The sequence below is a fragment of the Ursus arctos genome, unplaced genomic scaffold (assembly GCF_023065955.2).
Source record: "Ursus arctos isolate Adak ecotype North America unplaced genomic scaffold, UrsArc2.0 scaffold_4, whole genome shotgun sequence".
NCBI lineage: Eukaryota > Metazoa > Chordata > Mammalia > Carnivora > Ursidae > Ursus > Ursus arctos.
This window is the reverse complement of record NW_026623056.1, coordinates 22,740,327-22,884,505: the sequence shown is the minus strand read 5'-3', so window position 1 is coordinate 22,884,505 and position 144,179 is coordinate 22,740,327.

Below are 144,179 nucleotides of genomic sequence, written 5' to 3'. Positions count from 1 at the left end.
TTTCAAGACATCTGATATTATGCCTAATAAAGAGTAAACAAGAAATTATTAAAGTGATACAGCAACAACAAAAAGTTTATTCATGAGAACAGAGTTCTATTTGAAAATTCTATTAGTGTAATTTCACGTGAAAGCAAAATTTGGTCCTATTACGGGACAAACATATTTCTTAGAATTCCTAAACAGTTTTGTTCTAATTTCATAATTTTACTTGAGGAACACACAAAAACATATCTGAAGAAAAAGATGGAGGAAGAAAACAATGGGGAAGGAAGAAGGTAAGAACTTGTACAATGTAAGGGAAACCAGACAAAACTGGCAGTAAGGGGGTGACACAACCTCTTTGAATAGATATGAACTAACAATAGACAATTATATCATAAATTTATCAATGCGAATTTGTCAATTCTTCTATACAAATGATCCAATCTTACCGAATTGCACCATCATCCAAGATCTGAACTGATAAATTCATCTCCTTGTTTGGAATGTTCAGGAGATTTCACTTGAACTGTGTGAACATCCATTTTATTCTTTCACTAGAAACAAGAGGCATGTTTCTCAGCCAGATAGTAGAAATGACAGAAATTGATTAAAAATGTGGCCATCGAGGTGTGTCACGAAGATACCCTTATAAAATTTGTGGCTCTAAAGATCATGGCTGACTGAAGACCCACTGCTACACCACTGGATCCACCTAGTCATGACTATGGAAGCCATACTTCCTCAGGTTGCTCCCACCAATAACTGAGCACAATGGTAGTAGTAGCAGGATCACTCCTGCCTGCATAAGCAACTTTTGCTTGAGGATTTCTTTTGGCTAAGGCATTCTTAGAATTGGGCTGAGGTCTGAAAGGGTAGGATTAGCCCAAGTCTGGTGGGTTTTTTGTTTTTTCCTTTTTGTTTCTTTAGGGTCAGACCTGCATCGTTGTCTGAAGTCTTATAACTGCTTACTTTGCTTCCTTCTTCCATGATTTGCAGGCATTTCTCTCAATAAATCTCTCAGATTTCCAGCCCTGTCTTGGCTTCTACTTCTCAAGAGATCTGAACTGAATAAAAAGAACATCTCTTTAGATTTATTTGCCCCATAAGTGGAGGCTCAGATTTAAGCCATTCACACGAATATACTTGGGATTTTTCCCAGGCCCCTTACTCCAACTTACGATTCACTATAAGAGACTTTCTTCTTTGTAGTATCTAGAGCACTGATTTCCAAATAATATTCTGAGAATTATTCTAAATAATGCTTTATTAAAAAAATTTGTAAAGCATAGTCTTATCTCAAGATCATGATTACATATAAAAACAATAATTGTACAAGAATGTATATTTTTAACTATCTCTTCTAGGTTACTTTGGTATATTACCATGTGTATTCATTTTCTATTGCTGCATAAAAAATTAACATAAATTTATAGCTTATAAAAACACATTATTATCACACAGTTTCAATGGATCAGGAGCCCAGCCATGGCTTACATGGGTTCTCTGCTCAGGGTCTCACAAGGCTGTATTCAAGTCGTTGCCTGGCCTTTATTTTTCATCTTGAGGTTCAAGTACAAAAGAATATGCTTCCAAGTTCATTGAGACTGTTGGTAGAATTCATTTCCATGCCACTGTTTACTGAGATCCCCAGCATTTTGCTCACTGGACACCACTTGTTGGTCTCTAGAGACTGTTCATAAGTTCATTAATGTGTGGTTCTCTTCATAGGCAATTCACAGCATTGTTACCTACTTCTTCAAGACCAGTAGGAGAATCTCTTTTTCCAGTCTACTAAGACAGCATCTTATACAACCAACCATAATCATGGGAGTGACATCCCATCACCTTTGCTATGTATTATATAAAACAAGTTAGAAGCAATCATGGATCCCACCTACAGTCAAGGGGAAGGGATGACACAAGGGATAAGGGACTGGATCACTGTAGGTCACTTTAGGGTGTTTCACCACACTAGGTTTGGAAACAATATCAGCCTAGATGATAAGAAGATGGTTTATCTCAAAAGTGGAACTAAAATGACCTGATTGCATGATAAATGTTAAGAATTGTACATTATCCTTTTCTTCAACTTCGAAGATTGCTATTCTGCCAGACGTAAAGAGGACTGTGAAGCTGCTGATATTCAGACAATGTCACTGTTCCCTATTTCCAGACATTTTATAGCCAAGTGAATAAACAGAAGAAAAACATATTTCAGACCTCTAGATGCTTCTGTAGCAGAAGAGGACAGACATCAAAGAAAAATTCTTCCTCTGAACTGAATTCATTACAAAATATGTAAGAACATTTTGGAAAGCAGTTGAGCCCCGTTGTAAAGAACTTAGACCCTGATATACAGTGAATAAGAATTTGGACACCTGACTTAATTACTAATTATGTGACTTTGAATGAATTTCTCTTACTCTTTCTTTCCTCATCTGGAAGGGGTTTAGAGAACCTACATTAATAATTGCTTTGATGATTCAATGTGATAATATACATAAAGACATGGTTGTGGCTATAGTCAAATTTATGTGAGAAGAGACCTTATGGAATGCAAAATGGAGTGGTGTGGTACAAGGGCATATTGCAGGCAAGAAATAGACGAAATCACAGCAGAGAAACAAGCAATTAGATGGCAATCTTGAAAATAATCCAAAATTCAAAAGCAAAAGATAAAATGATAAAAATTAAGAAAAAATGTAAATGATACATAAATAAGAGTATTTTTTAAAAAGACCAATCCAGAAAGTAATAAGTAAGAGCTTAGTAACTTTAAAAAAACAAATCCTAGACTTCTTGTCCACAATCTAAATATTAGACTACTAGTATATCTGAAATATATTAAGGGAAAGAGGTCATAATTGAACTTTCTACTCCACCAACTTGTTGTTCAAAAGAGAGTTACTAAAAATAACTTTTTATATATTCAAGGCCTAGAAAAACATATTACTTAGGTGTGTTATTCCTGAAAAAATTATCCAAACATGTGACCCAGATAACAAAGATATGACTCCAAAAATTTAAACCGGAAGTGTGAAAAATAAGAAAGGAAGGAGCTGGCATTCGTGACCATTGAAATAATTAAAGGTATAAGGATATGGATAAATAACTGCTAAAAACGTGATGACAATGGGTGGGACAACGAGATTGTACAGATAGAGTTACTTTTGTTTTTAATTCTGGAGATTACAACCTTAGATTTTCACCCAAGTAAACTGATCAGTGAAACAAATATTCTCCCTCATCTTTCATAATTATCATACTTCCTGTTTAAAAATCAAGCAAGAATTAGTTGAATTATATGCTAAAACAAAATTTTGGGTATATATATATATGCATATTATACATATATATGAGTAAACATAACAGTCAAGAAAATCTATGACATTAATTCTACTTTTCTATGAAAAGTATTTTTTATTTTGTATTTGAAAAAACATGATTTGCTTATGTGCTTTAAAACAACATGACATAGTAAAAGTTAAAAATAAAGGCATAAATGAATATACAAGGAGACACAAATAAGCAATAGATCAATATTAACATAAAATATATAATTTGAAGGGGAAAAAAACTAAAAAGGCAAAAACTTCATTTTATGGTAAAGAAGTAAATACATTAAAAAAAACCACACTTTGTTCTAATAAAAACTAATAAAATAGTACTAGAACACAGAAAAAATGAAACTTTCAAAAAATGGCCCAATTTGGCTCCATGGAAAACTTTTAGAAATAGTAAAATGAGAATTTATTCAAAATACATTCATTTTCTAACTAAAATTGAATAGAACTTGACATTAAATTAACTTAAATAATTTTTAAAATTTCAAATTCTTGAATATTTAAAAGTATTCTCTTACATAAATATTAGATCAATATGGGATTTCAATAAAATTTATAAAAATAAAGACAAACAGAAAAATTAATTGAATTTGAATGAAAATAAATTCACAACCTAAATGCTTTCATTATTTGAAAATAGAAAATAAATTAGCTGAGCTGAATAAATCAAATGGTAGAGAAAAAAATAAACTAAAAAAATTAACAAACTGATAAACAGCAGACCGCCAAAAATATATAGGTCATATTTTTTAAAAGTAAGTAATATTAGAAAATATCTGTAAAATTAAGTCAAGAAAAAAAGCAGAAATGTCTCCTGAGGCAAGGAAAACAAAAGCAAAAATAAACTATTGGGACTTCATCAGAATAAAAAGCTTCTGCACAGTGAAGGAAACAATCCACAAAACTAAAAGGGAACCTACAGAATGGGAAAAGATATTTGCAAATGACATATCAGATAAGGAGCTAGTATGCAAAACATATAAAGAACTTACAAAATCCAACACTCAAAAAACAAATAACCCAATTAAAAAACGGGCAGAAGACATGAACAGACATTTCTCCAAAGAAGACATCCAGATGGCCAATAGACACATGAAAAGATGCTCATCACTTATCCTCAAGGAAATGAAAATTAAAACTACAGTTAAGGAGTGACTGGGTGGCTCAGTCGGTTAAGCATCTGCCTTTGGCTCAGGTCATGATCTCAGGGTCCTGGGATCAAGCCCCACATTGGGCTCCCTGCTCAGCAGGAAGTGTGCTTCTCCCTCTCCCTCTGTCTCTCACTCTCAAAAAACAAAACAAAACAAAACATCAAAAAAACTACAGTAAGATATCACCTCACATGTGTCACAATGGCTACAATCAACACCACAAGAAACAACAGGTGTTGGCAAAGATGTGGAGAAAAAGGAACACTTATGTGCTGTTGGTAGGAATGCAGACTGGTGCAGCCACTGTGGAAAACAGTGTGGAAGTGGCTCAAAAAGTTAAAAATAGAACAATCTTATGATCCAGTGATCATACTACTGTATATTTACTCAAAGAATACAAAAACACTAATTCAAAAGTATACACACACCCCCATGTTTATGGCAGCATTATTTATAATAGCCAAATTATGGAGACTTCCCAAGTGTCCATTGATTAATGAATTGATAAAGAAGATGTGATATATATACACAATAGAATATTACTCAGCCACAAAAAGGAATGAAATCTTTCTATTTGCAATGAAATGGATGGAGCTAAGGAGTGTTATACTAAGCAAAATAAGTCAGTCAGAGAAATACAAATACCAATGATTTCACTCATATGCAGAATTTAAGAAACAAAACAAACAAAGGGAAAAAATGAGACAGAGAGAGAGACGAAGCACGAAACAGACTTTTAATTATAAAGAACAATCTGATGGTTACCAGAGGGGAGGGGGATGGGGGAGAGGTTAAATAGGTGATGGAAATTAAGGAGTGCACTTGTCCTGATGAGCACAGGATGATGTATGGAACTGTTGAGTCACTATATTGTATACCTGAAGCTAATATAACACTGTCTGTTAACTATCTGGAATTAAAATAAAAGCTTTAAAAAATGGCTTTTAAAAAGGTAAATCATTAAAGAGAAAGAAAAGGTAAATTTGCTTTAAAATAATTTAAAATGATAATTAAAACCTTACCAATGAATACGGAGAGGAGGATACTTACTAATTAATAACATATTTAAACTAAGATTTCATACAAATAATATCATCCTGGTTTGACATTAAGTTAGAATCAAGGAATAATCTTCAGCCCTTTAAGATGCTTATGAAGACCATATAACGACATCAAAAATGCTCATAGAATAGAGCCTAGTAAAATAGTTGAATAAAAGATTTCAATACCTTTATACTTGCTCTAAATGTAAAATTCAAAATCTATCATAAATGTAAAGACTAACAATAATGTCCAAATGTTAACTGTGATTGTGATTGCATGACCTATGGGCAATTTTTGCTTATATTTTAGAATTTCTTCTGAATGTTCTTGGTCACCTTTTGTTACAGACATTATTCTAGTTTGGTGCACAAAACAGAAAAAGAATAAAACAAAAAGGAAGGAAGGAAGGAAGGAAGGAAGGAAGGAAGGAAGGAAGGAAGGAAGGAAGGAAGGAAGGGAGGGAGGGAGGAAGGAAGGAAAGGAGGGAAGAAAGAGAGGAGGGAGGAAGGCAGCAGGCAGGCAGGCAGACAGACCTACCCTTCTTGGGGCTTCTATTCTAGTGAGGGAAATAAACGTGTGTATGAGTGTGTATGTGTGTATCTGCATACCTGCACGAGTGTGTCTTGAGATAAGTCCTCTGACTTCATAAAATGAAACTGGGATAAAGAGTGATGTGAAGATTCCAACCTAAATAAATTTTCTCTGATTTGCTATATGAGCAGAAAACTGAATAAAGAAAAGGAATGAGCCATACACGTATGTAGGTGGCTTCATTAGTCTGAGAGAATATCAAATACAAGGCTCTGAGGGGTGAATTTACAGGGAGGTTCCAGGAAGGAAAAGAAACCCAGATAAGGGTTGAATGGATTGACCGAAAAGAGTTGTAAGAGAGGAGTTTAAGACCACATGGAGCCTTTAGAATTATATAAAGGACTCTGAATTTTACTCTTTATGTGGTGGGAAGTGACTTGATATGATTTGTTTTAAAATTATTACTTTGGCTGCTAAATGGAGACCCACGGCAAGTAAGACAGGAAGTAAAAAAAGAAGAAAAAAAAGACCAGTTAAGAGGAATAGAACAAACAAAGGATTAGACTGGTTAGAGTTGATTTTAATTGAATATGTATCACTCTAATAAACATATGATTCAGCAATAAATAACTGAGAAAATTACTTGGATTTATAAAAGACTAAGGTTATCAGATTAGTCTTATAAAACTTCACACAAATTAATGAGAATAATATTAAGCACACAGTAGTTAAGTTAATTAACACAACTGGGATTATATTAATTAAACCAATCTGAAAATGTGCGTGCTCGCCAGTGATCACAAAATGCAAATAGATATAACAACTCCAATTACTTATTGTAATAACATTCTCTTTTCAAAAAAAACAGTGTACAAGTTTAATAAGGTACAGCAAAAAAGTATTTACATACATTGCTATTTTAAAGTGTTATTACGAGTCATAAATACATTTGTGTCCCTGACTTAGAAATTATATCTATAAAATATCCTATGGAAATAATATTTAATTTAAATTGGCTTTATAAACAAAATTGTCCCAGCACAATTTATAAAAATATAAAACTTAGGAAGAAAAAACTAAAATAATAGGGAATGGTCAAATGAACCTGATGGAATATTATGAAACCTTTAAAAAAGTAACTGTTTCATGTGGAGGACTACTCATAGCATTTGTAAATAAGAGGGGGCAGGTAGTAGTATTTTATATATAATCTTAAATATGTATTTAAAAGTGCTGTAGGTATAGAAACATAATGGAAGAAAATATAACAAAATATTAGCATTGATGATATTTAGTTCTGGTAAATACATATTTTTATTCTTTCCTTTCCTTAATTTCCACATTATCTTCATAAGGATATATTACTTAAATATAGACTTTAGAATTATGTTAAATTCACTGATTGCGTTATTTAATAGCAATCACTAAAGAGTGCTCAGTAGAACAATATTAAAATGGGGCTTATAACTAGTTGGTGCAGCACATAGGGGATGGAGCTCAAGGAGAATGTGTTGTCTATTGAGTTGGTAAGTCAGATATACGAGTATACCCTTTACATCCTTGGGTAATTCCTAAAGTGTAGGTGTTTGAGTCAGGGTCCCAAGGAAAGCAGAACCTGGAAGCCTGATTTGGCCAAGAAAAGATATTAGCAGCAACAGTAGGGTTCTGTAGAAACAGAGGTGTAAATTCAAGTTTTACCAAATTAGGAAGAATAACAAAGGTTATTAGGAACTCAGCAAATCCCAGAAAAGACCAAATAATTTCCTATCTATTTAATTTCAGAGATTAAATAAAATCTTTCCATGCAATTTCTGGTTATATGCACTAAGGTAATTTATTTAGATTTTTCAGACCAGAATCATGTCTTCCTTCTTCATACAGGGGGAAAATAAACAACACTTCCACCTTGGAGGAAATATCCTAAAGTGCTCTACTCCCAACTTCATTTTGATATTAACAATATCCTCAACCTCCCTTCTTGGACCTAAAACAGAAGCCTGTATCAATATGACCCACAACTTACATAAGGATCCTAATCAGTCTTTTTATCCAAGGAGGAAATCCTTCGATACAGATATCGTTCTGTAGAAGAAACTAATCATAAAATATGTGGGTGGATAACCATGACTTATGAAAAACAAATAGTGTGAAAGAGAAGGACTAAAATGAAGAAAGAGATGAACAATAACATGCTTCTGAAATATTTGGAATTTTTTGAGAGAAAATTTCATTCTTTGAAAAAGAAAATATACTACCATGAGAAAACAATCAATTTTAAAATTGATCATCTCTGAACATGATACAACCAGCCATTATGTTTCCCCTGATGTGATACAATTTGAATTACACAGTAGCAGCTCTAAAGTACATTTGCCACAAATATCAGACCTGAAGATAATCAAGCCTTCATCTCTAATTTCTAATTCACAGGGAACACAGTGGACAGAAAAATAAATTATACCATAAGGAGACAAAAAAAACAAACAAATCAGACAAAAAGCCTTTATTTTATTTGAAGTTTGATTCAAACAAACCACATATAAGAAGTTATTTTAAGGGCAACTGGGAAAAAAAATTTAAAATAGATTAAGTATTATAATGTTAATATGCATTTTTAAATTTTGATGGTGTAGTAATAGGATTGTTATGTAAGAAAATGTACTTATATTTTTATTGATGAATTAGAATTAATCTCTAGTGAAATTATTAAAATACTAAAATAGAATATTTCACAATAATGAAAAGTTTAAAAATATAAAGAATATATGATGAGATGCTGATGATTATTAAAACTAGAGTCATTATTGAATGTTAATTATTCTATTCTCCACTTTCATGCAATGCATATTATCAAATCTTAGATGCTTAGCCAATGTACCAGTAAAGAGGAAAAAGGGCCAAAATTACACTTTAGCTCCCATGGATTGTGAGATGCATTCCAACTTCAGGGGTGTTAAGAGCTGAAATACTATGTGTCTTTAGAATCAATGAAATATAGTAAGTTTAGAATTTTTCATAAAAAGGAAAAAAGAGGAAATGAAGTTTTGGAAGTTACAAATGTGTATAAGAAGTGGAGATGAGGGGTGCCTGGGTGGCTGAGATGGTTTAAGTATCTGCCTTCAGCTCAGGTCATGATCTCCAGATCCTGGGATCGAGCCCCACATCAGGTTCCCTGCTAAGTGGGGTATCTGCTTCTCCTTCTCCCTCGCCTTTCCCCCTCCTTGTACTCTCTCTGTTTGTCTCTCTCTCTCTCTCTCAAATGAATAAATAAAATCTTAAAAAAAAAAAAAAGAAGTGGAGATAAGGTGGGAGTCTGAGAGACAAATGACCCCAATTCTTTTGGAAGGGACTCCACCTATTAAAGAGGTAACTGTGCCTGTTCCTAATAAAGAAGGCAGGTTAATCATGAGTATTTTGGTTTGTGTTCACCTGGGTAACTGGGACCAAGTGCATCACCCACATGGCTCATTGTGGTGCTTGCAAGGAGGCAGTTAGAAATCACTATCCTGGTAAAATATGGTCCAGAGTGCCATGACGCCTACATTCTCGGGGGAGGAAAAGCCCTAAGATAAAAAGTAACTTTCTTGGGAAGAATGCAAAAGTTTAGTAGGGCAGGCTGTGTAACAAAGTTATAACTCAAAATATGAATCTAGTTTTTCTCTTCTTTTTTTCTCTCATTCTCTTTTTTTTTTTTTCCTCTTTCTCATTCCTCGAAGAGCACTCTCTCTTCCTTAAGTCCCTCCAAAGCAAAGACAAAGCTTCAAGGAACTAATGTCTCATCTCAAATACAAACATCAAGGTTTGTATTTTGGAAATCTTTCTTGTAAGATATGTATATTTTCTCATAATAGAAACTGGATAAGCCTAGGTCTAAAGGGAAGGAAAGAGGTGGAGTGTTGTTCTTATTGAAAATTGGAAGTTAGATGATATTCTCGGCAAAGGGGAGACCAAATGTAGAAGGAACTCAGAACTGTTCTTGGATGTGGGCTTTCTCCACACAAATCTAGTACCGAAGGACAACCTCTTCTTAGAGAGCCCTAAATAGTTGTCAGAAAGGTGTTGGAGTCCCTAAACTGTTGGTTAGATACAGATGATTTATGCCTGAGTTAAGTCAGAGAAATCTAAGACAATATGGATGGGGTTATGACCTCTTCCTGGGAAATCTTTTTTTTTTTTTTTAAGATTTACTTATTTATTTTAGAGAGTGGGTGGAGGAGCAGAGGGGGAGGTTGAGGGAGAGAGAGAATCTCAAGCAGATTCCCACTGAGCACCCAGTCTGATGCAGGGCTCAATCTCACGACCCTGAGATAATGACCAGATTGCAAATTAAGAGTTGGAGACTCGGGGCGCCTGGGTGGCACAGCGGTTAAGCGTCTGCCTTCGGCTCAGGGCGTGATCCCGGCGTTCCGGGATCGAGCCCCACGTCAGGCTCCTCCGCTATGAGCCTGCTTCTTCCTCTCCCACTCCCCCTGCTTGTGTTCCCTCTCTCGCTGGCTGTCTCTATCTCTGTCAAATAAATAAATAAAATCTTAAAAAAAAAAGTTAAAAATTGAGCTACCCTATGATCCAGCCATTGCACTACTGGGTATTTACCCCAAAGATACAGATGTAGTGAAGAGAAGGGCCATATGCACCCCAATGTTCACAGCAGCATTGTCCACAATAGCTAAATCGTGGAAGGAACCAAGATGCCCTTCAACAGATGACTGGATTAAGAAGTTGTGGTCCATATATACAATGGAATATTACTCAGCTATCAGAAAGAACGATTTCTCAACATTTGCTGCAACATGGACGGCACTGGAGGAGATAATGCTGAGTGAAATAAGTCAGTCAGAGAAAGACAATTAGCATATGATTTCTTTCATCTATGGAACATAAGAACTAGGAAGATTGGTAGGGGAAGAAAGGGATAAAGAAGGGGGGGTAATCAGAAAGGGGAATGAAGCATGAGAGACTATGGACTCTGAGAAACAGACTGAGGGCTTCAGAGGGGAGGGGCGTGGGGGAATGGGATAGGCTGGTGACGGGTTGTAAGGAGGGCACAGTGCATGGTGCACTGGGTGTTATATGCAACTAATGAATCATCGAACTTTACATCAGAAACCAGGGATGTATTGTATGGTGACTAACATAATAAAATAAAAAAACATTAAAAAAATGTGACTGATAATTTAAAAATCAATAACACTTATTCTAACTCTAGAGGATGGAGGAGAGGAAGATTCTGGTGTTTAAGCTAGAATTCTACTTATTGAGTGGATTGTGAAGAGACTAGAACCATACATGAATTGTTCATTTTTGTCTCATCACAATCACTTTTGCAGTTTTGAGAAGTCACCTACAGAATGAGGAAAGCACTGAGGGCAGCAGAAATACAAGCAGGAAAACCAATTGGAAGGCGGCTGCATAATCTCTGTGACAGATGATGAAAATGGGAACTGGAGTTGAATGGAAAGAAAAATAGTGGGTTAGGAAGACATCTAGGATTCGAATTTAGTGAAGGACTGGATTTTGATGGTGATAGATAAAGGATTAGGAAGACTACGATGATGCCCATATTTCCAGCTTGCAAAACTGGGTGGATGGTGATGTCATTCACTGAAATATAGACAAAGCTGGGTGGAGAGAAAGATAATTTGGTCAGTTTGAGACTTAATGAATTTGAGTTGTCTGAAGTATCCATGAGACTTCATGGTGTGAAGATCTCACCAAAGGGTTTTTGGGCTTTGGATATAGAGGGCAGGTATTCAAGACAAAGATTTATCCTGGTACTAATTTGGAACTTAAATAACTGAAACCATAGCAATAGATGAGTATGAATCAGTCTAAAAGCATAAAGTGATAAGAGAAAGGGAGTCTCAGGTAGAATTATGAGGAAGCAAATGTTTAAGTGAAGGGGACATAAAATAATTAAAGGAAACAGGTGGAATGGCCAGGAAAGAATATATTTGCCTTGTGGCTTGATAAAGGGTCATCTCCAATTTCTCCCCCAGTGTTCCTACAAAGTTCATTCTTAGTTATTCCCTAACCTCTAGGAAGGATTTCTTCAGCTCTTCCATGAAGAATATGAATTAACCTAAAACTTAGTTGCTGTGTATTTACGCGACCTACTCTTCAATTAACTTACCTAACACCTCCTCCCACCCACCCATTATAAAGTAATCTCCTAGAAAGCAGAGGCAGGGTCTTCATCATCATCACTAAACCTTCCCTGTCTTGCATTTTAGAGTTTACACAGTGCTTTTATACTCACTGTCTAATTTGCCAGTCCCAAACTCATGCAAGGTCACCAGAATAGTGATTCAAATTATGTTAGCAGCAAATGTTTTGTTTTGTTTTGTTTTAGATTGAGACTATACTAAAGCTCCTCTACTGGGGACTGAGACATGCACATACTTGGTTACTGTAAAGCCAAAATTGGAATAATGCTGTAACAGAAAAATAGTAAAGACAGAAGGATTCAAATTCAACACCAACTACTATGTTGCAGGCGCTATCAAGGCTTTCCACATACTATTTCAGTTAATGATCACAACAACCCCAGAAGGAAAGATATTGCTATCTTCAATCCATATAGATGAGAGAATTCGAATTAAGAAATGAAGAAAGGACTCATTCAAAATCACATCACGTAACTAGTTAGAAGGGAAGTTCTACCATGAACCCATTCCTACTGGTCCCAAATATGCCATGCCTTTTCCATTTATGCAAAAGTGCAAAGGTCCTACCTCCTCAAATTCCCTGAACTACTTAGCATTTAACAAGCATTTAACATTTATTCAAAATTATGCAGTTTTCTGAAATTGAAACAAGAACCCTATTTAAAGATATTTTGTAAACCTTTTCTATTTCTACTCTCTCTGAATTAATTGTACGTAATTAGTGGGTGGGGAAACAACTACAAACAGGTGCTTTATTTTCCCTTTACTGATAAGGTTATGCATCAAGATTGTTTAAAAGTACCTCATCTGTCTTGTGGTGAGTGGGTGGGGAGTGAACTAGAAAAGAACACTAGCATTTAAATCTTACAAGGAATAAAACTTATAAGAGCAAATCCTAGTGAGCTTCAAATTAATATTCTCAACCTTAGAATTTATATGTTATTAGACAAATTTACTTAATAGATGAGGCAGGGTATTTCCATAAGTCAGGCCATCATTCCTTGGAACTCAAAGCTTTGAAATGAATTTGCTTGGATTTATAATCACAATTTTAGGATTGAAACACAATTTTTTGTAATGTTATCCAAACTTCTCTTTTGCACATGGAGTTATCAAAATAGTGCAGTACACTGCTGGTTTGGTTTGGTTTGGCTTGTTTGCTTGCTTTTCATAGGATTAAGGACAATGGTGACTACAACATGCTATCTTCTTTGCTTTATATTTTCCTAAATAACAGGAGAGTAGATATAGACAGTCATAGAAAATATTTCCCAATAGATGAATAAAACTCAAGTAAAAAATTACTTGTAAGACCTATGGGTTCAGGTTCTACTGATACTTAGGATATAGAAAGCTGCAAGATAATGTCCTTACCATGCTAACAATGAGAAAAATCCAAATAATCTAGCAATTTATAATTTTTTGTAGATCTGTCATAGATCACAAGTCAACCAAGTCTACCCAAATGAACTGAATTCCAAACAGTTATAAGGTCCTAAGCAGAGATGGGGCCAGGGACACTTTTATCTTTGGCAGTAATTGATATCACAGAAGCAGGTAAGAAGAAATCCACTTAACTTTACAGTGTTCATAAAGGCTGGGTGTGGAGTTCCAGAAACAAAGCTCTCTTCAATAAGCTTCCACTGCGTGGTCAGAAAAAAATATCAGAGGTAGCGTGGGAGATTGAAGAAAGCTCTGTCAATGTCATAGACATATAGAGATAGTTGGAAAATAGGTAGAAAACATGCCTACATATAAATTTTAAAAACAAAACAAACTTAAAACATAGAGAAGGAACATTGAACATTCTTTCCTCAAGTACAAGAGAAAGATCCATTTGTTCTAATGGAAAAGTAAAAATAAAATCTGCTGAGGAGTAGGGAATCTTCCTGTTTACCTCCAGGAATTAGGCAAAGGCTTACTGCTTCTGAGGAGATATGTATAAGCAAAACCTGTTGGTACCAAGATAATGCACTAGCATAAAACAGAAGTCTGCCACTACTGAGGGAAAGAAAGGAAACTCTCAGCCTCAGATAAAAGGAAGTGTTGGATGCCATGGGTAGGTGGGATAGAAACACTGAGAGGTCCTAATTCTAAAATCCAGGTACACAGTCCCTATTTAAGAATGAGGTTGGATCAATTGAACTGAGAACACTCACTATTTCCACCATAGGCCTATCACTGATTAATAGTCAACAACAGTCTACCAATGGAGCATGGGCAAAAGCATGGAAAGAAACCCTCTCTTTGAGTCAGATGAGCAGAGACTTCTGAAATGTGAAGATGGTACAAGAACACAGAAAAACTTGCCAACACTCCAAGTCTCACCTAACCAAAAGGAAATGACAGACCTCCACAAGAGGAATTCAAAGCCTGTGGAAACTGGACAAACTCAAACCTTACTCAACTATTGACTAGATTGACTAAATCCTCCATGCTATCCTGAAAGAAAGGGTGTATCCATTTCTGGCATAAATATTATCCACTGTAATTTCAATGATTTTTCACTATACCCTGTCTGGCGCTCAGTCACTAATCATGTGACACTCTAAAAAGCAAGAAAAGAAAAACAAATCCATTGTTAATAATATGATCAACAAATTCCGACTCAGAAATGAACTAGATGTTTGAATTGAACTATTACATAAGGACTTGTATAGCAATCTAAAATACAAGCAGACAGGGAATTTCAGCAGAGATATAGCAACTATAGAATACAGCTAAATGGAAAAGCTAGATATAAAAACCATGATATCAGAGATACGCTTTCCTGAGGACAGAATTAGTGAACTCTGAAAAAGGTCAATAGAAATATCCATAATGAAAAACAAAAAGAAAAATGAGTAGGAGTAATTGGATCATCCAGAAGCCACAGGAAATTGTCAGTGTAACACGACGTAAGTGGACTTCTACAAAAAGAAACAAGAAATGGACTAAAGTAATATTTGAACAGATAACAGTAGGGAATTTTCCGAAATTATTGAAATGTAATAAAATACACGTTTAAGAAGTTCAGATAATTATAAGCAGAAAACATTAAAAATAAAGAAAAAAAAAAACAAATGCATTATGGTTAGACTACTGAAATCCAAAGACGAAAAGAAAAACTTAAAGGCAGCCAGAGAAGAAAACATCTACATATGGAACAGTGAAGAATTTTAAGAGACATTTCACAAGAGCTATGAAATCCAGAAGACAATGGTTCAACGTCTTCAAAGTACTGAAAGAAAAAAAATAATTCTATACACAAGAAAAATCCTTTTCAGAAATTGGAAAAATCAAGAAACGTTAGACACGTAAAAACTGTGATTATTCATTACCAGCATTCTTAACGAAAGGAAATGTTAAAGGAAGTTCTTCGTTCAGAAGTATAATAGCAATAGAAATTTTGATCTGCACAAAGGGAGAACACCAAAAATAGTAAAAATTATTCTAATTTTTTAAGGGATATCTGCCTCTAAGATAAAAATTGTTAAAACATATTAGCTTTATAATATGCATATATATATAGTATATACATATACAAAAAAAGCTATAACAAGAGTCACAAAAAGGATGGGAGAAATGAAACTATTTCCTTTAAAGTCCTTATGCTATACAAAAAATAATATAATACTATCTGAACTTAGAGTATGATAAATTAAGTAAATATATTAAATCTTAGAGCAACTACTAAAGCAAATTAAAACATAATAAGTCTATAGTAGAGATAAAATTGAATCATATAAGTAATAATTTAACAGAAGAAAAAAGAGTATTATAAAGTATGAAAAACAAATGGGACAAATAGAAAATAATTAGCAAGATGGTAAATTAAAATCCAATTATGTTCAATAATAATATTCAATGTAAATCATGCAAACATTCCGATTAGAAGACAGAGACTGTCAGACAGTATTTAAAAAACAGCAAGATCTAAACCTGTACTGTCTACAAGAAACCTATGTTACTTTAATTATGAAGACATACACAGGTTGTAAGGGAAAGAATTAGAAAATATACACAATTGAGATATTAATTTAAAAGGCTGAAGTGACAATATTAATATCAACAGTAATATCTGGAATATAATATGATAAAGAAGTTAATTCATCAAGAAGACATTATAATCCTTTTATATTTATCCAACTACAGAATTTCAGGAACATAAAAACAAATACTGATACAAATGAAAGTAGACAAACCTGCAATCATAATTAAAGTCTTCAATATTCCCTTCTTAGCATTTGATGGAAAAATTAGACAAAAAATCTTTCAGACTATCAATAATCTAAAAAAACCTTATCAAGAAATTTGACCTAATTGACATTTAAAAGACATGCCACCCATCAGTAAGTGTATATGGAATACTCACAAAGAGAGAATACAGATATCCTATGTCAGAAAAACAAACAGTAATAAATTTTAAATAATTGAAACAATATAAACTGCCTTCTTTCACTAGAATGTAATTAAACTAGACGTCAGTTACAGAAAGACATCTGGAAAACACCCAAATATTTGGAAACAGAAAAGAAATAACACTAACTCCACATAATTTTTTCCTCAAAATAGAAGAGGAAGGAACATTTCCCAATTATTTTTATGATGCCAATATTACTCAGATTCCAAAACCAGCCTGAGACAGTAAGGAAAAGGAAACTGCACTCAGATATCCCTAAGAAACATGTAACAATAACCTATAATAAGATATTAGTAAATCAAATAAAGGGAAATACAAAAAGGATAATTTCTCATGAACAAATAGTATTATTTAAGAAATCAAGGTTTAATATAGCATTCAAAAACATCAATGAAATTCACCATATTAACCAACTAAAAAGAAAAAAACTATATGATCAACTCAATAGATGCAGAAAAGGCATTTATTATTGTGCACTATTTGTTTCTGATAAAAACTTTAAGGAGGCTAAAAATAAAAGGGAACTTTCCCCATGATAAAGAATATCTATTAAAAAATCTGCAACTAATACATTTAATGGTGAAAAACAGAATGCTTTCCCCCAAGATTGTGAAAAATGAAAGAATGTATCTTCTCATCACTGCCATTAGGTATCCCACTAAAGATCATGGCCAGCATAATACAAAAAAGAAAAAGAAAAACGCATAGAGATTAGTAAGACAAAAACTAAATTTTTACTTATTATATGGTATGATTAAAACTCTAAGAAATCTATAAAAAAGAAAAAAGAAAAAGCTACTGGATCCAGTGAGTTTAGCAGTCAACAGAATAAAAATCAATATATTCAATTCAGTTATCTTTCTAATTACTAGCACTTAAAAATCAGATTAAAATTAAAAATACTACTTACAATAGCATCAAACCATAAATACTTAAGAATAAATATAAGAAAATATGTGCAGGGGCGCCTGGGTGGCACAGCGGTTAAGCGTCTGCCTTCGGCTCAGGGCGTGATCCCGGCGTTATGGGATCGAGCCCCACATCAGGCTCCTCCGCTAGGAGCCTGCTTCTTCCTCTCCCACTCCCCCTGCTTGTGTTCCCTCTCTCGCTGGCTGTCTCTATCTCTGTCAAATAAATAAATAAAATCTTTAAAAAAAAAAAAGAAAATATGTGCAATACTGTATACTGAAAACTGTAAAACATCAATGAGAGAAATTTTAAAAAGATATAAAATAATTCAGAGATACATCACGATCAAAGATGAGAAGGCTCCTTACTTTAAAATTGAAATTCTTCCCAAATTGATCTATAGGTTCAAAATAATTCAAATCATAATCCTCACTGGTTTTCTTTTTTGTAGGAATTGACAAACTTATTCCAAAATTTATATGAAAATGCTAGTGATCTTAAACAGGCAAAATATTATTGAAATTGAAGAAAAAAGTTGGAAAACTCATATCGCCCAATGCCAACTAGTCAATGCAACAATGTTCAAGGGAATGTGATATTACTATAAAAATACACATCAATGACACAGAATAGAAAGTATAAAAATAGACCCTTACATATTGTGGTCAACTGATTTTTTAGAGAGATGTCAAAGTAAGTCAGTGGAAAAAGAAAACCTTTCAATAAACGATACTGGAACGCTTGGACAGCATATCCAATATGGTAAAATACTCTTAAACCGTTTCTCTTACTATATTAAACAACAACTTGAAATAGGTTATGGGTCTAAATATGTAGGTAAATTAAAAAAAAAAATCCTAGAAGAAAACAGAGGAGAAAATATGACTCAAGATCAGGCAAAATTTCTTAGGACATAGAAAGCACTAACCAAAGAAAAAATAGATATATTGGGCTTCATCAAAATTAAGATCATATGCTTTTCCAAAGACACAGGGAAATGTAAATACAAGCCAAATATTGGAGGAGAGTATTTGCAAGATGTGTCTAATAAGAACTTGTATACATATCTTAAAAAGATTCTTACAACTAAATGATAACTACCCAATAAATAAATGGGTCAAAGATAAAGATCTGAAAAAGATAGGCATGGATGACAAACAAGCTTATCTGTTGGGGGGGGGGGTGTTTGTTTCTTTGTTTTTTTTTTAATTTGTATTTAAATTACAGTTAACACTCAGTGTAATATTAGTTTCAGGTGAACAACAGAGTGATTCAATATTTACATACAACACCCAGCGCTCATCACAAGTGCCCTCCTTAATCCCCATCACCTATTTTACCCACCCTCCCACCCACCTCCCCTCTGGTAACCATCATTTGTTCTCTATAGTTAAGACAATCAGAGAAAGAAAATCAAAGTACTGTATGATTTCACTCATACAAGGAATTTAAGAAACAAGACAAATGACCAGAGGGGGAAAAAAGACAGGAAAACCAAGGAACAGATATAGCTTATAGAGAACAAATTAGCTTATTTGAAGAAATGCTCAACCTCATTTGTCATCAGAAAAATGCAAATTAAATTAAAACCAAACCAAGATATATACCTAATAGAATGGCTAAACTTTCAAGAAAAGACAATACAAAGTGGTAACAAAGAAGTAGAGCAGTTGGACATTTCATACATGTTAATAGGAATTCAACCTATAAAAGCCAATTCAGAAAACAGTGTGGCAGGACTTTATAAAATTAAATCCTAAAACGTAGCACTCTCACTCCTCAACATGTACACAGGAGATAGGAAAATGTATGTCTACACAAAGTATTCCACAGAAAGTTTATATCAGTTTGATTCATAAGAGGCAAAAGCTGCAAAACAAAAACAAAAACAAAAACAAAAAATCTCCAAACCTAAATGTCCATCAACTGGTGAATGGATAAACAAACTGTGGTCTATCCTTACAATGGAACACTACTCATCATTAAGAAAGGATGCAACTACGGATATATGTAACCCATTTATATCAAAATAATTATGCTGAATGAAGTCACCACAAAAGTCTATATAATATGTGATTTCATTCATATAGCATGCTGAAGAAGGCAAAATTATGTCTCTTTGTGGAAATAAGATCAAAGTTTGCCGAGGGGCAAGAGTGGGTATAGAGTTTTGATTTAAAAGTGGCAAAATAGAACTATGCAGTGATGTAAATATTCTATGTATTTAGATTTATTTTTATATATTCTAAATATTCTATATATTGATTATGATGGTGGTGATTATATATGCTGTTCAAAACTCTTTGAATGGAACACCTACTTAAAAAGGGGTGAATTCAAATAGATTTAAGCTACACCTCAATACACGTGACTATGAAAAAAGAACCATGGTTTCAAGTGTTTATTTTCTTTTATCTAGTTCTCTGGCCCTGAAAAAGCTATTACTTAAAAAATGCCTCTGAATCTTAGATTCCACACCAATAAAATAATGGTTTTTAAATTTTGCTAAATAACCCATAATGTACCTTCTGACTCTTTATCTGATAATGGCAATTAAATTAACCCTTACTCAGTAAATAAGCCAGATTAATTCAATGGATTTGACTGATTTTTAACTCATGGATTAAAGATTTTCATCCAAAATTTCCACAATCCCTCTGCACTTCAGAGTCACCTATAAAAGAAACATCTTGAGGGTATATCCCTAATTGATGAATTATGGGGGGTCAACTAGAATATGAAAAGTGCATATCTTGATAATTAGATGTTCCCCCAAAATCATGCTCCTCTATAAAGATGTCTTTTTCAGATGTTAAATCACATCCTTATCATGACTAGAAAGGGTCCAGAGTTTAGCTAATTCTGTACCTTTTTAGTTTTGGGTTGCTCCATAAAAATATATTAAAAGAATGAGAAATTGTATGTAAAGAAAATGCACAAATCAGTCTTAGTCTGGCTTCTAGTAGCAGAGAGTTCTATTTACATACAGAGTCACATCGATGATTCAGAATTTGCTGTCTACAAATACAAAAAGTAATAAAACGTTCAATACAATTCAGACTGATAACTGAGCACTGGCATATTTCTTCTGAGGATAAATTTGTATTTTATGGTTACTCATGGATTGAGATGTGGAATTTTCTGTGAGGGGCAAAAATCATAGCATCATATCAAAGGTATTTTTTAATGTAAAAAAAAAAAGTCAAAATCCATCCTTCAGCCAAAACAACTCTGTAACAAGGAACCGTGTGTTTCTTCCCTGACTCTTTGCCACATAATACAGTGTCTAACACGTAGTATGCACTCAAACTATATTAATGATTTTTAAATAATAAGAACCCTGAAAAGTATTAATTTTTCAATAATTATTAATCATTTACTAACTTCACATTGACAGATCTCAAACATAAGCCTAGCAGTTATATTTAAAGGCATATAATAGCAATAACCTGCATTTGTAGGTAAAATAAAAATGCAGTTTTTAATAATACCATATTGCATATTCAAAAGTTGCTAAGACAGGAGATTTAAAAGTGCTCATCACAAGAAAAAAAATCATAACTGTATGGTGACAGGCATTAACTAGATTTATTGCGGTGATCATTTTGTAATATATACAAATATTGAAACCTTACCTGTACACCTAAAACTAATATAGTGTTGTCTACAATGATACACTCATTTTTTTAAAAATGCATTTTAGATATACTAGAGCTTTAGATGGGACTGTGATGTTTAATTTTGATAATGGTAATAATTTCTGAAGATTAACTATCTTAAAAGATCTGAAAGTACCCTGACTTTAAATTGCTCTTGTGGTAATTGCCCTGATTCCTGGAATTACCAAGCCTTTTTTTCACCTGGCTAGTGATACCAATTTCTAATTCATGTATTACATTTGAAGTAAAGCAGACAATTCAGCACAATCACCCAGTCTCGCAAGATGTCAATGTGAAACTCACCCTTGTCATCTCCCTTTCCAAATCATCATGCAATTCTAATTTTACTAGCTATGTATTTCTCAAATATTTTTCCTCCTCTCTATTCCTATCATCCTCTTATTACCTTTCACATGCTTACTGCAAAGGTTCTGATGGCTTCCAGGCTTGTTCATTTCAAACCATTCTCTATACTCCTCCAGAATTCTCTTTCTGTCATCCAAAATTTGCCTCCTGACTCTCCCACTGATTATGGCTCCAAATTATCTACAGGTTCATTTTATTGACCTTAATTTACTTTGCAGTCTCTTCTCGATCTGGCCCTGCCTATTGCTAGCCTCATTACTAGTTTCTCTCTGCATTGAGTAATACCCTCCAACACATGTGTTATGTACTATAATTTGCACAAAGTCTATTGTTTCTTGCGTGTCTGCCACTGCTCCTACTATTCTGTTTCCTGGAACATCTTTCTTCTCTAATTCATAATCTTTCACTTACTGTGTCAGACTTTTTAAGAATTACCTTCTCCAAAATTCCCTTCTTAACCATGAACACCAAGTTTGGGTTGGCTATTTGATCTCAATGCTTCCATAACACACTGTGTATGTCTCTATCATTACACTTTCCTTGTAGTACAATCATCATTTCGGTTTTATTTCTCCTTTCCTCTTCATATTGGAACCTCAAGATTAGAGATTTTGCCTCACTAGCCTTATACCTACAGTGCCTAGAATAGTGGTTGGCACATGACAGGAACTCAGTAAACACGTGTTCAATGGAGGAATTGATGCATTTTTAAGGCATTCGTCAGCTGCTTAGGGAATCAATTTGCTTTACATCTTATTTTATGAATTTCTTTTAACTAGAACACATAAAAGGAGTGACATTTGGATATCTGGGACAACACCCAATAGAATGTACTGACTTTTAGTTCCTAGAATAGCCTCCTATTACAATATAAGACAGCAATTATATTTAATTACATATGATAAACGAGAATAACAATAACCTATATTTATGTAAGAAATAAAATTTTTATATACTAGAGCATCAGTGAGAATTTTAATGTTTATTTTGAATAAAAGTAATAATTAATTGACTTAAAATTAATTACATGACTAATTACCTAAAAGATCGGAAACTTTTCCTTGACTCTAAATTGCTCTCGCAATACATTGTCTTGATTTCTGAAAGTAGCTTTTTTGTACAGCAAAGAAAATAAACACAGGAAAAAATGTGTAGAAAAACCCTAAGTCTGCCCCTAATTCATAAGTTTTCATACCACCCCACAAAAATTGTGTTCTTCAAGGTCAAATTATTGATAAAGAAAACTGTTGCAAGCAATTTTTAAAGGTACAAATTAGTTATAGCATGTGCTGTGTTAATTACATCTAAAAATATTCCCAATGTTTTTTTTTTCCATCAGCACTTAAACATCTGTTGGTATATGCAAAGATTCTCTTAGATTCCACAATAAATTAAATGATGTTTTCCTTGAAGAGTCTACAATATGACAATAAACTACTACTAAGACAATTGCCTAAAAAGGCAACGGCTTTGCTATTAACCAATGTTTTGAAATTTGTGAGGTCTTTTCCTCTTGACATAAATATGCAGTCTTAAAAGGCCTATAAATTAAAAATAAATATTATCAACAGAAAATTATTTGAGGTTTAATCTTAATATCAACAATTCACAGACTGACCAAAGCTCCTGTGTAGCACTAATAAGCAATGGATTATTTCATGTCCTCTATAGATTTTAAAATACTTTTTAATATTTTGCCATTCTTTTCCCTCTGTATCCATCAATCTAATTACTTTCTATAACTCTACCTCTAAATAAGTGTTTTCCAATAGAAACAATTCAAGTCACATATACAATTTTAAATTCTCTATTAATTACATTTTAAAAGTAAAAAAGAAACAGTTGAAATTAATCTTGGTAATACATTTTATTGAAGCTGAAACAGTTTCATTTTAATATTTAACAATATAAAAATAAGATATTTTATGTTACTTTTTGTACTTAGTCTTTGAAATCCAATGTGTCCTTTATTCTAACAGCACATCTCAGTTTGGACTAACCACTTTCCAAGTCTTAAGTTGCACATGTGTCTAGCGTCCACTGTTTTGGACAGTATTTGTCTAGATTAGTAATCTTCCCATTAAGAATGTCCTACTATTGAATTATTACTTTCTATATAGGCATTGAAATATATTTTTAAGTGTGCAATTTCCATTTGTTTCTTTTAAGAACCTTTGGTTTTTTGACAAAAATTTCTATCTTACCATCTATTTTCTTAAGCATATTAATCACAGCTGTTCTAAAATAGTTATCTGATGACTTCTACAGGTAACCTGTTTCTATCGTCCATTTTTATTACGTTTGGTCCATTTCCTTGATATGCCTGGTGACTTTTTACTGAATTCCAAACAATATGATGATAAATAGTACAAGCTTCCTCCGTGGCAGATTTCCCTTGTCCTCTGGCAGATTGGTAGAACAGGAGTGTCTCTCTTCAATGCCATCACTTACTAGATTGACGTATCATTTCTAGTTTTTATGATTCTGAATACCTTGCATTTATCGTGCACTTCTGAGACTTATAGTCTCCTGGGAATGGTGAGAGTGTATGGGTGGGATTTTTTACCATGATCCTCAACTTCGGTATGGCCAGAACTCCAGGTATTATTTGTTCCCTTCGCACTATAAAGGCTTACAAAACTTTTCTGAGTTGTCTATTTCTCCATGGCTTTACATCCTATTGGCCAGTACAGTTTAAGAAGCGACAAAAGCTTCAAAGAAAAATATAGCTCAGACTTTTAGGCTCATTTCTACATACTTCCTTGGTCTCCAAATTCTTGGTTCAAAGGCTAGCTGCCAATTTCTGTCTCTAGCCTAATAAAACCACAGAGGTCTCTGTTGCCTCTTCAGTCTCTCATCAGGCTCCTTCTCTCTGGTTTCATAGGCTGTCACTACCTACAGTTTTAGGTTAAGTTTTAGACTTAACCAGTGACAAGGAGACATTGGGCTTACATTAGTGAAATTCCCCTCTTGTAAGATTCATGACCCTTTAAGACCTGGATGCCTCTGAAATTCACCAACCTGTTCACACAATTGTTGCTGATGTTGTTTTCCTAGTTGATCTTGGTGTGCATATTGGTCTACTACAAACTACTCTCTCATAGCTGGAAGCGTATATTTCAAAATTATATATTTCACTTTTTATTGTTTCACGTGGAGAAATCAATAAAATTCCCATATTACTGGGAATTTTGTAAATCCCAAGATGATAAGCTTTTTGCTGTTTTGATTAATGTTTTGTTATAACTTCTAATATTATTTTACTATGTTCAGGGAATAAGAGTTTTATAAGTCCTACTTCAGGGAATGGATCAAATGAGGAAAGGAAGCATTTCCATGTGCATAGAAGGAAAGGAAACAAAGTTCTGTTATGGTAGAAAAGTACATTTCAGATGTGACGTAGTCCGAGATAAGTGAGTTCACACTGGGTGGCTTCTATTTTATGGAGGAAGTAGAAAGGAAGAATGTTGTCTGAGAGTCACTGAGTTATGACAACATATTAATTTTCTATTGCTCTGCAACAAATTACCACAAGTTTAGCAGTTTAAAACAATCTATATTTATTATCTCAAAGTTTCTATGGGTTAGGAATATGAGCATAGCTTAGCTGGGCCCTCTACCAAGATCTTAGTAGGCTGAAATCAAGGTGTTAGCCAAGCTATGTTCTCATCTAGAGGGTTTCCTGGAGAAGATTTTACTTCTAGGCTCATTCAAGTGGTTAGCAAATGCATCTCATTACTTCTGTAGAACTTATGGATACTTCCTTCTCAAGGCAATCAGAAAAATCTCTCTAATCTCTAGACTCTATTTTAATGAGCTCACCTGATTAGGTCAGGCTCACCCAGGATAATTTCCCTTTCGATTAATGTAAAGACAACTGATTAGGGACTTTAATTGCATCTGGAAAAGCCCTTCAACTTCACCATACCCTCTTGGTTAGAAGCAAGTTACAGGTCTTATCCACATTCAAATGGATCAGTTACACAAATGTATAGATCACTGGGGAATAATCTTAGTATCCTGGCTACTAAAAGTGATACAGGAGTTTTAAAACAAGGGAAAAATTTTGAATCAGTCATCTGAATAATGTTAGGGAGAGTTATCTATTTAGTATGATTTTAGAGCATTGTTACAGGTTCATCTAAGAAAGAAGACCACACATCTAGAATGGTGTTAAAATGATTTGTTTTGTTTTGATTGGTGCAAATTCTCCCATTAAGAGATGGAACTTTTGCCTCTTCACTAGAGTATCTACAAACTTATGACTCACCTACAACTAACAGAATTTGGCAGCTGATACTGTGTGACTTTCAAGGTCAGGCCAGAGCAAATAATATAGATTGGCTTTGTTGGCTAGGGCAATATTTTTGGAATATTGATCTACTATGGAAGAAGTTCAACTTTTTTGAGGTTTCCATGCTGTGAGGAAGCCCAGACTACATGAAGAAACCATGTATAGATTCTCTGGCCAAAAGCTCAAGCTGAGGTCCCAGACAACAGCTAGTGTTGATCAGCAGACATGTATATGAAAGTGTCTCCATACGATTCCAGTGTCTAATAGTAAAATAACCCTTTAGGTTGTTTTCCTGCTGAGGTCCTAGGTATTAAAGGATGGAGAAAAGCCATTTCTCTTGTGCCTTGTTTGAATGCCTGACCTACAGAATTTATGAATATAATAAAATAGTAGTATTAGGATGCTGAACTATCATAATTTATTATACAGCCATGTAACTGTAATGGGCACCAATTTGAAGATGGTGTGATTTTCTCCACATTATCCATGAGTTTTTATCTAATCAGAACTAAAGTACCCAATATGTGGACTTAGCACATATTTTGAGAAAAATCATGGAAGTAATTATGGGGAAAAAAATCAGAATTTTTGTAGATGCTTTACATTTATTTTATGATTTAAAATTGTGTTTATTTTGAATTGCATATGGCGGAGTATGAGGGGAAGTATTTTAACTTTATGCCTGTGAATGTTTTAATTCAATTTAGAATATAACAAGTAAGAAGATGACATATAGATGGATCTGGAGTGACTGTGTTACAGGTAAAAGCAATGGATGAACGTGGAGTTGAGGATTTGACAAATTGTTGAAGTGATCAGCACTGGAATCTAAGCTGAAAGACAGTCTAGTGACTTGGTCAAATGTAGCAGTGATTAGGTGGTAGTAGTAAAAACAGGTAGAAGACAGAAGATTTGAAGGTCATGCCTCAAAGGAACAGTGCTTTTAAATGAGTAAAATAGCAATGGCCTAGAAATACCATTGCACTTGTAGGAACATGCAGATACCACTTCCTTACCCTGGTTGGTATGGGGTGTGAGAGAAATGAGTACCATCTGTTTAAGACAGATGCAGTGGAAATAGTGTTCTTAGAAGAGAAACTATTTTCAGTGAAGGGCAAGAAGTAGCAGAGTTGGTTACCAAAAACATAGGGCCCAGAGGATACTGTTGTAATAATACAATGGTAAGAGATTAGTGAAAGTTTGAGTCAAAGGAAAAGAAGCTGGAATATTATGGTGATAATATGGTGAAGAAAAACCAGTTTTAGTGTGGTGGACTTAAATGACTAGCCAGTTGCCAAAATAATTAACATAGCAAATTTCTGGTTGGCAGATAAGTTTGAAGATTCTCAGGAAGTCAGTCAGAGTCTGGATTACTTACAGTTGCAAGAAATCCTAGAATAAGTGTGGAGAAACCATAAATGTGCCAGGACTCCCATCTTGTGTTGAAAAAACATTTGCCTTTGTTGAACAGTGAAATGTTAGGTTTCTTGGATAAATCCTCATTGTTGAGTATACCCTTTATTAGTAAGAGATGACTATCTTTGTCATGAGGGCTTTTGCTCTGGATCCCTTTTTTTAACATTAGCATCATTATTCCTTAGATGCACATTGCTCGCTTTGAGATAATAATGCCCAATTTGTACATATCATATTCATAAAACTTTCATTTTGGCATGACTCATGTAAACCACAAATACTTTTTAATCCAATTTGAGAGGCTTTGCTTTTATTTTAAGGTTAATTTCATTTTCATTTATATTGTGAAATAAAATATTTAGCTTTCATTTATGCCACAATATTCTCTTCCATCTAGTTGTTTACACGTTCTTACTATTTCCTTTTTGTTTTTCTCTTTGTCCTTATCTCCTCTAGTCTTTGGAAGGTACACGTCCTGTTTATATCTGGTAAAAGTTTGATTACATTTCTCTAAAAATATTATCCAAACAATCTTTCTTATAAAATGAGTTCATATATGAAAAGACACATGGGACAATGATTAACAGATAATTGGCATTATGTATGCATTTTCTGGGTAATAGAGAATCTCACTGGAATCAAGTATACATGTGTTTGTTTTTTTAGCTCTCTTTTATTTTAGCAATTGTTTGATGACAATGGTTATTTCACTTGATTTTAAATATTTGTTAAAATAATGTGTTTTTTAATTGTATTATAAATTTCATTCCTGTAGTTATTCTAATCTTTGCCTGTATACTCACCATTATAATTAGAGCTTATGCCATAAGTGTCCCTGTATCAGGCTCTTAAATTTGCTCAATCAGTTATTTGGAGTACATTACCGTAAGTTTGTGGGGTTTTTTTTAATAGCTATGTTTAATTTTATGTCATAACATAATAATTAAAAACATGCACATTTCAAACTAGAAGAAAATACCCCAGAATATTAACATTATTATATCTGCATAGTAAAGATAGGAGTGGCTTTGTTTTTCCTTTCTTTATATGTTATAAAGAGCCTTATGATTTTTAATTATAAAAAACAATTAAAATTTTAAATATAAAGAGTGCATTCAACAAAAAAATTGTGATAAGGATCACTGTGACAATACACATGAACAAGGCACGGCACCTTATGCCAGTTTTTTCTCATGAACTAACATCTTCTTCATTGTCCAAATAAAAAATAAGGGATGAGAGGAGTCACTTCTCACTGGTGGAGAACATCTGTATGATGAGCTCTTTGGTCAGTAAGAATTGGCTTGGAATACAATCTGGCCTACTAAACATATCCTGCCAGGAAGCATAGTGAAGTTCAAAAATCATGATCTAGAAAGTCAGACCTGTGTTTGAATTCCTCTTCACTCCAGGTTTGCCATGTAAACCCAGGAATTAAATTGTCCAGGCCCCAGTGTCCCCATTTTTAAAATGTAGAGACAAATGTTGAACTAGTTGTCATTGTGAATCAAGTGATGTAAGAGAAAGTGCAATTCACAATGACTGTGTAGGGGTCTCCGATACATGGGAATTTCTTCTCTCTTTGCCTTTATCTGTAGGATATTTTTTAGAGACTTTTATATATTTATTTGTGAGAGAAAGAACACGAGTTGTAGGAGGGGCAAAGGGAGAGGCAGAGGGACAGACTGACTCCCTGCTAAGTGTGGAGACTGATGTGGGGCTCTATCCCAGGACTTTTGGCTCAGGGTTTTGTTTTTTGTTTTGTTTTGTTTTGTTTTGTTTTTTTAAGAAGGATATGCAGGTGGCATATTTTCTGAGCCAATAAATTTTTGAGTCTTCTGTTTTCTTCATACAGAAAAAATGACTTGGCAGCATGCAAAAGTCTTGGATGACAATAATTTCCTTCAAAATGGATATTTTCTTTTAGTATTCAGTATTGCTAAAAATCAATGTATACACTGTATTTTTCATGTTTTACCCTTTTTAAATTATCAATGTAGTTAAATGTTTTGCCTGAAGATGTCTTGGTGCTAATATCTTCTAACCGTGAAGATATTATGTTCTTTTTGATTTGCATTGTCATGTCTTGTTTCAAAGAAATGTTCTTCTGCTATTGCTTCTGAGCCATTTACTCTAGTCTTTCATTTCAAAGTGCCCCAAATCTGTGTTAGCATTACATTGTAAAATCTCCACAATTATCATCTTCTTTCTCATAATTTCAATGTTCTTTTTATCTTTATAGAATATTTTAGAAGATGTTCTCAAAATTTTATCTCATGTTACTGATATATATGTCCCCAGAACAAGTTCTGATTTTTACCATGTCCAGTGCTGATTATTTCTGCTATGGCACTTTCTTTTCTATAAAATCTTTTTCTCTCTCACCCATTTCCATTCTGTGTAGCATTTAGTTGCCTTTTTACCTCAAGCCATTCTTTCTTTATGACTCTGCTCTTAATCCATGGAGTTCCATATCTTCATGCACTCCGAGGAGGTCAAATAACCTAAAAATTTCTTCTCTCTCATAAACTGTTTTCAGAGGAATTCTGTACCTCTCAATATTCTGCTCTCTTGTTCTGTAGAAATTTTCAGTTAGCCCCTCCAAACAATCTTTATATATCCTTAGATGACATGGCATCTCCATAAACTTGGATTTGTTAATAGGGCAGTGGATTGCTTTCATCTCATTCTCTGTCCATTGATGTGACTGTTAAGTGCCATCTACAGACCTCAAGTGGAGAACAAATTAAAATGCACACCTCCAAGTTTTCCATTAGTCCTCCATGCAGAATAGGTCTGATCTTTGGTAGTACTGTCTTCCTCTTTTCTTCAAACCATAACTATCTATTACTCTTGAATACCTATAATTCCTAGTGGTCAGTGCTACTGGGGCTTTTAATAGTTCTGCCTCTGCTTACAGTGCTTGTTCAATACCCAATAAATATTCCACAAGTATGCAATTGTCTAGTATATTCCAATTCTTATGCTTTGTGCCAACAGGTAGTGGTGACCAAAAGAGACACAGAGCACATGTCCCCAGTCTCATGGAGCTTATTGATCAAATAAGGAAATGGATCAATTAAAGAAATTTTAGTTTTCTATCAATCTTTGCTTCCAATATTGTGAAAGGCATTTCTTTATGAATTTTTTTAGAAAAAAAAAAAAGGTGAACAAAATATATTAGGTTCTTCTAGCCAGAGGACATATTTAAACCAAGGTTACTAAACACCTTTATAATAGCAATTTCAGTTTCTTCAAACTGTTTCTTATCTTGCGTGGCTCTCTCTTTATTTCTGCTTCTAAGCCAGCTGTCTTTTCACCTCAGTCTGTTGTCTCAGATTGTTGTTTTATCTCATCTTTAGACTTATTTCATGAATTCTGTTTTATTCAATTATATTGAGAGCAAAAACTAGAAGCTGTGTTAAATTGATTTGTTTCCTAATATATATCTACAAATAAATGTTCTTGTTCTCACTTTAGTATTATATGCATGTCATTCTTTTCAATTGTAGAATTTTTTCATAGATCCTATATCAGGTGTACCAGCTCAATCTTTAAACATTTAGGAAAACAAATAACTCAACCTGGAGTTGAATTATTCAGCAACAGGGAATTAAATGCTCTTGGAAGTTGGGTTTAAGTCTAGTCCCTGATCCCATACTATGAGCTAGAGTCAAACAAGCAAGCAAAGTGAACATCATGCCTCCTGTGATGAACTAGCCTGGAGTATTTCACAGTGGTTTTGACAAATGCATGTACGTATGTATGTATATGTGTGTGTGCATATATACAGTGTGTGTGTGTGTGTGTGTGTGTGTGTGTGTCTGTGTGCTCACATATACATTTGCTTATGTACACATACATATTGGAGATGGATTTATTTATTTATAGTTGTCAAGTGATTACAATAACTGTAGGCACTAGAATGAGGTACTTAAAATTTCACCTTTTACATGACATATAGTAAACCATGTCAAATCATTCTTAACAAAAACAAAACACAAAATTATATGTACAAATGCACATAATAAAATGTGTGCACTTAAAGAAAGCATCTATATACTTTGTACTTTGATTGGTCCATTCTTCTCAATCTATCAAACTCAGGACTATCTTCAAGCCATCACCATCCAAATACTCCAATCCTCACTCAAAAAGCTAATGTTATGATGATTATTCTTATTTTCCATGGACCTTGAATAACAAATCTTAAACACCAAAAAAGAATCTTTTGGTCACTAGAAAACTAATTTCACCACTTGTATTTGATTTCTCCCAATTTCAAGTAATTTTGATTAACCTGAATCAATCTCCAAAAGTTGAGGGAGCCTATAAACCAACTGTCTGTACTTGCAAAACTAAAGATAAAACTCTGAGCCATGATGACCTGAGAAGGCAGTGAGCCTTTCTCTATATTCATCTGTTTAGTTATAACATCTTGAATCATAGCCAATGGAGACATCAGGTGGAACTGGCACTTCTCAATGCAGTAGCAAGCCTTTAACTTATAAATCTCCCTCCTTTTAAAATCATTGTATTCAAAATGCCACTTTGTAAAATCAATTGATTGTACTACCAAGAATCCATCTATCAAAAGAAGGATAGATGTAAAATCTGTGCAGATACTTTAAATCAATCTCATTTAATAATTAGAGCACATCCACTCAGTAATTCCGGTGGGTAGAGATGCTTAACTCAAAATAATAGAGTCCCTCAATATAGAATTTTAGGAATGGTGGGATGATATAGATGTCTAAAATGTTCTTTTTTTAATGTTTCAAACATTTTATTTATTTATTTATTTATTTGAAGGGTGCAGAGAAAGAGAATCCAAAGCAGACTCTACACTGAGTGTGGATCCCAGTGCAGGGCTCGATCCCATCACCCTGAGATCATGACTTGAGCCAAAATCAAGAGTTGGACACTCAACTGACTGACCCACCAAGGAGCCCCTAAAATGTTTCTTGAGTGAATTTTCAGAGAAGGAAATATTTTAGTCTCAGGCCATATGTGAATCATGTCTCCAATAATCTTCAGGGAAAGAGGCACAAATTGATAATTTCCATCCATAAGCAGCTTTCAATTGAGTAGGTAAGATACATACATTTCTTAATAATCGTATTAAAATCATTGAAATTTCTTTTAGTAAATCCCAGTGTGGGAGTTTCTACCTTTAGATATAGAATATTAATTTATAGGGGATAAAATAAGCTCTTCTTTCAGTCACAGAAGGAATAGTATTAGTGCCTGACTGAAATGAGGCTGGACCCTCTCATGACGCTATAACCCTCCACATATTGAACAATGTTTCATAAAGTCAGAAGGACACAGATCTCTGTAAATTCTCATTTTACATTGTGTTAGCATTCATATTCCATTCTAGATATCTCTTATATCAATGACCTTCTTCTCTACAATGTAATAAACCTGCTTTAGAAAGATTAAGTCATTATTATATTTATCTATCATGCTAACAAAGTATTTTTAATCAAATTCATTAAATTTTCCTTTTTTAGGTCTTTAAGAATACAAAAATTCTGTTGATATAAGAATAATTTGGTTGAGGTGATGATAAGAATTTTCTTACACGCAAGTAAAATACTTCATGTGTATATGCCATGCATTCTTTCCTTTGAAACTTTGTAAAAATATAGACTTGATTTTACAAATCTCCTCAATAGAAGTCTAAATTAAAAACTATTATTTCCATTTTAATGACTAAAATATCAAGACAAAAAAAAAGAAAGGAGTATCTTTATCTATTTTGCAAAACTTGCAGGTACAAAAGAAAATATAATTTAATATAGTATACTACTTTGTTTAACTAACACATAGTATATTAAATAAACTACACTGAATTTCTAAATCACAAACATGGGAGTAGAAGGCTAAGAGAAGGATGAGGAGATTTTATCAGAGGAAAGACTCTCTTCATCACAACTGTCAACCTAGGTAATCTTTTGAATTCTATTTAGCAATTCCCTTCTGAAACACCATCATTCCAAATCACTTCAGTAATATTTCTCACCAAGCTGATTCTCCTTGATGAGATTCCCCTGCAGTGTGAAGGCATCTTGCTGCTACACCACCTGGGGCAGCTATTTCTTTGTCATACTTCAAAGCTGCAGTGAGGAGAGCTTATTTGGATGACTGCCCAGAAAACCAAATAGGAATTGTCCTTGTTTCATTGTGAATCACATTCTGCTTGACCCTTACAGTTGGGGTCAGGTAGGGGTAGGGGAACAATAAGTCTAAATTTCTAATTACTTGTACAGCAAGACAGAAGATTTTCCTCTTTGGTGCATCAACTATAATATGTAAAAAATACTTTTCATATTGAATTCCATAGGTAATGTCTACTGGATAAATGCTCAGTTTCCTAAAACTTAATGAATGATCAATATGGCCAACACTTTGACCGCTACTTATCTGCCACTAAAGACGAGAGGATATTAATATTGATTTCTTTTCAATTTAATGGTTTGCTCATTTTACTTGGTATTATCATCTTGAGCGGGCTTTCTTAGCACTAACAGCTTTCAAAAACTCAAACAATTAGCCTTAAACCAATAGAATAATTATAGTGTATCACCTTACCAGAGCATATAGATGTATACAGTTAGGAAAGAATGTCTCTGATTAAAAAACAAAACAATGAATTGTACACAGAAATGTTAATAATTACACATTATTGATACATCCTGCCCTTCTGCCTAACAAATAGCCATTACAGGTAGTTGAGAATACGTGCTCAGTATGTCTGTACATATACATGTAGGTATTCATATACTCCTTAACACCTATATTTGCTCATGTTCACTCTTGGGTGATCCAGCATTCCAGTTTATTTTCTTAGTTTTACCTTGTGTAGCTATACCCCAGCAGACTCGAAGCCAAGGGTGGGTGATGGTCCAGTGAAGACGAGAAAAGACCCAGAGACAGCAATCTAGATGTAGATTCATTAGGGCAACTTACAGACAGGGAGTCTAGAAACGGCCAACTGGACAAGGCATCTGCTGCTGGGATCTACCTGCAGCAAGATTTTATAGCATAGCAACTTATCCTAGCAACTATATGTAGTCCTTCCCCCTTTCAAAGCCAGCATTCTAAGGAGATCAGGTCCTGCTATCCTGACACTCTTTGTTATAAGGAACACACTCCATGTTGGCCACTCCCAGAGCCCCTGACCTTGAAATGCTGAACAATACATTCCTCTACACATTCTGCTTGGTGGGAATATAGAGGGAGGATGGGCTCTCTACATCCTCTACATCCCCGTCTACAGGGGCATTCAGGATGTGCTGGCATAAACTAGCCATCCAGCACATACCATATACACCTTTGCAAGCATATGGACATTTTCACAAAAGACATCATCAGATAAGCTTTTTCAATCATGGCAGCATAACCAGAGGAAGCAAAATAGGTCTGGTTCAAATTATTATCATTATTAAAAATGTGTAAGAAAGGCATGGAAACTCTCTGTATGGGTCACCAATGTACAAGGTATACCAATGGTGAAGCTTTGAGGGAACAAATAAATATTATGTTCCCCCTCCTATAAACACTTCAGATAGGAAGTCTTTCTGGCTATAAAGGTCCACTCAGCTTTGCTGGTTCTAGTACTCCTGGTAGAAATCATCTTCACTTTCTAACAGGAGGCCTAGAATATTCTTTTCAGAAAAGACAGTAGCATCCACCAGCCTAAACGGGGATTAGGTTATATTCCTTCATTGTGCTCTACCTTGTTAAGAATGTGTTAGTCTTCTGCCAAACAATTAAAGTCTTCGAGAGGTGATTCAACCTCTCTTAGTGACAGAGTTACCAGAAACTTCCTGAAGGATGTCACTCATTTAAAGGATCAGTAACCCCTAGAGTTTGGTGATTTTCCCCAAAGTTAAACTTGAACTGGAATCAAGATCTCCTCATCTATTATTCTTTCATTTAATCTTTACTACTTTGTCCAGGAAATTCCTCTGAGTTGGGAACAGAGATCTAACACATTGTGATTCTGAGCACCATACATTTAAAACCCTAAATCTATAGGACTCCAAAGAGAGAGGTGATATGAGCAGGGAAAGAAGGTCTAACCAAGTCTCAACTCCTCCATTTACTTATCACAGACCACTTTATTATTCTCTGTATTAGTTACCTCACCTATAAAATGGATATAAAAATTCCTGCTTTATCTGCCTGACAGGATTGTTGAAAGATTAAAAAAAAAAAAAAAGCTTTTGAATGAATAAATCTCGTACACTTAGCAAACATTATCTAAATACTGTGGGGACCAAGAACAGGGCCACCCCAAAATGTACCACTTTAACATGTTGATTATTTTGGATTAAAGTTACTTAAGAAACAGACAGTGTAAGAACACTCTGACCCCCCTTCGTCTCCAAAAAACAGGAAATAAATCTCTCATGCGAAAAGTACCCTCCCAGTACGAGGAGGTAAAGAGACTTCCTTATCCCCAGAGATGGGGAATCAGAGCTGAGACAAAAGTATACACAAACCTTGTTACTTTTACTAATTTACTACCCGGGCCCAAATTCCATTTAGAATTCATTACTCATTGAAGCTCCTGAACATCAGTTCTCTTTGTCTTGTCAATTCCTCACAGATTTATGTCTCTTTGCCTAAATAGTATAGAACCTGCCTGCTTTGGGCACTTCTTTGGGTCTTGATTTTATTATTCAGTCTCTGTGATTAAATAACTAAACATTGGTTATTTTCTCCATTTAATCTGTCTCATGTCAATTTAATTATTAAAACACCTAGAAGAATCTTGAAGGGCATATAAAAGTTATTCCTCCCCAACAATATGTGAGCTTGTCTTGTAGGAAATACTACAAACAGTGACTGTTTTATCAGTAGATTTTTTTCCCCCTGTCTGCCTATAAATTGTTTTCCATTAAAGAAAACTAAAAGATAAAGAAAAGCACCTATTATAAACAACACTTGATTATCTCCCTTTCTAATTCATGATGCCCAAAGGCAATTATAAAATTACAGTTCTCTGTATCTGCTTTTATGCTCTTTTTATCCTGCTGCTCAGCAATGACCACTAATATGGTTAATGTGTCAGTTAATTTTTGACACAGGGCTTATTTATTTGAATTTTTTGAAAGACAGAGAGAGAGAAAGTGAAAGAGAGAGAGAGACAGGGGAGGGGTAGAGGGAGAGGGAGAAAGCGAATCTAAAGCAGGTTCCATGCCTAGCACGGAGCCTGATCTCATGACCCTGAGATCATGACCTGAACCAAAATCAAGAGTCAGATGCTTAACTGACTGAGCCACCCAGGTGTCCCTGAAAATATTTTTTTTAAATGGAAATTTCCTTTTCAAGCTTAGGCACAAAGAGATGCCGAATGATTCAGTACAACCATTGCAATACAACAGACATACGCAAATCTAGATCATTAGAATCAGTAGCACAAAAGGAGGCCAGATTACCTCCCTAATCAGGATACACTTTGCAGAGATGGCCAAGTGTTATGTTCTACTCACTACCTTTCAAGGAAAGGCGTTCTTCTTGTCTCAAGATAAAATTTATCATCAAAGGAATAACTAGTATCTGTACTTTTATTTATTTATTTTTAAGATTTTATTTATTTGACAGAGAGAGAGGCAGCGAGAGAGGGAACACAAGCAGGGGAAGTGGGAGAGGGAGAAGCAGACTTCCCGCCAAGCAGGGAGCCTGATGCGGGTCTCGATCCCAGAAAGCTGGGATCATGACCTGAGCCGAAGGCAGACACTTAACGACTGAGCCACCCAGGCGCCCCAATATCTGTACTTTTAATAGCATTAATTTCTTTGGAAGATTTCTAAGCATCTCTTCTTTTACTGAATGCAAACTATGATATTCTAAGATCAGATTTCTGAAGAAAATGAAGACTTTCTAAGGAAACAAGGAGAAATCGGGGAAAATAAGCCTTATGAACAACATCAAAGCTGATTCTTATCCTGACATACCACCAACTTGCTATATGGCCTTATGAAGACCCTCTCATTTCTGAATATTAATTGCCTCATTTGTAAAATCAGCTGCGCGAAATCAATGATTCTAAATTAAGTGAGTTCTAAAGTGAATTAAAGTTCTAAGTTTTACTCTTACCTTCTATGATTCTAAAGTATTTGGGGGAGGTATGCCAAAACACTTAAAATTATTCTGCATACGTTGTGTATAAAAATGCAGAAGAAAGAGTTTTTCCTTCCTTTTTAGACAACTATCCTTGTGGTTTCAGTAGTTTTTTTTTTCCACCTGTCAGTACTTAAGCATGAAGATTAATAGTTGCATTATTTTTCTTGTGCAAGAGCTAATAGTCTCTTAATTGTTTTTAATGAGACATTTTAAAGGAGCCCCGTATTTCCCACACTACAGCATATTTTTTAGTAGAAAGCCTCTGCTTTAACACAGAGCTCAGCATCAGCTGGTAAAAGAGATTATTTTTAAAATGGTGAATGGTTTTAGTCAGGCAAATGTGTAATTATTTTCACTATACAATTTTGGCTCAACTGCGGATATCATTCAGATTGCAGTTGAGAGCCTTGTGTCCTTCCCAAAGGGACAGTTTCCTACCAGAACTGGGATAAATTTTTCTCATGTATATAGGCCCAAATATTGCTACCTAATTTTTAGTGAATATCCTATAAAGTGAAAAGAAATGATATCATAGTGAAGCTTACTGAAAATCCAAGATGGGCAAAGCAGATTGGCAATCAGATCATTTATTTTCTGCAATTTTATTTTTAATTTTTTAAAAATTATTTATTTATTTATTTGAGAGAGAAAGAGAGTGCGTGAGCATGGGCAAAAGAGAGCACAAGCAGGGGCAGGGGGCGGGGGAGAGACAGAGGAATAAGCAGACTCCCTGTTGAGCAGGGAGTGCAATGCAGGACTCCATCCCAGGACCCAGGGATCATGACCTGAGCAGAAAGCAGATGCTTAACCAACTGAGCCACCAGGCAACCCTATTTTCTGCAATTTTAAACATTAATGTGCTCCCTGTCAATGAGCCACAGCAGTAGAAAAGGGCCAGGGAGCACAGTGGAGAGATCTAAGAAAATTATGGTCATATCTGAGTTATTCATGATGAGGATTGTGCTGGGAAAAGAATAGGACTCAAAGTTAAGGGGGCCCACATATGGCCTTATTTCATTTATATAAAGAGTATTATGGGAAATTACTTCCTTTTTCAAAGCTCTCGCCCCTCATCTGTTATGAGAATTATAGTAGACCCCCTTATCCATGGTTTCACTTTCTTTGGTTTCAGTTACCCTCAGTCAATTGAGATCTCAAAGCAGATGCTCCTCCTTCTGACTATACATCAGAAGGACATTAATAACCTAACATGACGTCACAATGCCTACGTCATGCACCTTACTTCATCTCCTCACGTGGGCATTTTTTTCAGCTCACATCACATAAGAATCTTATTGTGTGTACAGCACAATAAGATATTTTGAGATACATAGAGAGACCACATTCACATAACTTTTATTAGAATTTATTATGACAATTGTTTTATTTTATTATTGCTGTTTTTAATCTCTTACTGTGTTTAATACATAAATTAAACTTTATCATAGTATGTATGTATAGAAAAAAATAATAGGGTTAAATCATGGGCATGTAAGTTACCACATACTGACTTCAGCTAGTAATACTATACTGCATATTTGAAAGTTGCTAAGAGAGTAGATCTTAAAAGTTCTCATCACAAGAAAATAATATTGTTAACTATGGATGGTGATGGATGTTAACTAGACTCATTGTGGTGATCATCTGCAATATACACAAATAGCAAAGCATGACGTTGTGTACCTGAAACTAATGCACTGTATGTTAATTATACCTCAATAATTTTTTAAAAAATTGTTTAAAGTATATGCTCCATGAGGGTTAGAACTTTCTCTCTCTTGTTCACTACTATATCCCAATGCTGAAGAACACTGCCCAATATACAGTAGGAAATCAATGTATATTTTTGATTCACTAAGGGAGCACAGTAACCTTTAAGGTTTTCTTTGGCTCTGATATTTTATAAGTGTTTACTATTTATATAAGAAGGAGAAATCATGTAAATAGCAGTGTCTTTTCTACACCCATTTGCTCTCTAAGTGAATTCAGCTCTGAAATTCTACAATTGTGAAAATACTTGTTATTGTTTATCCTTTTTTTCCTATAGTTATCATGCTTATTCCATTTTATCATTATTTTCGTAATAAATCCAGTCAATGTTATAGTATAAAGGGTAGGGAGACCAAGAGGAAGCAAGATCACAAAAGATAAAATGGAGATGAGAAGAATTTCAGACCAAGGACAGGGGCCGAGGAAAGAAAACAGAATTAATGACCATGTCAAGATGGCAGATGCTGGTGAAAGGACCATCTTTCATGTTATTTAAAGAGGGTTACTGTACTATTGAACCTAATATTGATATGCCTTGGAGAAACAGAAGTAATAGGTATTTACTGATAGCTAGTAGCCTTTACAAGGTGAAAAAAATGAATCAAAGTCTGGGAAACAAAAAAGCCAGGGTAGAACTGATTATTTTACTGGAACAGAACTGAAAGTCACATCCTACCTCTTTCTTAGTTACATCACAAAGCATAAAGTTCTGCAGAAAATGTAGAAAGCCTAAACTCTGAAACTAGTGCACCCCAAAATTTATGTGCCATATACAACAAATAAATAAAATGATAGTACTCTGGTTTAGGTGAACAGATTTACAGCCCAAGTGTACCCTGAGTCATCACTGTGTATATACGCAAACTACATAATTAAAGTCGGTGTTTGTGTCTTTTCTGTTCATCAAAATTATTATATCATTCAGTTAAGTGAACTTATTTAGAGAAAGAGGGGACTATGCTACCTGACAATATCCCCAGGAACAGACTCCCCAAGGGAATTATCGAGTATAACAGGAGTTAGTGAGTGACTTTGTTAAAGAAATCTTAAAGAGAATGTGTCACAAAGTTGCAGCCAGATCTACAGACAGATCAAACACTAATCATAGAGGGCTTTCCTGAGAGAAGAACAAAAATAACAGTTTGCTGAGGGCTGAAAAGAAATATGGGTCACATTCTATCCTTTAGGCTTAAGATTCTATTTTAAGCTTGGGAGATTTCATGTTCTCACTGTCAAAATGTTCTATGCTTTGTATAGAAACAGCTCTGTCTTCCAGAAGCTTACATCTTCATAACCCATTGGAAGTCCCAAAACAATTATAATGCTGAATGTTTGTATGTTTCTTTAATAAGAACTAGCAGCTACTGAGAGTCTAGTATATATGAGAATTGTTAAAAATATCATATACACACTAACCCATTTAATTCTAAAGCAACCCTTATATGTAGGAATATTATTTTCTCTGCATTATAGATGAAGGCACTCAAGCTAAAAAAGGTGAATTATCTACTCGAATTTACACAGCTCTCCAAGGCTCCCCCCTTAACTATTAACTACTGTGCCATATTTCCTAACAGATTTTCTAATTAGATTTTTCTCATTTTATATACTTTCTAATATATAAATATATACACATACAGAAAAATATTTTCCTATAATCCTTGCAACATCCCTTAAGGGAATCAAAGCAGATTTATTCCCATTTTACTGCTAAGAAAATGAAAACATTTTGGAGAACAATATTGCCCTTCCTCCCCCAGGTAGTTACTGGCAGAGCCAGAAATCAAAAGTCCTAACTAAATAGTTTAAGTCTTTCTTTTTCCACAACATTAAGTTATAATATCTAGAAATCTGCTTTTCCCATTAAGAAAGTCAGCTAGGTCAATGTCATGGGATTTAGTAAGGAAAAACTAATAAAATGTGATTGTAAAATCCTGGAGAATTGCTGAAGGATGCAGTCTGCAGTGCTTTCCCTTGCTGGCATGCAATCTAGAAATAAATAAATCAGAGAGGCATCCTGTGTTTGTTTGTGGAAGGGAAGGGAGGGAGGTAAAAATGGTGATTCGTTATGCATTGTTTCCCTGAGTAGGACACAGATCAGCCAGCAGAGCCAGCGCCAGATTTTAAATATTCATGAGGATGTGGGTGGCTGCCCAGAATAGGTTGCACTCCAGGGAAAGGCCTCCCACACCGCCTTGTCACAAGGCTCACTGTAACTGTGCAGAGTCACAGAGACTACAACACCCTCCAAGGGGGGAAACCCCAGGCCCCCTCAACACAGTCTTTGGTAGTTTCTGCTCAGGAATAGCAGCAAAGCCTTGGAGAGATGATGGAATTAGTGTTTAACACTGGGCTTTTTGCCTCTGATTCTCATCGTTTGCTTTGGATTGTAAGTCAGATGCAGTCTTTCAAAACAGCTTCAGTAATAAGACTAATGTTCATGACAGTTGCTCAAACACTGCTGTAGATATTACTTTTTGTGATTATTGTGATTTTGTTATTTTTCCTAAAGGAAATCGCCTTTCCAAAAACACACATTTGGAAAAATATGCATTTCGGTCCAAATAACAAAATTTATAACTCCATGAAAAAATCCTTACGGCTATTTTATACGAACTCACAGAATTCCAATTTACTCAAGTACGGTGGATTTTTCCTAAAGAAACACTTATCTTCTAAGACCATGCAAACAAAGAAGACCAGAAAGAAATCCTGCAATATATGAACTACCCAAAGGCAGATTAGGTATCTTAAATGTGTTTTTAAATTTACTGATTGCAACACACAGAAAAAAACAGAAAACAAAAAATAACCATACATTTAAAGGGGAATAACAGAGAGAGAGGGAGGGAAGGTGGAAAGGAGGGAGGGAGAGGCAGGAAGAAGAAGGAAGAGGAGAAGGTAGAGAGGAGAAATAATTTTATTTCACAAAATAATACTACCATTATATGTAATGTACCCTGATATTTTCTATTCCATTTCATTATATTTTATTCTCTTGGACTCTATTTTCAAAGTGTTGGGTTATGACCCCTTAAACTGATTGCATGACTCACCATTCAGTCTCAATCTGCAGTTTGAAAGAAAGATAAAAAATTCTCTCAACTAAAGCAACTAAAATACTGAATCATACATTAAAGATATGTACATATGTCTGTATGTGATATATATTCCTGGAAAAGGAGCAAGTATCAAAGTTTACCTCTACCTTGAATACATCTGTATAACCGCACAGAATTGAGGTTTTATTCATATAACTTTTCAGGGTATAGACATCTGGGAATAAAGCCAAGTACCAGTAACAAGTGGCAAGAGAAGTTAAAATAAACCCAAAGAACTCTGGATTTTTTTTTTTCAGATCTGGACTATAGTACAGTACAAGTATAAAAATATGATTAAAGACATAAAAAGAAAGGTTAAAAATATGAGCAGATAAAAGAAGATCTGAAATATAATCATTCAGAATTTCTGGAAGTAAATATATATAATAAATGTGATTTTTAAATTTATTGGGTAGATTAACCAGAATATTAGATAAAGCTGAAGACAGAATTAGTGAACTAAAAAATAGATCCAAAGAAAAGATCCAGAATGCAGACAGAGAGCAAAAACTGAGATGAGAAATATGAAAGATTAAGAGATATAAATGTTAAAGTACAGAGATTTAATATATATTATCAATTTCATTTCAGAAGATCGAGGAAATTGGAAAGAGGCAGTTTTGAAAAATTAATGGCTGATAATTTTCTACTGATGTAAAATATCAGTCCACAGATTCAAGAGCCTGAAGGAAGATACAGAAAAGAAAATCCATCCCTAGACAGAGGAAAGTAAAAGTTTTAAAAAAGAAGACAAATGTACTGATAAATAATGGTCATATCTAAAAGAAATAATAATTCATAGGCTATACTGTAAAAAGTAAAAACCAGCATCATAAGGTAAGATTTTTAACACAGATATCTCAGTAATAAATACATCAAGCAGAGAGCAATTGAGTAAAGCAACAGAAGGCTTGAAAGCACACAAAAAAATTAAACTTCATATAATTCACATATATATAATATTGCACCAAACAAACTGGAAATTATGCATTCTTGTCAGCTTATATTAAACGTAATAAAAATTGACCATGTGTTAGGCAACACATTTCAAAAACTTGGTAAATTTCAGATAGTATTTTCTGAGCACAATGCAATTAAGACAGAAACAAATAGCATAAACATAACTAAGAAAAAATCTGACACACTTGGCCAATCTTACTCATGAGCAGGGAAGCAAAATCCTTTAAAAAAGAAATTAGAAAACTGAATCCAACAATATACTAAAAAGTTAATACATTAAGAATGAGCTAGATTTATTACAAGAATACTAAATGGTTTTATGCAGTATCTCATTCCACTGGGTTAAGGTAACCATTATATAATCATATTAAACTGACTTAAAGTCTCTAATCACCTGACTCCCCATTTATAAAATGGTGAGGTAGCTCTGTTTTACTTCTATCTCAAATGATAAAGATGATCAAATAAGGGGTTGCAGGGTGGCTCAGTTGGTTGAGCGTCTCCCTTTGCCTCAGGCCATGATCCAGGGGCCCTGGGATGAGCCCTGCATTTGGCTCCCTCCTGAGCAGAGAGCCTGCTTCTCCCTCTCCCTCTGCTGCTTCCCCTACTTGCGTGCTCTCTCTCTCTCTGTCAAATAAATAACCTTTAAAAGAAAAAAAGGTGATCAAATGAAAAGAAGTACAATGATTGCAAATGTGGTTTGCAAACTGAAAAACACGATAATAAAGAGATAAATTATTGCATTATGCACAAAATTGTTAGTAATATTTCTTTTTTGCATCTCAGCTCATATCAAAATAGCTCTTGAACTATATAAAACACTATGGTCAATATGAGAAGTAGTGTGTTCTTAAAAAAGTAAGTGGAATACACACATAAAAGGGTTTATGGATTTATATGTATAGTCTAAAAATAATAATAATCAGCTTGTATGCACTGCCCAGGTTATGAAACAATGACTTCACTGGAGGCCTACTCTGGAACTTCCTTAATCACACCCCCTTGCATCGCACCAAAAGTCAATCATAATCCTGAAATTCATGTGAATTATTTGCTTGGTCTTCATAGTTCTACATCCATGGCTATATTCCCTAAGTGTATATGTGTGTGTCTACTTTTACTTGTTCTTGAAATTTCGATTTACGGAATTATAATATACTTGTATCTACATGACTTGCTTCTTTTGTTCAACCTCATGTTAGGATTTTTCAATTGTGCTATCTGTAGATGTAACTAATTAATATTTTCTGCTTTTTAGAGTTCCATTGTATAAACATGCTGTTGTAATATCTATTTTAATGGTAATGAACATTTGGGTTATATCAAGTATTTTATTAATTGCTTGAAACAGTATTACTAAGAGCATTGCTATCCATATCCCGTTGGTGTACAAGGGTAAAACGTCATCTAGATTTTACTCCTAGGAGTGAAATCACTGCATCAAATGTACATACATTTATTTTCATTTATTTATTTTTTAAAGTATATACATTTAAAATATACTAAGAAATTCCCTACTAAGGAGCTTGTATCTATTTGCATTCCCATCTGCGGTGGATGTGCTTCCTGTTATATTACAGTCTTAAAATTCAAGATATAATTCATCTCAATGTTTGGGGCTGTGATTGACTTGAAATAATTTTTTGAAATTTTGCTTTGCATTTTCCTGGCTACCAGTAAGTTTATTTCCTTTTTATTCATTGTTCATTTATTTTACTTTCTGTGAAATGCCTCTTCATGTCTTAAGACCATTTTAATAATTTCTTATTAAATATTGATAGTACAAAATAATATTTAAATGATACACCTGAGATATAAAGGATGGCAATACAATGGACACTGGTATACTTTAAAGAAAAATAAGTTACCTTTTCGTGTATCCATCCTTATTCCAGTACCCTTCCTCAGCAATGAATGTACCCACAACACCAAATTGTGTGCTTCTCAGGTTGTTTTTGGTTTATCACTTTCCTGTATGGTTTTACATTGTTGTACTACATATATGTGAGTTATAAACTTTTCTCCTCACCCTCATGCTCAATAACACTTTGCCTATTAGCATTAGCTAGACTAGTCAGCATTACCCAAGAGAGGGACTCAACAGGATTAAATAAAATACAGCTGTTACTCACCTACCAGCGGATGACACAGATCGGCCTTTGTGAGCAGCCACTTAACTGCAAATTATAGTCTGTAATTCAAAACACTAGCCCCTTTGACTTTTAATTTTTGGTTATGTCTGAACTGACTAGGTGTTTTATTCTCTCTTCCCTTTGGATTTAAGAGGATATTAAGGGTCATGTCTATCATCTGATTACTACACACTCACTCTCAGTTTATCTCAGGTTCGCCTAAGCCATATACAGACGGGTGTGTATTCAATTCGTGTTCTTTTGTATTATGGTTGCATGCATATTTTACAGTAATGATTTATAATATTACCTCATTAATTTCTATTATTTAAGTACATGGTTTCATAAAATATATACAGAGCTAACACTTCCTCATCCTTTGGTTTCCTGTGATCTACCTGTGATTGTAATTTCATTATTCTGTGATAATTCTGGTGACACCAAGAAACTCTTAAAAAGTCTTCCAGTGGCTTTTACTCACAAAAGTCTCAATCAAGGAATCTAAACTTCTAGGGCTGCAGTGCCATGATGGCATAGTAAGCACCCTCCAGCCCATCCCTCTTGCTAAATACAGACAAAAACTCTAGAAAAAAATGTAAAATTAGCTAATTTAGAATGGGGAAAAATAAAAACAGGCTGACTATGGAATAAGGGCAAAATCTCAAAAAGTCACCTACATCAGAAGGACTTTCTTGTTTTGTTTCACTTTGTTTTCCTCTCATGGCTTTGTCCTGAGTTTTGAGTCTGAGACAGAGAGCTGTTTGGTGGCACAGAAGCCAAATTCAGATAGAAACCTAACTTCCTGGCCCAGGCAACTGGGGAAAGGAGTTCCTGTGTGCCAGAGAGTGGGGAGAGAGTCTCGGGGAAGAGAACTAGAAAAGGAGAGACACTAATCGTGGGTATTAAGCCTCGCAGTTATGATTCTAAACCCTGGGTCATATGTGCATGGGACACTCCCAATCCAGTGAAGCAAAGGCTTAAAAACTGAACTTGGGGGCACCTGGGTAGCGCAGTCGTGAAGCGTCTGCCTTTGGCTCAGGGCGTGATCCTGGCGTTCCGGGATCGAGTCCCACATCGGGCTGGCTCCTCCGCTGGGAGCCTGCTTCTTCCTCTCCCACTTCCCTGCTGTGTTCCCTCTCTCGCTGGCTGTCTCTCTGTCACATAAATAAATAAAATCTTAAAAAAAAAAACTGAACTCGGTTTTGTGCCACAAGAAGGAAGGTAGAAATTATGACCTCTAAACATCTGGCTAAAATAAAAACAAAACATTTTCCAGAGGATTCTATCCACCATGTATTTACAATGTCCAAGACTAATCCCAATTATTCAACAATGACAACAAAAACAAACAGAAAAATATGATCCATTCTCCAGACAAAAGATAATCAACAAATGACAACTGAGAGATGAACTAGAGGTTGGAATGATCAAAGACTTTAAAGCAGCTATTATAAGTGTGCTCCAAGAAGTAAAAGAAAATACACTTGAAATAAATGAAAAGATAGACCATCTTAGCAGAGAAATAGAAAAAAAAAAAAAGAACCAAATAGAAAATACAGTATCTGATGTTAAAGAATGGATTATCTCACTAGCAGAATGGAGATGAGAGAGAAAGGAGTCACTGAACTTGAAAATTAAAAAAAATTACCAATAATTTTCCTTCTTCAGAGGACTATCATATTTTATGTAGCATAGATCTGCTAGTGGAGTTCAACTTTTAAATGTCTGAAAATGTCTTAATTTTGTCTTCCTTAAATTCATGTTGCTAGGTATAGACTTTCAGGTTGATGGCTTTTTTCTTTCACTAGTTAAAAGACAGTGGTCTATGGTCTTCTCATCTGCTTTATTTCTGATATGAAATTTGCTATCATCCTTATTATTTTTCTTTTGTAATTAAAGTAACACATGTTTTCTTCTCTGGCTGATTTTAAGATTTTTCTCTTCATTAGTGGTTTTGAAAAACTAGATTACAACGTGCCATTTTTCCCTTAAGGGGTTTGTTGAAACCCTTGGATTTGGGGGCTTATAATTTTCATCAAATTTTGAATATGTTTGGCCATTACTTCTTCCTTTAAGTATTTTATTTTTCCCCACTTCTTATTCCTCACATTCAGGGATTCAAATTAAATGTATGTTAGGCTGATTGAAGTTGTCCAAAAGCTCACCACTGCTCTGTTCTTTTATTATTATTATTATTCTGTGTATATATTCCATTTTTTTAATTTTATAATAATTTTGTATTATGTTATGTTAGTCATCATACAGTACATCCCTAGTTTTTGATGTAAAGTTCCATGATTCATTACTTGCATATAACACCCAGTGCACCATGCAATACGTGCCCTCCTTAATACCCATCACCGGCCTATCCCAATATATTTCATTTTGATAGCTTCTATTGCTATTGCTATGTCTTCAAGTTCAGTGATACTTTTTTTTTTCAATGTCCAATCAGCTGTTAATTCTCTCCAGTACAGTTTTCATCTCTAGAAGTTTGATTTGGGTCTTTAAAAACAACAACAAAAACAAAAAACAACAGGTGCCTGGGGGGCTCAGTTTGTTAAATGTCTGCCTTCAGCCCAGGTCATGATTACAGAGTCCTGGGATTGAGTCCCACAACAGGCGCCCTGCTCAGTGGGGAGTCTGTTCCTCCCTCTCCTTCTGCCCCTCACCTGGCTTGTGCTCTCTCTCACCCATTCTCTAATAAATAAATAAAATGTTTAAAAAACAAAACAAAAAAAACCTTCCATGTTTGTACTTAACTTTTTGAACACGTGGAATACAGTTATAAAAACCATTTTAATTTCCTTGTCTTCTAATTCTAACATCTGTGTTGCTTCCAAATGGATTTCAACTGATAAAGTTTTTTCCACATTATGGGTTGTATCTTTCTGCTCTCTTTGACCAGCAACCAGACATTGGGAAAGTCACCTTACTGAGTGGTGACAGTTTTGTATTTCTATAAATATTCTTGAGGTTGGTCTGGGATGTGTTAAATTACTTTCAAACTGACTACCCTTTCAAGTCTTGCTTTGATAATATGTGAGGCCTGTCCAAAACAAGGCTCAATCTAGGCTAAATGTTCCCCAAATTGAGGCAAGACCTTCCTCAGCACTCTACCTAATTCCCAGGGAATTATGATTTTCTGGCAGGTACGAAAAGACCCTCTTCCTACCTTGTCTGAGTGCTGGGCACCAGTCCATCCAGTCTTTAATCTATCTTTTCCCCCAATCTCCAGTGGTTTCCTCACACACATGTGCTAATCAATACTCTGCCTAATAATTGATGGGGATCTTTTTTAGCTCTCCAAGTTTCTCTCTACGTGAGGCATTCTCTTCTCTGGCACTCTGTCCCATAAACTAACAGCCTTGATCTCCCTGGACTCTCAGGTCTCCCTGTTCAACTCAGGAGGTCTGTTGGGCTCTAACTCAGTTCCTTCTCACTGTGCTGTGGCCTGAAAACTCCCTCGAGGCAGTAAGTGGGCCAAATGTAGGGCTCATCTCATTTGTTTCCCATCTCTTTGCCATCTGGTGTCCAATATACTGAAATCTTTGTTATATATTATATTTATTTTGTGTGTATTTTAAACTTTGTGGGTAAATTCAGTCCCTGTTATTCCATCTTTACCAAAAGCAAAAATCTTCCTATTCCCTATTTAGATTTTTTTATTATGTTATGTCAGTCATCATACAGTGCTTCATTAGTTTTTGATGGTAGTGTTCCATGATTCATTGTTTGCATATATGACACATATCTATTTAGATTTTAAACATACATATTTAGAAATCTCTTTCAGTTATATTATCTCTATCTATCCATCTATCTAGATATAATATAATATTTTTTATTCAATATCTGTAACTCTCCCAAATTGGTAGTACCTCATATAATCAGTCCTTACTACTACTTCTTTTTGTCTTAAATAGGAATTTCATGTACCTTGAGGTGTGGAAGTGTGGTATTTCAGTAACATACTAATACCAATGTTTCATATGTGCTTCTGCCGGGTTCCGGTTAATTTCATTCATATAGTTATGTCCATTTCTTTAAGTTTGAAATTTATGTGACTATGTGAATAACATGCATTTGGACTTCACCCTCACTTGCACTGGAGGCCTGTGCTCCAGATTTGACTGATGATTCTTTTCCCATCCAAGTCTCTCCCTCTTCTGTTTCCTTCTCCCTCTCCATTTCTCTTCCTCTAATTCCGAACTACTTTTTTTATGTGATAACCTAGCACTTCCTTCTGTAATGCAAGTGTTATCCCTCATGCTGGGAGTTAAGCAGGTTGCTAAGTTGTAATAGTTCTTTATGTATTCTGGAAACAAGTCCCTTACTAGATATAGGATTTGCAAAAATCTTTCCCCTTTCTGTGGACTGTCTTTCCACTTTTTTTGATGAGATCATATAAAACACAAAAGTTTTCCATTTTGATGCAGCCAACTTTATCTTTTAGTTTTATTTACGTAACTATTATGTATCACTTGTACTTGTGAAGTCATATCTAAGAAACCACTGCCTAATCCAAGGTCACAAATACTTACTCTTGTGTTTCTCTCTAAGAGTTTTAGCTTTTATATTGGGTCCACAACCCATTTTAAGTTACTTTTTGTACACAGTGTGATTGGGTCCTCACTTCCTTCTTTTGAAAGTGTATATCCAATTTTTCTATCACCATTTATTGAAAAGGTTATTTTATCCAAAACTGAATTGTTGGCACCCTTGTCACAAAACAATTGACCATAAAATATAACTTTCTTAACTTTCAGTTATATTCCATTGATCCATATGTCTGCCCTATGTCAGGACCACATGGTCTTGGTTACCATAGCTTTATAGTTAAGTTTTGAAATCAGGAAGTGTGAGTCTTTAATGTTCTGCTTTTTCAATACTGACTTGACTATTCTGGAACCCTTGCATTTCCTTATGAGGTGTGAGGTTAGTCCTTTTCTCACACCTTTCCTGAGCAGACCCTGATCATGCAAGTGGCCTTCAAGGTTCCGAAGAATATGGCAAAGATTTTCAAAGCATGTTATGGAATCTCATTCCTCAGCTTTTTTATTTTTTTATTTTCTGTCAATCTCTCGTCAGCCCCAATGGTAGTACCACCACAGGCAGCTGCAATGTTGAAAAATTGCCACTAATTGTTTCTGAAAAATGCCCTGGGAATAAGGCTAGTCACACAGAGTGAGTTCTGACTGAGGTCAAATAAGGAGAAAATACCTGGAAATGAAGCTTTTCGTGAGCTTCCAGGCAGGTCAAATAGTGACACTTCTCTGGGGATCTCCAAACCTATTCTGTTCCTTCCAGCAGCTGCTAGGCTGCCGGTAATGCTGTTGATTTTCAAGGCTGCCATAGATTTGGGAATAGAATTAGGGCAAGTTAAAAGCACCACAAAGCTCAGTGTTGTTACTCAGATGTAGCTTTTTTTCTTTTTTTAATAATGCTTTTTAAAATGTTTTGAGGATTTGGTTAATTTCCAGGGTTCTGAAACAGTGATTTCGACAGATTGTGCCAGTGTTCTCATTGTTTTTATAAAGAAACAGATTTTCTGAGGTCCTTAATCTGCCATTCTAGAATGCTTCTATCCCTGTTATGATTTAAAATCCCAATTTCTGGGGTGCCTGTGTGGCTCAGTAGGTTGGGCACCCGACTCCTGGTTTTAGCTCAGGTCAGGATCCCAGGGTCGTGAGATCAAGCCCTGGGTCTGGCTTGGCACTGAGCACAGAGTCTGCTTGAGGTTCCCCCTCCCTTTCCCTCTGCTCCTAACCACTTGCACTCTCTCTCTCTCTAACAGGTAATAAAATAAATCTTAAAGAAAAAAAAGTCCCAATTTCCACCTAATCTAGGTTTTCATAAGCTTTTTTCCTTTAGATTCTGCCTGCTAATCTTATGCTTCTTCATCCTAGATTTTCTTCAAGTTAGAGATTTGGTTGATTGGTTTCAAGGTAGAGGGTTTTTTTTATATTGTTGTTTTTGTTATTTCTTTAAATTTATCTTTTAACCTCCAAGTCTATGTATTTCAGATGGGAAAGGTACTTTTCTATATGAATTCTATACAAAATATTGGACAAAAGTGTAAAAATACTTTTTAAAATGATGGCAAGATTTTGGTAAAGTGAGACGATCTGAAGACCAAGAACAAGAAAATGTAGTTTTATGAAGTCCCGAGTGGTAGTAAGAGATGAAATCCATAACAAAGATGATGACATAACTCTCAGTCAGGAAAAAAGCCAACCCTTCTACTGAAATGGAAAGAAATAATAGGACTAGCAATGGCAGCATTCCAGGAAGCCTAGGATTGAGGATGCAAGTGGTTCAAGAGGTTTTTATCATAGATATATTTTCTCTGTGCATGGAATATAGAAAAGGTTGGCAGTGATAGAATAAATTCTTGAAAAATACAGAGACACATTGAAAGAACAAATGTGAAGGATGGAGGGAGAACCCTAAGCATTCAGAGAATAATGTTTCTCAGCTCTGAGAATATAGTAAGAGTGGAGATCATAAATCTATTATGCCAATCATCTGTACCACTGTGTGATTTATTGTAACATTGGCATTTCACCAGCTACGACTCAAGTCTTGTGAAATCACTTCCACTTCTACAAATACATCATGCTCTTTCATACTTCATGATTTGTTCCATGCCCTTCTCCAGTTCTCCATAATAAAGAGCATCTAGTCTTCATCTCTCATGTGCTTCTCTCCAAGAGATCTCTGTGGCTTATCTGATTAACACTTTGGATAAAGAGACACAGCCTTTATGCTAACTACATCTCAGATCACCCTTCTTGCATAGAACCCTACTCTGGTGGGGTACATTCATAAGAACAGGTCTTTCCTGACTTCTATGGAAAGAAGTTCTTAGCTTCTTCCTAGAGCTCTTCTTAGACTATTGAGTTTAGATAAATCTATTTATTTAGTAGGTTGGTAGTTACGAAGCACATTCTTACATCTGAACCAAGCTCCATTCTCTAATAAATCTTAACCAGTTACGAAAGACAGGTTGATTCCCATCTCAGTTGAAGCTACTGTAACAAACTAGCATAGAGGGGTGGTTTATCAGTAACAGAAATATATTTCTCACAGTTCTGGAGTCCAAGAAGTCCAAGATTAACATGCCAGCACATTCAGTGTCTGTTGAAAGCCTACTCCCTGGATCACAAACACTCTTCTAGCTCTACCCTCACATGGAGGGAAAAAAAAGGAGCTCTGTGGGGTCTCTTTTATTAAGGGCACTAACCTTATTCATGCAGGCTCCACATGACCTAATCACCTTCCAAATGCTCCATCTCCAGATATCATTGCATTTGGCATTCGGACATCAACATATGGATTTTGAGGGGATACAAACATTCAGCCCATTAAAAATCCCCTTTTGTTTGGTTCAGCTTACACATTATTTCATCCTCAAATACTAGAAGGCTTCTTTAACAGAAATTTTAGCGCATTATCAGTCTTCTCTGTGAGCATATCTGTTGCTGTATACTAGACTTTGAGCACTTGAATGCAGCAAACATGATTGTCAGTATTGAATTCTTAGTACCTAACCAAGGGACCAAAACAGAGTAGATGCACTGCAATTATTGATTGGAGTGGAGGGCAATTTCCTTATGACAATAGGAGGAAGATTGTAGAGATTTCAGAGGCAGGCCTTTCACTTCCTATTTTTTTATACGTTCTCTGAAAGAAACTGCTGTATAAAGCAATATATTGTGAAAATAAGCTTAGAGGGAAAAGATAGGTACAGCACAACAATAGATACACTTTTCTTCCATGACTAAATAAAATGTAAGCATTTGAAGAGCCTTTAAAAAGCATGCATTCCATTTAAAAAAATGAAGAAAATCTTTATATACTTCCTAGATCTCTAGAATATGTTAAAAGTGGATAAATATAGAGAAAATTTGTGTAATATGCTATTTATATAAAAATCGTTAATATAAATATATGCCTACATATGTGCTTATTTACCAAGTTATTTAATAAAAACTTGGCAAGTCAAGATGTAATCATTATCTTAGTAAAATTAAATTTTCTTTAACTACAACCTTTGATGGTTTTATTTTTTTCCCTTCAAGTGCATATGCCCCTTAAAAAGACACTTGGAAAGAAGTCATCTTTTCTGATCACATCATTATCAACAAGGAATGTGTGATTTTCTCCTTGAAGAGTGCAGGTGTTTGCATGTGAGATTTGACACTTAGGTTGCTAGGGTAACAGTCTGCTCCTTGGTAATGAAAAAGAAATCTGCACTAAAGAAAGATGTGGGGATAGACCAGCTACAAAGTCCATTTGGGAAAACAAAAAAAAACTGGGCTTGTTCCAATACTGAATGAAACATGGGCAAATCAGGAAATGGTAACTCTTAGATTCATATTTTTCATTTTCTCCCTGCATCTGAAAGAGCTTCTCCCATGCTACTTGTCTTATGTTCCTAATAGCCCCCTATTTCTCCCTCACTCCTCAGATGCAACTTGCTCCCTTATTTGCTTAAAGTATGATTAATTCTTTACGGCTTGCAAAGTGTAACATTTCCCCCCAAAATGATTTTCTTCCATTCTAAAAAGGTAAAAGGGAATTCACCCTCTCCCCATCAACCCAGGACTTTTCAAGAGACACTGAACTGATATCACTTAGGTGCTCTTTCTCCAATCCAGATGGTTCGTTTATTGGTCCCATGATATTATTGCCTGAATATTACTATTCCCAAATCACCCACTCTGAATTTGGAACATACATTTATACAAATATAATTTCAAGAAACATACAAAATTAAGAAATTAATCAACTGAGTTCTAATATCCCACATTTACTAATAATGACTCGTTTAAACAAGGAAAACAATACTTCTAAAATTCAGTTAAAACTCTAAATTGAGATAGATGGTGGAGAAGTTAAATGTTGCTCAGTGTAGTGATCACATCTAATTTCTTGAATACTTTATTTTTAGTCATCTCACCCAAATTTTCATTCAGATAATAGGGACTTAGTATCTTCTCAGTTTTCTTCTTTTGCTCTACATTCTGTAAGTCATTTTTATAGTAACTTCCTTTTTAATTAAAAAAGTGATTTTCCCTACATGATATTAAAATATATTTGAAAATCAAATAACTTAGGTGTGTTGTTAATTCAAGAAAGTTCTAACGGCCCAATATAACAAAATTTCAGTGCAGAAGTTGATTTTAGTTAGTATAGAATTCAGAAACCCACTAATATGACAGTAACAAAATAAAAAAAAGGAAATAAATCCACAAATGAGCTGAGATTAGGAGAGAAGTTTCCCAAAAATCCAATAATTCTTAGAAATTTATAGAAGGCTCTGGAAACAGAATTGTCTTGAAAGGTGAAATGGAATTAATTAGTGAACTAGAATACCTTCTTCAAAGTTACATACAATTTGAATTAAATTTCTCATTATCAATACTAGACAAAGAAATGGCTTCAAAACAATTATGAGAGCAAAATATTTTCAAATGCAATAGTTTACTAAAGCTTCTACACCTATTAAAAGGTCATCTCCATCCCCGCATGTTTCTATTATGAAACATTCAGGTAACAATGCTCAATAACTATCGTACCTTTTTAAAATGACGTCTAGATTCTTGCATCATTCTTGTTCAGCCTCCTTTCCTCTGGCCTCTTCCTCTGTAATACACAATCCACATTGGAACAAGGGACACCTAAAATGCATGAGAGATGATTCCATCAATATGACAGATCATGTTCAAATTCTCCAAAGTCTTCCCACTGTCTAGGAGTTAAAGCCTGGACTCCCTGACATGGACTACAAAGCCTACATGATCTGCCCCGCTTAGCATCCAGCCTCATCTTTTCCACTTAACTCCTCTTCCTCCAGTTTCATGCATTGTGCAGTTTCACATCTAGGTCATGCTTTGCCATGCCACTGGGCCTTGGTGCAGACAACTCTCTTTGTCTGAAACATTTCCCACCTTTTCTTCCTGTTCCTCATTGCAGTTGGAGTGAGACAGAATAGAATACAAAATTTTCACCTTATCTAAAGGCCCTGCAGGAACTAGCACCTGCCCAGCTCTCCAGTTTCATCTCAATCTACTCTTCTTGCTCCCTGGTTCCAGCCACATCAGCCCACTTCATACTCATGTAGACACCAAGTTCTTTATCACCTCCAGCTCTCCACATAGCCTATTCTGCTTGCATAGAAGTATGTTTCTTTTTTCCATTTTCATCTACTTCTATATATCTTTCAAGTCTCATTTCACATATCATCGCCTCAGGGAAAATCTCCTCAAATTCATTCCCATATTGGACCAGGGACTCTGTTCAATGTTAGCAAAGCACCCCATACTTTGTCTTCATAGTCGTTATTACATTTTCTAATCAGAAGCATTTATGTGATTTTTTAAAATTAATATCCATCATCTACCATAAGACTTTAAAATCTGTGGAGGCATGGTAATTTTTCCTTGACAAGAAACTGAATCTTTCTTCTAGACACTCCAGCAGCTAGCAGAACACCTGACATACCAGTCATTTGATAAACACTGTTTAAATGAGTTTATTAATAACTTCCAGGTAAGGAAATTATTACCTGATGAGAAAAACATTGCCATACTTTCTATTCTCTCATTACAAAATTACACAGTGGGCCAGTATGCTGCCAAAATTTGCACACTTGCTTTCACAAAGCTCATTGGCAAATTTAATCACTAATACATGTACACATCCTAGCTTGGCTCAGTTTTCAGCACATGATTGGAATTCATTTCTCATCACTTCTCCTGAGTCATCTTCTTGCACATGATATAACATAATGAAGATTTTAATAAAATAGTCCCTCTTTTCATTGTAATTGCATATAAAGTGCTGTTCATAAAGGATTTAAGAAGGAATAAGTTAAAACATTCACTTCTCTTACAATACTTTTTCTCCAAAAAAGCTAAAGTCATATTCAGAAAGTGATGAAAATCAGAATTTTGGTTTCCAGAATCAGTGAACAATTTTAGCAAACAATCTCTGTATGAATGTCAATTTCTCCTCTATTTAAAGATAATCAAATCCACACGTTTATTGTTTACATTGAATTGTTCTCTACTGAAGGCATGTGCTAAAGAATGCACAGAGCTTCAGGGTTTCACTGATGCAGGTGCATGCTTCCATCTGATCTTCTTGGGAAACTGTATATTTGAATGTGTAAGCTACAAACACATTCTCTACATTAAATGCAGACAACTATTTTATTTTCATAAAGATAATAGCTCTCCCTCGTATCAGTACTGTTTAAGAGTATATCTTTTCAGAGTCATACAACAAAATCTGAATATTAATCTAAGTCTTGGAAGTATTTTGACACTTATCCTTTTGGATCTTCAAGAAATTATCAAAGATTGTTGGACAGGATACATAGTTCTATTTGACATATGACGAATTGAAAACCCAGAGAGACTGATCTGCAAAAGGTTGTTTTGCAGTACTGAATGTAAGTTTGAAAAGTAGCGTCCTATTTTCTGCTCCATGATATGTGTCCTCAATTGTATTACAAATTATAAATATGTGCATATATATTTCAAACAACACAAATCCCTTTCTCTAAAGAGGGTGGATCTTTTAAAAAATCTTGCTTTCTTCTGAAATACAGGAGGAAAATGATGGTTTTGTGGTAGAAGCATTTTCTTTTTGTAGCTTTTACAAAACTAAATGTTTATTTCTCCTTCCCCTGACATGTAGGTTGTGGTTCATCTGTGGCTTTGCTCAGTCTGTAGATATGCTTCATCTCCGCCCTTTAAGTTTTCTTATTCTGGGTTCTGGGCTGATCGTGTTTCTCCATGCTGGCCATGGACATCCTTGTGCTAGTAGATCAAAGAGCAAAAGGGCTGGCAGAAACTTGGGATGCATCTAAGAGCTTCTGTTTATCTGTAGAGTACCTCATATTTGTTGTATGGCCAAAGCGGCTACATAGATAAACTTATGTCATTGTATTGCTGATGTAGGAGGTATTGGAAATTAACACAACAATCGGTAAGCTAGTAAAATTGTCTTCCAGAGAAGTAAATGATTGAGAAAAATAATGTGATCTATTTATTGAAGACCTCTCTTGATCACAAATATTTTTTTCTCTTTTTCTCTGAGAGAGAAAATATTCTATTTATTCCCCCCCTACCAAAATACTCTAAAATTTCATCCCATCATACTCTTAACCTTGAAGTCTAGGATCTCATGTTGGTCTTTGCATCAGATCCAGATATAGCTCCTCTTGGTCCACAGACCTGTGAATTTAAAAGATAAATTTTCTCTTCCCCCATACACTAATGCATACCACATTTGTCATGAAAGAAGGGAAACATCCAAGAATCTTTGCACTACAAAAATTCTTAAATTCCATTGGGCAAATATTACTAGTTCCTTATTCTGAAGTTGGTAATATGCCTTGACTAGGCCCATGTCCTATTTCCTATAACAGACTCCACAGTTCATTATTCCCCATGAGCCTTTATTCTGCCCTCTGAGAGTTCCTTTATTTTCCATTATCTTCCCCGTCCAAATCAGAAGAAAGCAATGAAGACTATGACCTCCTTAGAAATTGAATAGTGTTATGGTTTTTGGTTTATTGACAGATGAATGGATAAAGAAGAGTCACACACACACACAAGAATATTATTCAGACATCAAAAAGAACGAAATTTTGCCATTTGTGATAACACAGATAGAACTAGAAGGTATTATCTAAGTGAAATAAGTCAGTCAGAGAAAGACAAATACCATATGATTTCATTCATAGGTGGAATTTGAGAAACAAAACAGATGAACATAGGGGAAAGAAGGGAAAAATAAAATAAGATGAAAATAGGGAGAGAGGCAAACCATAAAAGATACTGAACTCTAGGAAACAAACAGCAGGAGGGGAAGAGGGTGGGGGGAAGGGGTAATTCGGTAATGGTCACTAAGGAGGGCACTTGATGTAATGAGCACTGGGTATTATATACAACTCATGAATCACTAAATTCTACCCCTGAAACTAATAATAAAGTATATATTAACTAAACTGAATTTAAATAAGCTTTAAAAAAGAAACTGAGCAGTTTTCTCAGTCTACTTTATGCCTATAGATATTTTGAAATCTAATAATGTTTTATACCAGAACGGTCACAATCTTTTTTAATACAGGTTGGACTTCAGTCAACTGCTTAGGCTACTATCCACAACCACAGTACTTTTCAAATACTGCATCTTCTTTGGGAGAACACTTTTAAGCTCCTCTTCTTGAGCCATTATGTCTACCTAAAAAGATGTACTGGGGCCCATACTAATCTATAGAGATATCTTAACAAAGGCAATCACAGTTGTATCCTTGCTTTGATTAATGCCTTGAGATGGAGTCTGGTTATTTGAATAACTTCTCTACTTGTTCTTTTACCTATTGGGCATGAGAAGGAGTTGCAGGTCTTAGCCTGGTAAAATAAAGAATTTTTGGAATCTTCCTTTTTCCTTATATCCCTGCTTACAAATGGGTCAATTCTTTTCTAAGCACATGTAGTGTACTTGTCTTGTTCTACTTGCCTAATGCAGCTAATAAATACAAATTGTAGTAAAATTTTGTATCATTTTTGTATACTAAAATCCACAAATTTATTAGGTATACCATGTGCCTTTCAAGTTCTCAATACCCTCAGTGTGATAAATGTTTACCACTGCTAATATCTACTGAGATTATTTCTGCTCTCCAATAAAAGTTCTAACACTAGCCTGCTACACATTTCTAATGACATAGCTTGGAGTATTTTGTGAGGGCAGCACCGATTTCTAGCACGACTTTATTTGTATAGCACTCAGCTTGCTGTTTTACAAATGGCACCAAAACCTCAGTGGTTTACAATTATAAACTTTCTTATTCATATTATATGTACCTTGACTCTGACTGCTATGGTTTTGCTTCTCTTGGTTCCGTATGAATTTTCATCCCAAGAAACAGGCTGTAACAGCTTTGTCTAGAAGAACATGACCTCCTTTGAAATTGAGCGGTTTTTTCCAACCTATTTTATGTCCACAGATATTCTAAAAACCAATGATTGTTTCACATCATAAATAGTCCCTATGCATCCATTCTCATGGCAGACGAAAAAAGCAAGAAGTATCATGGCATTTTAAACAGAAATGAATGTATTAGTATGCAAGTTAGAGAGCCAGATTCTTTTTTTTTTTTTTTTTTGAGAATGTTATGCTATGACAAAAGTCTGAGTATTATTCTGAGTACTCCACTGTAGAGAGGCTCTGTGATAGTGACTGTAAGCTTTGTTTTGCTGCTATTCATCAAATCTTAGATGTGTTAGAGCTAGAAGACCCTCAGAGGATAAGTAGGCAATCTTATTATTATACAAATGGCAACACCAAAGGGTAAAGAGGGGCCTTTCAAAGGATAATACTACAAGTGGATGTCTAAACAAGGGGCAGAATTGAGCTCCTCTCTTAGAGGAGAGTTTTGCCTCCTACTTTATGCTTCTTTCTTCTGAGGAACTAGGAATTTATTTAGTAAAACCAGTGGGGTGTTTTGTTTCATTTTGATTTTGTTATTATTTCTGTTTGTGTTGTTACTAATGTATACAATGAAGGACTACATCTTCCTCACCTTTTTTTTCAGTCTCATATTCACATACACTATCTGTCAGCTTAGGCTAAATTATGTAGTACGTCTCCATCAGTTATTTTAGGAGAAATTATGTTATAGTAACAAAGGACTCCAAAATTTTAGGCTTAAAGCAACAAAGATGTATTGCTCCCTCATAATCATGTGCATTTCAGGGTGTGGTATAATTATTCCATGGCAATAAGAAAGTTGGCAGGGCCATGCAATAGCTCCAATTTTTTTGTTGGGAAGTTATCCAAATAACTTTGCCTAAGTATCTTTGGCTAGGGCTGATGTTGATGGGATTGATAAAATAGTCTTTCCATAAATAAAGTTTCAGAGCAGAAGGAAGGGCAGGAAATATTTTGACTATGGTACAATTTGCATGTATGTACAATATCTCAGAGAAAACTAATTTGTCTTTTTTCATTGCTTTATTTCATTGGAATAATAGATTTTAAAGGATGTTTTATTGGAAAAGGCTGAAAATATGTGGAAAATGGAGCTCTTGTTGGTTTTATCACAACATGTATACCAGGATTCTGCTTCCAGCATAGAGGAGTAAGTTCCTAATAAACCAATCTTCCCACAAATAAGAGCTATTGATTCTCAAAAGCAACTACCCGAGGGTCCTGGAGATGGAAGCTAAGCAAACATCCTTGGAAGGGGAATTGAAACTTGGAGCATGTAGCCCGCAAGAAGGATGTGGATTCTTTTTTTTAGCTGCTCTGCACAGAAAGAAATCACAGCAGCAGTACTGAGCATAGGGTAGCTATAACTCTGATACAAAAAAAACAAAAACTAAAACAAAAACCCACCCTCTTTTTGGCAGAGGAATCAGGTAAAGAACCCAGGGCCTTCTGAAAGGAAAAATCCAGAGAAGAGGAATACAGAAAATCTGAATCACTAACACTTGAAGTATGCACACATGGGCAAGCTGAAAGCAAGTAGGAGTCTTTAATTTGAAACTAAGTAAATTTTCTTCTAGACGAAAGCACCAGCACTTTTTAAAGCACTATAACAAAATGAAGAACTTAACACAAGATAATATTCGTAATGCTCCAAATCCAATCCAAAATCACTTCATATACAGAGAGCCAGAAACAATGACCCATCTTGAAGGAAAAAGAAAATCAACAGATGCCAACCCTAAAATGACCAGATCTTGGAATTATCAAACAAGAACTTTAAATGCAGTTATTATAACTACAGTCAGTAACATAAAAAATATAATATACACTTGTGAGAAATAAAAGATAGGAATTCTCAGCATAGACACAGAAAACATTAAAAGAAACAAAACGAAAATATCAGAATTGAAAACTACCAGATCTGAGATATGGATTTCTTGGATTCCTTGGATTAAGTAGCCAGGAGGACAAAATGGAGATGGACAAAATAATCTATGTGAACCTGAATACAGATTGACAGAAATCATACAGTTTGAAGAAGAGAGAATAAAGATTGTGAAAAAATATAACCTGGTCCTCAGAGAGTTGTGGGTACTTTAAAAAGGTCTAACACATCGGTAATTAGAGTCACACACATACACACACACACACACACACACACACGCACAAAAAGGAGCAAGTTTGAGGCACGAAGTTTTTGAAAAATAGTGACCTTAAAAGACACGCTTACAGATTCCAAAAGATCAGCATACCCCCAAAGACAAATTTGAAAATAATCCTTCCTAGGCACATCATTATAGACAAATTGTTGAAAGCCGAATATATGGAGAAAATCTGGGAAGTACCCACAAAATAAGAACACTTTCCATATAGGGGAATGATGATCCAAAAGATTGTGGCTATGACATTGCAACCTTAACGGACACACAACAGGGGAAAAACATATTTAAAATGTAGAAAGAAAAAAAAACTAGTGGCTAACCCATAATTCCATGTGGAGGAAAAATAGAACAGAGTTTGTTTTTTTAAAAAAAAAAACATTTTCAGATAAAGCAAAACTATAGAAAATGCAAAGAAAATTCTTCAGGCTCAAGGAGAATTGATAACAGAGGGAAACTCAAATCTTTGGGAATTAATAAAATTTAAATGAATAAAGATTAAAATAGTAAATATATAAATATGAAAATAACATATTTTCTCAATTTCCTTAGTATATAAGGTTAATGTTAATTTATTATTTATATTAACTTCATTTTACATACTCGCAGCAAACATGGAAAATGAAAATTTAAAAATTCATTTTGCATTCACCCTAAACCATACATTTCTTAAATTAAAACTTAGCAAAATATGTGCATGACCTTTACACTGTAAACTACAGAGAATGAGAGAAATTAACAAAAATTTAAAAAAATGGAGAGACATTACACATTTATAAATTGGAAGATTTTATTAAGAATGTAAAATTTCTCCAAAATGATCTCTAAGTTCAGGGGCGCCTGGGTGGCATAGCAGTTAAGCGTCTGCCTTCGGCTCAGGGCGTCATCCCGGCGTTACGGGATCGAGCCCTACGTCAGGCTCCTCCGCTGTAGGCCTGCTTCTTCCTCTCCCACTCCCCCTACTTGTGTTCCCTCTCTCGCTGGCTGTCTCTATCTCTGTCAAATAAATAAATAAAATCTTTAAAACAAAACAAAACAAAACAAAATGATCTCTAAGTTCAATAGAATCTCAATAAAAGGTCTAGAAAATTGTTTTATAGAAATTTACAAGTTGATTTTAAAATGTATATAGAAATGCAAATGACCTAGAATAGTGAAAGGAATGTTAATCAAAAGAAAACCTGGAAGACCTACACTATAAGACCTTGGAAATTACAGCAACACTAATAATCAAAACAATGTAGTATTGGCCTAAGGATAGATATATAGATCAAGAGAACAGAACAAAATATCCAGGAACAGTATCCAGGAATAGACCCAAACAGAAATGGTGAATTGATTTTTAACAAAGATGACAAACCAATTCAATGGTGGGAAAATGTATTTTCCAAAAATGGCATTGAACATGTTTGAAAAAAATAAAAGAAAAATAATTTCAACCTTGACTCACACAAAGTTAATCCCAATGGATTATAGACCTAAATATAAATGCTAAAAACTATAAAAAACCTATTATAAACAAAACAAACCATAATCTTGGAGATTTAAAGGTAGGCAAGCACATCTTAACATGTATGGCATAATTATAGGGGATATATATATATATAAATTATATATATATAAAATCAAAGAATATATATAGGAAATACATTCATCAAAGAACTTTCATGTAGACAATATAAACAACTCTTACAACTCAATAGAAGACAATCATTTTTATAATGTTTAAAAGATCTGAATGGTCAATTTATAAAAGAAGATATATTACTAGACAGTAAATACACAGAAAGATAACAACATTAGTCATCAGAAAAATGCAAATTAAAACACAATGAGCTACTACTTACTACCTGTTAAAAGGTGGAGGAGGGACAGTAAAGTATCCTCCAGACTGAGAAGGCACTTTGAGACCGAAAAATGAAGCAAGCCACTCTATGCCATTTACAGAATTTTATCTAGGTAACTTACTGACAGCAGGATCAAGCCGGCAAGCAGCCATTCTCTGCCCCCATCTGGCCCTTAATCCACAGCTTTTATAGAGTGAGAAGCACTGTGGTGAGGTCACAGCACACCAAAGGATCAGAGGATCTCTACTAGTTACCCAGAGTAGTACCGTCTATGTGGCAATCATCTCTAGTAGTTATCAAAGTGGTGACTTCTGTGAGCCACTTTAGGGAAGATCAGAACAAGCCTCCCTGCAGTCTGGGGTCAGGGCAAACATTAACCTCCATGTGGTCAGGAACATGCAGCCCAGGAGGGGGAGGTCACTGTGTGGGCATGAACACGATGGAGGGACAAAGATGGAGTCAGTGTTGTCAGCACTCCTACTACCCATAAAAGTAGCTAAAAGTAAAGACTGACAATACCAACTGCTGGCCAGGATGTGGAACAACTGACAGTCTCATAAGTTTCTGACGGAAATGTAAAATGATGCAACTGACAAAAACAGTTTGTCAGCTTCTTATAAAGTTAATAATATATTGACCATATGACTCAACTGCTTCACTCCCAGATATTTGCACAAGGCAGTAAAATCAGATGCCCGAGCATACAAGTGCTCATAATATCTTCATTGCAATACCCCAATATTAAAATAACCCAAATATTCATCATTAGATGAATCAATAAAGTAAAAAGTAAGTGTTATCTACCAATGGAATACTACTCAGCAATAGGAAGGAATAAATTACTGATACATACAACAGTGTGGATGAGTCTCAAAATAATTTTGCTGAAATATGTCAGACACAAAAGATGATAGTATGATATGATTCCCTCTATAAAAAAGCAAACTAATCCATGGGAACAAAAATCAGGTAAGTAGCTGCTCGTAGCTGAGGGTTGCAGGAAGGACTCACTGCAAAGGTACAGGAAGGATCTTTCGGGGATGATGAAAATGTTATGTATCTTGATGACGATGGTAATTTTATAAGTGTATACAGGTGTCAATACCTATTGATTATACATTTTAAATGAATGCAGTTTCTTGTATGGACTTTTTTTCCTCAAGAAAGTTGATATAAAAAAATATGTATATATACCACTAATTTTTGTGTTGTTTTGCTACCATAAAGTCTAAGAGTAATAATTTCTGTTCCTGGTAATGGCAACCTTGATTTTTAAATATCAACAGTTCTTTCGAGAATAGTTAGAAAACATGAAAATAATATTTAAAAGGATCTACTTGGAGGTATCACTAGTATCTTCTAAGTTATTAGACTTGGAGGACCAACATATCAGAAAAGAGAGAAGCCCAGAAAGGTCGGGCACAGCATTCAGCACACTGATTTTTTTTTCTTATGGGGTTGTTGATTTGCAAGCTCTTCCTGTAGGTTAAGACAGTCTAATGGGACCCCTCCCCAACTCTGAGGCAGGGCAAGGAACACAGGAACCACCAGGTAGGTCTCTGGTAACCACTCTTGTTTTGCTTATTTTGCAGGACAATTCCCATGTACAGAGACAGCAAAAATGACAGTACTGAGGAAGAAGCAATAATTCTACTTGAAGGGAAAATCACATATATAGGTGATATTAATGCTAAGCTTTGAAGATGAGTTGTATTTTTCCCACTGGAGTTGTAGAGATGGTATCTCTAAGCAGATGGCATAACAGCTAAGGTCTTCAGGAGGCTTCTCAGAGAGCTTCCTTCTCTCAGCACACAGCAGGAGGACAGACAACAGGGGGTTCAGAAAGGGACTGAGGAGGTTCTAGCCTTTTCTCAGAAGAGATAACAAATCTCTGCTTGCTCAGTTTCTTTACCATATATAATCTATACTCTTCCAGAAGCAGAGAGAGTCCTAGAGACTGCCATTTTCAGCGTGTAATAACTAACCAGTATGTACTTTTAAATACCAAGAGAATGAGCACCCTCTTTTAGAGACTCTTTATTCTTAATATCTCTTATGTATTGGTTTGATATGATTTCAAATTATTTTTGACTTAAGTGAAGTTATTTTAATCCACTTGCTTATGACAAAGATTTAAAAGGGTTGTTTTTAGAAATAAAATTGTTTTGCTATAAGAATAAAGTAAGTTGTGTCCGGATGTCAGTGGGTCATCTGTTCTCATAGATAAGAACTCAGTATCTCAGCTGCTGAGGGGTCCCACTGGGGGGGCTGTCAATAAAAACACATAAAGAAGCAACCATTTATAGTCTAAAAGATACTTCGACTATATACTGAGAGTCTGGAATACTACCCACGAGTGTTTGTTCCGAGCAGGGCTACATTTTGTTGATCTAAATAGGTTTCTGGAGACATTGAGGCAATTAACACCCGCCACAGTAAGGGCGACTCTTTTACCTACAATGCTGAACACCAGGCGGTGGCCCTGCAAAAGTCAGCTTGTCCCTTGATATTGGCGTCATTGCTCCCTAGGAATGTGCTGTAACAACAAGGGACTCTAACTTTTGGGCTGGTAGCTAGATAGCAACTCTCAGTTGACTAAGTTGTCTCTTGTATCAAATCCCATAAAGATACACCTCACTGAAATTTGGACTTTATTCCTTTCTTCTCCCCTTGCCTGGAACAATAGTGTGATTAATCTACCATGGATTTGGAGTATGTTATTTCCTTATTGGTTTATTAAGAGACATTGTCATGAATGCTATTGGCTTATGAAATTCCCACAGTGCACCTCTGTTAAATAAAACTATTGGCAAGGCAAAAGGGCAATCTCAGTCTCCGAGCATTAATTTGCCTCCCCCAAACAAACAAAAACATCATTCTTCAAAATGACCTAATTTTTAGATAAACACAACAGGAAAAAAGTCATTATCTGGCTTTTTCCTACCTCAGTGTCAACCTTAAAGGTCAAAAAGGACATTTTGTTTTTGTTCTGCTAATGTATGATCTTGACCAGTTATTTCACCTCTCTGAGCTTCAGATTCTGACAAAACCATCAGACTAGGATATCATGCCATAAATGGAATGCCTAAAATGACACAAGATCTATTTGATATATATCATGATGAAGGCAATAAAAAACATAACCCACCTTCTGCGTACTACGTGAAAAGGTCCATAGTAAGTATGAAATTATTAAGGAGTTGCCCAGAAACACGGCCTACATCAGGATAGTTCCTGTGAATCTTAAAAGAGCGCTGAAGGTTTTCTGCATTAAACATTAGGAACATGTCCAAAGGGAAGTGCTTCTCATTACTTTTCTTTGAAAGTTTCCCTCCTTCTTAAACTTCACCGCTAACCTAGCTATTTCCTTCCCTGGATATAAAAGCAGCTGAAGCAAAAGGGCCGCATTTATGCTATGGTGATGAGTTTTACAGAATCAATTTTTTTTTTTAATTTTTAAAATGTCTAACTTGGAAGGCAAGAGAGGCATGTAATTAAAACAAATCACAACTAATAATGATCACGTCTAGGAAAAAATTTCTCCTGGTACTTCTGGTACCGTACATCTCTTATAAAACTAATCCCAAATCCCTTCATAGTCACTTGTTATCTATAGATTTTCTGCTGTTAATATTCTCCTGTAACGGGGAAGTTTTCCTGAATCCCTTGAATCCCTGGGCAAAGATCAATTGTGTGATATGAATTTTGAGCCATAGGTTGTGGTTTATTCTAATTTCAAGTTTCTGGAATTTTGAGGCATTTCATTAAAAATAATTTCTAAGTGATAGTCACAAATCATGTAAACGCACGTATCCATACACACATAGCCACCCACCAAGCACAAGTACACCCCTTAGGGATTGGTAAGGGATTGTGATTGTCATCTTTTTTTTTTTTTTTGAGTGTTTTCAATTCTTCATGTTTTAACCCAATACATAACTTCCCTCTTAGTTGCCTCCCATAAGACATCAATTGCAAATCCCCGATTAAAAGTTGTGGAAGGGAAATGCAAAGAGGTAATTTCTTTTATTAACTCCTTTGGGAGGAAAAAAGAAATGGATCCAATAAGAAATAATCAGTCTGATTGGAGCTTCCTTAGGGAAGATCTTTCTGTCTGATAAAGAAAAGCCCCTGCTTAATTGGCTTGGTCCGTTTGTCCTGCCTTGAATGCAAATGTGTAAGCTCCTGCTCCTTGAAGCTGATGCAGCCATCTGGCAATAAATATAAAGAAAAAAGTCAACATCCTTAGCATGGCAAAATAGAAAATTAGTGAAAGTCCAGATACTTCGTATCATCAAAGGGAATCCAGCCTGAAACCAACTACTTAAGATATTTTGTTATACGAAGTTAACAATATATGAATAACAAAAGTTATGACCATGAATTTGCTTAAACTATAATACCTTAGGTAGTCTGACACCTACAGTCTAAATGTCCTAGACACATCCTAAACAAAGCATTATTATTATTTTTTTATTTTTATTTTTTTAGAGGGAGAGGGGAGGGGCAACGGGAGAGGAGAGAGGGGAATCTTAGGCAGGCTCCACAGTCAGCAAGGAGGCTGACACAGAGCTCAATCTCATGACCCTGAGATCTTGACCTAAGCCAAAATCAAGAGTCAGACACTTAACCAACTGAGCCACCCAGGCACCCCTTAGACAAAGCATTATCAACCCATAATATGATTTGATGCCTGAAGCTCATTTAGACCTATGCCTGGCATACATAAAGGCTATAATATTTTTTCTTTGTTGTTGTTTTTATTACCTGAGATGAAAATACTTATGTCCACTCAACCTCTTCATTTAGATATCTAAGCATCTCAAACTTAGTATATACAAACCCAAATTTCTGATTTTCTATCTCCAAACATACTTCTCCCTGTGTCCCTCCCTCACCATTAGCACTGTGGCTTATGCCAAAAAACACAAGACATTTTTTATTACTCTTTTCTCTCAATCCTTACATTCAACAAATCAATATAAATTTTGGAATGACCCTAAAAATCCATCCAAATCTGATTATTCTTCAGTATCCTAACTGCTGTCGCCCTCATCCAAGCCACTACTGTACCTATCTTGCAATAGTATTCCTACTTTCACTTTTTTTGTGCTAAATTGCAAGTTCCACACAGGAGCTAGAATGATCCAGTGAAAAGACAAATCAGATCATATTGCTTCTCTATTCAGACTTCAATGCCATTTCACTACTTTTGGAATATAATTCAAGCACTTAACACGGCTGAAGGGATGACACAGTCAAACAACTGCCCACGTCTTTGACTTTCTCTCCTTCCATGTCTTCTTTCTCATTCACCTAACTTCAGTGACACTGGACTTACTGGTATTCCTTGAAGACAACAATTCTTCCCTGACTCAGGGCCTTTGCACTTGCTGTTTCCTCACCTTGAAGTGCCCTTTGCCCACACTTTGGTATGACTTGCTGCCTCCCTTTATTCCAGAATCTGCCAAAATATCATTTCAACAGATATTGTCCCTTAATGGCCCTATTTAAAATAGGATGATAGCAGCAGACACTTGAATTAAAGTACCACAAAATGTTGAGATTTAATTAGTGTTTTTTTCAGCATAGAAAAAGTTTTATTCTTTTCAATAAATAACACCCCCTAAATGTATATATCTCAATCAATTTAACCTCTTCCCACTACTGGGCATTTGTGTTGTTGCCTGTTTTTCACTGATATAAAAGAATGGAAGCAGAGACCACACAGATGTGTGCCCTTTCGGTGAGAACATCTGTAGGATAAGTTTGTGGCCATGGAAGTATTTGGTCAAGGACAGTGTATTCATTTTATTTGTTTCATTTATTGAGGTGAGGGCCAATGTCTTCAATTCTGATAACTATGCCAACTTGCTCTCCAAAGAGGATGTGCCAATGGATGATCCCATGAACACAGGACAATATTCACACACTTGCTCTCACTGTTATCAAGCTTTCTAGTGTGACAGGTGAAAATGGCCTTTCATTGTTATTGTATTTCTTTGAGTGAGGTTGAACATTTTTTTTCATATTTACTATTTGATTTCCTTTTTCTTTCTTTCTTTTTTTTTTTTTTTTTTTGTATGTAACCTAGTGGTTCAAACTGTCAAAGTTCAAACGCTGGCTTTTCTACATCCTAGCTGTGTGACCTTGGGCCATTTACTTAAATTTGTGTCTCCATCTCCTCTCCTAAAATGGGAATGAGAGCACACACTGTGCTGAGGAGCTGCTGGGAGAACTTCCCGGGTTGATAGGTGCAAAGTGCTTAGGACAGGGCTGGCCACCTGTAGAGTAAGTACTCCGCAAGCACTAGCTCATATCATCCAAGTCTGTTGCTCACTTTCCTAGTGCGTTATTTGTCCTTGTCTCATGGATTCATAAATTCAGGAAAGTAGCCTGTTGGCTGTCATTTATGTTGCTTCCGTGCCTTTCATTATTTTACTTTAAAAAAAAAGTATTACATTTCATGCAGAACTGTTAAATAGTGTTTGTTATGATTACAAACATTTGCATTCCATGATATTGAAAGCAAATCATGCCTTCTTCTTCGTTAGGAATCAGCTCCATGTTTTTAGGGGATGGACAATGAGTAATGGCTCTGACAGTGCAGCAGGGAGCCAAAAGAATGTCTCCCCCGCCTCTCTGGAGGGGAGCAGCCAATTCCTCCTCCTGCTGGGACTGCAGGACCTCGCTGTCTGCTCAAGCTTAGTGAAGCTAACCAGGGCTGAGGACCTGAGTCCGCATTTTGGTTCATAGCTGAGGTCCAGAGGGCATGAGTGGGAGGGCCACTGAGTGTGTGCTTGTGTGTCACAGAACACTACAGAGAAGGCCTGATGAAAAGGATGGCTGGCAAAAGCTTTGAGGATTAACTTGTTTTAAGATTCTGCCCAGAATGCCTTAAGGGATCTCTGTGAGGCCAGCAGAGGCACTGGCTGAGGTGGGAGACTGAGTTTCGATGACCCACCGTGCTTTGCACTAGTGCGGGCAGGAATGTGATCTCAGTGTTGACAAGAAGCTCGTTGTCATAAAGCCCTCCAGAGGCTGTTTATGTGCTCAGCCTGGTCACCCCATGGGCTCACGGTTACTGGCCTGGCTGAGCCAATCTGACCACACCTCCAGATAAAAGCTGCAGGTCCGCTGGAGGTCAGCAAGTTCAGCTCCTTGTGCCTGCCACCATGTCCAGCCCTGTCCAGCTCAGTCCAGCCCGTCTGTCCATCCACTCAAGCCCTCAGGTCTTCGGCTCACGCTCCTCCATCTTCCTGGGGCATGGCGCCCAGGTGTGCCCGAGTTCTGTGCCCCCACCCCCCCTTCGGCAGCAGCAGTGGCAGCAGCAGCAGCAGCAGCAGGCCCTACAGCCTCCAGATTTGATCCATATTATTGAGAAAAATCACTGAAGATTTTTGCATCTCACTTTTCTCATCAGTCAAGTGGGGAAAAATAATGTGTGTTCACAGGTATGGCAAAATTCTGAGGACATGTCTACATGAAAATGGCTCTTTAACCGCATAACAGTAAAAATGTAAGATTCTATTTTATGAGTGATTGTAAATAATTGAGAGCAATATTTGTCTGATGGTGTGATATGGCAAAACCATATATACATCTATATTGGTATGATGCTTTGGATTTTGTAATTTCACAAATGGGTATGTGATCCTCAAAATTATTCTATGGTAACATAAAAGATCTAGTTCTATTGTAATTATTTGTGTATGACAAAACTGATGCCCTCACAGTGAAATAACTTGCATTCACAGCCTGCAAGTATTAGATTTTATACTTATTCCAACATTTTTAAAACTATTTAAGATCCATGTTGATGAATTATCCAGGAATTTCTAACGTGTTGATACAAATACTGCACCATTCCTGCTTACACAGAGAAAGAGACCTTCTTTCATTGCTACAGTTATAAGAGCAAAGAAACTGCAAAATCATTTTGAGAGAGTTAACAATACTCTTTGAGTTCCTGAGTTCCTCCTCACAAATGAGAGGCTCTAAAAGACCATATTATTAACTTCCTCCATTACCAATTGCCCAGCTGCACAAGATAACCTCACATATTTGTTAATTGAAGGAAGCAAACGTGCTATGCTTTTCTTTCTTCCTCACTACCAACACAAACTGAGTCAGGTTTTCCAAAGGAAAAACCCCCTTGACAAGATTTGTGTCAGACAAGCTGTCAAAGCAGTGTAGGGCCGACGTTCCAAGAAGTAAATATAAATGAATATTGTCGTTCTAAACACAATATGCAATCGGGAGATTTCTCCAGGTCATAAATTCTTAAGGTATATATGACAGAGATTTTTTTTAATACATTAGTATTCTAGACATGAGAAACATTGTGGGGTTGCCCAAATCTTATTCCACAATTGTCCAGGAAGAATAGTGCTATACATACAATGGTTCTAGAATACTCTTTTCAAGATCATGGATTCAAAATTTAGCACATCATTATCAGAGAAATCAGCACACCACACAAAGTTTTCAGTTAGAAAATGTGTGTCTTTGTTCATTGTTTAAATATTTATTGATTCCTACCATGTGCGAGGTTCTGTATCTGATACTAAGGAAGACACAGAGTGTTGTTTTCTATCGTGGTGGTTACGGTCTAGCAGGAGTGATGAGACACTTATGTAGGTGTCCATGGCATGAAGACAAAGTAATAATTTCTGTCAAAGCAGATGCAAGTATCAAGTTTGGGGAATTTGGAAGAATGATGACTCATATCATAGATTCTGAATTTTAATCTAGAAGATAAAAATTATTGAGTTTATTCTCCTCATTTTTGATATGAGGAGATCAGAGCTCTGGGTGGAAAAGTAATTTATCCTAGCTCATACAACTAATTAGTAACAGACCCAGAAGGAAAATAAGTTCTCTAAGTTCCCTGTCTTTTGATACTTAGAGGAATGGATGTTTACAATGGTTAGGAAGAACAGCCTTGTCAAGGGAAACAAAAGCAAAATTAAACTACTGGGACTACACCAAAATAAAAAACTTTTGCACAGTGAAGAAAACCATCAACAAAATGAGAAGGCAGCCTACTGAATCAGAGAAGATATTTGAAAATGATATATCTGATAAGGGGTTAATATCCAAAATGTATAAAGAACTTATACAACTCAACAAACACACAAAAACAAATAATCCAATTAAATATATGGGGAGAGGTCCTGAATAGACATTTTTTCCAAAGAAGAAATCTTAATGGCCAATAGACACATCAAAAGATATTCAACATCTCTAATCATGGATATGCAAATCAAAACCACAATGAGATATTATCTTATACCTATCAAAATGGCTAGAACCAAAAAGACAAGAAACACCAAGTGTTGGCAAGGATGTAAAGAAAAAGGAACTCTGCACTATTAATGGGAACACAAATTGGTATAGCCGCTCTGGAAAACAGTATGGAAGTTCCTCAAAAAATTAAAAATAGAATTACAGTATGATCCAGTAATTCCACTACTGGGTATTTACCCAAAGAAAATGAAAACATTAATTCAAAAAGATATATGAACCCCTATGTTCATTGCAGCATTATTTACAATAGCCAAGATATGGAAGCGACCCGTTTCCACCTGTAGACGAATGGATAAATAAGATGTGATATACATATACGTATGTATCACATACATATTACATATAATGGAATATTACTTACATAAAAAAGAATGAGATCTTTCATTTGCAACAACATGAATAAACCTAGAGGGTATAATGCTAAGTGAAATAAGTCAGAGAAAGACAAAGACCATATAATTTCACTCATATGTGGAATTTAAGAGACAAAACAAATGAGCAAATAAAGAGGTAAACAAAAAAACCAAACTCTTAACAGAGAACAAACAGGTGGTTGCCTGAGGGAAGCTGAGGGGGGCGCGGGGGATGGTTGAAATAGATAAAGGTAATTAAGACTGCATTCATTGTGATAGGCATTGAGTAGTCTATAGAATTGTTGAATCATTATATTGTACACCTGAAACTAACACTGTGTGTTAATTATACCTCAATTAAAAAAAATTAACAACCTTGGGGCTCAGGAGAATTAAACACCTGCATGTATTTAACATCAGGCAGCTAACTAGATGTCATGATCACCATTTAGAATTTTGGCCAACCTCATGCTGCATCCAACTCGGATCCAGGGGGGAGCTCTTCAGTGACACATACTAGGGCATTAGGAAAAGAAACAAAAACCAATTCCAGCTTTCAACAATCCTTAAAACATCTAACTCTTAAATTGTACTGTGGCTTAGGATTCTGCCTCTTTTCAACCTTTAATACTAGTGCCCTGAATTACCGCCACTGTGAGACATCCATCCCTGAATCCTGACCGTTCTTCTTTCTAAGATCCAGTTCATACTGCCTATGGGTATCCAATTTGTACCTCAGACACAAAATACTTAAAGCCGATTTCATTATTTCCCCTGCCTTGACATGCTTCTCCTGTTTTATTGCCTCAGTGTAATTGAAATGCAAAATTCTAAAATAACTTGTAAATTGAGTTTCTTTATTAATAATTCATTTTCTATCCTTGTATCATCCTCTGTGAAAGCTTCCCTGGCTCTTTTTTCCTCTAAGCTCTACCACTTCCTAAATTTGACAAGTTTCTCAAAGTCCCTGGGGGTTAGCATCTCCAATTGTAAAGTAGGGATGTTAATTTCACTTATCCTAATAAGATTGTTATGGCGGGATCATGGAGGTTATTGAATGACTTTTTCCGGTTACTTATCTTCACCTTACTTCCTAAGTTTTCTACAAAGGGCATGTATTTACTTAAATAACAAAAAATTCACAAAATTAAAGCAAAAAGATACACCATGAGTACTTTTTTCATGTCATTTTTGTGATTATTTTTATGCAAAATAACATAGCCATTGTTCTAAATTCAAACAATAATCACTGGTTATATAATAAAAAGCTCCTCCATCTAGGGCAGGAAAATTATGTTTAGCAAAATTCATTTCCTCTTTTCCCTGGGCACACAGCCAAATTACTAAATTTTCAGCCTCCCTGACAGTTTGGTACGGTCATGTGAGTTTCCTGGCCAATAAGTGAAAGCGTAATGTACCACCTCCAGGTCCTCCCATTAAAACCTCCCACATGCAATTCTTCATGATCTTTGTCCTTCTTCCAGTTGAATTTTAATATCCAGGAAACCTTTGAAAGCCACAGGGAAGAGATGCTACAAACTGGATCACCTTGAGTTCCCGAATGCCTGTATGAAGAGATGCCCATCTCCATCATTACAATCAGTGCAGAATCTCCGTAGACGGATAAATGTGCAAAAAATGAACTTCCAGAGCACTTGAGCTATTATACAATTTGGAGTCTATATACTACAAGAGTAAGATAATTTTAAACACATTTGGCTTCCCAAATTTACTGCTTATCGTAATTAGAATAGACTACGTTTATTCTGTGGTAAAATCCACAATGGTTTACCACAGTATAATTTTATTTCTTCCTGCAAACTCCTTGCCAGTCCTGGTGACCCAGGGACAGCTGTCTTACGTGTGAGACAGCCATCCAGACTGTTCTTATCTTGTGGCTCCACCTTTTCAACAGAACACCTGCATGGATACAGAGAGAGACTGGAGAGTTTTTAAAAGGTTTTTCATTTTTGTCAGCTGAAAACTCACTGCCAGTCACATTTTATTTGCCTGAATAGTTTCATGGCTCTAGGTAACTGCAAGAAGTTTGGAAAAGATTATCTTCCATATGTCCAAGAAGAAAAGAGAACTGAATGTGAGTGAATACCAGGCATGGCGACCACACAGCTGTTATTTCTTACCAATCTTATCAAAAAATTCTATACACATGCAGGCATATTCATACAATATTAGAACAATGAGTGTCTACTATAAACAGTGTTTATCTCTTGCTTTTTTACTTAACATATTTTGCAGATTAAAATACAGATACATTATTTCTTTTTAATTATACATTATTTAATATGTTCTATATAGGTGGACGTTTAACCTGTTTCCACATATTTTCCATTGCTAACACAAATGCAACGAACATTCTTAGAATACATAAAAAATATCTAGGGGACAAATTCCTAGAAATGAAATAGCTAGGCTATATTTGCATTTTTAATTTTGATATATCTCTTCATAATATATAGATATATAAAAAACTTTCTTCTAAGGAGTTTGCATCAGTTTACATTCTTACCAACAGTTTATAAGAACATTTGTTTCCTTTTAATCTTGTAAACACACTATACTAGCAAAATCATGTTTGAAGCTTATCATGTAATCTGCATATTAACCCATCATATAGTTATATTTCACTAAACAACCTTTGCTTAACATTTGTTTCTAGTATTCTGAATTATTTAAAATGTTTCACATAAATATGTATCCACATTTTTTATTATTTTATTAGGAATCACTTTTGGAAGTAAAATTACAGATCCAAGAGTATGAAGTATATTAAGATTCTTAATACACCAATTTCCTTTACAAAAAGTTTTTACCAATTTACATTTCCACCAGAGTTATATGAGGACCCATCTTACTGCACCTTTATCAATATTTGGTTTTACCATATTTTAGTCTTTGTAAATTTGTAAGTACATAAGGTAAATATTGGAAATTGATACCGCCACCTCTGAAATAACTAACTCATAGAGGTTAGAACGGCAGATCCCAATGTCAAAAATTCTCAAGGGGGTAAATATTCTTTATAATCTAGCAACCTTTTTTTGGGGAAATCACATTTCCCCAGTTGCATGTAGTTCTTGTGAAGATATCAATCATTATCATCCTGCTGCAGAATTCCCTAATCTCTCATTGTGGCCAACCTCCCTTAACTGTGCCAATTCAAGATCTTCTTTAATTTTGATAGAACCTGGAATAAAGAAGTTCTCACTTCCTTTAGGGGTGTCTTAACTGAAAGGAAATAATGCCGGTGCTGCCAGGGCCACATTTTACTTAAAATAAGAAGAATGAAGCTTTTTGCAGAATGAAATTAAGCATAGAAAGGGGTGGGGAGAGAGAGAGAATATTTAACAATGCCGAGTATTTAATTCTGTCCTAGAGGTTTTGTTTTTCTATAGCTCTTCCTTTTAACTTCTAAACTACCCTATTCTTCCCAGTCAGTGAGTTTGTTTTCCTGTAAGCTAATTTGAGTTCCTGCCCTGTGCAACTGAAAAGATCCCACCTACCCACCCAAACAGCACACTTAACATCCTTCTCTTCTACTTCACATTCTGATAACCAGAATGTCACTCAGCATACCCAATACAAATCTCACTACATTTTATAAAGAAAGCAGCATTAGATCCACAAGTACCTCCAAAATAATCAAAGAAAGATTTTTGCAGAGCTAGGTATGATTTTAATATTGTTTATTTGATTGCCATGTATTATTAAAAGTTTGTAATTCTTTTTGGATATAACTGATAATTTAAAAGTTGATAAGCCCAAACCTACTAGCCTCTAATGCTGCTGGGTAACTGTTTTAGAAGTTTGTTACCTGGTATTTTTTAAGATGAAAATAGGAGTCAGCAGACTATACTTTGGAGTAAACAGTAGAGAGAAAGAAAGCCTTGCATCTAGACATTTAACCAACCTTAAGGTTTACTAATACAGGGTAACTAGTTGAATAACATTAAGCAAACTGATTCACTTCAGTTTCCGCATCTATAAAGTACCTCATTTAAATGACTTCTGGACTGTCTCCTGGTTCCCAAATTGTAATTAATATTACATTGGTAGTAAATTTAATTTCAAAGTATCAAGTCTATTGCAAATCCAATCCAATGTATGTTGCAAGAATAATACATTTCTTTGATTTATTCTCTAATTCCTATAAAAATAAACCACAAATTTTAGAAATCTTTTGCTTTTATCTACTTCGTTTAAGTCAGTGTTGTGTTTCTGAATAGGTCAATTAAAGAACTATATATTATTTGACACTTTAAAATCATATATAAAAAAGTTACTTTTTTGTGGATTGACTATTCTGAGATCAGACCACATCTATGTAGAAAATTCCATAATTATATTAAAAATTTGCAATTATATTTTTAGATTTCTTACAAGAGATCTAGTTTTAAATCTCTTTTATTTAAATAATCTCCCTATTTGCTAAATTTCAGTTGAATAGATAAGATGAATTTCTTAGAAAGGAATCAAATTAAGTTTCTCCTGGGAATACAATTGCTTTTCCTTGATACAGATTTTTTTAAGTTAGCATACTAAAATTGTGGAGTTCTTTTCTTTATTTTTCATCTAACCAAGTGCCCATGAAATGAAATGATACTATAACAGAAACTATATTTTCCAAAAGGAGTGAGAGTAACAGTTTCAATTATCTAGTTATCAGCCACATTCATACAATTCTACTAATAACTACTATTTATGGTCTGCAAGACAATGTGTCAGATATTACAGAAGATAAAAAAGATGGAACCGAGGCAAGGTTGTTCTCAGGTTAATGCCTTGTCCAGCATGATGGGATAAAATCCATACAGACAAACAGATTAATTCAGTCATTGCATATTTACTGAGCATCCGTTATCTCCAGTCACCATTTTAAAGTGCTGTGAGTACCGTAGTGAAAGGTGTGGGCAAAGTGTCAACAGACAGAGAACGTGTTTTAATAAAGGAGACACACAATAAGTAACTTGAAAAGATAGTGCTAGAATGAAAACAAAACATGATAGAATAGCCAATGACTAGGAGGTTACTTGACCTTGAATGGTCAGAGAAGATCTCTTTGCAGTGGTAGAATGTAAGCTCTTTGATGACAAGAAAGAGACAACCAGAAAGATCTGGAGAGAATATTCCAAGAAGAGTAAAAGACTGTGAAATGCCTTATGTATTATAAACAGAAGAATGTGCCAAGGTGCCCTAGGACACAGGGCTATGTAATTTAGAGGTCGAAGAACATATGTGGAAGTGGAGATAGGGTATTCCTGAAAAAATTCAAATGAGCCTCAAGTTTGAGTAGTTTCATCAAATGGACATGTATGTCAAGGTCAAGGAATACAGCCCAAGTTCTAGAGATCTGCTGTATAACACATTGTCTATAGTTCACAATATAGTGGTGTGCAATTTAAAAGTTAGGAGGGTATATCTCATGATTTCATGTTAAGAACTCTTACCACACACACATACACCCATGCACACACACACACACAGAGGAAAAAAAAAAAGAAAGAAATCTTTTGGAGGTAATGGATAAGTTTCTTAACTTGATTGTGGTAGTGGCATCATGGGAGTATGCTTATATCCAAACTCATCGAAATGTATGCGCTAAATATGTAAAAATTTTGTTTACTAAGTATACCTCAATACAGCTGACAAAAGAAAAAAAATGAAGATTTTTAATAGACAACCATAATCTTACACTACCTCATGTGGTTAGGTTTCATACTAACTAAAACAAAATGGAAGAGTAATATTAGGAGGTCTTGGTGGACTTTTCCCTAAAGTGTCATAAAAGAACACATGGTCACTTCTTTTCAGAATCTCAGTACAAGTAGTTCTAATACCCAAGATCATAATTTCAGAAAAGAAATCTAATTTTCATTCTTAAAACTTGTAATTATATCTCTCCTTTTGTCCTGTAAAACTGATTTTTAATATTCATTTAAAAATCATTCTATCTCTCAGAATGTTCTAGGGAATAATTGTGATTATTTGAGAATTAGTCATGCAAGCATTTGTATAATTAAGGGCGAAAAGAGACTCTAAAGCTCACCTCGTTCAAAACCCTCATTTTACATATAAAGAAGAGGTCAAGAGAGGGAGATCTTGTCCAGGACTAGAAAAATAATTACAGAAATAACCAAGAGTTTAACACCTCCCTCATGATTCCCAATACAATGCTTTTGTACCTTTTCTCCATTTTCATGCCTCAGTGTGCCAAATCAGACTCTCACTTTCAGTCTGTCTGAAAAACAAAGATACATCCTTATTACCTGAAACTGAGATAATCTGTGTAAACCCACGTAAAGACAACACAGTAAAATATAAGGCATATCAGATGTAGTTTGTTAAAATGAAAATTTAAAGCATCAAAATATGTGAATTATTTTCATATTTTACAGTTAGAGATGATTCAAGGTCATTTCTTTAATGTCACATTCATTCACTTGCATCCAGGTCTGCTTACAAAAGGGGTCAGAGCAAAAAATGGAATTCACAAGATTTGGTGCCACATAGATAGTTATCTGTCTAAAATATAATACTTTCCTATAGTTCATTCAGCATTTTTTAAAATGTAGGTTTAATTCTGCCTAAAAATACAATGTAAAAATGTGCAAATGCAACTTTTGAGTATTTCATGAAAAAACTATCAGAAGGAGTTGAAGGAGAAGCTCTAAGACCATTTTGTGTCTCTTTACTTTAGCTTAATTATTGAGAAAACATGTTTTTAATTAGTTTTTAAAATATAAGGGTATTTACATGAAATCAGAGCATTTGTTCTCAAAGGAATGATTGATTGACTTCTGTTTTGAAAAATCTATACCTCTTTTAAAGCTGTTCACATTGTGAAACCTGTACACAACTGCCTAGTTTTCATTTCACTGGATGTAAATAGAATACAAAAAAAATGTATTTTATTTATTCAGCTTATAAATTGCCTCACAAACTGCAGTTTGTGTGTGAATCATCTCATTCATCACTTAACAATCTTTTGGATGGAATGCCAAAACCCAATAGTGGCAATGCCAGCAGAATTCAGGGTAATGAGAATGCTATTGCTGAGTGAAGAAAAGTAAAGTAAAAACAATGAAAACTTGACCAGGTCCTAAGAATGCACATAATTTCCTTGGGATGCTGGCTGATCATTTTTTAAGTGTTGTCCTACATCTCTCCTTTTATTCTACTAATCAGATTTTCCATTTCCCTTTCCTCCCTACATTGGATTCCTTTTTCTTACAAGCATCATCATGGCAGCTTTCAAAACCAGAGGTACTTTCTCGTAAGCTGGGTTGGGCTGAGGTTGGCATTGGTGGCTCAAAATATGGGAAAAGAAAAGATGAGAGGTGGATTAATGAAGTGGAATAACACCACATGAGAACAGAATAATAGCCCAACCACTGACTGTCTGAATATGAAAAAGATACTTAAATTCTCCAAAATTGGCACAGTTGTAAAAAGTAGAACATTGGACTCACCCTTTAGCTTCTAACACGGTTTTGATCTTACAATCATGAGTTTTTAGAATTAGAGTGTTAGGTTAATTTACAGATCATTTGAGAATTATGGACTCAAAGTAGCTCATAAATATCCTGAATTATATGAAAAATCTTTATGTGTTTATTTCTACAGAGTAGCTCCTTAGAAGCTTCTGCCCCCTGACTCCTCCAAGTCACATGTTCCACATGGAAGCCTCAGAAGATACTTATATTCTTCAAGAAAATGTTGAATATTAAATGTTTCCTCAGTGCCTTCTTTGCCTTCCCTCTTTGTCTCTGTTCTTTTCTGATCTGTGTTACTTTTGGGCTCTCTCTTCTCTTAAAGGATCCCCTTTGCTATTCCTTGCAGGGCTGGTTTAGTTACCACAAATTCTTTTAGTTTCTGTTTGTCCTGGAAGCTTTTTATCTCTTTATTTTGAATGATGTCCTAGCTGGATAAAGTATTCTTGGCTGCATATTTTTCTCATTTAGCACCCTGAGTCTATCATGCCTGTCCCTTCTGGCCTGCCAGGTCTGTGGATAGGTCTGCTGCCAATCTAATGTTTCTACCCTTATAGGTTATAGACCTCTTGTCCCAAGCTGCTTTCAGAGTTTTCTCTTTGTCTCTGAGATTTGTAAGTTTCACTATTATACGTCAAGGTGTTGAACTATTTTATTGATTTTGAGGGGGGGTTCTTTGTGCCTCCTGGACTTGAATGCCTGTTTCCTTCTCCAGATTAGGGAAGTTCTCCGTGATAATTTGCTCCAATATACCTTCTGCCCCACCCTCCTCTTCTTCTAGGATACCAATTATTCTAAGATTATTTCACTTTATGGTACCACTTAACTCTTGAATTCTCCCCCTTGTGATCCAGTAGTTGTTTGTCTCTTTTTTTTTTCAGCTTCTTTATTCTCTATCATTTAGTCTTCTATATCACTAATTCTCTTCTGCTTCATTTATCCTTGCATTTAGAGCCTCCATTTTTTACTGCATCTCATTAATAGCCTTTTTGATTAGATTTTAGCTCTTTTATTTCTCCAGAAAGGGTTTCTCTAGTGTCTTCTATGCTTTTTTCAAGCCCAGCTAGTAATCTTTATAATCTTTATAATCATTATTCTGAACTCTAGTTCTGACATCTTACTTATATCCATACTGATTAAGTCCCTGGCAGTCAGTACTGCCTCTTGTTCTCTTTTTTGAGGTGAGTTTTTCTGTCTTGTCATTCTTGCAGAAAGTGGTTGCTTTTCTGTTTGTAGAGTTGCAGCCATCTTTTTCTTAGATCTCGGAGTTCACAGGTGTTCAGAATGATTTGATAGCTACTGAGCTGAATTCCTGGGGCCAGACAAAACTGAGGACTCCTACTCCTCTGCCATCCTGAACTATCTCCCAAACTCCCTTTTTTATCGGATCCAATTATAAATTCTCCAGGGTGATTTACAAATATCTGTTTTGAATGTTTAACTTTAATTATTTTTGCTTTAGAAGCACTAACCAGGTAGAAGATAGAAAGAGAAAGAAATTAGGGAAGACATTTATATTTTATTTCTAAAGAAAGTAATGTTGGGGAGGTTACAATTAACATTCCTTTCAAATATAGTACTCCTCATTGAGAGAAAAAAACACATAAGTAGGTTATACACACCACTCTTAAAATGAAATAAAACTTTCAAAAATTAAAATATTTATGATGCTTTCTCAATTGTTTGTTTTTAAAGAAAGAAGACAGCATGCCAGTTCTCTCAGTCAGACAGCGATGTCTCACACATTGCCCTTGCTGAGTTCAATAAATCTGACACATGTCCTGCAGAGCTGATGTAATCCACATCTCACCTCACTTCAATTTGTCTGAATTCTTTTCATCACAATTGCCATATATCCTGATGGTTTTATTCATAACTAAGAAAAACATTTTGGATGCCACATTCAGCTTCCTTCCAAAATGCCAACAAGATGACACATTTTAATTCAACAGCCAACCCCTCTGTAGCTTAATCATTTCAAGTACATTCTGATTTTTTTTTATATATTTTAAGTTGCTAATAGCAGTCCATCCTTTAAAAAAAGGTACTATTTTTCTTCCTGCAATCAAATTGCCTGTCTTTCACTATGGCAGAAGTTGTTACTCACCCTCTTATAAAGCAAGGAGGGTCAAAGCCAGGATAGCCAGGGTAGCACTCTGATCACACCTCGCTGACATCTGAGACGATTACTCCAAAATGTGGCTTTAAAAGATCCAGATGCCTAAAGTAAGATCTTGGGGAAAAAGTCCACCTACAACTATTCTGTTTAGGCCACAAGATTTTTTTTCTTAACTTTGTCCTTGAACTTTGAGATAGATATAGGACATTGACATTCTGCGAGTTTCTGGGCTTTTGCTATCAGGAGAAAGATGTCTTCATAAATCTCTCCCAGAAGAAGATGGCAGTTTCAACTGTCAGAACTAGAAAGTGTGTGATGTAACTGTAGGAATACTTGCTCAACCAGTTTTTCCTTGCATGACCTTAAGTAAATCACTTCACCTTTCTCATGCTCATCCAGTTTTGTTTTTTTTTTTTTTACTTATGGAGTGAATAGAAATTAAATTACGTCTTCTATTCTTGCATGAGATAGACTAGAGGGATAACGTGAAAGAAATACCATGTTACCATACTGTGACTACTAAAAAGGAGAATGTAACAGAGACAGTAGTAAAAACAAGTAGAACCTAAAGAGTCTCCAAAAGAAGTGCCAAAATGTGGCCAATGGTGTATGTTTCAACTGAATGTAATGTATATCATAATTATCTTTGAAATGAGAGAGATCTAGGTCTTCTTTGATTGATGTGGCTGTATTGCTATAAGCATCTCCACTCCTACCTTACAAAACTTTTCATCAGGCATACATAATTACTGTTTCTACTTCAGAAATCGTCATGTTCTGGGAAAAAAATAAATGAGACCTAGACACATCTTAAGACATTTTGAGAAGAATTAAATAGCTTCCTTAATTCTAATATGCAGATATTATTAATCTTATACCATATTTAACTAGCAAATAAAGTTATATGCGGTGATTTCCTGCCCTAGCCTTTGTAGCACTGGCTGTGCCAGTTATCAGGATAAGAGACCAGCAAAATTGCTGAATTTTTTTTATTCACTTCAAAAATAAAATTGAGTAGAAGACATAATAGCCATTGTCATTGTGAAGAAACTTGATAATGGTTCGTTCCATCTTTAAAACAACTAACCTGAGTCATATCACAGTATTTCTTTTGGTTAAAACAAATAACCTCTCCAATGTCAGATACTACATGCCATCATATACAGGTTTTTATGTACTTTTTTTCTCTTACATATAGATTATACTCAACAATTAAAAGCTGCTCATAGAAATACATAGGGATTTCCATTTTTAGTAATATGGCAGATTAAACATTAACTGAAACACCTTCCACAACAGCACAACTAAAGCTGATGAATAAAATGCAGAAACAAAAATCCTATCCGCAAAAAGAAAAGGATTCCGTGTGCACTGAAGCTTGCATTAACCTGGGGCCAACTGTCCATCACTGACAGCCTAAAGCTTCTATTATAATCAGCCAAACACACTTGAGAGGGGAGACAATCATTAGGGTGCTAGCAGGATGGCAGTTAAGAGAAATTCAGAGAAGAACAGGACTTTAGAACAATCATAATTCAAAGTAGGTTAAAACTTGACTAGAGTGACTTAGCAGAAACTTTTACCTGGCTCTATTTGATTCCAAGTGGAACTGAACAAAAAAGGAAAAATAATCTGCTTTGAGAATTACCTACAGCAAGACTGCATTTATATAAGTCTGGGGACAGATTTCCCACCACTTCTGGTACAACAACCCCCAAATAGGAAATTTCCTGTAGGGTGGTTCCAGGCTGGTATTACCCTCAGACTCCTGGGAAAAGTTAAAAAAAAATTACTAGCATGCACTTGATTTTTTTTAAAGATTGACTGATTGATTGATTGATTGATTTTAAAGAGAGAGCATGGGAGAGTGGGGGTGAAGGGGAGAGGGAGATGGAGAGAGAAACTTAAGCAGACTCCACACTGAGTGAGGAGCATGATGTGGGGCTCAATCTCATGACTCTGAGATCAGGACCCTGAGATCATGACCTGAGCCAAAATCAAGAGTCAGAGCTTAACTGACTTCGCCACACAGGGATTCCAGTAGAATGCACTTTAAAATAAAATCTCAAGGAATTCACACACAATTCTAGTGATATGATGAAACTAAAATAAAAGGCAATATAGATAAACAAAAGGAAAATATTTATATATTTATCTCCATGAGAAACAACCAGCAAGAAAAAAGAACCAAAGTATCAATCCCATAAAAGTTGTAGGTATTTTAATATGTTAGTATGCTTACTATGTCCAAAGAAATAGGGTGCTTCAGAAAGTATGGCCAAGTAGATTTGAACAGAACAAATATAAACTCTAGATATGAATGCCTATACTGAATTTATAAAGTTAATGGACAAAAATGCAGTACAGTAGGAAGATCTTCTATTAGTAAATTGGAAAATAGAAACAAAGAAATTAGACTGCAGAACATGGAGAAAATACATGAAAAATAAAGAAGAGAAATGATAACCTAGTGTTATAATAGGGTAAAGTAATATAACATAATATAATATAATATAATATAATATAATATAATATAATATAATACAGTTGGATAGGGTAAGAAAATCTCACATGACCTAGAATTCCAGAAGGAGGTAACGTAAAGAATGGAGAAAAAGCAATCCTTGAAAAACACATTGCTGACATTTGTGGATAACTAGATGTAAACAATAACTCCTCACATTTAGTAACATGATTAACCCCAAGAAGAATACATATTTCAAAATCCAACTTAGGAACATCATAGTAAAATATCAAAAACAAAATTAAAAGCAGTCCATAAGAAAATATAGACTAACTATAAAAGGTCTATAAGTAAATATGGGCAACACTGAAATCCAGAAGACAGTGTGATTCTATCTTTACATAGATGACTTTTTTTAAAAAGTAATCCTGTAAATCTACACCTGGTGAAATTAACTTTAAGAAATGAGATAAAAAGAAAGTATTTTCAGATAGACACAAACTGAAAGCGTGTTCTAGACTTTCACTGAAGGTACTTCCAGAGCATATTCTTTTATTAAGAAAGAAAATTAACTGCAAGTGGAAATCGTTGAGAAAGAAAATATACAGGTCAGTAAAATTAACAAATTAAATACATTAAACAAGAATAATAATATCCAGTTTACAAAATTAATCAATTAAAGTCGAAATAAATCCTGGCCAACAAGTGGGAGAAAATGGTATATGAAAGGGATCATGGTAGTAGAGAAGTGGACATAATCAATTCTGTCTGTATTGTTTGATAAGAGATTAGATTTAAGATTTATTACTACATACACACACACACGTGAATTTTACAAATTATAGAAAAACCACTAAATGTTAGATATAGATTAGATACACATTCTAAAGTAGTAGGTAGAAAAATTATGACTGAAAAAACAGATAAGGAGGAAGAAATAAACAAATTTAAATGAATCAAAAGAAAGTACAATCAAACCATAGTCAATGTAGGGCTAAAAGCAAATTGTCAGACTATATTTTTCTTTAAATGCATGGGGAACAAATCCTAGAGGAAAACACAGGCAGCAACCTCTTCGACCTCGGCTACAGCAACTTCTTGGAGACACGTCTCCAAAAGCAAAAATGAACTATTGGGCCTTCTCAATATATGAAGCTTTTGCACAGCAAAGGAAACAGTCAACAAAACTAAAAGGCAACCTATGGAACGGGAGAAGGTATTTCCAAATGTTATATTGGATAAAGGGCTAGTATCCAATAAAGAATTTATCAAACTCAACACCCAAAAACCAAATAATCCAATCAAGAAATGGGCAGAAGACGTGAACAGACATTTCTCCAAAGACATACAAATGGCCAATAGACATGAAAAAATGCTCCACTTGGCATCAGGGAAATACAAATCAAAACCACAATGAGATATATCACCTCACACCAGTCAGAATGGCTAAAATTAACAGGTCAGGAAATGAGAGATGTTGGCAAGGGTGTAGAGAAAGGCGAAACCTCTCACACTGTTGGTGGGAATGCAAACTGGTACAGCCGCTCTGGAAAACAGTATGGAGGTTCCTCAAGAAGAGCTACCCTAAGACTCAGCAATTGAACTACTAGGTATCTACTCCAAAGATACAAATGTAGTGATCTGAAGGGGTACCTGCTTGCCAATGTTCATAGCAGCAATGTCCACAATAGCCAAACTGTGGAAAGAGCCCAGATGTCCATCGATGGATGAATGTATAAAGAAGATGTGAGATAGATATAGATATATAGATATATATATATATACACACACACACACACACACACACACACACACACAATGGGATATTACTCAGCCATCAGAAAGGATGAAATCTTACCATTTACATTGACATGGATAGAACTGAAGGGTATTATGCTAAGGGAAATAAGTCAATCAGAGAAAGACAATTATCATATGGTTTCAGTCATATGTAGAATATAAGATACAGCACAGATGTTCGTAAGGGAAGGAAGGTGAAAATGGAATGGGAAGAAATCACAGAGGGAGAAAAACCATGAGAGACTCTTAATTAAGGGAAAGAAACTGAGAGTTGTTATATGGGAGGTGGGTGGGGGGATGGGGTAACTGGGTGGTGAGCATTAAGGAGGGCACATGATGTGATGAGCACTGGGTGTTACCTGCAACTGACCTCTACATCTGAAACTAATGATGTTATATATGCTGGCTTATTGAATTAACATTAAAAAATTAAAATACATTTTTAAAAAATTTAAATATATGGAGAACAAAGCATTGAAAGTCTAAGAAAAGAAAAAAGTATGCCAGACAAAGTCAAGCAAAATAAGTATATTGGGCATATCTACATTAATGTTAGTTAAAATACACACTAAAGAAAGAGAACAATAAACACAATAATCAGGTATTGAGAAAAGATTCAATTCACCAGGAAGATTATAAATTTGAATACACCTAACAACAAGGTTGGTTGTAAAAACTTCTGGAAGACAGAAATATGAAAGTAGTAGAAGAAAGAGAATAGTAGAAGTAACAGGATATATACATAAAGGGAAATGCAATGGGAGAAAGGAGATGAACCCAGAGATGTCCAAATCTGAAAGTATACAGGTACACAAAAGTTTCAGCAGAAAACTGCAAGTTAATGTAAAGACTACCTGAGAAAACCTGGCCCCGAGTTTAAAAGTAATCTTCCAACAGATTTTTAACTATAAATTATGTCCATTATTAATTTAAGAATAATTAACATAATAAAGGATATGCCAAAAAAGCACACAGTAACAACATAATGGTGATTTATTTTAGTGGCATTTCATTAAAATGAGGAATAAGACACAGACAGGCACTGTTCAGGATATTATAGACCTACAACCTATCCTTTGCCTTTTCTAGCAAGACACGCTGAGGCATAAGATAACATTTTCGGTACTTCCTTGTAGCTAGTCATATGAATGCAAAATAAAATCTGCCAATTAGGTGTACTCCCATAGAGTTAGAGGACAAAAATGATGTGTTGGAAACCATCTTTCTTCCCCTTCTGCCTCTTCTGCAAGCAAATATTGATATGAAAAAGTAAAAATATTCTTCAGCAGTGTCCCAGAGTATCAAGAGACAGTTACGGTAATGAGAACAGTGGCATTCCTATCAGTGGAAGTTTCTTACTCCAGAATTTTTATCCCTGTAGCTCAGCGAAGGAGACCTATGCTTCTCTTTCCTGTGTGTGCATATTAAACAGTGTGGGAAGTGTCACTGTAGCTAATGGCATCTTTTTGCTCCGTTGTAGTGTTAGAAATAGTACTCCTAGGTTGAGGCAATTTTGCATTGTGCTGAATGCCATTCTTGGAGGCTTCGCCTACAACATAGTCCTTATGCCCTTCCTGTGACTTTGTCACTGTCACCTACTTTAATCAAACCCCTTCTTTCTTAAAAATACATAGTTTCTGGGGCACCTGGGTGGCACAGCGGTTGAGCGTCTGCCTTCGGCTCAGGGCGTGATCCCGGCGTTATGGGATCGAGCCCCACATCAGGCTCCTCCGCTATGAGCCTGCTTCTTCCTCTCCCACTCCCCCTGCTTGTGTTCCCTCTCTCGCTGGCTGTCTCTCTGTCAAATAAATAAATAAAATCTTTAAAAAAAAAATACATAGTTTCTGTTCCCTACACTCATTCCTGACTAACAAAGGTATCCACTATCATTCCTTCCATTTAACTTTTTTTCTTCTGGATATCTTAGCCAATATGATAATACAAGAAGTTAAATATAGATATATCAACAGAATTCACCAAACTGTCATTTGGTGTACATTATATGGTTATTTCAGTCTGTCTATTAAATCAAGTTTGTTAATTGGGTTTTACAAATATTTTTGAGCTTTGTCAGTAGGATCAATTGCTATAAAAGGCATATTAAAACCCCTTGTTGTGACAGTATATTGTGTATTTGTCCTTGTAGTTATTTGTACATATTGGCTTTACATATTTTGAAATATAAGTGTGAAATTGTTACATATTCTTTGTGTTTTAAACTGGTTTTTGTCTTAAAATCACGGATTAGGCAAAATTTTCAGAATTACAAAGTAAGTGGCCCAGCTTCGATTTCATAGGCAGCCTGCCAATCATCGTTGACCATCATCCTTCCTCAGATCAACAAGGAAACTTATTTATGATGCATCCACTCTGATTGATCTCTCCCAATCACTTGTTATTCCTTATATTTTAATTCTATATTTTAAGACCATAGCCATTTTATTAGTTTTCTGTATCAATATTTGTATAGAATAATCTACATTCTTACTAAATTTTTTATTTCTTCCTCTGGTCTCAAATCTTCTAAGATCACTGCAACTCAGCAGGAACAGTGATTTAGGGGTGATAAGAGTTTTTGGTAAGAAATACCTTGTTTCTATTTGCCTGATTTTTTTAATAAACATTAGTTACTCTTGGTATGACACTTGAGATCTCTTTTATTCTTTCAAAATTCTCAAAATGTGTTCCTTCTATATTTGGGTTTCCTTTGTTCCTGATGAGAAGTCACCTATCAATCTAATTATTACTTGATAATAACAATCTCCTTTTTTTTTTCTGTCTCCCACTTATAAGATCTTTTTCTTTGGCATTGTGTAATTTCACTACAATGTGAACGAGTGAGAATTACTCGGCATGTATCCTACTGAAATTTGTTTGGCTTCCTGAATCAAAAAGTTGGTATTTTGTAAAAATTTGTAGGAAATTTTTCTCCTATTTTTTCTTCAACTATAGATCTTTCCATTTCTCCCGTTGTTTCCTTCAGGTGATTCAAGTATGTCAGATTTTTCTCATTTCTTCTTTATGTTTCCTAATCTTTCATACTTTCTGTATTTTTCTTTTTCTTTTAAAATTTATTTATTTATTTGAGAGCGAGAGCAGGCATGTGCGGGCATGTGTGCACCTGTTAAGCTTGAGGGCGGGGAGGGTAAAGGAAAGAATCTTCAAGCAGACTCCCTGCTGAGCATGGCGCCCATGGAGGGTCTCGCTAAGGGGCTGAATCTCACAACCCATGAGATCCTGACTGGAGCCGAAACTAAGAGTCAGATGCTTAGCCGACTGAGACACCCAGGTGTCCTTCTTTTTCTTTTTATGATCTGATTAAGTTCTTGAATCTAATTCCAATATATTAATTCTCTCCCCAGCTGGGTCTAAACTACTGATAATTTCATATATTGAAATATCTCACTATTTTACTTTTTATGTTTAGAAATATTATTCTATTATTTTTCAAATCTGCTTGGTCATTTTTGCAGTCTTGCTATGCTTTTTCATTTTTTAAAACGCTTTTAACAAATTTGATTTCGTGTGGCCATAAATTATTTAAAAAGATGTTTTCTTTTTCCATCCAATGTCAAATTTTGAGACATAAATCTCCCTTGCAGGTCACTACTGAACTCTCCACTTCTTGCAGATTTGTCCCTTGTCCTCAGTACTTCTTGAAGTCATGAAAACCAAAGGTCAGTTCTCTTTGATTTAGCAAATGTCATCAGGCAAAAGCCTGTTTCAGTCCTCTATTTAGGACACAGAGTTCCTACTGTCAGAGTTCCCAACTTTCTTGTGGGATTCTCTGTGTTTTTAGAGGGGTGGGTTTATCTAGTAAATGCAACTGATTTCAGCCCAAAGAATCTGTTCAGTCCTCAAGCCTAATATATTACCAAAAATATAACTTGATTTTTATTTATTGTACTCTCCTCAAATGGAAAGAAGTGTAATAGGACCCTGGTACTTGGCCTGCCTTAATCAGCATTATACCCTGAACACATAGAACAGTGCCTAGAACATAACTAATATTTATTGAGAAAAAAACAAATATAAGTATTTTATTTTTTATTTGTTTTAATATTTGTTTGTATTATAGGATTTTGATCAAATACAAGAAATTGTTAATGTTGATTAAAAGTAAGTATATTTGTAACATTTTTCAAATTTTTCACCAGTGAGTATGCATTATATTTTAGTAAGAAGAATTTTTATAGTTTGAATTATTTTTAATAAGTTAAATAATTATCCTAATTCAGTAGATATAACCCATATGGTCTAAAGGTAGTTACGTTCTTAAAATTTCTATGTAAAATTTTAGCTTCTATTCTTAAACTGAAACATTTTAGTTGCTTAATATATGTCTGGCTGATTCTAAGTGTCTTCTGTATGTTGTCTCAATTAATTTTCAGTAAAATATTTCCCATTTTACATATGAAGAAATTGAGTAAAGCTAAGGAACTGCCCATGGTCATTTGTGTGTGTTCAAGATTATAATAACAGAAATGATACCTGCCAAGTAAGAAACAGAGATGCAGCCCTTAGACATCTTGTGTGACTTCTATCCAAGGTCAAAGTCATATATTTAAATGCTATACTAAAATGCTTTGTTCCCTCTGTAAAAGCAGGTGTCCCTACCCATAAAGCATCAGTGGAGCTTTATGGAAGATATAATACTCTGCTTGCGTTAATTTGCTAGGGCTGCCATACAAAATAACACAGACTGGGTGGCATCATGGAAATTTACTTTCTCACAGCTTTGAATGCTAGAAGCTGGAGATCAAGGTGTCAGCCAGGTTGGTTTCTTCTGAGAAATCTCACTTTAGCTTATAGATAAATGCCTTCTTGATATATCTTCACATGGTCTTTCTTTTGTGAGCATGCACCCCTGGTGTTTCTTCATTTGTCCTAATTTACTCTTCTTATAAGGATATTAGTCACATTGGTTTAAAACCCACCCTAATAAACTGTAAAGATCCTGTCTCCAAATACAGTTACATTTTGAGGTACTAGGGGCTATAAGACATGACCATTTGAATTTTAGCAGAAGACAATTCAGTCTATAACACTGCCAGATTAAAAGAAGTGAGCAGAAATGTAGTTCTGTATTAAACATAGTTCTTGAGGATACCTTCAAGCCAAACAAGACAAAAATTTTGCAACTATATAACATGCAATCTTTTATTGATATATATGGATATTTTTATCTTAATGGTGTTGGCATTTTCCCAACCTATAACTTGTTATTGCCATAAAAACTTGTTAAAATTTAATAGCTTGATGGTTAACTTTTCTGCTTATTTTTGATTTTATATTTTTTAGATCAGTTTAAAGTTCACAACAAGAGGGAGAGGAAGATACAGAGATTTCCTAAATAATTTCTGCACCCACACATGCATTGTCTCCCTTATTATCAGCATCACTCACCAGAACAGTGCATTTGTTCCCATTGATGAATCTACATTGACGTATCATAATAATCCAAAGTCCCTAGTTTACCCTAAGAATCACTGTTGGTGTTGTACATTCTGTGGGTTTGGACAAGTATATAATGGTGTATCCATCATTATAATATCATATGGAGTATTTTCACTGCCCTAAAAAGTCTTTGTGCTCTGCTTAATCACTCCTCTCCTCACCCTCACCATATCACCTGCCTCCAGCAACCACTGATCCATTTATCGCCTATATAGGCTTGCCTTTCTAGAATGTCAAATTGTTGGAATCATACAGTATATAACCTCTTCAGATTAGCTTCTCTCACTAATACGCTTTAAAGTTTCCTTCATGTCTTTTCATGGCTTAATGTATCTTTTTGGTGCTGACTAATCTTCTTTTACCTGAATGTACCACAGTTTATCCACTCACCTACTGAGGGACATCTTGGTTGTTTTAAGTTTTAGCAAATTATGAAAAGCTACTACAAACATCTGTGTGTCAGGTTTTTTTGTTGTTTTTTTTGTGTTTTTTTGTATTTAGGTTTTCAACTCCTTTGGGTAAATATCAAGACACATGATTGCTTAACTCTATGGTAAGAGTATTTTTAGTTTTTAAGAAACCACCCAAATGTCTTCCAAAATGGCTTACCATTTTGCATTCTCACCAGCAATATGTGAGAGTTCTTCTTGTTCCACATCTTTGTCAGCATTTGGTGTTTTCGGTGTTTCAGATTTGGCTCTTCTGACACCTGTACAGTGGTATCTCATGTGCTTCCCTGATGACATATGATGTAGAACATCTTTTCATATGCTTGTTTGCCATTGGTGTATCTTCTTTGGTGAAGTGTCTCTTATGGTCTTTGACCCATTTTATAATCTGATTGTTCGTTTTCTGATTGTTGAGTTTTAAGAATTCTTTGTATATTTTGGGTAACAGTCCTTTATCTGGACATTTCTTTTACAAATATGTTCTTTCAGTCTAGAGCTTGTCTTTTAATTCTCTTGATATTTTCATTCACAGAACAGATTTTTTAAATTTTAATGAAGTCCAGCTTATTAATTCTTTCTCAAGTAATTGTGTCTACCTAAAAAGGCATCACCATAGCTACCGTAATCTAGGTTTTCTCCAATGTTGTCTTCTAGGAGACTTACAGTCTTGCATTTTACACTTATGTCTATGATCCATCTGGAGTCAATTTTTGTGAAGAATGTAAGGTCTGTGTCTAGATTCATTTTTTGCATGTGAATATCCAGTTGGTCCAGTAACATTTGTTAAAGAAACTATCTTTGTTCCATGATGTTTTGTCAAAGATCAATTGACTATATTTTGGGGAGTCTATTTCTGGGCTATTTGTCTCTTCCTTCACCAGTACCACTCTGTCTTGATTACTATACCTTCGTAGTAAGTTTTGAAGTTGGATAGCACCATCAGCCCTCCAACTTTGTTCTTCTCTTTCAGTATTATGTTAGCTATTTTGATCTTTTGCCTCTCCATATAAACTTTAGAATAAGTGTATGGGTATTCATAAAATAACTTGCTGGCATTTTGGTTGGGATTGCATTGAATCTGTAAACTGGGAAGAGTTGAAGTCTTGATCACACTAAATCTGTCTATCTATAAACATGAAATATCTCACCATTTATTTAGTTCTTTGATTTTGTTCTTAAGAGTCTTGTAGTTGTCCTCATAAAGATCTTATATATTTTTTATAGATTTATACCTAAGTATTTCATTTTGGGGGGAGCTAATGTAAATGGTACTGTTTTTGATTTCATATTCCATTTGTTCATTATTGGTATACAGGCAAGCAAATGACATTTTTATACTAATGTTTTATCTCACAAGCTTCCTATATCGCTTTTCTGTTCCAGGAGTGTGGTTTTGTTTTGTTTTGTTTGTCTGTCCTTTCAGATTTTCTATATAGACACTCACATTATCTGTGAAAAAGAAATGTGTATGTCTTCCCTCCCTATCTGTCTATCTTTTATTCCTTTTGATGCTGTTTCACATTAACTAGTATTTCCAATATGATGTTGAAAAGGGATGGCAAGAGAAAGGACATCATTGGTACACAAATCTTGCGGAGAAAGCTCTAAGTTACTTCCCATTCCGTATGATGTTAGCTGTTAAGTTTTTGTAGATGGGTCTTTATAAGTTGAGAAAAATTCCTCTCAATTCCTTGCTTACTGAGAGGTTTTAACATGAATGGGTATTAGATTTTGTCAAATGTTTTTTCTGCATCAACTGATATAATCATGTAATGTTTTTTGTTATGTTGATGTGTTGAATTACATTAATTAAGTTTTGCATATCAGACCAGCATTTTATGCCTGGAATAAATAACATAAGGAAGGAAGGAAGGAAGGAAGGAAGGAAGGAAGGAAGGAAGGAAGGAAGGAAGGAAGGAAGGAAGGAAGGATAAATGTGGTGTATTATTTTTTTCATGTTTTGGGATTCAATTTTCTAATATTTTGTTAAGGATTTTTACATCTGTGTTCATGAAAGATATTAGTCTATAGTCTTCTTTTCTGGTAATGTCTTCATCTAATTTTGATAGTAGGGTAATGGACACCTCACACAATGAGATAGGAAGTATTTCCTTTGCTTCTGTCCTCTGAGATTATAGAGCCTGGTATAATTTATTCCTTAAATATTTGGTAGAATTCACCAGTGAGCCCATCTGGGTCTGGTGCTTTCTATTTTAGGTTATTAATTATTGATCCAATTTATTTCATAGTTATAGGCCTATTCAGATCATCTATTTCTTCTTGTGTGAGTTTTAGCAGATTATGGTTTTCAGGAAGTTGTTCCATTTCATGTAGGTTAACAATATTAGGGAGTAGAGCTGTCATTGTATTCCTTAATTATCCTTTTAGTTTCCATGAGATCAATGATGAGAAGTGATGTCCCTTCTTTCATCTCTGATATCAGTAATTTGTGTCCTCTTTGTTGTTGTTGTTAGTTAGCTAGAGAAATACTGATTTTGTAGATCTTTGTAAAGAAACAGCTTTTGGTTTTGTTTACTTTCTCTATTGATTTCCTATTTTCAATTTCATTGACTTTGTCTCTAGTTATTATTTCTTCTGCTTACTTTGGATTTAATCTCATTTTTTTCTACTTTCCTCGGGTGGAAACATAGATTATTAATTTTTAGATCCTTTTTTCTAATATTTTTTTCTCTAAGAACTGCATTCCACAAATTTTGACAAGCTGTGTTTTCATTTTCATTTACTGCAAAATACTTTTGAGTTTCTCTTAAGATTTCTTCTTTAACCCATATGTAACTTGAAAATATGTTGTTAAATCTTTGTGTATTTTTGGACTTTCCAGTTATATGTTACTGATTTCTAGTTTAATGCCATGGTGGTCTTAGATGAGATCAGGCGCATTCAGGGTGGTATGGCCGTAGACTATGGTGGTCTTAGAGCAAACACTACATGATGTCTGTTCTTTTTAACTTGTTAAGTTGTTTTATAAACAACAATGTGGTCTACCTTAGAAAATGTTTCATGTGACCTTGAGAAAAAAAAAATGGGTATGATGCTGTTGTTAGATAAAATATTCTATAAAAGTCAATTATACCTAGGTGATTAATGGTGCTGTTGAGTTCCATTATGTCCTTACTGATTTTCTCCCTGCTGAATCTGTCCATTTCTGAGAGGGAGTTGTTGAAGTCTCCAATTAAGAGAGCAGATTCATCAGGGCACCTGGGTGGCTCAGTTGTTAAGCGTCTGCCTTTGGCTCAGGGCCTGATCCCAGGGTCTTGGGATCGAGCCCCGCATCGGGCTCCCTGCTCAGTGGGAAGCCTGCTTCTCCCTCCCCCACTCCCCCTGCTTGTGTTCCCTCTCTTGCTGCCTCTCTGTCAAATAAATAAAATCTTAAAAAAAAAAAAAAAGATAGCAAATTCATCCATTTCTCCTTGAAGTTCTATCCATTTTTGTCTCATGAAGTTTGACACTCTGTTGTTAGGTGCACACATGATAAGAATTATACTTTCTTTCTAATTTACCATTATATATTAAACTTTTTATCTCCGATCATTTTCCTGACTTCGAGGTCCTTCTTTTGATTAGTATTAGCATAGTATATTTTTCTCCATCCGTGTACTTTTAATCTATATGTATTTATATTTGAAGTGGATTTCTTGTAGACAACATGGAGTTGGGTCATGTTATTTGACCCTCTCTGACAATCTTTGTGTTTTAACTGGTACATTTAGACCACTGATGTTCAAAGTGATTATTGGTATGATTTAATTAATGCCCACCATACTCATTACTGTTTTCTATTTGTTGCCCTTATTCTTTTATTTTTGTCTCCACCCTTTTTCTGTCCTTTGTGGTTTAGTTGAGCATTTCATGTGATTCTACTTTCTCTCTCTTACCATATCAGTTATATTTATTTTTTTAGTGGTTGCCTTTAAGTTTGAAATATACATTTATAAATAATCCAAGTCCACTTTCAAAAAACTGTACTACTTCATGGTAATGTATGTTCAATGGCAAAATAATCCTAATTCCTCTCTCCTGTCCCTGTATCATTTCTGCCATTCATTTCATTTATATACAAGCATATATAAGTATATGTTTTATATATGTATTATATTTTATATGTTTATATTAGTATAAAAAACATATAAGCATACTTAATCAATACAATATTGGTATTATTATTTTGAACAAACTGTTATATGCTACATCAATTAAGAATAAGAAAAATAAAGTTTTATTTTACCTTTATTTATTCCTTCCTTGATACTCTTCCTTTTTTTTTTTTTTTTTTTTAAAGTAGGCTCCACAGCTAGCATGGAGCCCTACATGGAGCTTCAACTCATGACCCTGGGATCAAGAACTGAGCTGACATCAACAGTCAGACACTTAACTGACTGAGCCACTCAGAACTCCAAAGCTTTTCCTTTCTTTATATAGATCTGAGGTTCTGACCTATTTTATTTCCTTCTGTCTAAAGAATTTCTTTCAACATTTCAACATTTCACCATGGAAGGTAGATCTACTGGCAACAAATTCTTTCTATTTTTGTTTAGGAAAGTTTTTATTTCTCCTTCATTTTTGATGGATAATTTCACTGGGTAGAGAATTCCAGCTTGATGGAGTTTTTTCTCTCAATTTTAAAAATATTTAGCACCACTCTCTTCTTCATTGTGATGTTTCTGATGAGAAGACAGATGTAATTCTTATCTTTGTTCCTCTGTAACTGAAATGATTTTTCTTCCCATTTTTTCTTTAACTTTCAGTTTCTTCAATTTAAAAATAACATGCTGAATGTATTATTTGGTATTTATCCTGTTTGGCATTCTCTGAGCTTCCTGGATCTGTGGTTTAGTGTTTAACATTCACTTGGGGACATTTTCAGTCATTATTGTTTCAAATACTTCTCCTCTTCCTTTCTCTCTTTCTTCTTCTGATAATAATCCTATAATGTCTATGTTACACCTTTTGCAATTGTTTCACAGTCCTCAAATACTGTCTTCTATTTGTTTTTTCAATCTTGAAGAGTAGACATTACATGATGGGGATTCAATCTTGCTTTTTCATTTTTTGAAGATTCTATTGATCTACCCTCTGCTCAGAAATTCTTTCCTCAGCTGTGTCCAATGTACTAATAAACCCATCAAAGGCATTCTTCATTTTTGTTACGTTGTTTTCTATCTTAAGCATATCTTTCTGGTTCTTTCTTAGAATCTCTATCTCTCTACTTCAACTACCCATTTGTACTGACATGCTGTCTACTTTATCCATTAGAGCCCTTAGCATGTTAGTCATATTTGTTTTAAATTCTTAGTGTGATAATTCCAACATCCTTGCTATGTCTGGTTATGCTTGTTCTGTCTCTTAAAATTGTGTTTTTTGCCTTTTGGTATAAGTTGTAATTTTTTCTTGATAGCCAGATGTGATGTACTGGGTAAAAGGAACTGCTATAAATAGGTCTTTAGTAATGTGGTGGTGAGGTGTCAGGGGAGGAGAAGCTTTCTACAGTGTTATGAATAGGCCTCAGTCTTTTAATGAACCTATGCTTTTGGAATGTAAACTTCACAAACATTTCTCTGGTGGTTTCTCTCTCTCTCTCTCTCTCTCTCTCTCTCTCTCTGTTTAGGTGGGACAAGATGGCTAAAGTAGGCTGGAGTTGGGTATTTCCCTGCCCCAGGTCAGTTAGTCTCTGATCATACCCCAGTAGGTTAGGCTCTGGTTAATTAGTGTCCCCTGAGGGTAAACCTTGTTAAGAAAAATAGAATGCTCTGATGCATTTCAACATGGTTCCTTTCTTTCTCCCTCTGCTAGAAGCAAGAGGGGATTTTTCTCTGATATTTACTGTGGAAATCTGGTCAAGCTCCTATACATAAATCTCACAAAAATATGGGGGCCTGCTCTGCCTGGGTGCCCCTGGAGTTTTTAACTCTCTGATTTGTCTACACTGAGCACCCAACAATTCATCAATTATAGTTCAGATTTTCCTACCTGTGCAAGTGAAGAGCTGGAAAATATTTGTAACATACATAATAGAATTAAATACCTTTAATACATAGAGATACTGTAATATTGAGATATAAATATCAATATGAACAGACAAGTGTTTAACAGGCAATTCATAAAGAATGACCAATTAATATACATGTGATAATTAATTTTGTGTGTTAACTTGACTGGGCTAAGGGATGCCCAGACAGCTGATAAAACATTATTTGAGGGTATGTCACTGAGGATGTTTCTGGAAGAGATCGGCATTTGAATCAGCAGACTAGTAAAGAAGATCCAGTTCATGAGAACAAGCATCATCCTATCTGTTGAAAGCTTGAATAGAATAAAAAGGCAAAGGCAAAAATGAATTCTCTTTCTCTTCTTGTGCTGGGATATCTGAATTATACAAATGGCTTCCATAATTTTTCAGCTTGCTGATGGCATATCGTGTCATATCTTGGTGTCCATAATGATATGAGACAATTCTCATAATAAATCTCCTCTTACATATCTATATCCATATCATCTGTATATATCTATATCTACCTATCTATATCTTCTTGGTACTGTTTCTCTGAAAACCTTTGACCAATACAAATAGTTAAATTCAACAAGCAGCTATTGTGTTCTCAGTATTGTGGCACATTTAAAATCAGAATACTTAACTCAATACTCAAGAAGCTTATCATATAACCAGTGTGGGAAAAGAAATAAGAAAAAAATGTATATTAAATATTGTAATAGCAGAAGTCACTCAATAAATGACAGCTGCCAAGTAAATGCTGTAAGAGAGACAAAATACATTGGATATGAGAAGAATAGGTAGATTGTTTTTATTAGGGGAAATTTAGTATCGGTTCACTTATTTTAATTATGTAATAGTTTGTGTTGACCATGTTTCTCCCCCTGTGATTTAAAGAGATGAAGAAATACCAACATACCTTTTGGGCAGGCTATGTTTTTCAGATGTAACTAAAATTCATGTGAAAACATATATTATTTTTATGGTGTCTGACCATATGACAAGGAAAAAGATACCTTGTAAATTAATATTATAAACTGGAGAGACTAAGGGAACTTAATACATCTTGGAAAATGAGGAGGAAAATGATTTAAGTCACAAATAAATATCTCTCAATTGAAAAACTGCAAGGGTAAGACGATGATGTATTTTTTAAAAGATGTAAGAAATAAGCCATAAAAACTAGACAATGAAGGTAAATGCAAAAAAATATAAGAGTAACAGATAAGGATTATCAATTAATATTTTTACAGGGGAAATACTGTCTCTCATCTGAATGGTGTGAGTAGCAGTCTTTTTTTCCCTTCAGCTTTATTGAGGTTTATTTGAGATGCCAAAATTTTATATATTTGAGGTATACAATGTGATCACTTGATATACCTATACAATGTAAATGATTATCACAATCAAGCTAATTAACACATCCAACACTTCACATAGTTACCTTTTTTAAGGGGGGGTTAAAAACATTTAAGATCTACTTTCTTAGCAAATTTCAAGAATATAAGATAGTATTATTAACTACAGTAACCACATTGTACATTAGATCTTCAGAAATTATTCACCTTATGACAAAGTTTGTACCCTTTGAAGATTTTATTTATTTATTTTAGAGAAAGAGAAAGAGAGAGAGAAAGAGCATGAGTGGAGGGAGGAGCAGCGGAGAAGGAAGAGGGAGGGGGAAAGAATCTCAAGCGGACTCCACACCAAGCGTGGACACTGACATGGGGCTTGATCTCAGAACCCTGAGATCATGACCTGAGCCAAAACGAAGAGTCAGATGCTTAAACTGACTGAGCTACCCAGGCGTCCCAAGTTTGGACACTTTAAATAACATCTCCCTATTCTCCCCACCCCTAGCCCCTGGCAATCACCATTCCACTCTCTGCTTCTGTGAGTCTGATTTTTTGAGATTCCATGTACAAGTGAGACCACACAGTATTTATCTTTCCTTATTAAGCGTATTCATTTAACATAATGTCCTCCAGGTTCATCAAAGCTGTCATAAATGGCAGGGTTTCTTTCTTTTTTTATGGCTGAATAATATTATAAATTGTGTGTGTGTGACATTTCTCTATTCACTCATTATTAAGGACTTAAATTGTTTCCATTATTTTGGCTATGGTAAATAATTCTGTAATAAACATGTGATATCTCCTGGAGATCCTGACTTCATTTCCTTTGGATACAAGCCCAGAAGTGGGATTGCTAGATTATATGCTAGTTCTATTCTTAATTTTTCAAAGAACCTCTCTGTTGTTGTTTTTTTCTCATAAGAGTTATACCAATTTACATTATTAACACTAGTATGAAGCGTTTCCTCTTTTCCACACCCCCACCAACACTTGTTACCTATGTCTTTTTGATAGTAGCCATCCTAACAGTGTGAGGTGATATCTCATTGTGGTTTTGATTTCCATTTCCTTAATGATTAGCAAGTTGTTTCCATGTACCTATTGGCCATTTGTATGTCTTCTTTGGGAAAATGTCTATTCGGGTTTTTGCCAATTTTTAATCAGGCTATTTGTTTTATTACTGTTTTCTTCTTCTTTTTTGGCTATTGAGTGATATAAGTTATTATTCATTTTGGATATTAACCTCTTTTTATATATACAGCCTGAATTATTTTCTTCCATTCCGCAGACTGCCTTTTCATTTTGTTGATTGTTCTTTTGCTGTGAAGCAGTTTTTTAGTTTGATGTAGTCCTACTTGTTTATTTTTTATTTTGTTGTCTGTGACTTTGGTGTCATATCCTAGAAAAATGATTGTCAAAACCAATGTAAAGAAGCTTATACCCTATGTTTTCTTCTAACCCTTTTGCATTCAGATCTTACATTTAAGTCTTTAATCCACTAATTTTTGTGTATGGTGTGTCTAATTTCATTATTTTGCATGTGGGTATTCAGTTTTCCCAACACCATTTATTAAATGTACTGTTTTTCCCATTGTATATTCTTAATGCCCTTTTCAAAGATTAGTTGACCAGGGTACCTGGATGGCTCAGTCAGTTAAGCATCTGCTTTCTGCTCAGGTCATGATCCCAGGGACCTGAAATTGAACCCTGCGTTGGACTCCCTGCTCAGCGGGGAGTCTGCATCTCCCTCTCCCTCTGCCCCTCCCCCCCCCTTTGGGCTCTCCTTCTCACTCTCTCTCTCTAATAAACAAAATCTTTTTAAAAAAGATTAGTTGACCATATATGGGTGGTTTATCTTGGGGCTCTCTAATGTGTTCCACTGGTCTGTATGTCTGTTTTTATGCCAGTGGCATACTCTTTTGATTACTATAGTTTTGTAATATAGTCTGAAATCAAGAAGTATGATGCCTCTGGCTTTGTTTTTCTTTCTTAAGATTGCTAAATAAAAAAGGCATGGATACTTCCAATTCATTTTATGAGGCCAGCATTACCCCAATACCTAAGTCAGATAAGGACACTATCAAAAGAGAAAGTTACAGGTCAATATCCCTGATGAATAGAGATGCAAAAATCTTCAACCAAATACTAGCAAACCAATTTGAGCATCACATTAAAAGGATCATACACTACCATCAGTGGAATTTATCCTCGAGATGCAAGGATGGTTCAGTATACACAAATGAGTAAATGTGATATACCACATTAACAGAATGAAAAATAAAAATCAAAACCATCTCAATAAATTCAAAAAATCAGACAAAATTTAATCTCATTTTATGATAAAAACTCTCAACAAATTAGGTGTACAAAGAACGTGACTTAACATTAAAAAGTTCATATATGGCAAGTTCACATTTAACATCATATGCATGGTGAAAAGCTAAAAGTTATTCCTGAGGGATGAAATCAGGAATAAGACAAGAGTGCCCACTCTTACACTTCTATTCAACAAAGTAGCAAAGGTCCTAGCCAGAGTAATCAAGCAAGAGACAGAAATAAAAGGCATCTAAATCAGAAAGGAAGAAGTTAAATTGTCTCTATTTATAGATGGAATTAAATCTCATATTCATGGATTGCAATGATTAATATTGTTAAAATGTCCATTCCACCCAAAGCAATCTGCAGATTCAATACAATCCCTATAAAACTTCAAATGGCATTTTTTAACAGAATTAGAAAAAATAATCCTAAACTTTGTATTGAACTGCAAAAACCCCACATAGCCAGGGCAAATCTTAATGCTGTAAATAACATACCAGTCTAATCCTAAAGCAATCAAAGATATTAATAAATTGCACATCTCAGAGTAAATCCTGAAAAACTATCAGTGAACCTCTCATAGTACATGTTATCTGTTTAAGATTTAATCAGTTGATAGAAATCAACTGATACAGAGAGATCTATTTACTCCGTATGTCTGTTTTCCCCTTATGCCCACCTTTGATTAATGTTACTGTTTTCTATGTTTTGTAACAAAACAGAACAAATCTTTGTTTTTCATACTTTAAAAGCAGTAATTCTTAAGGTATAAGTAAAGTTCTCCTTTAAGAATTTAACAAAAGCTTAGACTCTTTCCTTAGGAATATTTATTCATTCATTTATTCATTCAATACACATGCATTGAATTTTACTGTGTGTCAAGTGTTATTTAAAACACTGTGAATATAGCAATAAGCCAAAATGACAAGAGCCCTTTTATTCTAGTAATAGAAGAAAGTCCAGTGAGAAACAATAATAAAACGATTATTTCAGATTGTGATAAATGCTCTGGAGGAAATAAGCAGATTAATGAGATAGAGAATAACTATGGGAGAGCTATTGTTGAAGAGAGTGGTAAGTAATCTGCAATTAAAGTTTAATGGGATAGTGCTGAAAGCTAGTAAGCATGATCCTACTAACATTACAAAAAAGATCCTTTTCTCTTTGCTGTGTGTGTTGGGGGGCAAAAGCAGAAGCAAGCAGACCATTTAGTAAGTGATTTTTAATTGAAAAAATATAAGAAGATTGTGGCCATGGGCTAAGGTGGTGGTTGTAGAAATAAATAGAACCAGAAAGATTTAAGAAGGCAGACATACCCAGAAATTTTTCTGGATTCATGTGGAAGATAAAACAAAAGAGGAATCAATTTGATACCTAGTTTTCTTGTCTAAAACAAGTATTTGATGGTCATAGTAGTTCTTTTTACACAAAGGAGACAGCCTGATGCAAAAAGGAGTAAAATTAGAAATTTCTATTTTGCATTTATATATAATATGTATTTTATATATAAATGGAATACAATATGCATAATATATAAATGGAATATATAATTTATATATAAATAGAAATGTTAGTAAGCCATTGGATATGAGTCTGGAGCTTAGAAAAGGAGATGAAAATTTGCAAGATATCAGGATAAAGTCATAGAAGTAAAAATGCTATTTTAGATAGGAAATTTGATTGTAAAGAAAAGGATATAGGTGATACAACATTTGAAAAATTCATAGAAGGAGAAGGTCTCCTTACGGTTTTTTTTAAAAAATTGAACCTAGTGACGTTGAAAAAATAAGAAGTATGTAATACTATGGAAGCTGATAAAAGAATAATTCAAAAATGAACAAACTGTAGTCTAAAAAAGCAAATTTACATATAAAAAACAGAACACAATGATGGGGATTCAGTGTAAAAGTAGTAAGAAAATCAGACCTGAAAAGGATCTTGGATAGTAGAATTTTAAGACCAAAAACATAAAGAACTATAGTTAACATGATTAGTAAAAGAAACCAAACTTGAAACTAAATTAGAAATCAGTAACAATAAAATATCCTGGAAAACACCAAATATTTGGAAACTAAATCATGCACTTATGACTAAGTCATGGGTTAAAAAGGATATCACAAGGAAAATTAGAAAATATTTGAACCAAATGATAATGAAAACACAACATATCAAAAAATTAGAATGATAAAAGGAGAAACAAGCTATCTGAACATCAGGAAGGAGAAAGAACAATGGGAAGAGTAAAAATACAGATAAAATATATTTGTACTCTCTTTTTGAGAGATAAGGTTCTCTGATACGGTTCTCAATATAAATGGAGAAAATACCTAAGATAATTATATTATAAATGGCAGAGGGTAAAGAGGCCTAAAAGGAAATACAGTTTTTACACTTCACTTAAACTTGTAAAATGTCAACACCAGGAGAATGTGATAAGTTATGTGATAAATTATATAACCTAAAGAAACCACTCTGAAAGCTATACAAAGAGCTAGACTTTCAAAAGTGGCCCAATTCACAGAGATAGAAAGTAGAATAATGGTTGTCAGGCACTGGATAAAGGGGAGAACAAGGAGTTACTATTTAGCTGGTACTAAGTTATCTGCTGGGAAGATGAAAACATTCTGGAGATGGATGATAGTGATAATTGTACTCATAACAATGCAAATGTACTTATTACCACTGAACTGTACACTTAAACATGATTACAACAGTAAATTTTGTCATATGTATGTATTTTACTGCAATAAATAAATAAAAACATCTATGTATAAGAGATACGCTTAAAATCACTAGCGATAAATCAAAATAGAAATTGCAAAATTGTTCAAGTAATTCACAGAAAGGCAGAGCAAGAAAAAAGAAAAATGGAAAAACAGAACAAACAAAAACCAAAAATACAATGGTATACTTAAGCCCTAAAATATCAATAAACAAAAGCCATAATCCAAGAAAGAAAATTTTGATTGATTGAATTTGTTGAAATTAGAAACTTCTGCCCTGTGAAAGCCACATTAACACTGTAACTACAAGCCACAGACTGGGAGAATGCAAAACACATCTGATAAAGGACTTTTACACAAAATATGCAAAGAACACTTAAAGCTCAGTAAGAAAACAAACAACCCAATTGAAAAATGGGCAAAAGCTCTTAGCAGACACCTCACCAAAAAAATATGCAGATGGAAATTAAGTCTATGAAAAGGCACATTATCATTAAGGAAATACACATTAAGACTGGCAGAATGGCACAGACACTTTGGAAGTTTGACAGTTTGGAAGTTATTTGCAAAGCTAAATATAGTCCAGGTATTTATCCAACTGATTTGAAAACTTAAGTTCGCATAAAATGTTTATAACAGCTTTATGCATAATTCCTAAAAACCAGAGGCAATCAAGATTCTCTTGAAAAAGTGAATAAACAAGCTGTAGTACATCCACAGAATATTATTTGGTGGTCAAGAGGCATGATCTATTAAGCCATGCAATAATATAGATGAATCTCAAATGCATATTGCTTAATAAAGGAACTGAGTCTAGAAAGACAATGTATGGTTCCAACTGTAGGACATTCTGAAAAAAGCAAAATTATGGAGATAGTAAAAAGATCACTGGTTGATAAGGATTCAAGGGGCAGTGGAAGAGATTAGGTAAAGAGCAGGGAATCTTTTTAAGGTGGTGAAACTATTCTGTACAATTTTATCATGGTGTTTACGTGACACCATGCATTTGGAAAAAACCCATAGAACTTTACAAAACAATGCAAAAACCTTAATTTATGTAATTAAAAAAATCATTTAAGAGTTTGGAGGATCCAGAATAGAGTGAAGACCTGAATCAAAATTTCTGAAATAACCACACTTAGGAGAATAGGGAGAAAGACGATGCTTTGACAAGTGGACTTTATAAGACTAACATCAGAAAGAACTAAACATAAGTACAATATGCTAGTTGATAAAGTTATTTCCCACAAGAGTACTTAACAATTCCGAAACCTACTTGCACCTATATTGAAATAGAAATAACTAATTTATTGGATGGCAGATAGTGAAAGTGGGGTGTCTCACTGTTGGGAAGTATGAGGAAAGTTACAGATAAACTGGAATATGAAGCCACACAGTAACTGATTAGAGATGGAGATATCACTGTGAACTTATATTTAGCTGAGCATAGATACCAACGGTTACATATGGTAATATATATCATTATCTATATATACACATATATCTTATTACATATATTATACCCCCCACACACACATACACAAGCCTAGGATACACTCTTGTTCTGTTAGCTGAGAGGACCTAGAATCAATGACATCCTGATAGCAATGACAACACTTAGCACCCAGATCTTCGTTTCTCGTATCATTTCCAATTCTATTTTCCAATGAAAGAAACTAGGCCTCCTTGGATGAACAGCTATTTCTAGGACTAGGGAAGAAAACATACAAAATGAGCTTGAAACTCTGGTAGACCAGAAAAATAAACGTTTAAACAAAGACAAAGATGGAGATATGTCAAATAGATGCGACAATTGACTGAAAGATCTCCCAATAGCCAATACTAGAATAAGTTGAACAACAAAATTAAGTAGTATTGTATTACAACCAAAATTATAAAGTAATTATCCACAGGTCCATATTGATATAAATAAATGATTAAATAAATAAATGAAAGAAAATAGACAAATCTCCCACATAGAACTCTAAATAATTTATATAGATACTCTATCCTATAGCAGTCCCCGCTTCTTAGGTGGGTCCTGTACATAGTGACTGCCTTCCAAAGTACTGTTTGAAAAGGGGGAAAGAGAATAACTTTACAATGGATAAGCTGGACAATCACTACTTTAGCCAACGGACAAGATTAAGATCAAAAGTAAAAAGTCAAGTTGTCAATATACCCATGATACTATACGATGAAAATGGCATCCTATGCCATTTTTTATGTTAACTCTGTCGTCTTCCACTCAAAACTCTGATAATTTCAGTCCAACCATGGGAAACATACCAGACAAACACCATTGAAGGACATTATTCGAAATATCTAACCAGTACTCCTCAAAACTGTCAAAGTCATCAAAAACAAGGACAGTTTAAGACATTGTCACAGCCAAGAAGAGTCAAAGGAGACATTATGACTAATTGTAAGACTTGAAAAGGATGTCATCCTGGAAGAGAAAAAGGGTATTAGGTAAAAATTAAGAGAATCATAATAATCTAAGACTTCAGCATATATATTAATATTGGCTCGTTACTTATAATAAAAGTTCCATATTATGTAAGATTTTAACAATAGGGGAAAGTACAAAGTATATGGGAAACTATACTATATTTGTAATTTTTCTGTAAAGTAAAAATTATTCTAAAAACTCAATGGTTAAACCTCCAAGCAAACCATTTAGAAATGGTCAAAAGACATGAACAGACATTTCAACAAAGAGGATATACAGATGGCAAATAAGCTTATAAATTCACCATCACTGGTCATTAGGGAAATGTAAATTAAAATCACAATGAGATATCACAACACACCCATCAGAATGATTAAAATAAAATGGTGACACACCAAATTCTGGTGACGATTTGGAGAAACTGTATATTCATGCATTGCTGATTAAAATATTAAATGGCATAGCCACTCTAGAAAACAGTTTGAAAGTTAAAAATAAACATGCAATTTCTATCCTGGGCATGTATCCCAGAGAAACAAAGACGTGTGTTCACAAACACACACACACACACAAACACACACACACATCACCTGTAAAGAAATGTGTAGAGCAGCTTTACTCGTTATAGCCCAAAACATGAACAACCCAGATGTGTTTCAATGGCTGGATAGTTAAACAAACTGTGGTACATCCGTACCACGGAATTTTACTCAGGAAGAAAAGAAAGGAAGGGAGAAAGGAAGAAACAGAATGGATGAATCTCCAGAGAATCATGCTGAGCAACCAGAATACTTGCCCAGTCCTGGCAAGAATGAAAGCCAATCATAGACAGTGCAGGCATTGTATTTGTGCCGCCCCAGGAACACAAAAGTGTGGTCATTGTAGAAGGAGGAAACGTTTGAAGGCTCCAGGTTCTTTTCACAGACAAGTTAAAAAAAGAAATATCCTTATGTCCTAGTACAAATATGACCTCTTCTGTTAATGTTTCATTCATCGGCCACCAGTTTCTTCCACAAAGCTATATAGAGGATTCCCTCCTCCTCCTTTGTAAACACCTACTATGTCTCATCACCTTGCTGAGCAACGGGATTTAATAGCAGCAGCCAAGACACACATTCCTGTCTGTCTGTGTTTTCAAAACACTTCGTGAGTATTCCTATACAGCATGGTTATTATATTTTACATTTAGTCTATGTATGTCTAAATGCTCCACTAGGTTGCTAGCTGACTATCAAAAGGATGTATGTTAACTTGTCTTTTTGCCTTTTTTTTACTCCATAGCACCCAGCATCATGCTTGGCACACACTAGGTACTATGAGGTGAAGGAAATGAGGGAGAGAAGAAGGGAGGGAGGGAGAAAGAAACAGCCCATTTTGTTTAGTGTTTTATCTGTTTGAATACTTTTCAGAATCTAAAGTAAACAACATCTCTATATAATTATGAAGACAGCACAGTTGAAAGAAAAATAAATCTGCCTCCCAAATAGCTAACATTGGCCACTAGGTTCATTCTCAAGTAATTATCCAGTTAATATGACATTTATCCAGAAGACTGGCTACAAGCTGAAAGTCAGTCTAGACAATATTAGCAGCTATTTCACCGGGATTTTCACAAACGCTCATTTGTGCCTGTGTGGGTGAAATTCCTGCTGTGAATTTGGTTTGGGGACCAGCCACATGCAACATCCCAGCTGAGCCATTGTCTTCCCTTCCAACTAACCTTCCAGCCAGATGCTTAAGGAAACATGGCTAAAGGCTCTAGGTTCTCCTCTCAGCCTCCAAACCCACAGCGAATGTGTTGGTTCACAACCTTGGGAGTCCCAGGGTGAAACTGGAAACTGCCCCAGGCATGAAGGGCAAGGAGAGACACAAGGCAGAGCAGACCACTTCAAATCCATAGGCAGCAGGTTTAACAAAGAAGGAACTTACACAGGAGGCTCGTCTTCAGTGACACTAGACAAGTAGATTTCTGTATCTGCTCCCAGAATCTTAGAAGTTTATGCAGAGACCTTAACTGGGTTTGGTCATATATAGGATCCTGAAGGTCTCAACAACACCTCCCTCTCTCAAGGCTGTGTCCTTCAAACAGCTCCTATTCTGGGAATGGTGGGCAAAACACACATACACGCCTAGGACATGAGCTGGGGTGAGGAGCCTCTGATGGCTGGGATCCAGCTCATGGGTCAACTGGATGGTCACAACCTCCCCACGACCTCCTCCAACAAGTGACATAAACTGTCCATAGATTCCATACCATGATTGAGCAACAGACCAAATGTCTGAATGCACCTTGTGAACCCCTCTTAATGTGCCCCAAAGTTCATCTTTTCTGGATGTGCTAGAGTTAATAAGGAAGAGAGAATCTAACTTCGCAGCATATTGCTGACCACTTATTTGTTGCCTCGAAATTAGAGTCATGACTGAAACAGAAAGGGCCAGGCAGTCACTACTTCAGCAATCAGGAAATAAAGAGAGGGGTGCCTGGTGGCTCGGTCAGTTAAGCATCTGCCTTTGGCTCAGGTTATGATCCTGGAGTCCTGGGATCGAGCCCCATGTGGGGGGGGGGGGGGGTCCCTGCTCAGCAGGGAGTCTGCTTCTCCCTCTGCCCCTCACCCTGCTCTCATGCTCTCTCTGTCTCTCAAATAAATAAATAAAATCTTTAAAAAAAAAGAAATAAAGAGAAAATACCACTACTACTAATTTTTATTTTACAGTATCTTAACTATTTATATAAATTCATGAGATAAAAATATTATACTCATTATCCAAAGAAAAAAGCGAAGCTAAGTGAACAGGTTTCACAGGAGGAGTGAGCCTGAGTTGTACTCATTTTGTTTTTCTAAAACCTGCAGTTGCTGTTTTTCTGCCTAGAAATATCCTTTCTTAGTTACTTACGTAATTTAATACCTCACTTCATTCATGTCCTTGCTCAACAAATGTCACTTCCTAAGTGGGCCTCCCTAACACCCATTCCAAAATAACCGCCCCTGTCCCTTTGTATCCCATTATCCCATTTTACTTTCCTCATAACACTTATCACGTCCTAACATAATAGTTAATAGTTGTATTTATTTGTCCACCTGTTAATTTTCTATATCCCCCTCTAGGAGGTAAGTGTTATGGAAAAGGCGGGGACTTTGTTGCACTCCCAGATATAACCCTGGTGCTTTACAACAGTGCCTCACACAAATTTAAACACTCGGTGATGATATACGGAAGTGATGGATAGTTGAGTTTTCTGAGTAGCTCATAAAGGTCAGTGTTGATAACAGTGCACTCTAACAGCATCTCCACATGCCCTCATGCATGCAAGCACACACACAAATCACCCCCACTAACACGCATGCACACTGGCACACATATGTAAGACTTTTTGTCTTCATTTAATTCAGCAAATATTAAGTACCAAGATTCCCACCAGGTTCTGCTCATTTGGGCCCAGTATGTTATGGAAGGGAAATGACTCAAGGCATGCTCTTTGCCTTCAAAGAACCCACTGCCTAGGTATAATGGAGGAGGAGAAAACTCCTGATGCAGGCTCAACCGTCACTGACTGCTTAACTCTATGGTGCTCGACGACATAGTAGTAAAAGCTATTTTACAAGGTATTGCCTTACAATATCTTGAAAAGAGATCTGGAAAGTTTGGCACAAGAGATTTTGGAAGAGATCAATGCGCATTGTTTAAATCAGTAGAGAAGAATGGAGAAAAACATTCCTGATAGAGAAACAATGTCCAAATTCCTAAAGGACTAAATACGAGGCAAGTTCACTCAATGAATATGTTGGTGCTAACTTTTGGCAATATTTAAGTACTGTTCATAGACATTTGGAATTTATATTCTTGCTAATGAGACGCCACGGATGATTTTGCCTAGGGGAAAAACATGAAATAGTAATTTGGTAGTGTTTATGTAATATCAGGAATCACCCGAAGAAATTGGCATGTTATTTAATCCTCTCAATATGTCTGAGAATAAGATTGGAGAATTAAGGAAACAGGTTCTCAGAAAAGATAAATAACCTGAAAGGGTAAAACAGCAGGTAGGTGCAAGGAATAATTTTAAAACAAGTCTTCTGATTTGGGGTTTAGGGCTTGTTCCATTCTGCCTAACCTGAGTACATCTCCAGTTTAAAACATTACTTTGGAGGCTTTATTTATGAGAGTTTAAAAAGAAAAAAAAATCTAGTTATGGAGTTCATTTAGGAATCTTCTGGAAAAAAAAAAGTGGGGGGGATGAAATCATGAAATAATGAGGGCCTGAACCAGAACAGAGGAATAGAAATGCAAGGACAGATGGGCTAGGTAGTGTGAGGTTATTACACAGACCACTGGACAACTGGGTATTTTCCCTCTAGGGTAGTTCAATTTTGAAGAAGGAAATAAAAGTAAATTGCATTTCATTATTATTTATTTATTTGGTCAACTAGCTTAAGGGAAGAAAAATGAAAATAGCAGTCAAATGTAAAAGCAGATGCCAAGAAAGACTTTTAAAAGAAATGGGCACTGTATTTTTTTTTCCTTTGCTTCTCTATCCTTCTTTAAAAAGAGACATAAAAGCTTTCAGTGTTTGTAGGTTTCCAAATCCACCCACTTACACCTGTTCAGAAACACCTGTTTTCTTATAAAATGGAAAGTGCAAAAAATAAAAAGGCCAGCTAATAATAACATGGTGAAGAAAACTTTTTGTTAGTTTATTTAGTTTTATTTGGTTTTTCTAGGCTAAAAACAAGGTGATCTTTAGAAAACATGTTCTTAGAACTAAACTATACATTACTGGTTAGTCCTCATCATGAATTTGGATTGCCTGGATTCCTTGAATTTCCTTATTTGTGAATGTAGTTAGTGCCTTCATTAATTTCATATAGTTTTATAGATATGTGGATATTCTGGGTATTTTATGAAATTGTTTTACTTTATTAATATATATTATATAGCAATATATATATACATATATATATAGCGTAAAGTATATTCTGATATATAGAGAGACGGAGACAGGGAAACAGACAGAGAGTGAATTCCATCATCTCAGAATGTAGTCAAAGCTGCTGACATCTTTTATTTTGAGTCTGCAAAGACCCTAGCAGCTCTAAATCAATGGTAATCTAGCACAATAATGAATCTTAGCAAGTGAATATCTAGCTCAGAAGATGCTATATTGGACCTAAGAAATGAGTGAAGGAGACAGCCATACTAAAAGCAGGAGAGACACCATTCCAAAATTAATAATAAGAGTAAAGATTCTGAGACCAGAGTAAGCCTGGAATTTTCCAATGGGTAGAAAAGTCCGGCATGAAAGAAGTGACAGAAGCAATGGGAGGGGACACTGGAAAGATCAGTAGGAACATGATCACGCTTGCCTTGGAGGCCGTGGGAGAAATGCTGCTTTCTATTTACAGTGGAAATGCATTGGAGTGTCTTATTCAAGAGAGTACCAGGTCTAATATATGTTTCTAAAAGTACATTCTGATGACTCTGTGGATAATGAATGTAGAGGGCAGGGGTAGAAGCAAGGAGACGAGTCGAAATGCTTTAACAATGGCGTTTATGTCTCTAAATTAATATTTAATTGGTCCATGTTACACAGAATTTCTTTTATTTTAAAAAAGTAAAAAATAATCTGAGGTATTTTGAATAATGATTAACTTGATAAAGTAAAATATAGTTAAAAACTAGAATTTTTCTATTCAATACACAATGGTTTTTAGTACCCAAACTTCCTTTAGATATTAATAGTCATTTTACCCATAAAATAACATTGACAATATAACACTTATACCAACACAACTGCTCATTTATGCGATCTATTCCTCATAAAAGCTTCTTACTGTCCTATTGTATCAAATATCTGCTTTTAAACTCATTGAATTGCTGTTATTTTAGCAGAGGTTTTATTTTAAGGAATGTGTCATATATGTAAATTTCTACAAAATCAGGTCATTATAAGCACAGAAGTGTTTGAGTTGACTTATTTCCCATGTGCATGAGGCTTAGGTTATAGATTTCTTTGTCCATGAGTAAAATATAACTGAGCCATTTGATGGTAAACATGGCTAATGCTTTTAAATGAAAGCCTATTTTCAATCTAGAGAAATGCCTATTTAGTTGGAATTATGTGAACAGTTTACATTTTCTGCTAAAGTATGTTCAAGCTTAAGTAGTGTTTGTGTAATGAGCTAGTCTACATTAAGCTCTAATAATGGTTTGCCGCGTGATCAGCACAATGATAATGTGTGTAATTTATCACACCTGCCATCGAAGGAGCTCTAAGAATTTCACAAACAGCCCCTCATTAATCTATTCATTTAGCTCCTTTCCTCTTGAAAGCTTCTAAAGCTATTTAAGAAATTATACACCAACCATAGGCAAGAGAAAGGTTTTGTAGCATTCAGTAGAAAAAGAAATAGACTGAGGTACAAAATCACAAAGATGATAAATTCCAAGTGAAATTATTTGGAGAACAGAGACAATCGAATATGAAAGAGATTCTCGTTTTGTTAAATTGGGCAAACACTGAAATATTTAGATCAGTTCCCTCATTTTAGAAATTGGGAATCCCATCTAGCTTCTTACTCATCCACTGCCCCTGGAGGCTTGAAACACACTGAAGGCCTGCACGTCCATCACTCTGAAAGAAATCCTTGGATTGCTCCAGTGCTGTATAATGACACATTCAAAGACCGATTCCCATGTAACTAAAACTGATGCTATGCTTAGAGATAATATAGTTGGTATTCTAAAATACTTCAAAATACTATTTATATTGTTTAGTCATAAACCATAAAGTGTATTCTGATATATTAGCTAATGTTTATGTTCTTGGTTTTGTGAAAAATTGACAAGACTTGAGCCATTTTAAAATAGAGTCGGAGAGGCTTCTGTAGAGAAACTGTTTTACCTGCTTTTGTTTGAACTGGGCCAGAATTTTTGGACTGGGGGCACCTGGGTGGCTCGGTCGGTTAAGTGCCCAACTCTTCATTTCCGCTCAGGTCATGATCTGAGGATTGTGAGATTGAGCCCGGTGTCGGGTCCCCCACTAGGCATGGTGCCTGCTTAAGATTCTCTCTCTCCCTCTCCCTCCGCCCTTCCCCATTCCTGTCAAAAACAAACAAACAAAAAAACCCTTTGGACTGGGTAAAACAGCAGTTGATTTATGCCATTGTTTGAGAAGTCAGTTGGACAAGGAGCATCCTGACAGAAGACTTTGGTTGTAGAATAGTTAAGCAGTGCATGCCAGGAATAGTTTGGTTTGCTAACACCAACAGAACAGTCGATCAATGTGTTACTCAAAGCAGCTCAGCCTGTTAGTGCCAACTGACATTTTTTTCTTTTATCCAAGTCATTAAATTGTCCCCCTTTTGTTTTCCTCCTAAAAAAAACCCTGCTTTCACCCTACAAGCAGAAACACTATTGGGGTTTCTATCTGAATCTGTTCCTCGAACTGCAATTCTTTGATCCCAAATAAATGCTCGTTTGCCTCTCATTGTGTCTCTTTATTTTTCAGGATGACAGTTGGCATAAAATGTTAGGCTAGCTAGAATGGTAACAAGCAGCAAATAATTGTTCTTTAATCTTAGGATCTCTTCATATATCTATTTATGTCACCAGATTATTGATTTTGTAAGCAATCACAAAACACTTTCATTTGACAGAGGTTATGTAACTTTCACAAAACTCGAACGCTTAATCCAAGGTTTCTTCAAGGATAATAATAAAAATATTTTCAGGGACTAGAAAAAGGAAAGGATGAGTAGGCAGAGCTCAAAGGATTTATAGGGCAGTGAAAATACTCTGTACAATACTGTAATGATGGATATACGTAGTTATACATTTGTCCAAATCCACAGAATGTACAACAGCAAGAATGAACCATAATGTAAACTATAGACTTTGGATGATTACAATGTGCCAATATAGGTTCATCAATTGTAATGAATGTTCTGCTTTGGTGGGTGATGCTGATAATAGGGGAGATTATGCATGTGTATATGGGAAATTTCTGTACCTTCTTCTCAATTTTGCTGTGCACCTTAAACTGTTCTAAAAAAATGAAGTCCTAGGTGACTGGGCCTTTCAGGCTGTGGCGGGGTGGGGCGGGCTGTGCACAGGGCTTCACCTCCAAGGTAGATCCTCGGGAAAGTTGCCAGATCACAGAGGAGATGATCCAACAAACAGCTAGATCATCTAGTGCTTGGGGACTTCAGCAGCCAAGGTTAGGACTTTGCAGAAGAAAGCCATCACCTTTGCAGACCAGCTCTGAACCATGGACACAAACAGGGTAGGGCCAACAGAGTCAGTACTGGAGGACAGATGTCTATACTTGAGATCCAACAATGCGGCAGAAGGCAACTGTGCTGAAAAACTACTACAAAACTCCCATTGGGTTATTGGCAGGGGCGGAGGGGGAGATTTTTGCTGCCCCGCTACAGGAAATATTTCTATGTAAAAGCTGGGTGAGCAAGAGCCCTTCTTACACTCTGTTCTGAAGAGAGAGTTCACTTTCTTTGAAGATCTGAAAAGTGTTCACGGTAGACTACAGTTTAGGAAATCCTACCCAGAACTATCCATTCCCACAAGGTGATGCATGCAAAAGAAATTCTAGCCACACCTATAGTTTCCCTTTCTGAAAAACAAACTTACCATAAAAATAGCCCTAGGATAGCTAACAGTACTGTACTGTATACTAAAATTTTGCTAAAAGGGTAGATCTTATGTTAAATATTCTTACCATATGTAAATAACAAAGGAGAGTACAAGAAAGTTTAGGGAAGTGATGGATATGTTTGTGGCCTTGATGACGATGGTTTCATGGGTGTTCGCTGAACCTCAAACTCACTGAGCTACATACATAACTAAGTACAGCTTTTTACATGTCAATTATAATCCAATAAAGTATTTTTAATAAAATCTTAATTTAAAACAAATTCAAAACATACTTTAAGGATAAAAACAGATATTCACCTTAATTTGAGAAAACAAAGTAGTTTAGATAGATAGATAGTAGTAGATGCTGTTATGGTTTATACATACAAAGAATTCCCCTAACAAAAAGAATTTAACTTTACAAAAACATTTACTATAGGATTTATATAGACATCACTTGATATAACCCTATTTAAATTGAATATTTTATATTACAATATTATTTAAAGCTCATATGATGGGAAATAGTTTATACTGTTTGGATGCAGTTGAGAAGCTTCAAAGCTTTGTGAAGAAGTAGCTTTGAGCAGATGTAGCCAATTAACTACGTAAATGTCAAAGCAAGCATCCATCTATAGGTGAAAAGGTTTAGACAGAATGAAATGTCCTCTTAATTAGAAAAGGACTGTCCCATTTGGAAATAGCACATGTTGATATGCTTTCTGACTGAATGGAATGAGTACACCTACTTGGTTGCTTAATAATGTTGCTTAAAACTTGTCTCAGGTTTAGCACAAGGCATGCCTTCCTTATCTTCTGTGGATATCAGAATTGTCTGCAATAGAAAGCCTACAAAATAACTCAAAATTTAAGTAATTCTTGGGACTGGCTACAAGCCTAAGGATGTTTGATCCCAAAGAATATTAATTGTAAAGAGAATATCTGACAAACACCTGTGTAGACACCACTCTGCTGAAATTTAGCCAGCTTATTGTGTTATATAAAAGTAATTTTTATTATGAAACATAACTTATAGGTAAGGTTGAGTTTCCTGGATGTTCCTCTTGCATTCCTTTGCTCTCCTTCTCAAAAGATACTAAATGGGCTTAATTTTGAATTTATTAACAGCATTTATGGCTGTATATGATTACCTCTATATCTACTTCCATTAGGAATGAACTGTATTATTTTGTATGCTTTAAGCTTTATGTAAATGCTATCATGCTATACACAATTTTTGCAACTTGGCTTTTTTTTTTTTGCCATGATTTTGTGTTCTTTGATATTCATCTTTGTTGATATATATAAATATAGTTCATTCATTTAAATTGCCCTATAGTATGTCACATTATGGGTATATTATAATGTGTTCATCAGTTCACTGATTGGCAAATATTCAGATGTTTTTCTATCATAATACAACAATGTTCCCTTCTGTTTAGTCTTTTAACCATATGCATGTTTCTCTGGAAATTGTTTTCACATTTAACTTTACTAGATATTGTCAAATTGATCTAAATGCATTCACCAGTATACACTTCATCAAAAGAATGATCATTTGTTTGGTTTCACTTTTTTGTGGGTTTTTTTTTAGATTTTCTTTTTAATTTATTTGACGGAGAGAGAGAGAGAGAGAGGGACAGAGAGAGAGAGAGAGAGCACAAGTAGGGAACCCAACGCAGGGTTCGATCCCAATGCAGGGATCACGACCTGAGCCAAAGGCAGACGCTTAACCTACTGAACCACACAGGAGCCCCTGCTTGGTTTCATCCTTAACCACACACATTATTGTCAGGTATTAATTTTTGCATGACGTAGGTGAAATATTAATTTGTTAAGTATAAATTATTATTTTCTAGGAAGCATGAGCCTTCCACAGTTATCCTCTTATATGACCTTTACCATCTTCTCTGAGATTTTTTTAACTTTTCTTATAGATTCCTAAGATATAAATATATTCTGGGTAAAATATTGAGTGACAACAAAAGTTAATAGACTTTTGGGAATAAATATACAGAAGTTTCTAAATTTTTAGTGATAAATATAAAATCTTAAATACATTAAATAAGACAAATATATACAGAAAGATAATTCTTTGAACTGTATGAAAGACTAAACATCATAAAAGTGTCCATTTTCTCCAGAGAAATCTATCAATTCAATGTAATTCCAATCAAAATCTAAATAGTACTTTTTAAAATGATACCTGATAATCTGATTCTAAAATTCATATTGAACATGAAGAATCAAAAATAGCCAGGAAAGTTTTGCAGAAGAAAAACAAGCTGGAAAGTGTATCAGCCACCATCATGCATCACTCCAGGTCCTTGTGGCCTCTCACTCTTGTTCCAGCTACTTCTGAGGCATCTCACTATGCATGGGCTCCAACCTGGCCATACCTCAGCTCAGGACTTGCTGTATCCTTCTTGCCACCTGCCTCAGGGATTCCCTGTTCATGCCAGTCTTGTGCAGCTCTGATACACAGACAGCATGAAAGCGCACAAGAATAAATGCTGGATGAATACATTTATTCCCTTTTCCTCCTGAATGTACTGTAGAGACTCAATGAGACTGTATTCTGCTTATTGAGAACAGTCCTGTATATGCAGCAATCAGTTACACCTAAGGGCTCAGCCTCCTTCCTTGCCTCATGTCACTTGTCCCTCACTTCTCCCTGGGATCGCATTCCCCAATAAAGTTGTAGGATATAAGCCTTCCACCTTAGGCTCTGCTTCTTGGGAAATCCATATAAGATACAGGAACTGGCCTATAAAATAGCCAGGATTATCACAAAGCTATGGTTGAGACAATCTGACATTGGCACAGGCAATGACACCAAAGTGATGGACTAGAATGACTCAAAACAAATTCACACATAAAAAGAAATTTAATAAATGATAAAGAAATGTTATAAATTACTGGGGAAAAGACATATATTTAATAAATTATGAGGAAGCAATTGTTTGCTATATGAGAAAAAATGCTTCCTTACACCATAGATAAAAGTCTTTTTTTTTTTTAATGAAAGACCAGAATACGGAAAGCAAATCTTTAAACATTCATAGGAAAAAAATGGAGACTAGAATCCTGAATATGGAACAGTTCCTTTTATCAATATAAAAAGTGCAAACCCTAAAAGAAAAGATTGATAACCTTGCCTAAATTGAAATAAATATTCTGGTCCATCAAACATTATAACAAAAGGACAAAAAAAAAAGTCAAAGATTGAAAGAAAAAGACCACATATAAAATAAACAAAGGCTTAGTATCCAGAATCTATTTATCTTATAGGTATCTTGTAGATAATAAAAAAATGCGTAAGAAAAAACCTAACAGAAAAACAGTGATGTATATGAATAGTCATTTAATAGAAGAGGCTAATAAAATGATCAAGTAACATATTAAAATATGCTAATTCTAAGGAATGATCCAGGATATAAAAACAGTATGCGTAGTATTGGTATGAATGTGTGTGTGTGCGCGTGTGGTTTCATTCCTGATTGCACATATTATTGTTAGATGTTTAATTTTCACACAATCTTTGTGAAATTATTCCCTTTTCAGCAAGCAAGAACATCATTCAATCCTCATAAAGTTCTATGAAGTAAGTATAATTAGTGTGCCATTTCATTGCTACAGATACAGTCCCAGAAAAATCAAGTAACTTGTCCAAAATCGTATAGACAGAAAAGGTGAATGTCAAATTATAAAAGTAAGGAATCTGCCTGTAGGCTTGTTATTCACTTCTTTTTCCTTTTTTTTTTTTTTTTTTTTTTTTTGGTAACCACTATGCCATCCTCATTATGCTATGAACAATGGTAAAATTGTTTCTTCTTTCCTAATTCTAATACCTTTTATTTCTTTATCTTTTCACTACCAGGCTTATCAAGATAACTGATACTATGTTAATAGAAGCTCTAATACTAGGCATCCTTTTTCTACTCCTAACATTATAGGAAATATGCCTAACATGTCAGTTCTAGGCATGACACCTGTCTTAAAATTCTCTTAGGGCAACTATAGAATGTGGTAATAAAGGACAGTGGGTCTAAAACTGAACTCCCTAAAATTCAAACCTGGTTCCTCTCTTTATCCTCTGACATCTAGATTCTCCATTTATCTGTCCTCTTATAAAAGTGGAACTCAGGGGCGCCTGGGTGGCACAGCGGTTACGCGTCTGCCTTCGGCTCAGGGCGTGATCCCGGCGTTATGGGATCGAGCCCCACATCAGGCTCCTCTGCTGTGAGCCTGCTTCTTCCTCTCCCACTCCCCCTGCTTGTGTTTCCTCTCTCGCTGGCTGTCTCTATCTATGTCAAATAAGTAAATAAAAAATCTTAAAAAAAAAAAAGTGGAACTCAAGCTACCTTCAAGAGTTATTACAGGAGTTAAATAAGCTAATAGAGGTAAAGCACTTAGAACAGTGCCTGGTATACACTACACACCTGATAATATTACTTTTTATAGCCAACATTACAATCTTGGCCATGCCAGACTGTGATGACAAATATGAAGTTTATTTCAATTTATCATAATTAGTTATATAGTTAGATTTATTTCTTATATATTTATATTTGCTATTTACCCAACTTTTCTAAGCATTTCTCTCTCCCTTCTTACATTTGATTGGAATGATCTAGTTTGATTTATTTTTGTCCATCCATATAACTTTTTGGAAGTTATATATTCTATATATAAAATATATGTTATACACACCTTAGGACTTTTAAAATTTACTGAGCATATTTGATTTGATGAATTCTAAATCAATATCAGTATCTCTAACTTTATCCTACAATAAACAACTTTAGTAAACCTTAAATCTGATTACCTCTACCATCTTATATACTTTTTATTGTCTTGTATTCAGTATCAACCTGTTTTTATATTTCTAAATTGCATGTACACACACACTCACACACACATTGATTTAGATTTATTTACATGGTTACCAGTTTCTTTCCTCCCTATTTTCTCTTGCCTTTCCCTTTTCTGAGACCAATTTCCTTCTTCTCGAAGAACTAACTTTCCCTTTTCTCAGGGAGGATTATCACAGTGGGTTAAAGGTAGGGACTGGTCACTTCTCTCTGACTCCAGGGTGATGACTTCATCTTTGTCAAATATCTTTGTTTGTTGCAGAACTTTCCTTTGCTATGCTATTTACCTATTCCTGAACAATGCCACACGAGTTACTGTAGCTTTAACATGTTTTGATATTGGGTAGGACTTTGCATGCGCATGTGACGTGTATATACAAAATATATAATATTTATTGTTCTTACTGGGCTATTTTCTCAGATACATTTTTGGGTTCATTTGGTTGATCTTGTTTGGACTTGTACTTAATAAAGTTGGAGAGAGTTAACACTTTCAAATTTTAATCAGTTTTTATGTTTATTTTAAGGAAAAAAACCGACTTGTAGTTAAATTCAAATTGATTCCAAATGATTGTTCTTGAATTTATTCAAATAGTTTACACATTTTATTCTTGGAGTGAATTAAATCTTCCTTTGTCTATTCTCCAACTTCTTATCACTTAGATAGAAAGTTTTAAATTTCTGAATGCTTGTTTTGTGATGGGAAACTTTTTGAAGTTTCTTCTTAGTTCTAATTCTTATATCGGTTGGTTCCACAAGCTTTTCATGTGAACAATCAACATTTGGAAAAAATGATGATTGTGCCTCCTCTTTTCCAATATGTAGACCTCCCCTTTTCCTTTGGCTAAATTCTTGCATTATTTATGATTGCCAGAACAGCGTTAAAGAAGTGCAGACATAGCGGTTCTATTTGACTTCTTCCTGACCTTAAAGGAAATGCTCCTAGAAACTCATCATCGAGAGTAATGTTGACTATAGGTTTGGGTTACACACTCACCTGAATTATATTCTGGTTATTTTTTGTCTGACTTTTAAAAAAATATTTACATTTAATAGGGTGGAGAGTAAGGCTCCAAAATATTTTAGACAAAATAATTGGCTAAATACGCAAAAACAACTTATTAAATTGATGTCTCTACATTGATACATGATGGATCCTTTATCATGTAATAGATTATTACACATACTAGTGTTACTTATTGAGTATATAATTCTTTAGTTCTTGTGCCATTCCACTCGTGTGCTACACTTAGACTCATCTAATCATATTTCTGAAATTTTGGGTGTTTGAACACGAATAATAATAACAACAGTAAATATCATTGAATAGGCATTACTTTGACTTAGATTCTGAGCTAAGTGTTTTATATGTATCATCTCAAGTAATACTCAAAACAATCTTATTTATGTAGTAATACAGATGAGTAGAATGTGATTCAGCAACTTAAGAAATTTCTCAACAGTCATTAGGCTAATAGGTGGGAAGATGAGAATTCAAACATAAGTCTCTTGGATTCAAGGTCAAATATAATAGGTGACCGATCACTGCTATTCATCACTTCATAAGGTATTTAAAACATAAGAGAAAATAGAGAGCATCACAGGGTTGCCTTACCTATAAACCTGTAAAGTGTGGCAAATGTTATAAATTTTCTTTTAATATACTTAACAAGTATATTTACAGCATCATTCGGGTCTTACATACCTATTTTTTCAACTTTTTAGAAACACAGACATGATTTTTATGTAAAAAATACATGTAGCAAGTACAGTAACATGGTCCAGGCTGTTAATCATGGACAAGAACGAGTTTTCCATTTCTGTACGATGTGCTCTGGCCTTCGTCCTGTTAGTGTACCCTATAAAATAAGAGGGCTAGACTAGATAATTTATATATCTCTCTAAACCTACATTTGGACAGCAACTTATAAAGGAAAGAGGTGGCATAACACATCAGATAGAAAGGAACTGACTCTCAGAAACTGATTCTCAAACAGCTCTACACATGTAAAACAGTATTTCCTATTTTACACTATACACAACAAATTCCAGACCAAAGCCTTGAAAAGTAAGCCTTAACATTTTTGAAGAAAATATTTTCTATTATCTCAGTATAAGAAGAGATTTTTAAAAACAGAAATCAGAAAATATAAAACTTAAAAAAAAGACAGGTGGATTTGCCTAAAATTACAATTAAAAATGTAATATATTAATATGTTAAGATATAAATATATAAAACATTAAAGTATATTAAATTAAATAGAATATAAATATATAAATGGATTAATAGATATCGACATATATGGATATTAATATTATATTAATGAATTATAAATATAAATATAAATATATATACATAATATAGATATATAAATATATAATATAAATATAAAAATATAAATAAAAATATATAATATGAATATTATGTGTATTAATATTACACACACAACAAATTTTTAAAATATCAGATTGGGAGAATATACCAGTGTCAATAAGTAAAAGACAAAAACCAGTGCAGAATGATAGATATTTTTGGTATATTTCAAAAAACAACTAGAATTTGGGGTGCCTGGGTGGCTCAGTTGGTTAAATGTCTGACTCTTGATCTCAGCTCAGGTCTTGAGCTCAGGGTTGTGAGATTGAGCCCCGTGTTGAGTTCTATACTGAGCATGGAGCCTACTTCAAAACAAAAAAACAAAAACAAACAACTAGGATTTTCCACACACAAATTTTTTTTAAAATTAAGATAACAGTTACTCTGCTTAATAAATATGAGGTTTCTTTTTGCGGTGATAAAAATGTTTGGGAACTAGATAGGGATAGTTGTGGTATATCATTGTAAGGGTACTAATACCAATGAATTGTTTACTTCAAAATGGTTAATTTGGGGGCACCTGGGTGGCTCAGTCGGTTGTCTGACTTGGGTCAAGTCATGATCCTGGAGTCATGGGATCCAGCCCTGTGTGGGGCTCCCTGCTCAGCGGGAAGTCTGCTTCTCCCTCTCCCTTTGCCCCTCCCCCTCCCCTGCTCAGCTCTCTTGCTCTCTCTCTCTCTCAAATAATGAAAAAAAAAAATCTTAAAAATGGTTAATTTTATGTTATATAAAATGTTCCTCAATAAAAAATTCAAATATAGTAGATGAAAAAAATCCTGTTGATTTAATTACTGAAACTATTGTTCTCTTAAGTTAAATTCTACCATAAAAGCAGAGAACAATTTGATTACAAGTTTAAATATAGCTTATGACCATTTTAATGTACTGAATATGAAATGAAAATTGATGATTCTGAAATTCTGGTAAGATCAAGGACAGCAAAAGTTAGAACATAGCATCTTTTGCCAGATGTCTGGCACACTAAGCTGGAGCGTTGTTGGATAAAATACTATGCACACTGGAGAAAAGGTTTGATTTCCCCCCGAGACAAGGTTAGAGACTATCAAAGTGGTTCAAAGCTGCAGTGTGTTCAAGGTACAAGAGTTGCTCCCATTTCCTCCTCTTCTACCTCTTTTCCTTTCTTTTCACCACCAATTTACCAGAATCCCTAAACCCAGTTAACTAGACAGGTAATCCCATTATCTCATTTCCCCCTCCTCTATCCCACTATCTGACACACAGGTCAATCAGGTCAGATCATTCCTAATGAGCTTCATTTAGAGGGTTGGACTGACAGCCCCATACCACAATGGTTAGAGCAGGTCCTTTGGGCCCCAATCTGGGCTTCCAATCACACAGCGCAGATGAGACTTAAATGCCATATACCTCAGTTGTCTGATTTGTATAGAAAGAATGATTTGTATAGAAAGATGATATAGGGAAAGCACCTATCTCCAAGGTTATTGTGATACCGTAAAAAAAGAGTCTTATCACACGGAAAGGACACAGTAAATTTGAACTGTTATGATGACCATCATCAGCACAGCCTCAAACCAAAGTCTCCTACCCATTAAAGCACCATGTCTGTGTGAATCTAACACTTTTTGAGTTATGTATCAGTGCAGTTTGAAGAAGAAACTGTACCACCGGGAATCTCATTCACACACATGCACACATGTGCACGCACAAATTGACTGATCGTAAGTATATAAGTATTTGTTAAACTGGGAAGGTTGGTGCAGGGGCCCCATGTAGGGTGGCAGCTGGCTCACACTGCTGCTTGTGGCCAGCCTTACCCTGTTAATACAGGGCGGCATCTGGCCAAGTGCTGCACAGTTCCCACCAGATCTGCCTGCAGTTTTTCTGATTTCCGTCTCAGGTACTGTTTACTTACCTGGCACAGGACAATCATATCATTCAAATTGGAGACTGGAAGGTAGTGAGAGACCAGTCTCAGTCCATCTGGGATCCAGTTACTACCCATGGTTTGTCCTCACTCTCACCACATCCCACCCATCTTCCATTGCCAACTGCCTGTTGATTCACTAAGTTTAATACAAATATCTGTTTGGTCCCCACTACCTTGGAACTCTCCAGTCAAAGGGATTCTTGGAAATGTAATTCCAGCTTCACTAAATTGAAAGAATACAAATCTATCATAGTCCACACCCGGTCAGGTTGGCATCCATTTATACCTCTTTTAGCCCTACTGAACTTAATTTACAAATGAAGACAATCACAAAATCATGCTTCCACCTAATATAACGCAACAATTCCTCACAAAACCAAAACATACTAACTGTCTCCTTAAAAGAGGCTACAAATTGCCTTAACCTATTTTGGAGTGATGCTTACCCATAACTCTTCTAGCTGAGTCACACTCCCCCTTTGATATTCTGAAATGTAAATACTGAGATACAAAATTAACTACTATTAATATATTACCATAGATAGTAGAGAAATAGGACAGGTGAAGAGAAAAAACAGTTAACATATATACAAATCTATTTATATCAAAGTAAAGAAGAAATGTGCATGACTAACACAGTTCCCGTTTCTGCAACTGGTCACGTCATCATGACTGGTATTTATAACTACCTTCTTCCACTACCTGTTCTATGTTCCCTCCAGCCTCAGCAAGCATGTCAGCTGGTCACTGTTACTTGCTGGCTAGGTCCCGCACCTTCATTCTTGAAGGGTCTGAACCATGAGCAGAACTGCCTATGTTGGGACATTAAAGTTTTCCAAACTTTAATCATGGGATATGCAAGTATAGAGAGGCACCCCTGAGGATCACTCCAGATTATTATAAACATATTCTTCCTCATCCCCATGGTGCAGTAGCGACATATATAATCATACATATGTATATATAATTTTATTATATATATATACAACCAAAGAATTTAGTATAGGAATTTGTGGGAGCTGGTTATGTAGTCAGTGTAAGGGCTGTTGTACACAACAGGCAGCAAGGAAGGGCAGATGGATGTGACGCTGGTGAGAACAGGGACAAAGTGGAACCCATGAATACAAGCTAGAACCCATGAGGAAAAGGGGGACTCACAGCAGCCCCTCACCATCTCCAAGCCACCAACTCTGGCACTGCAGGAATTCTTCAGGACATGCAGATGCCCTTCAACCTCGAGCCAACTATGCACCTGGCTGAGGAGTTACAGAAACTAAAGGATGATCCGGGTGAGCTATGCTAACTAGGAACTATGTGTAGAAGGGAATTCTGGAAACTGTACTCTGGGCTTACCTAAATTGGTGCAATATGAATTCACCACATATTCCATTCTGATTAGGATGTAAGCGGTTTCTTAACCTCTAGAATTCATCCCCAGTGCTGTTTTTTCCTCCCAAATCAGAGATATACTTCCTATTTTAGAAAGAAGGACACTCTCCTAGAAGTCAAACTTCTGCACTCTAGACTTAGCTTTGCAAGTCAGTGAGTTTGTGACATTTAGTAATTTACTTCAGAAGTCTAAGGCTCTGCTTCTCCGCCTGTAATTGGGACAAGTAAATGCAATCTCTCCTCATTCACCGATTTGTTGATATAAGTAAATGAGATAACAGATGTCGAAATATTCTCTAATTTATAAAGAGTAACATACACAGAAATAATAGAATTCCTAAATCTGTTTTCGTTTTTGTGAACAAAGACAGATGATGTCATCAGAACTGCAGAGAATATAATTGATCTTAATTCCTATGTAGCCTCAAGCCCAGGTCCTTATAACATTTTTCCAACATTTCAACAAGCTGCTGGCTTTACTTGTGAGGCACTTTCTTCCCATGTGATGAGCAGGAGGAGATGAAATCCATTATAGCCCCATGTAGGTGGTTAATTTGTTTGAACTGTCATTTAGCTGGGCCTTTCCTATCTTCCTAATGATCTCCCTGGTGCAGTGCAGTGAGACTCTTGCATGTTACCTGTCACCAAAGCAGCCGTTTCCAAAGAGGCTATTTGCTTTTATTTTATGGATTAGTATCCTTCCTTACTTTAGTGGAAGAAAAATCACAATATAAAGAAAAATCCTAGAAGAAATATATAGGAGGTAAGCTCCTTGATATCAGTCTTGGCAATGATTTTTTGGATTTGACACAAAAGCAAAGGTAACGACAGCAAAAACAAACAAGTGGGACTACACCAAACTAAAAACCTTCCACACAACAAAGGAAAACTTCAACAATGAATGGGAGAAAATATTTGTAAATCATATACCTGATAAAGAGTTAATATCCGAAATGTATAAAGAACACACAATTCAATAGCAAAACAAACAAAAACAAAACAAAGAAACCAACAAAAACTGATTAAAAAATGGGCAGAGGAAGTGAACAGACACTTCTCCAAAGAAGACAAATGGCCAACAGGTCTATGAAAAGGTGCTTAACATCATTAATTATCAGGGAAATGCAAATCAAAACCTCAATGAGATATCACTTCATCCCTGTAGGGATAGCTATCATCAAAAAGACGAGAGATAAACCAGTGTTGGTGAGGATGTAGAAGAAAGGGAACTCTTGGGCACTGTTGGTAGGAGTGTAAAATGGTGGTCACTATGGAAAACAGTATGGAGGTTCCTCAAAATATTAAAAATGGAACTACCATGTGATCCAGCAATCCCACTTCTGGGGCACCCCCATGTTCAATAGCCAAGACATGCACACAACCTGACTGTCTGTCAAAGGATAAAGAAGGTGCAGGGTGTGTGTGTGTGTGTGTGTGTGTGTGTGTGTGTGTGTGTGTGTAGAGAGAGAGACAGAGACAGAGACAGGGAGAGAGAGTATTCATCCCTGAGAAAGAAGAAAATACTGCTGTTTAAGACAACATGAATGGAGCTTGAAGGCATTATGCTAAGTGAAATAGCCAGAGAAAGACAAATATTGCATTGTGTCACTAGTATGTGGAATCTTAAAAAAAAAAAAAAAAGTCAAACTCATAGAAACAGAATAGAAAAGTGGGTTGCCAGGGGTGGGGGGGAGGGCAGGAAGGGAGAGGTTGGTAAAAGTTCCAAACTTTCAGCTTTAAAATGAATAAAGTCTGAGAATCTAATTTATAATGTGTTGACTATAGTTGACAACACTGTATTGTATAATTGCAATTGGCTAAGGGAGTAAAACTGAAATATACTCACCAAAAAAAAAAAAGAGATGATAGATATTAATTAACTAGATGAGGGGGGATGGAGGGAATCCTTTCACAAATTTGAAAACATACACCCACAAACACACATATTGGGTACTAGGCCAAGCACTGTGGATGAAGTTTGGGGTGGAGGTGATTGTTGAAATGAGAAGAAACAAAGAGGAACACATAATTTTCTGTCTATAATAACTCAGAATCTAGTAAGAAAAAAAAACACACAATACCACAAATGATACAAGAGAAAGAAATTGTTATTGGAGCCAAAAGAATGAAGATTTTGATTCCAGGTCAATGAGGATAAATGACATGATGAAGAAAGATATGATTCACCTGGACCTTGAAAAATGTTCAGAATTTCATTAAGCAAGAGTGAGATACATGTGTTTTAGAGATATGACACAGGGCAGAAGAGAAAGATTATGTCTGGAAAAGCCCGGTGAGTATGGACCAGGATAGCTCTAGAACTCAGCTTGTGGGCATCCCACATAGTGCAAGTCTGTCAGCGTCTACTGACTCAGAACTTACCAATGAGCAAAAGTGAGTCATGTGACCAGGACAAATGATACAGAGTAGAGCTTAAGGATTGTTCTGTCAACCATGGGGCCAGAGACCAAAGTGTGGGAAGACACCTGGCTTGTGGCAGTGCCGTACAGGAGGAAAAAGCTCACCAAGGGTGGGGACCGTGGTCCAAAAAAGGAATGGATGTGCGATGCAGACAACATAGAACAAAATAAAGCCATTGTGCTGTGTCCAGCCTCTGTCCTCTTTAAATCATTACCAGCTCCCATCTGACATGAGGTATATTTCCCCGACCAAAAAAACCCGAAAACCAAAAGTAAGGCCTCAGGAATATTCACGTGGCAGCATCTTTTTGAAATATTGCTGCTGAGAAAAAAATGTTTGAGGCAACTACAAAAGAATAAGGATTCTGTAAATATCCCTTGAGCCTTGAGCTGAACTTCAGCTCTGAAGGATCTGCATTTGGGGGATCACTTCATGATACAGAGGTAAAAAGTGCACACAGCTCTGCTCTGGAAATGCCTTCAGGTTATCCACAGGTGAGCACAGCTGAACCATCAGCTCCCCTCTCTGGCCAACAGTCAACATTATGGCATACGTAAAAATTGAATGAGTGACAACATCTCCTCCTCAAAACACAACTGAACCGCCATCCAAAACCGTGTTCACTGAGGTGCACTACCACCCGTGTTTTTCTGTCTAACTCCAAATTAATGCAGCACAAGAACTGGCTGGAAGCCATCCTCCCATTTTACCCTCATCACTGGCTTCTCCCATTTCATTTTTATCCTTAGAATTTCCCAAACGTCCCATGCTGTTTTAATTATGCATGCTTCTATGATTTTGCACATGCCACATGCTCTTCTCTTTGCCTAGAGTACTGTAACCCCCCCCCCATTCAATCTGTCTGAACAATTATTATCCCTCCTCAGGAACTCAGGAATTCTGTTAATTCCAGGACATCTTCTCTGATTCAATCAAAATCTCCTGAGAAATATTTAGACAGTTGTTTGCTCCCTTATCTGTTATAACCGTACCATGTACATACTTACAGTGTTATACTTATTCACACACTGAGTCATAATTACCAATTCATATATATCCCTCAGCAAGATTATCCTCTCCCATAGCCATATTTTATTGTCCTCCCCTTATTAATCCTTCACCTTATCTTTCTTGCTTCCAACTCATACTGTTTCATAGCATATAACCTTTTATAGATTAGTTTAAATCATTGTTGTTGCAAAATGAAGTATATATAAATCAATAAATGTGTGAATAAACAAAGAAATAATCTCTCATGTTGTTCTGTGCAATCCTTGAGACAGCCCCTGTCGTGGGGTGACCTCTGCCATCCCAGAAGGGAGCAGAAGAGATGGCATATGGCAAGTGCTCAATCAAGTTCTGTTCAAAAACCAAACTGTAACTTTTCTTTCAGAGTACTTTTGGACACTTTGACACAAATAAATTGGCATTTCCATCTTAACTGATACATTTATTGAAGAGAAAAATCACATGCTTGTCAATGTCAATAAAATGTTATTCTGGCTATATAGATAAACGAGAACATTGCTCAAGGTTCTTCTCAGTGTCATCAAAGAGACCAACCGCAGGTATTCTATATAACAAGTATATTTTAAATCCTCATGCTAGAGAAAAAGGGTAAAAATAAGAGAAGCATGTTATGCTAATGGCAACCGACCGCCTCTTGCTTTAAAATCACTTCCCTGCATACTATCGACCTCGTGTCTCCATTCCTTTGTCACTAAAAAAACCAAAACAAACAACAACAAATTTTAAATTTATCTAAAAGGTACACAGGCATTTGAAATAAATAAAACTCTAAGGTTAAATAAAGGACGTTGTTGTTGTTTTTCAATTGACTGCTTGGCGTAACCACTTTGTAGTGTTTGTTTTTTTTATAACTGTTTACTTGTGCAAATATATCTGATGGACTAAAGAGTGTACACTTGTACAAATGTGTATTGGAACTTCAAGAAAAATGGTAGATTGGATGTTCATCATGATGGTGTAATAACATGGTGCATAGTTTTAAAATAAAATAATCCTTTGTAAGGGACCCATATTTTACTAATTAATAATGTCAACAAATAATTACTGAGAACCTGCTTTGTGCCAGGCCTCTGTCTTAGGTTCTGAGAATAGAGCATGAACAAAAGAGATGATACCCTTGCCCTCATTTAACTAATGTGCTAAGTAGATAATCTACAAATAAATGTATGACTCATTTGTAGGTGACAATGATATGATGAAAAACAGACCAATACAAGGGAATAAAGAGAATTGTTGTGTTACTTTAGATCAGCCAGCCAAAAGAAAAATCTCTCTGCAGAGGTAACACAAGAGCAGAGGAACATCTGGGGGAAGAGCTTTCCTGGCAAAGGGAACAGCACATGCGAAGACTTTTATACTGTTTTACTAAAAATTCCCTACGAATTACTTCAACTCACCTGATTGGGAAAAATTATCAAAAGAGTTGGTGCACATAAACAGCTTTTGTCTCAAGTAATCAGAATCTCCATGTTTTCATCATGAAAGAAAGCTTTTCTTTCCTTTTTTTTTTTGGTCTTGTTTTGTTGTTGCTGTTGTTCTAAAAGTCTCTAAAGAGACATTTGTTGAGATCAATAATATTGTATTTTTTTTAAAGATTTTATTTATTCATTTGAGACACAGAGATACATAGAGAGTGAGAAAACATCAGCAGGGGGAGAGGCAGAGGGAGAGGGAGAAGCAGGCTCCCCGCTGAGTCAGGAGCCCGATGTGGGATGTGGGGTTCAATCCCAGGACCCTGGGATCATGACCTGAGCCGAAGGCAGATGCTTAACCATCTGAGCCACCCAGGTGCCCCTCGGTAATATTGTATTGTTAATAAGAGCTTTGAAAATAATAAACTTCCCTTTTGGCGTCTTGCTCACTTATTGTTAGCTGTCCTCCTCTTAAACAATATAGCAATCTAATGCAAAATTGTAGAAAGAATGAAACAATAAAATAAAAAATAATCAAGTGCAATATGATGAAAGAGTTAGTACTGGCCCAGAACACTGATTATTTGCCAGTCCCAAGTGAGCAAATCTTTCCTTAAGGGAGGGGTGAAACCAATTAGCAGAGTCAAGCCAGTAGGTGTCCCTCAGAATCAAGCCCCCCGCCTGCCTCAAACTCCAGCAAGCATCATCTAAAATTATCGATTTTAAAGGAGTCAGTGCTGAATAGGGTTTCACTATTTATGAGGATGATGGCAAAGTTAAAATAATAGGGAAATTGAAAGTTGCACCTTTGATGGGAAAATATGCAGGATTAAAATTGTCATTGTATTAGGACAAACTGGAAACAAAATCGTTTTGGAGATTTATGACGTGTCATTATAGGCTTGAAATATCTGCCTTATTCCTTTAAATTTATACTTTGATCAACCACTTAGGCTGGTGACATATTAAAGTCTATTAACCTCAGTTATTTTGTCCTCTAAGTAACTTTGGGTAGTGCAAGAACAACTTTAAAATTGAATGAATTTCTTTCTGCAATTTAAGATATGCTATTTGACCTTTAATGTTTTTAACAGAAATGCTTCGTTATTCTAAAAGTGGTTTGCTACACCATTATATTGGTCATGAAATATTTCTGCCTGTAATGTCCGTTTTGCCCTTTCTTTTCATCATTAGTGTATATTTTATACTTTCAATGCCTGAGATCATTTCCATGGAGAGACACTCCTAGATCATTTGTGAAACTGAAATACTATGCCCAGGACAAATTCATTGATAAGAAAAACATTTAAAAACTCAAAACATCTTTCTATTGATCTTCCCTAGGCTCAAGGTACAGATCTAAACAATGCGGGAGACAGGGAGGGAAAGGTATTAGAGGCACAGGAAAAACCTAGCTGCAGACCTATTGACTAGAGAGGACAGTGAGAAGAGAAGCCTGGTACTCTGAGGCACAGCTGGGCTGCAGGAGAGAGACAGAGCAGGGGCCAGAGTGAGCCTGGAGAGGCAGGCCGGCGGCCATGCTTTTGGACAATGTGAGCCTTCTCTGTGTCTCACCAACTGAATGAGTGTGGCATCGCATTACCTGGAAAAAGCATTTTAAACGACCCCTTAATGAGAAAGTGAGCAATTGCTCCTTAGCTCTCTGTGGCTACACTAGTTGCTACTTCTGAAAGCAGGAGATCAGCTAATGGGCCTTGAAAGCTATCAGATAAATATCAGGAGGGACAAGAAAACCAGTTGCCTAACTAGTCCAAAGAACAAATGCTGAAGGCCTGAAGGAAGGCAGAGACAAAAGGAAAGAAAAAAGTGAAGAATCCTGGGTACATACAGACAAAAAGCTTGAGAATGAAGATCGTAAATTCAAAGATCCGCTGGTAACAGAAAGGTCACACAACGTGAGCCTGGCAAGCTGAACTGCAGAGCACAGGTCTCAGCAAAACTTCGGGTAATGGTTCTGTTCAGAGACAGGGCACAAGCAGCCAGAAAACTAGGTTTTATGTAAAAACTCCCAATTTTTTATTTCATTTAATAATTTGAATGAATTAACAATTTATTTAACACTTAATGCAAATACAATTTTTATTTCATTGAACATGACATTTCCCAGCTTTACTGGGGTATACCTCATATACAAAAATCATACCTTTTTAATGTATATGCATTTTGATGAGTTCAGATATATGCATATACCTGTGATGCCATCACCACACTCAAGGTTATAAATGCATCCATCATCTCCAAAGGATTTATATCTCCTAACTGCTTCTTTTTTATTTTCCATCATTTCTTTTTCTTTTTTTTCTAAATAATATTTAACATGAGATCCACCCTCTTAAAAAGTTGTTAAGTGCACAACACTGCATCCTACACTATGTTGTACAGCAGGTCCAAGGCTGTATAATGAATCCTTACCGTTATGAGATCAGACTTCATTATGAGGTAAGTCTGTATTTGTAAAAGTCATCCTTTTACAACAGCAAAGATTAAGATAAAATTACTAGGTGGGAGAAGGTCAAGAAAACTGTATATTTAATCCCAGTAAGACTATCTTTAAACTGTCCTGTGACCTTGGACAATTCAACTCCCATTTCCTCACTTCAGTGTCCTTATCCATAAAATTAGAAGGTAGACTAGGTGATCTCTAAGGTTGCATAAAGTTCCGATATTCTATTATTTATATGGGCTCACCAGAGATTTCACTCTGGAATTGAAGAGCAAAAAGTTGATATCAAGTGTGTACCAAAGCTGGGAACATAGGGGCGCCTGGGTGGCACAGTGGTTAAGCAACTGCCTTCGGCTCAGGGCGTGATCCCGGCGTTATCGGATCGAGCCCCACATCAGGCTCCTCCGCTATGAGCCTGCTTCTTCCTCTCCCACTCCCCCTGCTTGTGTTCCCTCTCTCGCTGGCTGTCTCTATCTCTGTCAAATAAATAAATAAAATCTTTAAAAAAAAAAAAAGCTGGGAACATAGTAGGCAATAAATAATAATTATTATTATTGTTGTTGTTGTTGTTTAACTTTGGCTCATGCTTTCTTTCTCTCAAACATCCGAAAATAATCACTGCTTTAAATATTTGTCTGTCATTTCTCTTAGGTAAGATGTTGTTAAAGATTAAAATTAAATTTACTCAGTCATTTCCCTGAATTAGGAAATGGAAAAATAGGGTACATATTTTTGTCCTTGTTTCATTTAGCCTACAGTACATTTTGCATATAAGTTTCAGGAAGGAAAATAACCTTCAAGACCTTCAATGCACGTGTGAAAATGTAATCTATGTAGAACTATTTAAAGAAATTTTCAGATGGCAAAGACCCTTACAAAGCATTAAGCTCAGGTCCTTGCCTTCAGTGAAATAACAATAACCAAGACTGCAGAGTCAGGTAATAACTTATGACATAATCAACAGGAGTGATGTGATTTCTGATTTAATGTGGAACTTATTCATAAACAAAGTCTTACAGGAGGACATAGTTTGAAAATAACAAATTCCTTATTGATTTATGTATCTTTTCCCATACTTGGGAGAATTGACTGCTTGTTAAGCAATGTTCAAAGTACACTGTTACTCTAAAGAACTACAATTTATATGGCTACATTTTTCTATACCTTTCAAAATATTTTAAAAATTAATTTTAAAATTCTATCTACGTATATGGTTAAGATTGCTTATCAACTACAATTATTTAGTACATTTTACATTTTTTGAGTAGTCTGGTGGTGACAGTGGTATGACATATACCACAAGTCCTGTTCCTGTCATGAGCGCAGGAAGAGAAAGTGGGTGCACATGCCTGTGTGCTCACATGCACGCACGTCATACGGTAACTACAAAGGGCTAAATGGCATGGAACTAACAATCCACGCAGTCAGGAAAACAGTGAAAATTAGGGACTTCTCCTTTGAAACAGGCAGGGCTTGAACTAGAGCATGAAAAGTGTCTAGAATTTGGAGAGGCAGAAGAGAGAGTGGAAGGACACTCCCGGGGAAAACAAGGAGAATATGCTCAGACCATGTGTTGCCTGGCTTAAGCACTTATTAATAATTATTAATTACTGGGAAGAGGATCCATCAAGAAAATTAATTCTACTCTTGATCACAGAGTGTAGCAAATGCATTGAACAATAAAGCAAGCGTCAGAGGGCCATCATAGTGGGTAAGGGGCTTCATCCAAGAAATAATATGGAGTTAAGAGTATAGGAACAATCCATTAAAAGTAAAATATGGCAATGCCATGCAGGATGAACTCACTGTGAAGAGAAGCTAGAGGCCAGGAGGCCAGCTAGGAGGCTCCTATGGAAATCTCAGCACACGAGAAGATGGTCCAAAGTGAGAGTAGAAAAAAAATGACAAAACATAGCATTTTAAGAGAAACACTGCTGACATTTCATTGCAGAGCTACTGGAAAGGGTAAAGTAGAGAGAACCATCAAAGTTTACTACAAGATGTGTACCTTGAAAGACTAAGGGTTTCAGTACTACAGAGAGAAATACAGTCTTTAGGAAGGGAAGCCAATTTGGGGTAGGTGTTGAGACAGGAGATATGAAAGGGCTAGGGGTATTACTTAAGGGTTAGGGGTATTACAAAATTGCACATAATTTCAGGAAGTGCTCAGACTTCACATAATCTATCTAAATCTGAGGGAAGCACGGCGTACATTGGAAAACCAAGAGCATGAGAAAATGACAGTAGAAAAAAGATAATATCTACTACTTATTTTGTATCTATTATATGCCAAGCATTATTTTAGTATTTTGCATACATCATGTTCATACAGTATTTCCTTTAATTTCCATAATAATCAGTGGTGTAAAAAATGTCTTCTTTTGCAGAAAAATTGCCAAAGAGCAGTTAAAAAGTAAGTGAACTAAGGATGCTTGTATCTGAGCCTTCATACTATATTTACCCCTGTTAAAGACAAATTATTCTGACACTTGTTAAAATGTTACCATTTTACTTGAAACTGTTGCAATGAGGGACAGAGGTTGAACTTAAGCTGGGGATTTATATCCAATGAGCGGAGAAAGGGGGTCAGTGAATGAAAAATTGTGGGGTATTTGATTATGTATCAAGGATAGGAGGATTCTTGCTGAACTAGATTCCTGATAAAGGCAGGTCAAGGTCATTAGATACCAAGGATAGGGGGTATTCTCCATAAACTGGGTCTTTCTTGCTTAAACTGGGTTCAGTAGGTCAAGGGCAGGGTCCATGGATGAAACCTAGACAAAAAGAGAGGGCTCAAGGGAACCCAACTAAAGTTTGATCAAGGAGGGAGTCTCTGTCAACTTCTTCACTTTGCATTCGTCTCTTCATTCAAAAATATTTACTGAATTCTAATTATATGACAGACACTCTGTTAAGGACTCTGAGATCAGTTAGACAGGTCTGTCCCTGCCATTATGGAGCTTGGATCACTGATACTCCTTTATGTCTCATCTCAGACATCTCTCCTATGAAAACTTCCCTGGATCCACTTCACCTGGATCTGCAACCCCCATCGTAGACTTCACCTCTCTAAGCGATAGCTTCCTGTTTAATTGTTTGTGGATCCTGTTAGACTACAAGCCCTGTGAGGATGTTAACTATGCCAGTCTGGTGCACTCATCCTCAGTAACTAGCACTAAAGCTGGCCAAGTAGTAACTCAGAATACAGTTGACAAGATTTACAAAATAGAGATAATAAAAGCCAGAAATAGATACGTGATGTCAAAAGCTAACCAAGAGAGATGCCAAGGATATGTGGTTTCCCAGAAACAAGACTACAGAAGAAGTCAAGTGAATGAGGAATTCAAAAGACACTGTCAAAAGTAGGAGTCCCAAAATCCTTCTGGGTTTCAGAAATCTGAAGTTCTCAGAGGGCCAGACAGCAAAGGAGGTGGGATTTCAGATATAATTCACTAGAACACAGAACAGAACCTGATCCCAAAGCAAAGGACGCTTGGCTCTGTGAGCAGCTGTAACACTTTAAGCTAACAGAAGCTTCCAGAGATCCGTTTAATTCATAGTTTAGTAAATTTCTTTTTCTGGCCCTCATTTTCGTCATTAGTAACATGTGGGCCAGGAATGGGGAGAGGGTTGGCAGTGAAATATATGAATCAGGAAAGGATGTTTACTGGAAAGCATCTGGACTCTGAAGACCAACTGCCTGGGGTCAAGTCCTAGCTCTGTCACCTGTTAGCTCTGTGACCATAGGCAAATGCTTAACCACTCTGTACTCAAATTTCCCCATAAGATAAATGTAGTTTTTATAAATATCACACAAACCAATACCTCTGAAGGGCTAAGAGCTTTACCTGGCACATAATAAATGTTCAAAAATGCTTGACTTATGGGGCGCCTGGGTGGCACAGCGGTTAAGCGTCTGCCTTCAGCTCAGGGCGTGATCCCAGCGTTCTGGGATCGAGTCCCACATCAGGCTCCTCCGTTATGAGCCTGCTTCTTCCTCTCCCACTCCCCCTGCTTGTGTTCCCTCTCTCACTGGCTGTCTCTATTTCTGTCAAATAAATAAATAAAATCTTTAAAAAAAAAAATGCTTGACTTATTATTATAGGGAAAGAACACCAAAATGGGTTGCGTAACAAGTGTCAAGCACAGTGCAAGGCATTTTTACATAAATTATCTGATTTGATTCTAACTATAAAAAGGTTGTAGATCAGAAGTCTAACATTCAAGTCTTTTCTCATATCCCTGCAACTGGGCATCTCAGTGATTCCAGTCATCTGAGTATATGTGGGCTGTACTGCATGGCATTCTGAGTCTGACTATTCCTTGAATCTTATAATTAGCAGAATGAGAAACGTGTTGAATTAAAAGCAAAAAGAAATTAAGAAGACCGTCGTGAATCTATATCATCTTTCCCATGTTTTATATTGTTTTTCTATAAATTCAATGTCATGACTGACTTTTCTATGTCTGACTAACCTAGTTGAAATGACAACTTAGTACACAATTTCCTACTGTGGATGATTCAAGTGCATACCTTTCTTTCCCTTAGTAGCTCTGAGAGCCTAGAATGCTATTTCAAGGTTAAATACTTCTAATGTTTGCTAAATCTGAGTCCACATAGATTTCCTAGTCAGTCTGTGTCAAGACATTCATAAACAACTTTGGATTTAAGTTTTAACATATCTATTCAACATAAATAGCACAGATTTGCTCTTGCTAACCCATGTTTGAATAATGATTTCAATTTTTTATTACTAATGACACAATGATGTCCTATCGTCCTAAAAATAACACCATCTTACATTGTCTAAAAAATAAAGTACTTTTGGATCAGGACAAGAACTTTTTTTTCCTGACTTTTCTCTTGTTTCTCATTTCCCCCCAAATGATCATTTCATGTTGAGAATGTTCATCAAACCCCAAACAAACATTTAGAGTTTTAAGTGCCAATACAGAGCACCTGCATGCTTGAGAGCAATCATTCCAGGGGAAGAAAAAAAGAAGAACTGGACAACATGAATGTTATTTATCCTCACTCCTGTGGTTCTGGAGATACTGTGACTTTAATTATTGACACTTGCATTGTACACTTCAGTTTACAGCAAAATAGTCATGTTATTATGGCCTTATAATAACCTTATAAATAGGTGTCAGTTTTTTCCTATCGATGAACCATGAAGCTGAGGTGCACGTAACCGAGCCAGTAATAGGGCCAGGGCCAAACCCTCTGAGTCTCCTACACATGACTACCCCTACCCTCCTCTTTGCCCAATCCTGTCCTGCTAATTCAAACATCACTTTTGTTTCACTATTTTACAGTGATTTTATGTGTCTTATCTGGGTTTTCAGTGAGACTATCTGGAGCCATGTGTTAATAACCCAGACCTGCATTGTCAGAGGCCACTGAACTAAGCCCACTGGCTCTTGACAAAATAATGGGCTCAACTCTCCATTGCTCTATTTATTTCTCAACATTTTTCATTTCAGAAAACTTCAATTTTGTTTCCTCGCCCCAAACTAAGAGCCCTAGACAACTGGTCTTACTTGCATTCGTGAGCTACATACAGGTGGTTAATACTTGATAGATTAAACAATAGAATATCGTGTGCACTTTGTTCTATAAACAGCAGTAGAGGCCCAGGCTTCTGGCCAGGGATAGAGGAAAGAAATTCCTAAATCCCTCCAGGTCATTGATTCTAAACCTTGCTATGCCGCGGCATCACTTAGGGGGCTTTGGAAAAATACCAATGCCAAGGACCCTCCCCCAGAGAGGCAGATTTAATTGGTCTGGCATGCTGTCCGAACACTGGGCGTTTGAAAACCTCCCTGAGGGGCGCCGGGGTGGCGCAGTCCTTAAGCATCTGCCTTCGGCTCAGGGCGTGATCCCGGCGTTCTGGGATCGAGCCCCACATCAGGCTTCTCCACTAGGAGCCTGCTTCTTCCTCTCCCACTCCCCCTGCTTGTGTTCCCTCTCTCGCTGGCTGTCTCTCTGTCAAATTAAAAAAAAAAAAAATGTAAACCTCCCTGAGTGATTCTAACATACACCCAGGGTTGAGAAACACTAACCTAAAACCTAGCCAAGAGCAGCACTCCTCAACAGAGGCCTCACATTACAATTCCCGGGGCAACTTTCAACAATACTTATGTCAGGATCCCACCCAAGACCCAATTAAATCAGAACCTCTGTAAGAAGGGTCCAGACATGGGGTAGTCTTCAATGCTCCACAGGTGATTTTGCTGTGAGCCAAGTTTGGGAGTTCACTGGTCTAAAATCCTCACAACTCAATGTGTGGCCTGTAGATTTGCCCCCTGCCCCAAAGAAACGAAAACAAAACAAAAACCAAACAGACCCTAGCACCTAAAAGCTTGCTGAAATTGAGTTTCAGGCCCCATGGATCTACCATACCAAAATCTGCATTTTAACAAGATCACCAGGTAATCGGCATGCACATCGCAGTGTGAGAAGCCCAGCTTTGGATTGCTCTTCTAAAGACCTGAGGGCAGTGTTAGCTTTCCCCAGTTCTTCATTTCTTCTCTGCTCTCAAGTTTCATGTGAAAAGCACCAGAGTAAATTTCTTATCATGTATGCTTAATTGTTACACAGGAAAAAAAATGATTTCTTATACCTAATTTTCATTAAATCGCTTTCTCCTAAGCCAACTCCCAAGCCTGAAATTTAGGACTCTGCATAAAATCGAAAATCATTTAACCACTTTCTTGCCAACCTTTCACCATCTATTCCCACCCCAAGCATGATCCACGCCTTCTAGCCTCCTACCTCTGGACCCATTCCCACATTCCATGTTAAAGTACAGTCTTTAAAGCTCAGTTAATGCCACTGCCCCATGAAGATTTCTCTGATTCCACCCTATCCCCGGATAGTAATGATCTCTCCTAGCACAGAATATTCATAGCATCCTGTACCTCTCTTGTGGCCCGTTTTATATTCTTCATGCCACTTTCCAGACTTGTTTTATACCCTCTATTAGATGACAAGTTATGTAAGGAAAGAATCTATGTATAATTTACTTCTATAAAATTCACACTACCTTTCTCACAGGTATATGTATAGTAGGTACCTTTTTTATCTTTCTTCTTACAATTTTTTTTATGCTTAACCAGTTCAAGCCAGTCTTCTAGTACAGTGTCATCTGCCTTTCCCTCTGAACATAAAAAGCTTTCACTTCTCTCTGCTCACCAACTCTGCCCTGGATGGATCAGCATTTCACAAAGTGTGGTCTTTGCAGAATGTGAATTTGGATTTATGAATCTCTAAGAAAGATAACGTATGAGGGCAGTATGAGAATTTTATTCAAACACCTTTAAAAAAAAAAAAGATTTTATTTGTCAGAGAGAGAGAGGCAGGCAGAGGGAGAAGCAGGCTCCTTGCTGAGCAAGCAACCCTACATGGGGCTTGATCCCAGGACCCTGGGATCATGACCCAAGCCAAAGGCAGATGCTTAACCAACTGAGCCACCCAGGCATCTGTACCCAAACAACTTCTTTAAGGAATTTCTTCTCACGGGCATTCTTTGCTCTACACGCCACATTATGGGATATTTTTAATAACAGTGAATGAATATTGTGCCATCCAAGATAAATTTAGGACGACTCAGGCTTTCGAGGCTTATGTAGATATATCAACATTTCTTCCTTTCCAGTGAGAACATCGGAGTCCTGGCCAGAAGAATCAGAATATCACAACAGTATGACCCCAGGCTGAATGCGTGAAAATTTGAGACCAGACACCATCACAGGAAGAAAATACGAAAATAACAACAAAAACACTGTGACAGTCATTGCTAAGGAAGCCCCTGTGCTACAGGTGGATTAACTAAGCAGCTAAGGAGCATACTATCAGTATGTCTGAGAAATAAGAAAGTACTTATTGAATTTAAACTATCCTAGCAAAAACTTGCACTCGTGATGGTCTTGAATGTAATGTACCTTACTCTTCTTCCTTGAAAAATATGAAATAAAAAGGAAAAGAGGAAGTAATTAGAGAAATACTTTCATCACTTCCAAAATCTTAGAAGCTTCTGTTTTTGAGAAACAACAACAAAGAAAGCCGCAGAGCTAGCGTAACAGATGGTACTAATTAGTGTCTCAGAATTCATTAGAAACCATGTCAAAGTTGATTGGCTATTTGCAAAGATACTTCTGATCAGTTGTTCCAAAACTACGTTCATAAATATATTGGGATATTCCACACCATTTTTATAAATGTTGAAAAATCCGAAAGAAGAAGACATAGCGATGTAGACACTATTTTGTTATTATTTCCCAGCAGTGACAGGTCTTTGTCAAGGCTAATGATAAAGGATCCCTCCATTTCCTACTAGATGACTTTAGAATGGAGGGACAAAGGGAACAGAGGGGATGCGTAGCTTAGTCTCTTTAGCTAAAGGCTATGAAAAAGAGGTCAGATATATTTATGTCTTTCTGATATCTACATTTATTCTGTCGACTGCATATTCCAGACAATCCCGACGACTGCATCCTCTGTTCCTGCTTCCCTTGAAAGGATAAAAAGATATTTCTGGAGGCTTTTCTATTGATGATTCCAGAAATACATGGACTGAAATGATAGATTCTTGGTATAGAAATGTTTCATACTGTCTTACTTTGTCTTTTCAAATGTTTTTAAAATAAAGCTGCACTACTTCTGTGTCATTGGTTACAGTGACATAGAAAAGTTTCACCTATCATACAACTTTCCCTAGCCATAAGACTTTATTTTTCAATGGTTTTAATTGCTCATAAATATCTCTGCCAATTGAACTGTCAGAGGATTTAACAACATTTTTGTTATCATTTAGACCAGTGTTTCCTAAACTAAGATAAAAACTGAAATTACTTTATAAAATATCGATGCCTGGGTCCCACCGTCAGAGATGCGTATGTAATTAGACTTGTATGTGGTCTGGGAATCAATATTTTAGAATCTTCCTATGTAATTTTAAGATGCAGACAAGATTGAACAATAACAATTTCGATCAGACAGCTCAACAATGAATTTCAATATCCCCTTTAAACCTTGGTGTATTAACGACACAAAGCCTCATCTGTGCTTCAACATTTTTTATTTCAGATTTTTTAATTGAATATTCTCCAAGTTCAGGAAATTCTTCTGGACATCAGGCACTAAATCTGAACACAGATCACCTATTTACTGATAAATAATAGTTAATAAATGTCCTATAAAAGCCCATTCCAGGGATGCCTGGGTGGCTCAGTCAGGTAGGCGTCTGCCTTCCACTCAGGTCATGATCCCAGGGTTCTGGGATCGAGAACCGCATACGGCTCCCTGCTGAGCAAGGAGTCTGCATCTCCCTCTGTATGCCGCTGCCCCTGCTTGTGCCTCTCTCTCTCTGGCAAATAAATAAAATCTTAAAAAAAAAAAAAAAAAAAAAGAAGCCCATTCCAAGAAGAGAAGGAAACACAGTTACCACCACTTAAGGTGCTACCCTCATTACCTCTTACAGCCATCTGAAATGCTGACCATTTGTTCCCAGCCATGGTGAATACAGTTCTAATAGCCACTTTTACCCTCCACTAATTTCAGACACTACTGCTTGTCCTATAACATACTAAGACTGAATTCACATCTCCTTTTTTCTTTGCCTTTTTGTATTTCCACAGACATCACAATAACAGATGATTTTTAATAACTAAATTATGATCAATGCAAGCATGAGCTGGTGACCCAAACTGTAAAAACTTTTTAGAAGTCTTATGAATAAAAATCACTGTATAAACAATGTAAATTAGTGCTAACATCGATTTGCTCAATGTGACATTCACGTAGCTTCTCCTTTTGGACTCCATGTGCCCTCCAGTGAAACACTGGCTTTATTATGCGCCACCTGGAAAATATCCAAGGTGGATAGCCTTATAAGAAACAGTTATATCTGCCAGGAAATAACTTCCAATTGTTGAAAAACAGCACAAAAAGT